This window comes from Ovis canadensis, chromosome 4 (genome assembly GCF_042477335.2).
Source record: "Ovis canadensis isolate MfBH-ARS-UI-01 breed Bighorn chromosome 4, ARS-UI_OviCan_v2, whole genome shotgun sequence".
NCBI lineage: Eukaryota > Metazoa > Chordata > Mammalia > Artiodactyla > Bovidae > Ovis > Ovis canadensis.
The window spans coordinates 134,432,938-134,555,575 of NC_091248.1; the positions used below are offsets into that span (position 1 = coordinate 134,432,938).

Consider the following 122,638-nt stretch of genomic DNA (forward strand, 5'->3'; position numbering starts at 1 on the left):
CAACCTCCACATGTTCATACCCCACGCACGCCCACATCCCCCACCCCCACACAACACCCACACGCACACAACCCACACACACCTCACACCCCACACACCACACCCCCGCACACACCTCACACCCCACACTCCCCCACACGTCCACACAACACCCGCACATACAACCCCCACACCCACACACCACACGCACACACACCTCACACCCCTCACCCCACACACACCCCACCCACACCCATACCCGCACACACAACCCTCCACACCCACACACCCTACACTCCCCCACAACACCTGCACACACACAACCCACACACACCCGACACCCACACATGCCACAAACCCCCACACACTCCACACCCCCCTCGCCCACATCCCCCACCCCCACACAACACCCACATGCACACAACCTCCACACACCTGACACCCACACATCCCACTCCCCCACACCTGCACACATGCAACCCACACACACATCACACCCCACACTGCACACACCCCACACATGTCCACACAACACACACACACACAACCCACACACCCACACACCCCACACACACCACACGCATACACGCACCTCACACCCACATACCCAGCCCCCAAGTCTCCAAACCCCACACACCCACACATCGCACACACACCCCATACACACATACCCTGCACACACCACACCCATCCACACCTCACACCCTTCACCCCACACACACCCCACCCATGCCCACACCCACACACACACAACGCTCCCCCACCTGGAATCCACGCACCCAACACCCACACACAGCTCACACCCAGACATCCCACACTCCCCCACATCTGCACATACACGACTCTCACACACCTCACACCCCACACCACACACACCCCACATTCCCCCACACGTCCACACAACACCCACACACACATAACCCCATACACCCACACACCCCACACACACACCTCACACCCCTCATCCCACACACAACACCCACACACACACACAACCCACACACACATACCCCTCCACACGTCCACACCCACCTCCACACCCCACACCCCCACACAACACCCGCACACACACAACCCACCCACATACACCCCCACCTCCACACCCCACACCCCCACACAACACCCGCACACACACAACCCACACACACAACCCCCCCCACACACACACAACACCCGCACACACAACCCACCCACATACACCCCCACCTCCACACCCCACACTCCCCACACCCCCACACAACACCCGCACACACACAACCCACACACACACCCCCACCTCCACACCCCACACTCCCCACACCCCCACACAACACCCGCACACACACAACCCACAGATACACACACCCTCCACATGTCCACACACCCCCCACCTCCACATCCCACACCCCCACACAACACCCGCACGCACACAATCCACACACACACACCCCCACACAACACCCGCACACACACAACCCACACACACACCCCCACCTCCACACCCCCCACTCCCCACATCCCCACACAACACCCGCACACACAGAACCCACCCACACAGACCCTCCACACATCCACACAGCCCCACCTCCACACCCCACACTCCCCACACCCCCGCACAACGCCCGCACACACACAACCCACACACACACAACACCCGCACACACACAACCCACACACACACACACCCTCCACATGTCCACACACCCCCACCTCCACACCCCACACCCCCACACAACACCCGCACACACACAACCCACACACACACACACACACCCTCCACACATCCACACACCCCCACCTCCACACCCCACACTCCCCACACCCCCACACAACACCCGCACACAGACAACCCACACACACACACCCTCCACACATCCACACAACCCACCTCCACACCCCACACTCCCCACACCCCCACACAACACCCACACACACACAAGACACACACACACACCCTCCACACATCCACACACCCCCACCTCCACACCCCACACTCCCCACACCCCCACACAACACCCGCACACAGACAACCCACACACACACACCCTCCACACATCCACACAACCCACCTCCACACCCCACACTCCCCACACCCCCACACAACACCCACACACACACAAGACACACACACACACCCTCCACACGTACACACACCCTCCACACGTACACACACCCCCACCTCCACACCCCACACTCCCCCACACCCCAACACAACACCCGCACACACAACCCACACACACACACTCTCCGCACGTCCACACACCCCCATCTCCACACCCCACACTCCCCCACACCCCCGTACAACACCCGACACCCACACACGCCACACACCCCCACAACCTCCACATGTTCATACCCCACGCACGCCCACATCCCCCACCCCCACACAACACCCACACGCACACAACCCACACACACCTGACACCCACACACCACACCCCCGCACACACCTCACACCCCACACCACACACTCCCCCACACGTCCACACAACACCCACACATACAACCCCCACACCCACACACCACACGCACACACACCTCACATCCCTCACCCCACACACACCCCACACACACCCATACCCGCACGCACAACTCTCCACACCCACACACCCTACACTCCCCCACAACACCTGCACACACACAACCCAGACACACCCGACACCCACACATGCCACACACCCCCACACACCTCACACCCCACACCCCACACTCCCCCACACGTCCACACAACACCCACACATACAACCCCCACACCCCCACACCCCACACACACCACACGCACACACACCTCACACCCCTCACCCCACACACACCCCACCCACGTCCATACCCGCACACACACACCCCCCCACACCCACACACCCTACACTCCCCCACAACACCTGCACACACACAACCCACACACACCCGACACCCACACATGCCACAAACCCCCACACACTCCACACCCCCCTCGCCCACATCCCCCACCCCCACACAACACCCACATGCACACAACCTCCACACACCTGACACCCACACATCCCACACTCCCCCACACCTGCACACATGCAACCCACACACACATCACACCCCACACTGCACACACCCCACACATGTCCACACAACACACACACACAACCCACACACCCACACACACCACACACACCACACGCATACACGCACCTCACACCCACATACCCAGCCCCCAAGTCTCCAAACCCCACACACCCACACATCGCACACACACCCCATACACACATACCCCGCACACACCACACCCATCCACACCTCACACCCCTCACCCCACACACACCCCACCCATGCCCACACCCACACACACACAACGCTCGCCCACCTGGAACCCACGCACCCAACACCCACACACAGCTCACACCCATACATCCCACACTTCCCCACACCTGCACATACACAACTCTCACACACCTCACACCCCACACCACACACACCCCACATTCCCCCACATGTCCACACAACACCCACACACACATAACCCCATACACCCACACACCCCACACACACACCTCACACCCCTCATCCCACACACAACACCTGCACATACACAACCCCCACATAATCGACACCCACACACCCCACACTCCCACACACACCTCACACACTGCACATTCCCACACACACACACCCATACCCCACCCATACCCCACACCCTCCACACACCCCTCACACACACCCACACACCCCTCACATCACACATACCTACACACACATACACACACACACCCTACACACCCCTCACATCCCTACACACACCCCCACACAACCCCTACACCCCCCCACACACACACACCTCACACCCCACACACACACCCACATACCCACCCCCACCCCCTAAACTCACACATACACACACACACACACACACCCCACGCCCACATACCCAGCCCCCAAGTCCCCAAACCCCACATATCCCCACACACACCCACACATCCCACACCCCCCCATACACACACACCCCACACACCCCCACACACATGCACACAACCCACACAAACCCACACCTCACACATACACACCCGATATCCCCCAAACCCCACACACCCCACACCCCCACACAGCACATCCCCTCCCACACACTTCACATCCCCACACCCGCAATACCTACACACCCAACCCCACACACATACCCCAAAACACCCATAAGTCCCACACACCCCATACCCTCCTCGCTGCCCCACGCAGAACCTTGCTCGGCTTCCTCCCTCTTTCCATTCCAGTCCACTCTCTGCGTTGGGGGTGCTCAGTCCCTGGGGCAGAAAGTGATTGAAGCAGGTAGTTCTGGAGCCACATAGGGCTGGGAGGAGGCCCTGCAGAAAGCTGTCCTTCTTTTTGTGGTTGGACACTCTGCCTTCTCCGAAGTAAAAGTCTGAACTTGGGAAACGTGCATGGGGTGGATTCAACAATGAAAGGCAAAGCAGAAGCGACCGGGAGCTCAAGGCCCACCCTTGCTCTGCCGGGGGACTGCACCCACGACCGGAGGACCTCAGGCAACACCCAGGAGGAGGGGTGTGAAGACAGGGGCCCCTCTGCAGGTGCCACCGCTCCTAGACGTAAGACTCTTGCACATGGTCCCCAAAGGCATCTGCACACACAACTGCCTCTCAAGATGGCAGAGCAGAAGGATGTGGGCTCATCTTCTCCTGTGAGAACTCCAGACTTGAAGCTAACCGCCGAACGACCATTAACAGGAGAATATTGGATCCCACCAAAAAAAATGCCCCTGTCAAGGCAAAGGAGAAGCCCCAATAAGAAGGTAAGAGGGGCAAAATCATGCTTAGAAACAAACCTCACATAAATATTAATAACCTCAGAGAGGCAGATGACACCACCCACATGGCAGAAAGTGAAGAGGAACTGAAGAGCCTCTTGATGAAAGTGATAGAGGAGAGTGAAAAACTTGGCTTAAAACTCAGCATTCAAAAAACTAAGATCATGGCATCTGGTCCCATCACTTCATGGCAAATAAATGGGGAAACAATGGAAACAGTGACAGACTTTTATTTCCTCGGGCTCCAAAATCACTGCAGATGGTGACTGCAGCCATGAAATTAAAAGACGCTTGCTCTTTGGAAGAAAAGCTATGACCCACCTAGACAGCATATTAAAAAGCAGAGACATTACTTTGCGGACAAAGGTCCATCTAGTCAAATATGGTTTTTACAGTAGTCGTGTATGAGCACCGAAGAATTGATGCTTTTGAAATGTGGTGTTAGAGAAGACTCTTGAGAGTTCCTTGGACTCTAAGGAGATCCAACCAATCCATCCTAAAGGAAATTGGTCCTGAATATTCACTGGAAGGACTAATACTGAAGCTGAAACTCCAATACTTTGGCCACCTGAAGGTAGAGTTCCAGAGAATAGCAAAGAGAGATAAGGCAGCCTTTCTCAGTGATCAGTGCAAAGAAATAGAGGAAAAGAGTAGAATGGGAAAGATTAGAGATCTTTTCAAGAAAATTAGAGATACCAAGGGAACATTCCATACAAAGATGGGCACAATAAAGGACAGAAATGGTATGGACCCAACAGAAGCAGAAGATATTAAGAAGAGGTGGCAAGAATACACAGAAGAACTGTACAAAAAAGATCTTCATGACCCAGATAATCATGATGGTGTGATCATTCACCTAGAGCCAGACATCCTGGGGTCCAAAGTCAAGAGGGTCTTAGGAAGCATCACTACGAACAAAGCTAGTAGAGGTGATGAAATTCCAGCTAAGCTATTTCAAGTCCTAAAAGATGATGCTGTGAAAGTGCTGCACTCAATATGCCAGCAAATCTGAAAAACTCAGCAGTGGCCACAGGACTGGAAAAGGTCAGTTTTCATTCCAATCCCAAAGAAAGGCAATGCCTAAGAATGCTCAAACTGCTGTACAGTTACACTCATCTCACACACTGTAAAATAATGCTCAAAATTCTCCAAGCTAGGCTTCAACAGTACATGAACTGAGAAATTCCAGATGTTCAAGCTGGATTTAGAAAAGGCAGAGGAATAAGAGACCAAATGGCCAAAATATGCTTGATCATAGGAAAGCAAGCGAATTCCAGGAAAACATCTACTTCTGCCTCATTGATTACACTAAAACCTTTGACTGTGTGGATCACAACAAACTGGAGAATTCTTCAAGAGATGGGAAGAACAGACCACCTGACCTGCCTCCTTGGAAGGAAAGTTATGACCAACATAGACAGCATATTAAAAAGCAGAGACATTACTTTGTCAACTTGAAAAGCAAAGACATTACTTTGTCAACAAAGGTCTGTCTAGTCAAGGCTATGGTTTTTCCAGTAGTCATGTATGGATGTGAGAGTTGGACTATAAAGAAAGCTGAGCGCCAAAGCATTGATGCTTTTGAACTGTGGTGTTGGAGAAGACTCCTGAGAGTCCCTTGGACTGCAAGGAGATCCAACCAGTCTATCCTAAAGGAAATCAGTCCTGGGTGTTCATTGGAAGGACTGATGTTGAAGCTGAAACTCCAATATTTTGGCCACCTGATGCAAAGAGCTGACTCATTTGAAAAGACCCTGATGTTGGGAAAGATTGAGGGCAGGAGGAAAAGGGGATGACAGAGGATGAGATGGTTAGATGGTATCACCGACTCAATGAACATAAGTTTGGGTGAACTCCAGGAGTTGGTGATGGACAGGGATGCTTGGCATGCTGCAGTTCATGGGGTTGCACACGACTGAGTGACTGAACTGAACTGACTTGCCTCCTAAGAAATCTGTATGCAGGTCAAGAAGCAATAGTTAGCACCGGACATAGAACAACAGAATTTTTGCAGATTGGGAAAGGAGTATGTCAATAAGCTATATATTGTCACCTTGCTTATTTAAGTTATATGCAGAGGACATCATGCAAAATGCTGGGCTGAGTGAAGCACAAGCTGGAATCAAGGTGGCTGGGAGAAATATCAATAACCTCAGATATGCAGATGACACCACCCTATGGCAGAAAGCCAAAAGGAACTAAAGAGCCTCTTGATGAAAGTGGAAGAGGAGAGTGAAAAAGCTGGCTTAAAACTCAACATTCAGAAAACTAAGATTATGGCATCCGATCCCATCACTTCAAGGCAAATAGATGGGGAAACAATGGAAACAGTGACAGACTTTATTTTCTTGGGCTCCAAAATCAATGCAGATGGTGACTGCAGCCATGAAATTAAAAGACACTTGCTCCTTAGAAGAAAAGCTATGACCAACCTAGACAGCATATTGAAAAGCAGAGACATTAGTTGCCGACAAATGTCTGTGTCGTCAAAGCTATGGTTTTTCCAGTAGTCATGTATGGATGTTAAGAGTTGGACCATAGAGAAAGCTGAGCACCGAAGAGTTGATACTTTTCAGCTGTGGTGTTGAAGATAACTCTTGGGAGTCCCTTGGACTGCAAAAAGATCTTTTCTTATTAAAGAAAATCAGTCCTGAATATTTATTGGAATAAATGATACTGAAGCTAAAGGTCCAGTACTTTGGCTACTTGATAGGAAGAACTGACACCTTAGAAAAAACCCTGATGCTAGGAAATATTGAAGGCAGGAGGAGAAGGGGATGACAGAGGATGAGATGGTTGGATGGCATCACCAACTCGATGGACATGAGTTTGAGCAAGGTCCAGGAGGTGGTGGTGGATAGGGTAGCCTGGCATGTTGCAGTCCATGGGGTTGAAAAGAGTCAGACACGACTGAGGAACTGAACTGAACTGAACCTTCTGTGATGACCTTGGAACAAGATGGGAAAGGGGAGCGATCTGCCTTCATCTTCCTCGGGGCTCCTGCGGCCGGGGAAGTGCCTCCCAGGAGAGCCCCACTGAGCTAGGTGGGGGTCTCTTGGGTAGGTAGCTCCGAGGAGTGTGCGATATGTGACCAGAGCAAACCACCGCTAGTCATGCTGCCGGTTAGAACCTCCTGAGCTGCTAATGAGAACATGAGCCTACACCTGTGCAGACCAGTGAATTCAGACTATGGGAGGGAGGCCAGTGAGCACTTGTGTGTTTAACCAGAGTCAGAATCCCCAGGCGATCCTAATGGGCAGAAGTTGCTGGCAGAAAAGATGGAAAAGTGAAAGTGAAGTCGCTCAGTCGTGTCCAACTTTTTGCCATCCTGTGGGCTATGGCCTACCAGGTTCCTCCGTCCATGGGACTATCCAGGAAAGAGTGCTGGAGTACGTTGCCATTTCCTTCTCCAGATCTTCCCAGCTGAGGGATTGAACTTGGGTCTCTCGCATTGCAGGCAGACACTTTACTGTCTGAGCCACCAGCGAAGTCGGAAAAGATGGGGAAAGAGGGAATTCGAGTGGCACAAGCATAGAACCTATAGTGCTGAGCCCACCGCATGTGAGCATCACCTGCGGGGCACTGCCCCTGTCTGAACCTTTCCGAGCCAGACTTCCAACCCCTGTCACGATCACCGTCCTCTCAAAGAGCACCAGCACGATGAAACTGGACACACCCCAATGTCCACCAACAGACAAATGGGCACACAAGCTGGGCCCACCCTTACGGTGGCATACTCTTCAGCCTTAGAGGGAACGGGGCTCTAACTCACACTACAATGTCGATGAGCCCGAAGACACGATGCCCAGTGAAAGAAGCAGACACAGAAGACGCACCGTGTGTGATGCCACTCGTAGGGAGTGTCCGCAGTAGACAGACCCATAGGCAAAGGTAGCTCAGGAGATGGCAGAGGCTGACAGTGGCTGCTGATGGGTGCAGGGTGCCTTTCATGTGATGAAAACCATCTGGAGTTGGCTGTAATGTGTTCACAGCCTTGTGAATTGTATACTTTAGAAGGGTAAATTTTATAGTGTAGGAATTATATGTTAATAAAGCTGTGATAAACAAATCTCAGCAGGCTGAGTACCAACACAGACGTACCTAGCTGAGGATTCGAATCGGAGTTAGTGGAGTGGGAAAGCAGGGCTGCTATGGAAACCTCTCCCAGGCCCACACTCCCGGGCAGTGCTCACAGGCAGCGGGATGTGCAGCAAGCTTTCGGAAGGCGGCCGCACTCAGCAACAGGCGCTCTCACCTCGAGACGCACCAGGATCACCTGGGAGTCCTTACGGCCCAGCCTGGGCCTCCTCGGACTGACCTGGCCAAGCTCTCTGGAGGTGCGAGCGGGTCTCTTGGGGGCCCTGTGTGCGCATGGTCCCAGGGGAGCCTGTTAGGAAGACGGGAACGGGAGTTGGCACAGCACCGCTGTGGATCTGTCTGCTCTGAACATTTCAATGCAATGCAGCCTTTCGTGTCTGCTCCTCGCGCGGGGCAGCAGACAGAGCAGGTAGCGGTTCCCGGGACGTAGGAAAGCGGCCCCTGTGCACAGCTGTCCCTGCAAGGACTCCTTCCTGCCGCCATTCACACATGGCCAGCTGCTGCTGCTGCTGCCGCCAAGTCACTTCAGTCGTGTCCGACTCTGTGCGACCCCACAGACGGCAGCCCACCGGGCTCCCCCATCCCTGGGATTCTCCAGGCAAGAGTACTGGAGTGGGTTGCCATTTCCTTCTCCAACGCATGAAAGTGAAAAGTGAAAGTGAAGTCGCTCAGTCGTGTCCGACTCTTAGCGACCCCCTGGACTGCAGCCCACCAGGCTCCTCCATCCATGGGATTTTCCAGGCAAGAGTACTGGAGTGGGGTGCCATTGCCTTCTCCACACATGGCCAGCAGTGTCGACGAAATATGTGGTCTGGACCTCCTAGTGAGGAGCAGAGCCCCCAACACTGTTCTGTGCGTGGGAAAGTGAGGCTTGCCTTGCACAACCTTTCCCAGGAACATACATCTTGAGCACCTACAGCACACAGCTCAGAGGTTAGCCTTGTCTTGTCCAAATTAACATCAACTGTCTATCGTGTTAAATCACTTTACACCATAAACTTTATCTTACATGTAGTGGGTGTTTTCCTATAAATCCATTCGTGAAAGAGTAAGGAAACTATAATAATTGGCTGTTACTGAATAATTAAATTCAAGAGATGGCCTAAAGGTTTTTGTGATATTGAGATAGTTTAGTAAAATAATAACTGACCACCAACTCATCTAATCTCATAAGAATGACTTCATTGTAAGTATCTTGTATTTAGATTTGGCAGTATCTCGGCTTTAGAAGGAGATTCCTTGTTAGGCAAGTTTGCCGTCCTGAGACGCCTGTATAGCATGCTGGTGGGATGGACCTGGTTTTGCAGTTAACAAGATCTTGGGCAAATCGTTTTCTTTGAGAGCTTGTCTCCTCACTTGGAAAGTGGAAGGCAGAGCTGTCACAGTTAGTGGCTCCTTCGGCTCTACAACACATGCAGAAATGAATGGAACGGCTCCTTCCTGAACCTTCAAAAGCCGCAAGGTATCGCCCTGACCACAGCGCCACCTGGTGGACCACGGCTCCTGACGGTGAGGACGTGTCCGTCAGCAGCCCGGTTGTCTCAGGATGACAGAGACGTGAGGACTCTGGGTCAGGGTGGCGTGACTGCTCACTTCGGTGCTCTGCTCACTTCTTCTGCCCCAGCAGCTGCAGGAGTCAGGATATAATGGAGAAAACAGAAAATGCATCGCTGCACCCGTGGAGCAAAATTGGAACAGGAATGCAGAATGAGGTCCTGGGGCCACGGGTGTGCAGGTCACGGACAGGCAGCTACAGCCCGAGTGTGGGTCCTCCTTCTTCATACGCTGTCTAGGTTGGTCATAGCTTACCTTCCAAGGAGCAAGCGTCTTAATTTCATGGCTGCAGTTACTGTCCACAGCCATTTTGGAGTCCAAGAAAATAAAACCGTCACTCTTTGCACTTTCTTCCCCTTCTATTTGCCATCAAGTGCGCTGGGGGTGCCCCACGGAGGGCCGATGCAAGGTCTGGGCTCTCTGCCTGCAGCCAAGAGCCGGACAGACCCAGCTGCCCAGCAAAAGAGGCTGAAATGTTCAAAAACTGGTGCTTCTGGTGCAGGAGCCCCGGACCCAGAGCCTGAGCAGCAGCCGCGCCAAGGCCTCCCAGTTGGTCACAGGAGCTGCTGTCTCAAGATCCCAGCTCTCAAGGAGTGGGTCTCAGATTCTGCTTTAGGATCTGCTCTGGGCCAGGGGCCAGGAGGCAAAGACGAGGATGGGGTACAAGCTCGACTCCCCCCGAAGAATCAGCATTGTGGAGACATCTATGTTGTTGTTCGGTCACCAAGCCGTGTCCGTTTGTGACCCATGGACTGCAGCACAGCACGTCCTCCACCATCTCCCGGAGTTTGCTCAGATTTATGTCCATCGAGTCCGTGATGCCACCCAACCATCTCATCCTCTGTTGTCCCCTTCTCCTCCTGCCTTCAATCTTTCCCAGCATCAGAGTCTTTTCCAGGGAGTCAGCTCTCTGCATCAGGTGGCCAAACGATTGGAGTTTCAGCTTCAGCATCAGTCCTTCATGAACACCCAGGACCGATCTCCTTTAGAATGGACTGGTTGGATCTCCTTGCAGTCCAAGGGACTCTCAAGAGTCTTCTCCAACACCACAGTTCAAAAGCATCAATTCTTCAGTGCTCAGCTTTCTTCACAGTCCAACTCTCACATCCATCCATGACCACTGGAAAACCATAGCCTTGACTAGATGGACCTCTGTTGGCAAAGTAATGTCTCTGCTTTTTAATATGCTGTCCAGGTTTGTCATAGCTTTTCTTCCAAGGAGCAAGAATCTTTTAATTTCATGGCTGCAGACACCATTTGCAGGAACTCTGGAGCCCAAGAAATAAAATCTGTCACTGTTTCCACTTTTTTCCCCTCCTATTGGCCTTGAAGTGATGGGACCAGATGCCATGATCTTCGGTTTTTGAATGTTGAGTTTCAAGCCAGCTTTTTCACTCTCCTTTTTCACCCTCATCAAGACCCTCTTCATGTCCTCTTCACTTTCTGCCATTAGAATGGTAACATCTGCATACCTGAGACTGTTGATATTTCTCCAGGCAATCTTGACTCCAGCTCGTGATTCAGCCAGTCTGGCATTTCCCACCATGCTCTCTACATATAAGTTAAGTAAAAAGGGTGACAATATACAGCCTTGTTGTACTTCTTTCCAAATTTTGAACCAATCAGTTGTTTCATGTAAGATTCTAACTGTTGCTTGTCAACCTGCATATAGGTTTCTCGGGAGGCAGGTCAGGTGGTCTGGTATTCCCATCTCTTCAAGAATTTTCCACAGTTTGTTGTGATCCACACAGTCAAAGGCTTTCATGTAGTCAATGAAGCAGAAGTAGATGTATTTCTGAAATTCCTTTGCTTTCTCTAAAATCTAACAAATGTTGGCAATTTGATCCTTGGTTCCCCTGTCTTTTCTAAATCTAGCTAGTACATCTAAAAGTTCTTGGCTCACCTACTGTTGAAATCTGACTTGAAGGATTTGGAGCATTACCTTCCTAGTGTGTGAGATGAGTGCAGTTGTCCAGTAGTCTGAGCATCCTTTGGCATTGCCTTTCTTTGGGACTGGAATGAAAACTGACCTTTTCCACTCCTGTGGCCACTGCTGACTTTTCCAAATTTGCTGGCATATTGAGTGCAGCACTTTCACAGCATCATCTTTTAGGAATTTAAATAGCTCAGCTCCACTAGCTTTGTTCATAGTGATGCTTCCTAAGGGCCACTTGACTTCACACTCCAGGCTGTCTGGCTCTAGGAGTGACCACACCATCGTGGTTATCTGGGTCATTAAGACCTTTTTCGTACAGTTCTTCTGTGTATTCTTGCCATCTTTTCTTAATCTCTTCTACTTCTGTTATGTCCCTACTGTTTCTTTCTTTATTGTGCCCATCCTTGCATGAAATGTTCCCTTGATATCTCCAATTTTCTTGGAGAGATCTCTAGTTTTTCCCATTCTATTGTTTTCTTCTATTTCTTTGCATTGTTCACTTAAGAAGGCCTTCTTATCTCTCCTTGCTATTCTTTGGAACTCTGCATTTAGATGGATATATCTTTCCTTTTCTCCTTTGCCTTTTGCTTCTCTTCCTTCCTCGGCTATTTGTAAGGCCTCCTCAGACAACCACTCTGCCTTCTTGCATTTGTTTTTCTTTGGGATGGCTTTGGTCACTACCCCCTGTACAATGTTACGAACCTCTGTCCATAGTTCTTCAGGCACTCTGTCTACCAGATCTAATCCCTTGAAAATATTTGTTACCTCCACTGTATAATCATAAGGGATTTGCTTTAGGTCATATGTGAATGGTCTAGGGATTTTCCCCACTTTCTTCAATTTAAGCTTGAATTTTGCAGTAAGGGGCTGATAATCTGTGTCAGTCAGCTCCAGGTCTTATTTCTGCTGACTATATAGAGTTTCTCCATCATTGACTGCAAAGTATATAATCAATCTGATTTGGGTATTGACCATCTGGTGATGTCCATGTGTAGAGTCATCTCTTGTGTCATCGGAAATGGGTGTTCACCATGACTGGTGTGTTCTCTTGACAAAACTGTTAGCCTCTGTCCTGCTGTATTTTGTATTCCGAGGCCAAATGTGTCTGTTGTTTCCGGTATCTCCTGACTTCCTTCTTTTGCATTCCAGTCCCCTGTGATGAAAAGGACATCTTTTTTCGGTGTCAGTTCTAGAAGGTCTTACAGATCTTCATAGAACTGGTCAACTTCAGCTTCTTCAATATCAGTGGTTGGGGCATAGACTTGAATTTCTGTGATGCTGAATGGTTTGCATTGGAAATGAACCAAGATCGTTCTGTTGTTTTGGGGACTGCGGCCAAGTACTGAATTTCAGACTCGTCTGTTGACTATGAAGGCTGCTTCATTTCTTCTAAGGATCATTGCCCATAGTAGTAGTTATGAGGGACAGCCCAATTAAAATTGCCCATTCCTGCCTATCTTAGTTCACTGATTCCTAAGATGTCGATGTTCATTCACGCTTGCCATCTTCTGCTTGACTATGTCCTATTTACCTTGATTGATGGACTTACCATTCCAGGTTCCTGTGCGATGTTGTTCTTTACAGCACTGGACTGTGGTTTCAGCACAGACACATCCACAGTTGGGCATCATTTCCGATTTGGCCCAGCCTCTTCGTTCTTTCTGGAGCTGTTAGCAAATGTCTCCCACTCTTCCTCGGTAGCATATTGGACAGCTGCCAGCCTGAGGGGCTTATCTTCCGGTGTGACGTCTTTTTGTCTTTTCACACTGTTCAGGGGGTTCTTGAGGCAAGAACACTGAAGTGGTCTGCCATCCCCTCCTCCAGTGGAGCACGTTTCTGTGAGCACTCTTCGCCACGACCCATCCGTCCTGGGTGGCCCTGCGCGGCCTGGCTCGTAGCTTCAGAGTCACCCGAGCCCCTTTCCCGCGGCAAGGCAGCGATTCATGACAAGGGTCTTCTCTGACATCAGTGCAATCAAATCCATAGCCAGCACCAGAAGGTGGGGGAGCATGTTTGGAAAGCTAAAAGATCTTCTATGTAACTCTGGGAATAAAGAGTAACTCTCAATGGAAGTTATCACACATCTAGGTCTGGATGAAAGCGCGCGCTTAGCCAAAGCGGAGGGGAAGCAGAGCAGTGTGTAGGGAAAACTTCTAGCATTAGGTGAATTCAACTGTCTTAAAGAAGGACGGAAAATAAGTTTGATGTTCAACTCTGTAAACCAAGGTAGACAGAAGGGAGGCAAGAGCAGAATTTAATATAAAGAAAACAATTGACATAATAAAATAGTATCTTTACAAAACGAATCTGCTTCCTGGGCGGCTCAGGTGGCAAAGAATCCATCTGTAATGCAGGAGACCCAGGCTCGATCCCTGGGTCAGTAAGACCCCCTGGAGAAAGGAACGCTGCCCACTCCAGTATCTTTGCCTGGAGAATCCCAAGAACCGAGGAGCCTGGATAGGCTACAGTCCCTGGGGTTGCAAAGAGTCAGACACAACTGAGCGATTAACACTTTCATTTTCTTTCTTTCTTCTTCACAAAACTAATAAGATAAATGGATTTCTCACAATTCTAATCAAGAAAAAAGTAGGAGGTACACAGAAACAGTGTTACAAAATTAAAAGGAGCTGCAACTACAAATATAATAGAGATTGATAAGAAATTGTTTTCCAAAAAATTGGAAAGCATGAGGTAGATAGTCTGCAAAACTGATTTGATGAGAAATTGAAAATAAACTAATACCAAATGTTAAAATGGTAATCCAATTCTTCCTGAAAGGCGGCTCAGAAGTTTTTATAGGCAAATTTCACCAAAGTGTTAAGAAACAGGTGATCCCTCTCTCATGCAAACTTATCTTTTCAGAGACCAGAGGAGAAGGGAAGTCTCGCTCTCAGCCCCACGTTACCAAACAACCACACGCACACGGGCCTTGCCTTAGGCTCTGCTCTCAAGGAGATTCAGACTGAAACCCTGGGTTTGAGAAGAACATCTCGGAAGAGCCAAACATGCTCACGCATACTTATACACACGCACACAAAGTGCACACACATGCACACACCACACCCACATGCAACACAACAAGCACATACCCACATACTTGCATGCACACACGTGTAAGCACGCAAGGCAGGCGTGTGCACAGTCAACAAGCACACAGCACACACGTGTCCACTTGTGCGTGCACTGGCAACTCCCGCGTCCTTGTGCATGCATGCCCAGGCACATGTGCAGATCTGGCCCCTGAAGACAGGCCGCTCCTCATGGCCCCGCACGCTGTCTTGTGCGCAGTGGGCTGTGAATGCTGCCATACGATGGGTAGCACCGTAAGCAGCTGGCCTTTTACATTTGGGAGAAGTCATGTTGGTATTTCAGAGGTTTACACTTTCAAAGAAGGGTACCGTGTATACACCCAAATTTCCCCAAAGCCATTTTCTGCACTCTTAAAGAACAGATAGACCTGGCTCCTCGTGTTGGGGGCATTCACACACTTGGAAGGGCAGGAGGGACAATCCGGGCAAGGTTTTGGAAAAACTGTTCATAAAAAATGATCTAAGAAGCTCTTGGTGTTATGTTTCATTTAAGTTATGCTAACGTGTTTGACTATGCCAAAGCCTTTGACTGTGAGGATCACAAGAAACTGTGGACAATTCTGAAAGAGATGGGGATACCAGACCACCTGACCTCCCTCTTGAGAAACCTATATGCAGGTCAGGAAGCAACAGTTAGAACTGGACATGGAACAACAGACTGGTTCCAAATAGGAGTATGTCAAGGCTGTATATTGTCACCCTGCTTATTTAACTTATTGGCAGAGTACATCATGAGAAACGCTGGGCTGGAAGAAGCACAAGCTGGAATCAAGATTGCTGGGAGAAATATCAATAACCTCAGATATGCAGATGACACCACCCTTATGGCAGAAAGTGAAGAGGAACTAAAAACCCTCTTGATGAAAGTGAAAGAGGAGAGTGAAAAAGTTGGCTTAAAGCTCAACATTCAGAAAACGAAGATCATAGCATCTGGTCCCATCACTTCATGGGAAATAGATGGGGAAACAGTGGAAACAGTGTCAGACTTTATTTTTGGGGGCTCCAAAATCACTGCAGATGGTGATTGCAGCCATGAAATTAAAAGACGCTTACTCCTTGGAAGAAAAGTTATGACCAACCTAGATGGCATATTCAAAAGCAGAGACATTACTTTGCTGACTAAGGTCCATCTAGTCAAGGCTATGGTTTTTCCTGTGGTCATGTATGGATGTGAGAGTTGGTCTGTGAAGAAAGCTGAGAACTGAAGAATTGATGCTTTTGAACTGTGGTGTTGGAGAAGACTCTTGAGAGTCCCTTGGACTGCAAGGAGATCCAACCAGTCCATTCTGAAGGAGATCAGCCCTGGGTGTTCATGGGAAGGACTGATTTTGTAGCTGAAGCTCCAGTACTTTGGCCACCTGATGCGAAGAGTTGACTCATTGGAAAAGACTCTGATGCTGGGAGGGATTGGGGGCAGGAGGAGAAGGGGACGACAGAGGATGAGATGGCTGGATGTCACCGACTGGATGCACATGAGTTTGAGTGAACTCTGGGAGTTGGTGATGGACAGGGAGGCCTGGCGTGCTGCGATTCATGGGATTGCAGAGTCGGATACGACTGAGTGACTGAACTGAACTGAACTGAACGTGTTCACCAATAAAGAGCTCAGCCTCCCAAGCTGAAGCAGCTTGCAAACCTGCAGACAAGTGAAAGGGAATCTTAGGTTATTTGATATGAAATATCAGCGTGAAAATGAAAGCAAAGTCGGACAAAAGAAAACCCGTCTCCATCCCATGGGGGTGGGCTTGCACACAGAACAGAGGATTGCCCCTTTACACTTTTACTTATTTAGAAAACTGCCATGAACAGCTTGTGTTTCACACTGGGGACACATCCAGCCCTGCAGTTGGTAGCAGTGAAATTACCCAGCACCTGAGGACCAGCCTTCCCCACACTGTCGGATTCTAGAGAAGCTTCTAGTAAAGGATGTGTCTTGTGTGCGACTGTCCCGTTCGGGACTGGGGACAGGAACCAGCCTGGAGCCTGAGTGCAGCGATGCGTAGCCCGTGACTGGGCCCTCCTGGCTGGCACAGGAAACCCTCCTGGGGTTGCCATGGTGCTGCCTAGCCTGGCCCCCGGGCCCTCGTCTGCAGTTACTTCAAGTAGAACCCTCCAGGCCTCAGAAGGCAGGCACCGCCCGGGGTGGGCATACGGCCCGGGGTGGGCATACCGCCCAGGGTGTGCAGGGACCTGGTGGAAGTCTCGTGGGCCAGGCCAGGCATCCTGAAGGGCACCTGGGTTGGGGGCGGGGGCACTGAAGGGCATCTGGGTCCGGGGGGTGGGGGGGCACCTGGGTGCTCTTGGTCACCACATGTGGGGCACACGGCAGCCAGTTTGGGAAAGTTCAGGGCAGAAAGATTAGGGCTTCTGCACATATCTGTATCTTACGCCGCGATGAATTAAAACAGTATTTACAAACTGGCCTGCTTGTGCCGCGGGGAGTGGCCCTCGGAGGCCCCGGCCCACAGGCCTAGGCAGGCCGCGGGCAGCAGATGGCGCCCGTGGGGCCGCTGCGCGGGGGCCTGCAGCCGGCGCAGAGCTGAGGCCGCGGAGGCTGCCCCCGACCCGCGCACGCCAGGCGCCTTCCCACGGACCCCGCGACACGGCCCCTGCGTCCCGCTCGCTCGCCAGGCACGGCTGCAGCCGCTCCGGCCCCCTGGGTCCGCCCAGCCGAGGCCGAGCCGCGTGCGGGGCCGCGCGGGCCGCTCTGACCGGGGCTCCGCTCTCGGCCCGGCCACTCCCGGTAGAAGCAGATGACCGACTCCCACGGGGATGGCCGGAAGCAGACGTCCGTCCTCGGCCGGCCCCTGCAGGGCAGGTGGAGCGGTGAGGAGAGAACGGGGACACGCCGCCCTTCCTGCCGTGGGAGTCCTGCTGGAGATGGGCTCTTCCAGCGCTGGGCACGGGCTCCCGCGTCCTGGCCTCAGGCGTTGCGCGGAAGCCACTGGAGGGACCTCACCGCGCGCTGGTGGAAGCGCCCGAGCCTGCCTGCCCTCCTCACGGCTGAGCCGCGCCTGCGGCGGCGCCTGGCGGGCGCCGTTCGCGCGGGACGTTTCCGGTCACGTGGCCCATGTGCTTCCGGGTCCCGCTGCCCCCTCCCCTCCGGGGCTTCGCGAGCGGCCTGGTCCGCGCTGCGTCCTGCTCGCTGTGCCCACGGGAGAGGAGACGTCTGTGACTCGGCCTCCAGCTTCTGGCTCTTCCGTCAGCTCCAGCCTATCGCTGAACGTCAGGGACATTTACATCCCATGTACTGTGGTTTACACTCCAGAGTTCTTATTTCATTCTTCTGATCATTTCTTTTTCCCTGAAAATCACTCTACTTTCTGTGAATTCTTTGGATAGTTTTCTTTGAACATACTTGCCTCGACTCAGATATTTTTCACTTAGTAGCTTCTTGGATAAATTGTCTAGAAGGCATGTTCTTGTTCACATGCTGCCTCTGAAGTCTCCACTCAGCCAGTTTGGTCAGCTACTGACCAGTCAGAGGTTTCTTTAATACTTTGGGCTCCTCTCCCAGTATTCTTGGGCTTCCCTGAAAGCTCAGCTGGTAAAGAATCCGCCTGCAATGCGGGCAGGGTCTGATCCCTGCCTTGGGAAGATCCCCTGGAGAAGGGAACGGCTGCCCACTGCAGTGTTCTGGCCTGGACAGTTCCATGGACTGTGTAGTCCGTGGGGTCGCAGAGGCACGACTGAGCGACTGTCCCCTTCCTGGTACTTGGGGAGAGCTGGGGGGGGGGGGAGGTGTTGTTTTCAGTGCCCCATCACGTGGTCCTGCTCGGCCCTCACCCCCGCCGACAGAGCCTCAGCACAGCTGCAGGCGACCGGCCCACTCCCACGCGCCTGTGCACGAGCACACCTTCCTAGACGCCCAGGGACACGAGAGGTTTCCCAAGCCCTCTTTGACATCTATTTCCCAGGTTTTCCTTTAAGATTTTTTGGTCAGTCTCCTGTTGGTCCCATCTGGCCTCACCACCCCAGGGAGCTGCAGCGAGAGAGAACCACCGTTTTGGACACGGTGTCCCCAGGACCCAGAGCAGCACTGCTCCGGGGTGGGTTCCGGGGAGCGGAGCCCAGCCGCGCCGCTCCTGGTCGGCCGCAGGTCTCACTGCCAGTGTGGCGCCAGGCCTGCTGTAGGATGGCTTCCATTTTGTTTTCTAATAGCTGTCGGATGAGACACACGAGTCTGTTTTTCTAACTGGTCCTTTATGAAACACTTGCTCAAGAGTTTCCATGCGATTGCCTAGGGTTTTCACATTGACGATCTCGTGTTTGAAAATGACCTTCTTTCCCAAGACAAAATTTATAACCTGCTTCTGTCCTTGTTGTATTGCCCAGGGTTTCCAGATTAAGACAAAAACAGACTTCCTGGTTCAGTTACTTCTCAGACAATTATACGCTGGCTTTTGTCTCGACAGGATTCTTAACTGTGTTCATCAGTATCTTTCTCTTTAGCCATAACTAAGAACTGCCAATTGATTTTCTTTAAATGGAAACTTGTTAGGACAAATTCATGTTATTGTTATATAAGGTCTGCCAAGTTTAATAAACGTCCGTCTAGTCAAGGCTATGGATTTTCCAGGGGTCATGTATGGATGTGAGAGTTGGACTGTGAAGAAAGCTGAGCGCCAAAGAATTGATGCTTTTGAGCTGTGGTGTTGGAGAAGACTCTTGAGAGTCCTTTGGACTGCAAGGAGATCAGTCCTAGGTGTTCTTGGGAAGGACTGATTTTGAAGCTGAAACTCCAATACTTTGGCCACCTGATGCAGAGAGCTGGCTCATTTGAAAAAACCCTGATGCTGGGAAAAATTGAAGGCAGGAGAAAGGGTCGACAGAGGATGAGATGGCTGGATGGCATCACCGACTCGATGGACATGAGTTTGGGTGGACTCCGGGAGTTGGTGATGGACAGGGAGGCCTGGCGTGCTGCGATTCATGGGGTCACAAAGAGAAACGACTGAGCAACTGAACTGAACTGCAGTTTATACATCCTTTATTCAACAGATACCTTTTCATCAACTGTGTGCCAGGAACAGGGCTAATGTGACTTTGTTTGACTCACTGGGAGGTAACCTGCCCCCCACCCCCACCTGTGAATGACCCGTGGCATTCTAGAGTTTCTTGCGTGGGGAGTGGTACCTGCTCAAAGTTCACATTTGGGGTCGGAAATGACAGACTGCTAACCCTTGTTAGCTCATCCTTGTTTATTGATACGGCAGAAAATATTCTTTTTCACACCACGTGTGAAATGGCTGTATGAAACTAACACATCCCCTCGCCAGAGGCTTGCCACTCCAGGAGCCATTCGCAAAAATTAAACCGTCGTTTTATTTTGTTTTCTCGCCTCCCACCATGTCTGACACATAAAAGAACCTGGCATCCAGGCCTGATCCAGGTGATTATTTTCAGACATTAGCCTGCCATCCTCTAGGTCCGCCAGCTCTCTGCATCCCTTGCCTCAGCGCACCGTCTCCCGGGTTTCCCGGCCCCTCCAGGCGAGCAGGCGAGCCTGTACTCAGTGACACTGCCTCCGGGGGTTTCCCTCCTTCTGTTCAGACCAGACTCTCTTAACAACTTCGCAGAGCTCTGGCTTAAAGACTTGTTGTTTCTACTCATGATTATCTTTCAGAAGAGCTGTTTTCAAAACTCAGAGTCTGAGAGAGGCAGAGGAGTCAAGTTATGATGGAAACTAAGGAGTAATATCAGTGAGCTGATACAGTTTTGAAAACAAAAGAATTCACAAATAACATATACAAGTACTATACTAAACACACTTCAAACTGCCTGGTTCCACACTAAAAATTTTACTTCAAAAGACTAAGAATAAATCACAAGCCAGATAACACAAAAAGTTTTATTGAATAAATACATGCGCTGTCATGTAAAATTAGTTGAGCAAAAAGGGCATTTTACAATAAAAAACAAAAACGAAAAAAACCCTCTGCTGTGTTCCATCTGCAGGGGGTGGTCCAGCTAGAATGGCGTTAAAGCAACAACCGCGTACAAACAACCACTATTTGCATTTGGCTTCAGTTCCTGACAAAGGAGGGCTGACCCTTGACGAGGAATAAACTGTGGTGAACTTGGCTGTGAACTCGGCTGCGAGGCGTGTTTTGTTTTAACCTGAAGCAATGCCTCACGCTTCATACTTTAAGGCACAGGATAAGCAATAAAGTAACAACTCAAATTAACCGACATTAATTTTCCTTCCATTGGTTTGGGTCAAGGTAGAAAAGTTGAAGTTCCCTTTTCCCAGATGAAGCAGTTAGTCAGAACTGGTGACGAAGGTTCTGAGAACTGACTGTCCATCGCCAGGATCACGGAGCCCAGGGTCTGGCCTAAAGCCGAGTCTCAGCTGCCCCACTGGGCACAAGAGGTCTCCTCTGAAGGCCCGTTGGCCACAAAGGCAGAGTCCCGGCCTTGGAGTCATCTCTTCCCTTCACAGAGAATGGCGCTGGCTGCTGGGTCTGTGCAGGCCCCACCGGCTACACAAAGGGTGGGCATCGTGCAGCTAACTGGCTTTGTTTGGGTTTTGCCCCTTTGGTGGCATTTATTTTGCCTAATTGCTTAAGTACAGTGTTCCATGTAGAACATGTACTAGAACATGCTGAGCAGGTGGAGTGCACGGCTGCAAGACCCAAATACCCGGGCTGTTGGCAGAAACCACGGATGTGCTGAATTTCAGTGAGTGTTTCCCTTCTTTTAGAAATTATGCCAGAAGCCCTTCAAAAACCCTGATTTTTGGGGGGAGCAGCAGGTACCTCATGGCTTGTGGGATCTCAGTTCCTGACCAGGGGTTATATCCAGGTCCCTGGTAGTTGAAACATCCAGCTCTTAGCACTGGACCGCCAGGGAATTCCCACAACAAACCCAATTTTTAAAGTCTCCAATAAATCTAAAACCACGGGCAGGCCTCTGGATTTAGTAATGACCGGCTTTTCTCCTGCTGCTAAAACACCAGAGTTAGGTGTTTCCTGTGCGGTCGTCAGGTCTGCAACGCCTCCTGCGCTGACGGAGGAGGTGGTCTCCGCTGGGGCTTCAGAGAAGCGTTACGGCCCAGGAAGCTGCAAGGGCACCGGGTCTGCACGGCTGAGTGAAACGTGTTGCGAGGCTCCGGGCTCCACCACCCCCCGGGGTCAGAGTGTGACGGGCCAGAGCTGAGCCCCGAGGGCAGGAGAGGCAGAGCAGAGGCAGCGTCCACAGGCACTTGGGCAGTCAGGCCCCGCGAGCGTCCAGGAGTCACGCGGGACGCACGGTGAGGTCGCTAAGCTCAGAGCCACATTTCCCCCGGTATTTACACAGGGCTGGAGGATGTCCTCATGGCTCAGGAAGTCATCTGCATCCCACAGCGTCGAATATTTAAAGCTTTCTGCACACGTGCACCGTGTTTGGGGCACGCACAGCTGCCGCAGGCTATGGAATCTCACTTCCCAAGAGGCTTGGGACCTTTATATACATGGATATAAAACATGCTTTTCCTAATCTAAGAAAAAATGTTCCCAAATAAAAGTTGTACAACAACATCCCAATACTGAGGTCAGTCAAGGCATGAGGTGAGGAAACCCAGTAGGAGGTTACTGACAGCCTGCGGCCGCCGTGCCAAGACCCCTGGTCCCCGCGGTGGAAGCGCCGGCTCCGCCCCGTGTGCATCACACGTGCACCAGCCCCGCCCCGTGCGCGTCACACCAACACGCCTGCGCCGGTGGCGGCTTCCCACATCACGTCCTATCTGCTCACCCCGACCTGTCTCACAGCCTTTGCAGAGACAACCTGAGTTAGTCTTTCGTTTACAGCTGAGAAAACACTGAAAATTCCACAACAGACTAGCCGCTAACGCTGAAGTAATGTATTTCAGGGAAAGCATTATGCATCTGTACTGCTTCATGAGTAAGTTGTAACAAGCAACTAAAAATAAACTTAAGACATTCTATTTTATGTGAGAAATTTCAGATTAGTGCACTGTGAACCATGACAATTCTTGTGATATTTTATATTGCTCAGTTATACAACATTTTTCCTTATAAGCGCTACAACTGACTTATAATACATCTTTATATTTATGAAAGTGTAAGTATTTTGCATATATTCTTTTACCATTTATAACGAGCAGAAATATACTAGCATTTACTAATCTTTCAGCTTTTCTTTTTAAAAAGAAACACCACAAAATAGGTCACTGAGAACTTTTTCCTGCAAAGACAAAAATGATTATTTGTAATAAGAATTTAATAAGTTTTAGAAGAAAAATATATATATATTTCCTTGATCCATTTTCTCTGAATTTCAAACCAGCATGTAGAGATCATAAAAAATAGTCCATTTATATAGCATAGTACACCTCAGTGATATACAAAACAAGGCAATAATAAGCAGGTCCATACATCGGCTTCCTAGGAGAGAAGCCGACATACAGCTTTACACACACAACAGCTGGCCGCTATGCTATGCACACCGTGACAACTGCTGAAATACTAGAGGAAATTTAAACATACAAAACTTAATGCTAATATTGGCCAAATACGCCTAAAATACCGACATTTTATAAAACCATCACGGGGCCAGTAACCAAGTCCGGGAGATTATGAGAAGAGCAAGGGTGTGTCCTCGGGGTGGGGGAGGGTGTGTCGGGGCGGGGCAGCGTGGGTGTGTCTTTGGGGCTGTGTGTGGGTTGTTGGTACAGGGCAGGCAGGTGCAGCTGGGGCTTCTTGGCGGCGGCCTACGTCACCACGGGGGGCCTCGTCCCGTCTTCTGTGAGGTCGTACCTGAGACATAGGAAGACAGCAGACATGCGGTCACGGGGGCCAGGCTCCCGAGCAGACTCTCGGGCTCCGTGTCTGTCAGGGGGACACTCACCACTGGGTCCAGCCTTTGGCGAGCTCTTCAGATGCCAGACCAACCAGCACCTGTCGGTCAGAAAACGCCTATAGAAGTGGGTTCTGACAACTTGAATTTTGGGTGTCTCGTTTTTCAATTTTTCCACCCTTAAGATCCACCCATGACCTATGGTCGATTATACCCAAGAGGCCCTTCCTGCAGCCAACAAACGGCCTTGCCGGCAGGTTAGCACGCAGTGTCCGTGGAGACGATCCACATCGACACTGACTCAGAGCCCTCACAGCAGCTTAGCTGGCGTGGGTCACCCATGTGCATACCTCCAGTCTAAAATGCATACTTTGGGTCAAGTGTTTAGTTTTTGCAAAATGCAGAACTTTTTAAACCTACTTTGCCAAGAAGCCCTTTGTCTTTGGACAGGAAGCCGCCGCTGTTCTTCACGGCCACATCCAAGGTTCTCCTCTGCACGTCCGGCAGTGAGACGCTGAAATCAAAGCTGAAGCAGGAAAAGAGGATCACCCTACACTCCTCCATCCTTTTGCTCTGTTTTATTGTAACTAAAAACTGACATTTGTTTATGAGTCCACTCCAAACATGATCTTTGTTTCTTTACTGTAGAAGTGATCTCTTCGGCTAGATGTTTAAACCTGGCCCTTCAGGAAGACTGTTTCCTGAGTCCCCCCCATTATTTCCCAAACACAGCAGGAGACTGGAACCCTAAACATGCGAAGCTGACCCTGTGGCCCCCGGTGTGGACACAGTGCCTGACTCCTGGGGAAAACCTAGGCTGTGGTGTGAGACACCTGGGCAGGCCAGGCTAGTCCCTCCCCTGCAGACCGAGGGGCGAGAGCTCAGAGCCCCGTGTGAAGAAGACCAGCACCTCAAAGCAGCCTTGTGGAGGAGGCATCTGCAGGCAGCTCCTGGCGGCTGAGGCCAGAGGCTGCCGGACAAGCCTCCAGCAGCCAGGCTGGCAAAGCAGAGGACGAGGTCGGAGGCCTCGCAGGGACACGTGGCTGTGCTGGTCTTCCCAGAGTGAGCAGCCTGACCCCCGGCTTTGCAGGTGGGTCCCCAAACTTGTAGCGGCTGTGGCTGACCGAGACCGGCGCCTGCTCATTGGTTTCTGGCCTCGGTTCAAGTGCAGTCACAGGTCAGAAGGCACAGTGAGCAACTAGTACTTTCAGTGACGGAATGTAAACCGAATCAGTGGACGTCAACATCATTCAACTTGTTGTCTCCCCAGATGTCGGCGGTGTTTGAGCCACGTGGACTGGGGTCCAGCCACATGTGTGCAGGCCAAGGCTGCTGGGGTGTGGTCTGAGGATCCATGTCGTACTCAAATCTATCAACAAGCCCCCGACTGCTCACAGGGAGGTGTTTTTCGGTCAGCCTCCCCACAGGCACCACCAGGCCTTCCTCGAAGGGTGGTGTGGAGCGTCCGCCCTGCAGCGTGGACCATACCTCTGATCAAACACGGGGTTCAGCGTCTTCTTCGACACGTGTGTTTTCCTCCTTCCCGACCTCCTCTTGTCTGGTAACAAATACAGGCGGACGTAGGGATCAGAGCCATCCTCAGAGAAGGCGATGAGGTTCCTGGTAACACAGACCAGGGAACACTGGGTGTTAGGTCTAGAAACACAGCAGCGAGCGAGTGAGCGAGATCCTGCCCCACGCTCGCATGGATCCCGGCGCTGAGGACTCGGGGGGCGACTGTCCTCTCCCCTGCCCCACGCTCGCACGGATCCCGGCGCTGAGGACTCGGGGGGCGACTGTCCTCTCCCCTGCCCCACGCTCGCACGGATCCCGGCGCTGAGGACTCGGGGGGCGACTGTCCTCTCCCCTGCCCCACGCTCGCATGGATCCCGGCGCTGAGGACTCGGGGGGCGACTGTCCTCTCCCCTGCCCCACGCTCGCACGGATCCCGGCGCTGAGGACTCGGGGGGCGACTGTCCTCTCCCCTGCCCCACGCTCGCACGGATCCCGGCGCTGAGGACTCGGGGGGCGACTGTCCTCTCCCCTGCCCCACGCTCGCATGGATCCCAGCGCTGAGGACTCGGGGGGCGACTGTCCTCTCCCCTGCCCCACGCTCGCATGGATCCCAGCGCTGAGGACTCGGGGGGCGACTGTCCTCTCCCCTGCCCCACGCTCGCATGGATCCCGGCGCTGAGGACTCGGGGGGCGACTGTCCTCTCCCCTGCCCCACGCTCGCACGGATCCCGGCGCTGAGGACTCGGGGGGCGACTGTCCTCTCCCCTGCCCCACGCTCGCACGGATCCCGGCGCTGAGGACTCGGGGGGCGACTGTCCTCTCCCCTGCCCCACGCTCGCATGGATCCCGGCGCTGAGGACTCAGGGGGCGACTTTTCTCTCCCGTGCTCACGGGCTTCCAGCAGCCGCGGAGGTGGCCTCAGCCTGTCTCTTCAGCCCAGAGTCTGGGGGACGCTCTGACTCCCTGCTCTGCTGCCAACAGGGAAACCACAGCATCGCCCTCCACACTGCTTCACTGGCCCTCCCAGAGAGGGACGCGGCCGCCTCCCGGGAGGCCCCGGAGAGGGAGGGACACGGTCAGCCTCCCGGGAGGCCCCGGAGGCTGTGCAGCTGCAGTCCTCAGGACCACTCCCTGGCCTCTGCTCAGGCCAAGGATGCCCTCCTCTGCCTTCCGTTCCCCTGAACCCTTCTGTCACAGACACATGCCCACCTCCTCCTTGCTGCTCTTGTCCCAACAACTGGGCCAAACACACCTAGTATTTAATTACAGCTGATCTTGAACTGCACAGAGGTTAAGGACCTATGTGGACCTATGTGGTTCAGAATCGGCTGATCCCGCGGAGTCAGCCAATGGCAAGTGGTGTAGAGTGGTGATATTTAGGACTGAAAAAAAATGTTCGCGTTGGTGTAGCCACACTGCTCAAACCTACGGTGTCCCAGGCTCAACTGTCCCTGCAGCCATTTCCAACTGCTCACTCATCTCGAGGAGCCCGAAAGCCCAGAGGAGGGTCATCTGGCCAGCCTGCTGCTCTGGAAGCTCTCCGAGGAAGCACCTCAGCAGCAGGAACACAGGAGGTGCTCAGTAAATAAGCACGTGTTGAACTGACCTACATGCTCACATAATCATGTTTCTAAACGTTAATAATTTTTCTTCCCTGTTTCCAACACTTTTTTAGAACATCCAAATTTTTATATCACCTATTTACATCAGAGCTACTAGTGAGACCGACAAGTCTCATACAGAGACTCAACAAGTCTCATACAGAGACCGACAAGCCACATGAAGAAAAATAACACCGTCACCACTAACAACACACACAAGCACAGCGGCACTGCCGTCGCGCGCTGTGCTCACCGAGTGCACACCGGGCGGCCTCGGCCTTGGCCTGCTCGTCCTGAAAGGCTACAGCTGCTCCTGCCATGACCCCACAGACCTGCCTGGATCTTCTGAACTGTTAGCTGCTCTGGAAACTGAATCCCCAAAGACACTTCAAAAACAGAAAAATACACCCGTTATTGTGTCTACAGGCTCAATAACGGGGTATTTAAGGGAGTATTAAAAGCAAACAAAATGGTTGTGAACAGAATATGTCATGAAAACCAGGATCACAGTCCCTACTCAGAGCCCGCCTGCCTGCTCTGCTCTGCGAGGACGCTCACCTGCAGGCGTGCACGACCACCACCAGCTTGTTCCTCTGCGAGCTGTGCCGGATGGTCAGCTGGATCTGCCCCAAGGGGGACTGTCCCAGGGTGGTTCCGCTGGGGAAACACAGCGGAGAGTGAGCTCTACAGATGGCTCAGAGGTTGTGAGCACATTCCTTCCCTCACATGAGGAGGTGGCAAACCGACGAAGGGGAACCCTGTCTAAACTTCTGGGCCCAAATGGACCAGCAGGATTCACATTCCACTCAAGGGTTCAATATAGCCCAATTCCTAAAAGCTGGGGCCCAAAGTAAATCAAGACAGGGGCTCTCCTTACAGACATCAACTCTCTGTCTTCCTGAGGCTCTGTCTACCCGGGCACTGCCCGAATCTGCGCTCCTTTCTCAGAGCCCCCGGCCCCAGCCTCGAGGGTCATCTGATGAGGTCATAGCCTCGGCCTGTCTCAGGCTGAAGCACAGAGCTCGCGGGCGGAGGGGTGCTCTCTCTGTACCACCTGGCCCACCTCACACTAAGCGTAGCAGGGCAGCAGAGGAAGCTGCTTCAAAAGGCAAGTCTCTCTTCCTGCCAAGAGGAAAAGGCTCACATCTGAGGCTCAGGGTAACCACAGACTCTGTCCTTATCTAAGGGAGCCATGGACACACCTGTGACAAATGGGCGTGAGTAGGAAATCCACACAAACATCCCCAGACAAAGCGCTGGGTGGTGCAGCGGGTGTGAACCCAGCATGAAAGAGCAGGGCTGTCCTCAACAACAAACACGCCCCAGCAGGCCTTTCCGTGACCCGGGCTAAGGTCCAACAGGTCCGCTCTAGATGCTGCCTTCCTGACCTGAGGATCACCCCACTGTTCTTAATTTAAGCTTTAAGTGAGCCAAACACGAGGCACCAGAAAACAGCAGGTTTACTCTGAAAGCCAGAGGCTCAGGCAGCAAAAGGGCCACACTGCCTGAAACCGTCTGGTTAAGACTGCATTCCCCCCCAGAGCCCCGGGGGCCCGCGTCAATTCTGCAAGAGCGAGGGCACGTCTAGTTACTTCTCAAGCTGCCGCAGCCTCTGCTGCAGCTCCTGTGTGGCGATGGGCAGCGAGATGTCTGAGGCGATGCTTGGGGTGGGCTCCTTGACAGAGATGTGGCTGGGGGAGCCGGCGGGGCCCGCCTGGAGGCTGGAAGAGCTCCGGCCGAGGTCCCTTGGGCCCTGCAGGCCGGCCTCTGCAGGCAAGCCTTGCTCCTCCATGCCAGGCCTCTCACCGCCCCCGGCGACCGGCGTGGATGGGGCCATGCCGCTGTCACCCGAGCCCGGCGACGCAGACATCTGAGGCCTGGCAGAGACTTTCCTCCCTTCCTTGGACACAGAGGGCCGTTTCACTTGAGCTGAGTGCTGGTGGTCCGGAGGCCTCTCCTGCGTCTCACGGTGGAGCACCTCGGGGTGGAAACAGACCCAGGATGAAAACCGCTGATGCCGGCCACAGGCTCACGCGCAAACAGCTTTAGGGACCCTCATTTGCAAAGTTTCTTTAAACCCTGCACAAAACATTCAAAGCATCCGACCTGTTTAGCTATCCTACCACATCACAGGAAGTGTGAAACAGGAGTGTGCCCGTCACTCAACAGTGCAAGCACTCTGGCCTCTGCTGGCAGCCACTCTTGGCACGGTGGTGGCAGCTTTGTGGAGGAAGAGCCCAGGTCATAACTCCTCCTCCACAGACCCCCATCCCACCATCTTACAAGTGATCACGGAAAGAGAGGCTGCCAGACTCTGAGGGTCGACGTGCAAGCAGCCCCACCCCGCATGCTCCTTCCATACCTGCTGTGTGTGTGCACACATCCCCTGAGCAGCCTACACGTGAACCCCTGGCATCGGGGGTCATCTCGGCAGCCTGAAGCCTCTCCCCAAGTAAAGCTGCAGCCAACAGCCCCAGTGCTATGCTGGCCCCAGGAGCTGGGCTTCCAGACATAGAGCTCTATGATTCGCCACTGGAGACACTGTGGTCCCACCTGGAGGGGCTGTGACCAGGCCCAAGGAGACTGCTTCTACCACACCCTCCACAGACTACTAAATTTTTTAAGAAGTTGGTTCTTCATTTAAATTTGCATTTTAAAAATTGGAGAGTTTTAGCACTTTCCCATATGTTTGCCAGTTTTATTTTCAGCATTTCCTTAGGTACTTACAAATGAATCATTGTCTATTTTGGACAGAATTTGTCTTTCCTGTAATCTCTACCATCTTACAGTTTTATTAAATTCTCCCTTCTGAACGACTTTGAAAATTTAACAATAGCAGAAAACTTTATTGATCCAGACAGCAATACTTTCTGGGCCAAAGGATAAAAAAAAACCAGACTGGCTGGACTCATCTGAAAGTGTGAGGAACTGGCTCCGGCCTGCTCAACAGCCAGGAAACACCGCTGCCATCAGCGTCTGAGCACAAGCCTTGGTCACAGCTCCCCTGAACTACACAGCCCTCAGCAATCGTCTGCACACTCCCCCCCGCCCTGCGTCTGGCACTGTGACCGTGTCCACCCGGGACCCTTCCCCCAACCACTCTGGACACTCAGTACCCTGAGCGCGAGCTTCATCTTCAGAGAGCTGTTGGGACCTGAGTTGCTGAGCTGGAACCGCTGGCTCAGGGTCATGTCCTCGCGGGCGAGCAGCTGGCTGAGCGGGATTCTGAGGTTCCCCAGGGAGCACTGGTGCTGCTCATCGCGCACCTGCCAACACACAGAGCGCTCAGCGTGGAGACAGAGACAGGACACGCAGGGGGCCCAAAACCTGGGTGTCAAAGACACAGCTCAGCCTCCCCTTCTCAGCCATGTGTCCATAAATGGAGCAGGAGGAAAGCTCCTCAGGGAAACCCAACACTGTATCAAGTGGAGCTACAGGGCACCCAGTGTCACAGGGCCGCCATCTCCTCCTCACAGGCATACTGAGAATAAGAGATGGAAAGTCTCGTCCAAAGAATCTGCTGCAAGAGCCCTGAGCCGGAGGCAGCAGTCCATGCAGACCCGGAGCTCAGAGAGAAGCGTCTTAAGTCCTGTGGGAATGGTGACGACACATCTTCCTAGTGCTATGCCAAGTCTCTGCTGGGTAAACGTGGACACTTACTTATGGAGAAGACACATTTCTAAGTTTCTTTTACGCTTTCTATTCAGAATCCACAGTACCTGCTTTAAAGGTGTGGCAATATCTGGCTGCTGAATAATAACTTTCAGCTTCACCTCTACAACAGGAGCTATTCCTGTTAGACTGTCACGCTGCAGACCGTTTAAACAGAAAGAGTGAGAACTTTGATGGTTTCATAGGCTACACAAAAACGACCAAATGAGCTAACTACACATGAAAACCTAAAAGCCTCATTGCTTACTTTTTAAACTGTAAACACAAAAGCATTTTAGAATGAAATAACTAAGTTTACAGAACTTGAAAAGTTATTGTTGTAAATTCAAGGTCCAGTTACTATCAATTATTTTGTGAGTGGGCTTCCCAGGTGGCTCAGTAGGTAAAGAACCTGCCTGGAATGCAGGAGACAGGTTCAATCCCTGGGATGCAGTGCAAAAATTATCTTTTAAAATTATTATCCCATCTTATTCTTTTTCTTAAATTGAAGTACAGTTTGTAACATTAGTTTTAGGTGTACGAACGTGATTGAATAATTTTACAGACTAGACTCCATTTAAAGTCATCACAAAATAATGGCTCTGTTTCTCTGCGTTGCACCACACACCTTTATTCTTATTTATGATGCAAAAATTCTTAATACAATTTTAGCAAATTAAATTGAGTATGTAAAAAGGATACTACATCACAAGTAAGCGGGGTTATTCCCCCAAAAAGGTTTGCTTGCAAGGCTTTCTAATGTTAAATCTTGAAAATCAATAGAGGTTTATAAAATTTAAGATTTGAAAATCAGTACTGCATTTCACCATGTTTACGAACTTCAAAAGGAAAAACCACATGATCATCTCAAACATCATAGAAAAGTCTTTGACAATATTCAACATCCACTCATGACAAAAACCTATAGCAAACCAGCAGAAGTAGAAAGAAACTTCCTCCAACATCAGACTTAGCAACAGGGAGATATCCAAGCTGTGCCTCAGGACCTGAAGGAGGCAGAGGTGTCCACTCGGGCCGAGGCCGGGCGGGCAGTGAGGCAAGGGAGGAAGGGAGGTGCCTGACTGGGAGCAGGCAGCATGCAGCAGCGCCCGGGGCGCCCGCGCAGCAAGGCTGATAGCGCCGTCAACATGCAAACGCCAGCTGCAGCTCTAGACACCAGGAACAATCAGCCAGAAGGTGAAGACTGAAAACCCCTCCCGCCCTGCTGCTCACACGCGCAGCAGGGACACGTCTGGTGGGTCCGTGGTGGCAGTTCTCTGCGTGCTGTGTGACGTGGGGATATAAACACATCTATGTAAACATGCGAATAAATTACCTCCACTTCGAGCTCCTGGCGCTTGGGATTGTGAATGAAGAAGGTGAAATTTTCCTCCCACACAGGTTCGTTGGTTTTGTACCGAATCTGAAATAAATATCCTGAATCAGCTCTAGGATGTCTTCTGTGGACAAGTGCAGCCAGCACCGTGTATGGAAGCTGAGATGACACCTGTTTTCTGGGCTGTGCTGTGCTTAGCCATGTCTGACTCTTTGCGACCCCATGGACTGTAGCCTGCCAGGCTCCTCAGTCCTTGGGGATTCTTCAGGCAAGAACACTGGAGTGGGTCGCCTACCCCTTCTCCAGCTGGGCTGTGCTGCTAGGCATCAACTATGCAAGCTGCCGTGTGTCAGGGGGATGACCGCCAGCAGCTCCCAGCCCAGGTCCCGGCCCCGCCACAGCGCGTCATCTGCATGGACAGCCCCCACTCCCCTGGCCTGTGGAGTGCTGCTTGTCAGGAAGTTTCTTAAATTAATGGTTAGCAGCCAAAAAAAGGGAGGAATTCCCAAAATGTTTCCCGAAGGTAGCACATGTTATAGCAACAGCAATGTCTTCTATTCAATTCTCATTTCTTGAATTTTAAGTACACCGTTGTCTTTTAAACAAAATATTAGTAGTGCATTCAAAGGAAACTGAGAAGTTTGTCCCATGTCATCTACCCATGAAATCAAGCAAAAACATAATTAACAAATTCATGTCTTTTTCATGTTATTTTTAAGTGAATATATTTTATTCCAAATTAAGTAACTGATTATCAAATGATTGATTTGAGAATACAAAACAAAGACATGGAAGCCAACAGTCTCAATACCTGCACCCTCCCCTCCTCAACGGAGCCTGTGGCAGGAAGGTCGCAGGGGCAGTCAGAGCGTCACCGCCTTACCTTGCTCTCCTGGGCCGTGTGACCAACGGACATTTGGACGAGAGGGTTTGGGTTGCTGTTTACCTTCTTCCCAGACTATCCGAAAAGAGAAAATAGATAAAATCAATAAGCATGTCTTAAAATAGGGATTACTAAAGATGGAATTACTGCTTATATTAACAGTCATTTCTATTTACTTCTGATACTTCAGCTACAGGGAGTGTCTAGACACGATTTAAGTGGAAAACAATTCATTGCTAAGCACCCCCCAAAGCCATAACTGTATCTACATAAAGCAATGAAACTTGTATTTGCAAACAATTTTAAAACGTTAAGGTATTTTACGTTGAAAGCAAGCAACCCTGGAAAAGTGGAATCTTCTGAAAACCTTTCACGTTAATTCCAGCTCTGAAAACTCAGGTAACGAACTGAACCAAGTGAGACAAATGGAAGGAGAAGCACAGGAAGGACAGGTGTGAGAGCCTGCGGTTCAGAACAGGCTTTTTGGTTGGAATCTTAAAAACACTAACGTGTCAGAGGCATGTTTCTACATTTTTAATTTAGTATCTTCTGCTTGAACATGTAGCAATCTTCAAATCTTGCTTACCAGCTGCTAAGTAATTTTGACTGGAAGAACAGACATCAATCTGAATTGCATTTAAGCGGATACAAATGCAATGAGAAACATTCAGGAATAAGCTAAAATGGTAAGAAGCATACTTTAGTACAGACAGCTGACAGAAGAGAACACGGTAAAATGCAACATATGAGGTTTATTTGTAACTTAGCCCCACAAGACGATGCAGTTAAATATTTGTGTTAGTGGAAATTAGAAGAAAGTCACAAAGTGTTTTTAAGTTAAGTAATTTTAGAGTCAATCCTCAACACTGCAGCAATGACAGATGTGAAATTTATGATTATTAGAATAAAATATTACTAGCCCGAACCTACTGTGATAATCTAGTTTCTGGTTCAGCTTTCTGATGTGAATTAATTCTGCAAAATGAAATAAACACTGTTAAAAAAAAAACCAAGGCTACAGACTACTTCGGGAGAATACTGATCTCCCCTAAATCCACTCCTCCTTCCCTTAATGTGAGAGCCCTGGGGCCGTAGCTGAGCACACATCCTGTGGGACAGGGATACTGTTTCTGAATCTCCCTGGGGGAGGCGTGGCCCCATAGAGGTCTCGGGGTCTTGCCTTTGCTGTGTGCCCCTTTTGGCTGGAGGCATGGAGCACCACAAGCCACAAGTCAGCATTCGGTGGCATCCAAGGGAAATACACTCCTGTCTCACTTACGCTACTGCTACTTTTGTGTCTTTGATACTGAAGCTAACTTTACACACTTAATTAGTCTCTGAAAAAGTAGCCATTCGTCCCTATTTACTGTAGCTTATCAACTTAAATACATTCCCCCGGCCCCTCGTCTAAACACTCTAACATGTCTGAAAACAAAATGAAACTTACAATGGATGACTTTAAGTGCCTGCTTTGGGGCAGATCTATAGCAGAGTGGCAGCTATCACTGCCTTCCCCAATTTATTTTGCTTATATCTTCCTTTTATGTGTGTGTGTGTGAATGGCATCCTAAAAAATGTTTATCCTAAGTCTAAAACTTCTTTCAGTAAGTGTAAGATAAATGCTATCAAACCTTAACTGGCACCTTATTTTCTTTCTTTGTTGTTGTTGTTATTTAGTTACCAAGTTGTGTCCGACTCATTTGTAACCCCATGGACTGTAGCCTGCCAGGCTCCTCTGCCCATGGGATTTTCCAGGCACGAATACTGGAATGGGTTGCCATTTCCTTCTCCAGGGGATCTTCCTGACCCAGGGAATCAAACTGCAGTCTCCTGTGTTGGCAAGTTGGCTTTTACCACTGGGCCAGGAAGGAAGCCCCTGGGTTCTTTCTCAGTCACATACAGAATAACGGTGTTGAGTCATCCCTCGGTATCTGCTGGGGCTTGGTTCCAAGACCCCGTCAGGATGCCAAATCCAAAGATGCTCAGATTTCACTTATGAAATGACCTAGTATTATCCTCTGTATAATTTACGTCGTCTCCAGATTATATGCAATACCTAATAAAGTGTGTAAATGCTATGTAAATAGCTGTAAACACAATGTAAATGCTGCTATTTGGAGCTTTCTGTAGATTTTTCCAGGGTATTTTCGATCCTAGATTGAACTTGTGGATACAAAATCCGCAGATACCGAGGGCTGACTGTCCTGAAATGGATGATATTCTGGATGCTATGAAAAAAGGTTACATCAGTGACTAAGTCTTATATCAGGACGCAATATTCAAAATGCTTCAGCACCAGACAGACACACAGGGTATAGTGAAAACAGGAGTTTTTAAAGTCAGACTATCTTAAATCTAAATCTTAGCTTTTCTCTACTTGATTACTAAGATCTACATGTATTTCATTTATTTGAACCTCAGTTTTCATGGGCGTAAAACCATTTCCAGAACCGAGTTGTTAGGCTTAAATAAGGTAACACAATAGCAATTAAAAATATACGGGTTCTGCTAGCGACACTGGGCACTTTAAATGCACAATCTCAGTTAACAAACTCGGCACTCCCACAGGGGTGAGAACGTCAGCTCCGCTCCGCTCCGAGGAGCAAAGCAGGGAGGCCTCTGCTGCCTACTGCAGGGCCCACTGACGAGCGGCTGGCTGTGCAGGGGTTCAAGCCCTGCAAGTCTAGTCTACCTGGAGAGCCTTCATTCTAGCCATCACGCTCTGCAGGTCAATAATCTTCCCTTACCAAAGAAGCGGTGAGCCAAGGCTGTGGAGATGTTCCTTCCCAGCGTTCTGGTGAGGAAATGCCCCACTAACCAACTACTACTCCAAAGGAGATCCACCTCCCCTCCTCAGTGGAGTGTGCTAAGGGCTTTCTAAATCCTGTATCAACGCAGAATGCTAGTCTTCCTCTTTTGAAGTTTAACTTATTCTTCTGGATGAAACTGATCAAAACCCACCGTCGATTCCTTTGCATAGAATTAAAAGAACTACACTGAACTCCTCCCGCATTCCCCTAAATATTTAAGCTTAAAATAAGGCCTCAAAGAAATCAGAAAAAAATAGTAAAACATTTTTAATTTAGCAAGAAAATACATGTGCATGTCGTTTTAAGAAGTGGAGCTTAGTTTTCAATAAACCTCATTCAATGAGATTTACAGCTTCTTGAAAGATCTGCCACCCAGCGAGCAGCACCAAAAGCCCGAGGCCACCGACCCAGAGACGGCCCTGGTGTGGCATATTGGAAGAGGCGATTTTTTAATGGGAAGCCACAGTGCACTGGGCACACATTCTAATCATAGTCTAAAATCGGTTACGATTTTAAACAGAACTTCCATCTTACCATTTTCACAAACTCAAATCCAATTAAAGTACAGATGATTTAAAAGCATCTTAGACACTGCTGCCTAAGGCCAACAGGACAAAAGTCTAATTGACCACATTGATATCTTACAAATTTATCATCAAAGTTGATTTAAATTCTTCTAACTACTAAATTCTTTAACAATAAAAGTAGCCTCTCTTCAACCAAACAAGTAATTATTACTCTATTACTTTGTGAAGAATCTGTCAATAAACCTATATGGGTTAAAGCATCATCTCTTTCAATATGTTTTCATCAACTTTCGAAGGGAAAACTATTAGTTTACCTTTAAAGCTTTCTGAATTGCAGCCTTCTTCAAGACATCAGGGTTAAATTCTAATGGGTTACTCTTTCAAGTCAGAAGAAAATGAATATACCAAGGGTTAATAAACATGCAATGAGGAGTTTATGTTAAGGTTAATGACATGAAAACTTATGAGAACAAAAATTTTTTTAAACAAAACCCACAAAGAATTACACAAAGAAACAGTAAATATTAGCTGTAAAAGTATCTTTATGTCCAAGATTTTCTTAGACTAAACCTTTAATCTGTAAACATTAAAACAGATCAGCCTCTACATCACTGTTCTTTTACTCCCACCCCTCTCGTCTTTGGGATTTGAAAAATCCAAAAATGACACCTGAGGAAAAGGGTTCTGTTTGCTCTCCTTAGCTCGAACAAACCCTAGGATTTGTCCCTTGAAAAAAATCGTAACGTTTCAACCATAATTAAGCTGAAGGTTTCATCTAAAGTACAAATCAATGGGCCAGAGACGCCCCAACTGCTCTCCAGCCAATCATATCCTGGAAGAGCAAATGGTACCTTTCTTCCTTCTGAATTTTATCTTCTCATGAAAAAAACACCACAGCAAAGATGGGACCTGATCTGCCTCGTCCCCTCTACAAGCGAGCAACACAGAAGCGGATCAGACCATCTCAGAGGCTCCCCTCGCTTTAAAGGTGTGCTGTTCTGTTACTATCATTATCACGGGCTTCACGTCCTGCCTTCATTGGTTTAAACTCATCACTTCATTGCCCTCAAAAAGGCAAGCTGGAGTTGCTCTGCAAGAGCCTTAGAGGATTAACATTTAAGATGAGAGATTTTATCACCTGAGTTGGAATTAACTTCAAATAGAGTGTTATTCTTTATGAAGCACCCTGGAACAGTGGGTCCAGCAGATCCCCTTGGGGTGGGGCTGGGCCGGGCTGGGAACTGCAGCCCTGAGGCTGAGGAGAGCTGAGTGCAGACATCGAGAACCCATCCTGCAGCTAGCTCCCTCTCTACAGACATGACCTTACTGCATGCGTGTTACTCCAGCGTGCACCAGCTGACGTGATGCAAGGAGAGAGGCTCTGGTGTGGGCTAAGTGAGCAAGAGGAGCCATGTGAGGGCATGGGAGGCTGCCCAGGCCTGGGGCGAGACAGAGCTCGGTGGGGGCCCAGCGTGAAGCCTCTGGACATCACTGCCGGCACTGGGGCGACTCACCGCCAATAGTCACCTGCGCTGTTCCCAAGCGCGAGCTGAAATTACCTTTGACAGAGTGCGTAGGAGCACCTCGCCAAGGGCTCCACGTCACACAGCCAGCATCTCTGCAGGTGGAGTGGGCATCAGTGCAAACAGCACTCCTCCCAGACGGACTCCATAGACAGCACTATGGACTCACAGCCTGAGTGAAGCGGTGACAAGTTCACTTTATACGAGGATGGACTAGACAGGAGGGTGGAGAACTGGGCTCTGGGTTACACGGCTGAGTTCAGAGCATCCTGGCTCTGCGGCTTCCTAGAGGCAACCCTGGTCTCTAATCTCAGCACCTCATCGAAGAAGGGATCCCGCTGGCCTGAGACGCAATGAGCTCTGCACGCAGAGCCCTTGGAAAGTGCTCGGGAGATGCATGTGGTCACGGAGGCCTTTGTGGGTCAGAAAACACCCTCTTGTTCCTCTGGCCAGAGGAGGAGGTCCAAGTGCTGAGGCCACAGGATAAAGAGGCCCTTTCCAGCTTGGGAGCAAGGTCTGTGTGCTGAGGTTTCCAGACGGGACCAGGGGTGAAAGCACACTCATGGGGCTGAACAGGAGGAGTGTTTTGAGCAGCAGAAGGTACCAGAGTGTGGGGCTGGCAGCCACCCAAAACCTCCGCTGGAAATAGCAACAGGCTCAGCCATTGGGGATAGCTGACAAAGGGACAGATCTACAACATACTGAAAACCAGAGGGGGGAAGTGATCAATCTATCCAGATTCATTTTGCAGGACTTTTTGGTGACACCTATATATTTGAATCATCACGCAGAGTATGTGGTTTTGATAACTCAGGAGGAAAGTTAGTTTGGATAAATCAACACCTTAGCTAAATATAACAAAGCAATTAAAAAATTCCGACACAAGGTCAGAAGCATTTCCTATAAAAGGAGCAGCTACAGAAAACAGCAGCTATGCAGCCAGCTCGGCTGGCAGGGCAGCAGCTTCCAGCACAGGCCCCACTGGGACACTCCTGGGAGCGACCGGAAGCAGCAGCTAGAGGCACAACCGCCGCCTCCTGACCCCCCAACAGGAGGGGGCAGCAGCCCACCCGCCCTCGTTTGGCTTGACTGTCTCCATCCATTAAATGGGGCAAAATGCTGCTCCCCGCCCCTTTTTTAAAAAATAAGAATAAATTGAGTATGCATGCTAAAATAAAAATGAAACAAATGAACTTTAAGAATCTCACTAGCTATTGAGTTAAATCAATAATTAGTTTCTAGACTAAGGACTAAGCCATCGGCTTTCTCTGAGCCCGAAGCAAGGGAGACTAACTCTGCTAAAAGGACCAGAACAGTGCCAGGAGCCTAGGCTCGAGCACAGACTCAGGAGACACAGGGGTGAAACCACTTCCCAGACAAAGGCCAGAATGCTCAGCTACCCAACCCGGGAATTCTGGGAGCTCCTTAAAAGCAGCAAATCGTAAAGGCAACATACGCTCCTTCCCCCAGGAGCTCCGCGCACACGGGGGAGAAGGCGCATCTTCAGGCAGCAGTGAGCGTCTGTCTCACCACTGTTCCCGGGGCCTCGGGGCCTTTACGGAAAGCCAAGGTCTGATACCCCTTGTGTCTGGTCAGGAGGAGAAAGGAGATTTAAGGAAGATTTCTGAAAGCTTGCAAAGAAATATTTACATCTCACATTGAGATGAACCATAAGAAAATCCATTTTAATCATTACAGCTTCACTGTTTCCTCAGATGATTTTAAAAAATAATAATTTTCAGGGCCAGGAGCAGCGTCAGAGCCCAAGGCTCCTCCATGGCTCATCGGGCTGGTCCACCTTGGTATCAGGTGCAGTCACCAGTGTTAGTTAAAGCAGAGTTACGTTTCACAAGACAAGCACGAGAGCAGCACTCACAGGAACGGAAAGCATGCAAGACGGAAAGGCATGCGTGTCATTCCGGCACCGAGCAGACGGCACTAATCCCCAGTCCACATTCTAGCAGCCTCCACCAAACACAAGAAGGAAGAACACTGAGAACTCACAAATAGTGCTCTATAGACTGAGGCAGTATTTTCACAAAACACTAGTCCCGACGCTCGCCTCTCTTTTAAGTAGCCACACCCAAAGTTTCCCTCGTAGATACTCTTGGGAAAGTGGAAATGGGAGGAGAAAGCAAAGAATGGTGGGTTGTGGTCAATGGAGGCACAGAAGCACTAAACCCAGGATGCAACAGGCAGAGTCAGAGAGCCGCACGGAGACGCGGGGGCGCCGCACACCCCCGTCCCAGCAGGCCCACGGGTGGGGCTGCTCAAGACCTCTGCCTCTGATGGCCAGAGCACACTTCATGCACAGAGTGGCCTTCCAACAGCAGGCTGATACATTCACGTTCCTTTCTGTCTCTCGCTTACGTGACACCATTCCGTTTTAATTTAATGTGACAAAACACACAGTTCTCAAGAGAAGCCCCTTGGCCACTCCTTCCCTCTATTCTAAAACATACAGCAAACTCAGTCCCATCAGGCACTATAAAAGACTTCAAAACTTAAACTGTGTTTGAAAACAAAAAGTTCTACCGTACAAGTAATTCTGCAGAAAGGTTAAACCTTCACTGAAAGAAAGGGTACAATTATACACATTTATAAACACAGTTAACATCTTTGCAAAATGAAAAAAACAGATGATCAATCAGATTTTAATTGTTAAAAATTTAAATAAAACAGAGATGCACGAAATACATCAAGTCTGCTTTTGAGCAAAGCTAAATAATGTACCATTTAAACCCTGGAGAAGTGCTGAACAGAATTAGGGTGTGCGTTTCATGAGGTAAAGGGACAGGGCGGGGTGACCACGGTCAGGAGGGACGCCTAGGCACGCACCCGCAACAAGGATGCACGCAGGGGGCACACACGGGGCCCTCAGGTGACTGGGCACCGACTACCAGGCCGTCTCAGGAGGAAACGCCCTGCCTCTGGAGACAGCAGTCTTTAACAAAGCTGGCCTCCAGCACGATGGAATGGAGCAGACAGGCCATCTGTTGAACAGGCAGACGGGCTCTAAAACATGCTGTTGCAGCGGTGAACTCTGATGACAAGCCAGTGCCCTCAGCGTGGAGGCAGCGCCACAGCAGGGCTGGCTCGCTCGCCTCCTCCTCTCCAAGCGCTGGCACCATCTGTGAAACTGTCCTCCACGGAGCGTGCTCGGGGCTAGAAGCCGTGCGCAGGGCATCCCTGCCTCCATGTGGCCCCTCACCCCGCTGTGCCACAGCCGGGGGGATGCCAAAGGGATTCGATTTTCATCTTCAGGCATGAATTTCAGTAATCAGCACTTTCCCACAGGGTATTTTCCTTCCTAACTACTAACTGCATTCTTTTCCTGTGTACTAAAACACGTCAGTGACTTCTGACCACCCTGGGTAAGCCAGGAAGATGGAAAGTAACACTACATTCATGAAGGGAGTGCAGCTGTACCCCTCTCCACCGCTGCTCTCCTGGGCTGCAGGGAAGGGAAAGCACAGTAACGCGCACAGAGCACATGGCTAAACCCAGCAGGAGCCGCTGCCAGAAGCCAGCACCTACCGGAAGGTTCCGGGCCGAGTCCAGGTACAAGATGAGCAGCGAGGAGGACAGCCCGTCATCGGCTTGGTCTTTGTCAGCTCTGATGTCTGTCAGCACCTACAGCGGAAGGGAAAAGCCTCAGCAGCTGGGTTTCCAAGCTTCCTGTTTCTATCTAATTGTGCCTACACTGCTCAAGAAAACAAGGAAGATGGAAAAATAAGCATCCCATATACGCAGCACAGAGAATGAACACGACGAGACTCCGCTCAGATCACCATGCTCAGGCGACCTGAGGCTCCCCAAGCCCCCGAAGGGCACCCGAGCAGGAGACCCAAGGCCTCCCAGAGCCTGTGGACGCCTGCAAACCCCCGCTGGCTCTAATCTGCGCCGACACCACCACGGCGACGCACAGCACGAGAGTCAGGTTACTGCTCCGAGTTTGTGAGTGAGCAGCAGCAGTTTCCGGCACTAATCTTAGGGCCAGGACTGCGGGCTGCCGGGGGCCCCTCCAGCACCTGCTCAAGGTTCGACGCGTCAGGCATGAGCGTGAGCCACTCCAGCTTCAAGTGCAGCTTGCCTCTGGGCACCTCGTCCAGGGTGAACCACTGCGGAGAAAGTGAGAGTGGTCAGCCAAAGCCCTCCTGGACCAGACACGCGAGATGAGCAGTCTCTACAAACCCAGAAGTCCTGCCACTTTTAGCTCCAGGCCTGAGAACGAGCGGCTGGCCCCAGAAGCTGACAGCAGGGGCCGCTCTGTGTGTTAACGCACTGACTCCCAATGCCATCCCTGTCTGACATGCAAGGACTCAAATGTCCTCTCGTACCACCCAGCACTACCAGGATTCTACATATGGACATCCATAGAATTTAGGGGCCAAGAAAAAATATAACATTGATCCCAAGCACTGAGTTCCAGTATCAGACATGCTAACAAGTGTGCTTTTCCTCATGACTATGTAACAATAATCAGTTTACACTTGTTTCAGCTTAAAAGCCACCAAGCTGTTAACTGAGGACGGTGCTCAAACCCTCGGCGTTAGGCGAGACGCCCGAGTGCAGGGCGTGTCTGGGAGGACCCATGCAGCACACGGCACGCAGCAGGGCCGCTGCAGACGCCTGTCCAGGGTGTGCTGTGTGTGGCTGAGCGCGGCGCTCACAGGGACTTGCTTAACTGTGCCTTACTTATCCAAACCTTACCCATCTTTTAGCAGCCATCACAAACTTGCCTTTTTATCCTTTTTATGCTGATAGCAGCACCTTGCTTGAAGCAGTGTCTGCGGCTGGCAGTTCATGATGCGTTTGTGGGGGTCTTTCCTGGGACAATGTCTCATCAACTGCACTGTGCCGCTCTGCTATGCCTCCCAACCACCTTTTAATGCCCGATTCTTGGGAGCTCTTACCAGACTCTGCCCTGACTCTGAAGCAGACCATGCCTGCCTGACACAAAGTGGGCGTGTGTTTGGACCCTTGGGGATTTTGTGTTTCTGGCAGGTGCTGATTTATTTTCACTTCGCTGGTACTGGAAGGCCTAAGTTCTCAACGTCTGTGAGCGGCTGTTAAGTTGTCAGACCGCCGGGGATGGTGGCAGTGGGTACTCGCCATCAACACTCATGAAACAGAACAATACTCAAAGGAAACTTACTTCATCTAAAAGGCGCTCCTTTTCAACTTCAATGAGATCAATCATAAGACTATAGAAATAACAATACAACAACTTTAGAACACAGAAAACCACTTCTGAAAACTGAAATTAACTTAAGCATTACTCTATGAAAAAGTACTCCAGAAAAGCAACAGAATGCTAAAGTTTATCAAGAAACAAGCTCCATCCTGCAAGATTCCACCCGGGTGTGAAGTGAGCAGGGAGCACGCAACGCGGCACGGCTGAGGTCAGGGCTGGGAACACTGGTCCTCCCCACAGACAGTGATCTGGAGGCGCCCCCGGCATAAGGGCGTGTGTACAGGGGAGCCGCGGGGCGGGCGGGCGGGCGTACAGGGGAGCCCAGATATGCGGGACGGGGGCATTCGACCGGGGTGGGCGGGACGTGCCCTGTCTGAGCGACACCAGCCGCGGACCGGGCTCCGCCGCGGCGCGCTGCATCAGGCGCTGACCGCCTTTCTAGCCTGCTTCCTCAGCTCCGACCGGCGCCACCAGGGCCACGAAGGCCTCTGCCTCGTGCCTGGAACGACCCCAACAGCCCGTCCCACTTCCCTCAATAGTCCTGCTCTGCTGGGAAGCGTGAGGCAGCCCGGAGCCAGAGACGAGCAGGGCAGGACAATCGCACGCCTGTCCTCCGCAGCCCCTCCTCTGTCCCTGCGCACTGCCCCGCACGGCCCGCGTCCCCTGCTCCATTACAGACGCCCGGGGCCCAGCCAGCCCCCGTCTCAGCCGCTGACGCCGGAATCTAACAGAGGCTTTCTGCAAGCCTCATCTGCTCGTTGCCTTGCTTACACCCTTTTGGTTGTTCTTCGATAAAGGGTCTCGCAAATGAATTCTGAGGTCACAGCCTAACACACAGGCCACCCTGGATGAAACCAGACCTGTTCAGTGTCATTTACCCTTCCATCTTTTTTGCCACAAGAAATTCAGTTATACGCATATATAACTATATAATCTATGTAGTTATAGATTAGGCTAAAGTATATTTTTTGATAGTTCATATTTTTTCAGCTGTACATGTTTAGTTTAAGTAAACAACTCAGTATTTTTCCAATATATAGGCACAATGTAAATTACCATCTATCCCCCCCATAGGCCAATAACAAATCAGAAGTTCACAAACCTGTTTCTAGAGCCCGGAGCCCAGCGGCCTGCTGGGTGCAAGGCTGGGGAGCTGGGCTGCGTGCGGGGCCGCAGTTGGTGGCTGAGCACTTAAATGGGGCAGCACACCCAAGAAAGTGAATTTCAGGTTTTGTTTAACTTAGCTTTCCTTTTCTTACTTATACGTAAAACTTGTTTTAGGAACTAAACATGTTTTAAGAGGTCTAAGGTGAAACAAACCTGGCATCAAAAAGCCATTTTAACACACATGTAACATGTAATAAACCTGCTCTGATGTTCCAAGTTTAAGAGTGACTATCAAAGAGGAAGAGTCCACACCCCTGGTCACCGAGGACTTACCTTCCGAGAAAGTCGTCCTTGTCTGGGTCTTCGTCAAAGAGCTCGATCTCCAGTTCCTGTCCGGGATGTTCATAGACCAGAGCCTGGAAGGTACCGGTGCACAGCTGTCTCACCCTTACAAGCGTAACCGCAGCTGACATCGGCGCCAGCAGCTGCTCCGCACCCAGGCCCCACAATCGGACCCGAGACACGGTTGATGGCAGGAGCCCCTAGGAACTCCCCTCGCACATGGCGCTGTGCTTGCTCCCAGTTATCGGGGCTACAGGTGCGGACCTCTCTCCCCTCCTGCAGCAGCCCTGGTCAGGGCTGGGCCCTCACCACCACTCAGAAGTTGGGAGGTCCGGCAACAGACTGGCAGGGAGGACCAGAAGCTGGTGGGGTGAAAACTGTACCCCCTTCCCGTTCTTTCCAAGCCGCATGCCCTGGGATACAGCAGTTTCCTCTGAGAGGCATTCTCTGGAGGCATCTTGGCCAAGTGCACTAAATACGGCCCCACGACACCCAAAAGGCACTGGTTACAGTGCTGAGCCCAAAGGCCAGATCCCTCGTGTGGAGATATGAGGGCGCTTCTCACGTGAGTGGCTGTACCTGGGACATGGAGAGATGTCCAGATGCGCTACATGAAAACTTACACAACAGTTCACAACTAACCTCATCGTGAGTACGCGTGTGTTAGTGGCCTATTCTTTACTGAGATAGCTTAATGGGATTAAGGTTTAAAATTGTGTGTGAGGTAGGGATACGAGGCGAAGTATGTTTAAAGACGGAAAATCGAAGCAACGAGAACTGCACACTGAGCAAGCACACCACCAGCGCACAGCGGGGCCGGAGCGGACCCCGGGGAAGGGCGGGGGCGGACCCCGGGGAAGGGCGGGAGCGGACCCTGGAGAAGGGCGGGAGCCGGAGCAGACCCCAGGGAAGGGCAGGAGCAGGAGCGGACCCCGGGGAAGGGAGGGAGCGGACCCCGGGGAAGGGCGGGAGCAGGAGCGGACCCCGGGGAAGGGCGGGAGCGGACCCGGGGAAGGGCGGGAGCGGACCCCCGGGGAAGGGCGGGGAGCAGACCCTGGGGAAGGACGGGGAGCAGACCCTGGGGAAGGACGGGGAGCAGACCCCGGGGAAGGGCGGGAGCGGACCCGGGGAAGGGCGGGAGCGGACCCCCGGGGAAGGGCGGGAGAAGACCCTGGGGAAGGACGGGGAGCAGACCCTGGGGAAGGGCGGGAGCGGACCCCCCAGGGAAGGGCGGGAGCAGGAGCGGACCCCTGGGGAAGGGCGGGAGCGGACCCCCAGGGGAAGGACGGGGAGCAGACCCCCGGGAAGGGCGGGAGTGGGAGCGGACCCCGGGGGAAGGGCGGGAGCGGACCCCGGGGACGGGCGGGAGGGACCCCAGGGAAGGACTCTCAGCACCCACCCCTCACCTCACACTAAGCACTCCCTACTCCCTCACCTCATACACCTCGTTCCACTTCGGACTGAGGTTTTCCTTGATGACCTTGCTTTGGAAGATCTGGTTGCCAACTCGAATCACTCCATAGGGGTCTGACTTCCCCTTGACAAGTCCCTTAAGGTAAGTGTCTTTTCCCTGAAGATCCTGAGCTTCAATAAAATGTATCCTCAGGACACCCTGGAAAGAAGAGCGAGCAGACTATTCACCGGTTCACCCGCAGACCTGGAGCAAAGGCTGGCTTGGGGACATGACAGAGCCTCTCCCCTGCGCAAAGAAGGCAAACACGAGTGCCTCAGGGGCAAGACCAGGGGGCCCAAGGATCTGACCAGAGGCCAGGGACGGAGGAGCCTGCGTGAACTGCTGACCCTCCTGGGAGGGAGGGGCCCCAGCTGGGCAGGGCCGGCGGCAGGAGCCAGGCAGACGACACAGGGCCTCGAGGGCCCGGAACAGTGCCGTGTCCTGGCAGGAATTCCACCGGCGGTAACTGCAGTGGAGACCAGCACCCAGGGATGTAGGCGACTCTTCCTAAGTCCTTCATACGCACCGATCACTGAGCTGAATTTTTAGAATAATCCTATGAAATACGGTCATTAAACCTATTTTATGGATAGGAAACTGAAACTCTGAGATACATACATTCACAGACAACATAGTTCTCTTTCCCTAAGATGTTGCTTAATTGATAAAAAACATCCACCCATATTTCTTTCAAGGTAAACACAAGTGGTAAAGTTATCTTTTGAGGGGGTAGCATTCTATACCATAAATACTTCAAGTTACCAGGTACTGTTCATGAACCAATCAGCATAGGATGACACATATTTTTACAGATAAACATATGCAGATGACACCACCCTTATGGCAGAAAGTGAAGAGGAATTAAAAACCCTCTTGATGAAAGTGAAAGAGGAGAGTGAAAAAGTTGGCTTAAAGCTCAACATTCAGAAAACGAAGATCATGGCATCTGGTCCCATCACTTCATGGGAAATAGATGGGGAAACAGTGGAAACGGTGTCAGACTTTATTTTTTTGAGCTCCAAAATCACTGCAGATGGTGATTGCAGCCATGAAATTAAAAGACCCTTACTCCTTGGAAAGAAAGTTGTGACCAACCTAGATAGTATATTCAAAAGCAGAGACATTACTTTGTCGACTAAGGTCCATCTAGTCAAGGCTATGGTTTTTGCAGTGGTCATGTACAGATGTGAGAGTTGGACTGTGAAGAAAGCTGAGCACCGAAGAATTGATGCATTTGAACTGTGGTGTTGGAGAAGACTCTTGAGAGTCCCTTGGACTGCAAGGAGATCCAACCAGTCCATTCTAAAGGAGATCAGTCCTGGGTGTTCATTGGAAGCACTGATGGTGAAGCTGAAACTCCAATACTTTGGCCACCTCATGCAAAGAGTTGACTCATTGGAAAAGACCCTGATGCTGGGAGGGATTGGGGCAGGAGGAGAAGGGGACGACAGAGGATGAGATGGCTGGATGGCATCACTGACTCGCTGGACGTGAGTCTGAGTGAACTCCGGGAGATAGTGATGGACAGGGAGGCCTGGCGTGCTGCGATTCATGGGGTCACAGAGTCGGACACGAGTGAGCAACTGAACTGAACTGAACGCTTAGACACTGTGGTCGCATGTTTAAGCAGCATGAAGGGTGGGTCCGGGCAGGCTCAGACGGTCCCCAGCGCTCACAGAGCACAGAGCCTGCGGCCCAGGAGCACGAGGATCCCTATGTGCAGAGGTAGGCCTGTGTTCTCCGAGCCGAGGACGCTAAGTGAAGGGAGAAAGACATCCCCACTTCACCCGTGTCCCATCACATCTGCTGAATGCCAGCAATAGACTAACGGGGATGTGAGCACTGGGGTGCTGTTACTTTGAAAAGAGTAGGACTGCTCATGAATGTTGGTCTGTGCACTGTTACTAAGATGGAGCTTACTAGAAGGGTAACAGGCAGGGGGAAAGGCTGGCTACTTCTACTTCATGAAACAAACTCTGAACTGAGACCAGACACCACGTGACAGGCTGCCCACTCCACCTCTGGAGCCCACGGTGGGTGAGACCACACGGGCAGGATGCAGACCAGTAGGAGCAGCCCTCCGAGAACGTGCTCTGGGCCTCGGGCAGGATTCCACACCCGTGGCTGGCAGGCCCTCGTGGTCTTGGGCTGAGGTTGTTTACTTTACTGAAATGAAGGTGCCTCCAAGATGTGTGGTCACCTCTGTGTGTGAGGTGCCACCCCAACCTACAGATGAAGACACTCTGAGGAATGCACTCCCAGACTGTTAAGCCGGGGGCTTAACACCCACGGCACGCCTGCCGCATCCAACCCTGAAGCCCTCCAGACGACCGCTCCTCACGCCTGGCAGGAGCCTGGCACAAGGTTCCCAGCTCAGGCTAAGACGTACACCTCACACACAAGCAGAAAGCGCTTTCTGAGGCGGTGAGCCAGTCGTCACAGCTGTCCTCTACAGCGTGCAGTGGCGTCTGCAGAAATGAGTTTCTGTGAGCACCTCTGAGGTTTGAGAACTGCCCTTAAGTCTCCGAAAGCTTTAGGCCAAGTGGCCCTTCAGTTCAGTTCAGTTGCTCACTCGTGTCCGACTCTGTGACCCCATGAATCGCAGCACGCCAGGCCTCCCTGTCCATCACCAACTCCCGGAATTCACTCAGACTCACGTCCATCGACTCACCTCCTAAGGACGGGCAGGACAGAACACTTTTACAGCATCAAGATCCACATGGCAAGGTCATTGTTAGGAGAAATACAACACTCAGCACCCATGTACGTGAAAAGTTCCTTCAGTCTATTTTAAGTGTTAATGAGCATGTGCTTACCTTTGGTACAGGAAATCGCAGCTGAGCTATCTGAACTTCGCTGACAAGAGGGACTGTGATTCGATTGGGAAGCACCAGATAGTTTGATATTATATCCAAAATGATAGTATCTGATAAACCACTGTTAGGTGGGAGGTTAAAAAAAAAAAACAATGATCAGACACTTCATGTTAGTTACCACCCGTAACAGTGAACTTGGCATAAACATGATACAATATTCCACCAACACGTCAGAGCTAGTTCTCTTAACACAGTATTTATGCTGCTATGGTGACAATTATGTGGGATTTATTCTAAGAACATGAGGTAATATTCTGGCTACATTTCTCAACGTCCTAAATCACACTCATACATTTCCACATAACTTTATCATTGATTTAACACTGAATATACATTTAATTAAATTTCTTATTTTAACATAAACTTTCAAACATACATAAAAGTGCAGAGAATATGAAAACAAGCATTTACTCGTTTCACATTTATTACACCAAATTCATCTTTCTTGTTATATATGCAGAGCTCCTAATGAAGTAAAAGAATTTACAGTTCATTCTTCTTTGCACTTTATTAGGTACTGAATTCCATAGTCAATCTGAGACAGTATACGCCACTGCACATTCAGTAGCAGGAATAGAGCTGTGGGGGCTAAAGAAACTAATGTCCTTTCAACATCCTTTTTGTCTCTTCTTTGTAAATGTGTGTAAATGGAGAGTCAAGGGTCTCTGCAACGCCACTCCTGAGGCACAGAACCTGAGCTGCATGGCTGTGCGAGAGAGCCTTTAGCCAGAACTGCAGTCCTGGGAGAAACTGACTTCTCGCCAGTGCTCCTCAAATGTCAGCATTGCGGACAAGGCAGATGTAAGGGACCACAGCCGGAGCATTCCCTGGGACTCAGTGACAGTCCCACCGCGCCCTGAGAGACGGCTGTGCGAGAGAGCCTTTGGCCAGAGCTGCAGAGTCTTAGGAGAAACTTACTTCTTGCCAGCACTTCTCAGATGTCAGCATTACGGACAAGGCAGATGTAAGGGACCACAGCCAGAACATTCCCTGGGACACAGTGACAGTCCTATCGCGCCCTGAGAGATGGCCGAGCCTTGCTGCAGGCTGGGGTCCAAATGTCAACAAAGGCGTGGAGGCTCAGGGCCAGCCCTCTCAGCTCAACGTGGGAACCACGTTCCCCAGACAGCTCCGCTCTTGTGAAGAGGCCAGTTAACCAGTGTCTACACTCCAGAGGGACTCGGAGGGCGTAAGCTGCGGACACTGGATCGGTGCTCCCCAAGCTGACGATGAAGTGGTCCCTCAAAGCTTTAGCACCCAGCACACTTACTTCAGGCAATCTCCCTGCGGAAGCATGAGTTTTGTTTATTTCGAAAAATCTACTGAGACAGAAGGCCCCTCACTGCTGACGCAAGTGCTTCAGGAACCTGCTCGCTGCCCCGGTGGCGGGCTGCGCCTCACCTCCCGCTGATGCCCGTGCCCCAGCAGAAGGCCCAGCTGGCACCTCCACCGACGGCTCCCGAGTGGCGCTGCACACCCCCCGAGCTGCCGTTCCCCCCGTCCTGACTGCGGCAGGGCTCAGCACACAGCACAGCTTCCTCACGCCTTCCGCCCTCCCAGTCTTCCTGACCTGGCCCTGGGCATCACCTACAGCCTTCACCCCTCATACCCAGGTTAGGGCTCCGCACTCAACAGTGGTGGGGAGAGCGAATACGCGTGGTGAGGTGAAGTGACTCAGGCATCCCGCCACCTCCTCACACCTTGGCTTCTGCTCTGCAGTCAATGCAGGGAGCAGGCAGACGTTCATTTAGCAAAGCTTGGGGTAAGATTTCATTATGTTAGGTTCAAAGTTATTGAATATCTACTTTTACAAGATAAAGGCCTGCCACAGCTGTTACTTGATAAAATCTTCACAAAATACTGGCCCAAGTTTTACGTTAAGTACACATGCATATATTTTATTGCATGAAATGTACATAATTATATATAAATTATGTCATATATGCTGCTCAGTCGCTTCAGTCGTGTCTGACTCTGTGCGACCCCAGAGGCGGCAGCCCACCAGGCTCCCCAGTCCCTGGGATTCTCCAGGCAAGAACACTGGAGTGGGCTGCCATTTCCTTCTCCAATGTCATATATAAATATATGTAATTTCAAAGGAATAGTTTACTATATTTCTTTTATACCATGGCCTCATTTTTGCATGGCGTGTCTGTTTCCACCTGTGTTTCTAATATATATGCATATATATTCTTAACAATATATGCAATGCTATATAAATCTAATATGTAAGAATGTTTTATGTGTGTATAGAAATCTATATATAAAACAACAGCTTGAAGGTATGCCACACAGAGTCTGTCTTCATATAAATCCACGAAGTGAGCCGAAGCTGCGTCTGCACGTGTGTATCTGTGTGTCCTCGTGTATGCGCGTTTCTCCCTTTCCGCTGGTTTGGGACTGACTCCAGAGCTGCGGGCTGCGCCCACCGGCTCTCTCTGCCACAACGCTACTGCAGAGACGCCTGACAAGCACGGGTCATGGCACTGAAGGCAAGCAAGCAGAACGCACATTCTCCTCCGCACTAAGGAATAGCAGGGACTTGCTGTTCTGGCCACTGACCAGCACCCTTTCCTCCAACTCCTGGAGCCCTTCCTTTGGGGTACTTCCTGTCCTTCAGTGCAACTTTTTCAAGGAATTCTCTGCCTCCTCTCAGGGTGGGCACGAGACCCAGACCTGATCATCAGAACCAGGAAAATTTGTCCAAGGAAAGGTAGACCAACAGAGGTCAACTCTGGAACTTTTGCTGGAACTAGAGGGACATTTGCTGGAATCTTCTACTGAGGTTGCTAAGCATGCCACAGCATAGAATCTAGAAGCTGCTACTTCACAGCAAGAGCCTGCCTGGCAACAGAGCCACACACAGGGAACGTGGGTCAGGAGCCGTCCCGTGGACGCCAGCGCCGGGCCCCCCGGCCACCTGACGGCCGCAGGTCACACAGCGCCCGGAGCAGACGCTCTCCACACGCTTGGCGGATGGAAGAACAAACTGTGTGTCGAAACCTTTACTCGCTTAATGGAGACCAAGTGAGCTGGGTTTGTTCTTGAAAGTAGGAATCCTAATCAACCCTTTTACAAAATTCTTTTAAAGCTGTCCTTTCCAAGAATCTTTTAAAAATAACGGTACTTTTCTATAGCCAAAAAATCATAGCACCTAAAAAAGTCTTATTATTACAACTATTTCTCAGTTTATTAAAGCCTTCATTTTTTCCTGATAATGAAACAAAATAAAATTCTTTCTAAGGGCCACTTCAAGGAGATAATACATACAAAGGAACAGAAAAAAAAGCAGCCTGAACCAAGGCTTTCATAATGCAATTTTCTAAGTGAAACAGGGAAAAGAGCCCCACAAATTAAGAAGGTGTCCACCAGGAACATGCGTAACTGCAGCCAACACTCAGCGCACTGTAACCTGCAAATATAGCGGTGAAATCGGAAGAAGTGTTTCCTGCTTGGTGGTGACTGACGGTCTGCCGCTGTCGCCTTCCGTCTTGGAGGACAGACGGCCTGCAGCCTGACTAGGAAGCCTCACCGCCCTCACAGGAGGGATGTGCCCGGAAGGCTTCGCCGCTCGTGGGGAAGGAGTCCTCACGGTTCAGACAATAGAGCACACGGAACAGCAAAGCCTCCCAGCGTACCCCGCAGCCGCGTGTCAGAGCTGACTCCTCCCCGCCCTGGAGGAACGCGTCAAGGCAGAGAAGGCAGCAAGGGATGGGGCAGCACAGCTTCAACGCAGCCAGAAAGGGCTTGTCTTGAAACATAGAAGCGTGAAAACTTTTTAAACTTTTCTTTATTTTTCTGGGATATTAAAACACCAAAACTGGAAAGACACCTCGTGACAAATGAAATGGCTCCACTGAGCCCCAACAGGGCTCCCGGGCAGCTGCAACCCAGAGCCTGAGGCGCAACTCGGGTTCCGGAGCCTGAGCGCCCTGCCTGAGAGGCAGAGACGCGGCCCGGGAGACGGCGCTCAGCCGCTGGGCTGTCTCACGATGCCGACAACGCACATGCCATCAGCAAGCTGGCCACAGGGCACGACAGAGTACTTACTTCAATCCAGGAATGTCGAGAAGATTAGTCAGTCCTGTCCAGTTAATTTCTAAAAGCTGTTTTTAAAAAAACGGCAAATATAGTAAGTATGCAAACTACTTCTAATTATCGTTATCAAATTATACAAGTCTGTTTCTTTATAAATGAAATGGGTTGCTCAGTACATAATGCTGCCCTATACCTTGATTTTCACTTTATAAAATATCAAAGCTGTTGTCCCTTATTGGTACTGATAGCTTGCCTGTTCTTATGTTTTTTGATGTCATAATTTTCTCCAGTAAAATCGTAATTATTTATATACCCACCTTCCTATTGATGAGCACTTAGAATATTTGCAGTTTATTTTTTTTGTAAGTAATCGTCATAGTAAACACCCTCTTCCCACAACACAAGAGATGACTCTACACATCTACATATCCAGATGGTCAATACCAAAATCAGACTGATTATATTCTTTGCAGCCAAAGATGGAGCAGCTCTAAACAGTCAGCAAAAATAAGACCGGGAGCTGACGGTGGCTCAGAGATCATGAGCTCCTTATTGCAAAATTCAGGCTCAAACTGAAGAAAGTAGGGAAAACCACTAGGCCATTCAGGTATGACCTAAATCAAATCCCTTATCATTACACAGTGGAAGTGAGAAATAGATTCAAGGGACTAGACCTGCTAGAGACAGTGCCTGAATTACTATGGACAGAGGTTTATAACACTGTACAGAAGGTGATAACCAAAACCACTCCCAAGAAAAAGAAATGCAGGAAGGAAAAGTGGTTGTCTGAGGAGGCCTTACAAATAGCCGAGAAAAGAAGCGAAGCAAAAGGCAAAGGAGAAAGGGAAAGATATACCCTACTGAATGCCTAGCTCCAGAGAATAGCAAAGAAAGAAAGTGAAAGTGAAGTCGCTCAGTCGTGTCCGACTCTTTGTGACCTCGTGAACTGGGGCTCACCAGGCTCCTCCGTCCTTGGGATTCTCCAGGCAAGAATACTGGAGTGGGTTGCCGTTTCCCTCTCCAGGGGAACTTCCCGACCCAGGGATCGAACCCAGGTCTCCCGCATTGCAGGCAGACGCTTTAACCTCTGAGCCACCAGGGAATAACAAAGAGAGATAAGAAAGTTTTCTTAAGTGAACAATGCAAAGAAATAGAGGAAAACAATAGAAAGGAAAAGACTAGAGATCTCTTTATAAAATTGGAGATACCAAGGGAACATCTCATGCAAAGACAGGCACAACAAAGGACAAAAATGGCAAGGATCTAACAGAAGCAGAAGAGATTAAGAAGAGGTGGTGAGAATACACAGAACAACTATACAAAAAAGCTCTTAATGACTCGGATAACCACGATGGTATGATCACTCACCTAGAGCCAGACATCCTGAGGGGCCCTTAGGAAGCATTACTATGAAAAAAGCTAGTGAAGGTGATGGAATTCCAGCTGAGTTATTTCAAATCCTAAAAGATGATGTTGTTAAAGTGCTACACTCATTATACCAGCAAATTTGGAAAACTCAGCAGTGGCCACAGGACTCGAAAAGGTCAGTTTTCACTCCAATCCCAAAGAAAGGCAATGCCAAAAAATGTTCAAATTACTCTACAATTGCATTCATTTCACATGCTAGCAAGATCACGGTCAAAATCCTTCAAGCCAGGCTTCAGCAGTACATGACCCGAGAACTTCCAGATGTACAAGCTGGATTAAGAAAGGGAGAGGAACCAGAGATCAAACTGCCAACATCCGCTGGACCATGGAAAAAGCAAAGGAATTCTAAAAAACATCTACTTCTGCTTCACTGACTATGCTAAAGCCTTTGGCTGTGTGGATCACAACAAACTGTGGAAAATTCTTAGATGAGAATACCAGACCACCTGGCCTGCCTCGCGAGAAACCTGCACAGGAGCGCGCCAAGGCTGCCTATCGCCACCCTGCTTATCTGACTTATGTGCAGGGCGCATCACGGGAAACGCCAGGCTGGATGGATCACAGGCTGCAATCAAGACTGCAAGGAGAGATGTCAACAATCTCAGATGTGCGGATGACACCACCTTAATGGCAGAACGTGAGGAGGAACTAAGGAGCCTCTTGATGAAGATGAAAGTGGAGAGTGAAAAAGCTGGCTTAAAACTCAACAATCAGAAGACTAAGATCATGGCATCCGGTCCCATCACTTCATGGCAAATAGATGGGGAAAAAGTGGAAACAGTGTCAGATTTCATTTTCCTGGGCTCCAAAATCAATGCGGATGGTGACTGCAGCCATGAAATTAAAAGACACTTGCTCCTTGGAAGAATAGCTATGACAAAACTAGCCCGTGTATTAAAAAGCAGGGACATCACTTTGCTGACAAAGGTCTGTATATGCAAAGCTATGGTTTTTTCAGTCGTCATGTATGGATATGAGAGTTGGACGATAAAGAAGGCTGAATGCCAAAGAATTGCTGCTTTTGAACTGTGGTGTGGAGAAGACTCTCGAGAGTCCCTTGGACTGCAAGGAGACCCAACCAGTCCAAAAGGAAATCAGCTCTGAATATTCATTGGAAGGACTGATGCTGAAGCAGAAGCTCTGATACTTTGGCCACCTGATGTGAAGAGCTGATTCACTGAAAAGGATCCTGATGCTGGAAAAGTTTGAGGGCAAGAGGAGAAGGGAGTGACAGGATGAAATGGCTGGATGGCATCACTGATGCTGTGGACATGAGTTTGAGCAAGCTCAGGGAGATAGGGAAGGACAGGGAAGCCTGCTGTGCATTCATGGGAATGCAAAGAGTCAGACATGACTTAGCAACTGAAGAACAACAACAACAAAATGATTCAGTGAATATCTTTTTACACACATGTTCTCACAGAGACTAGCATTCAAAAAGTGGAAGCTCTGGTCAAAGATACATGTTCATTTTTTATGCTGACATACACTACCTTGTTCAGTTGCTAAGTCGTGTCACTACCTAATTGCTCTAATATTGTACCAATTTACATTTCCATCATTTCTTTACAGCCACACCAAACACAGATGTTAAAAATCAGTCTATTTGGCAGTTAAAGAATGGTTACTCTATCACTATTTCAAATAGCATTTTCCTGATATTCGGAGAAGGGAACAGCTACCCACTCCAGTATTCTGGCTTGGAGCATTCCCTGGACTGGACAGTCCAATGGGGTCACAAAGAGTTGGACACGACTGAGCGACTTCAGTTTCACTTTTTTCCTGATATTACTGGGATATGTTCCATCCATTTAGTCAACCTTTGTATTTCTTTTGCTCATTTTTCTAGTGGGTATTTCGGAGAAGGCCATCGCACCCCACTCCAGCACTCTTGCCTGGAAACTCCCATGGACGGAGGAGTCTGGTGGGCTGCAGTCCATGGGGTCACTAAGAGTCGGACACGACTGAGCGACTTCACTTTCATTTTTCACTTTCATGCATTGGAGAAGGAAATGGCAACCCACTCAAGTATTCTTGCTTGGAGAATCCCAGGGACGGCAGAGCCTGGTGGGCTGCCATCTGTGGGGTCGCACAGAGTCGGACACGACTAAAGTGACTTAGCAGCAGCAGCAGCAGCAGCTAGTGGGTATTTATCTTAGAATAATTTCTATATAGTTGGCTGACATTCCATTAAACAGATGTGGACAGGTAAAAAGTACTGATTGAAACACTGCTTCTCCTGTCAAGATGGATACTGCACATAACGCAGTCACTTGTGCTTTATGCTGTAGAAGCCGCTAGTGAAACTGCATGACCTCTGTTACTCACATACGCGAGTGGCAGAGCTGGGGAGTAAGCAGTTGTAAGTGTGAACTGAAGGGTCAAGATTCCTTTGGACAAACCCAAACTCAAAAGCAACAACTCTAATAAAGTCCTGAGAAACTAACCTCCATAGGACTCCCCGGTGGTTTAGTTGCTAAGTCGTGTCCAACTCTTGCGACACCATAGACTGTAGCCTGCCAGGCTCCTCTGTCCATGGCATTCTCCAGGCAAGAATACTGGAGTGGGTAGCCATGGCCTCCTCCAGGGCATCTTTCCAACCCAGGAATCAAAGCCAGGTCTCCTGTCTTGCAAGCAGACTCTTTACCAACTGAACGAAGAGGGAAGCCCCATGGACGCCCTAGACCGCGACTGTGATCTCTGGATGTATCTTCCACTAAAGGGAACAGGGGACTTTGAAGAAATGGCTGATTCTGGGTCTGGGGCAAAAACTGGTAACAGGAACTTGGAGCGTGTTGCTGAATCAGAAGGTCAAAGAAACTCTCAATGGCCCTCCCAAAGGGCGATCACGTCGAGGGACTACAACTTGATTGTAAACTTGGGGGTACCAGGGCGCCCACTTGCAGGACCCTGGTCAGAATGATGGGAGGTACCCGAATGTTACCCAAGTTCAGAGAAGCAGAATACTAGGAGGACGGAGAAAGAATCCACAGAAGGACAGACTCAGTTGAGTTTGAAGACATGAATGCAAGAAGGCAGGCTCCAGGCACGCCTGTTCAAGGCTCTGAGGGGGGAGCTGGCCTGTCCCTGAGCACAAGGGAGGCCAGAGGACACAAGAGCCAAGCTGGAGGGCTATGGAGGGAGAGGAGTGTGAGTGACTGTTTGAGGACGAGACTGAGGGTGTGTGACTGAACAGGTGTCCAGGTATGTGAGAGAGAAAAGTTCACCCAGCCCTGGGGGCAGATAGAGGAAAAGCAACGAAAATTAGTGCCCTCCCCATGAGCCCGCAGTCTGGATGGATCTCCCTTTGGGAAACTGAAGAGCCAGTGGAAAGTGTTTCCAAAGGACAGGAAATTACCTCTTTCTGAAGGTTGAGAAGTAGCAGTGAGGGATGGGGCGGGCGTGGTGGGGCAGGGCCGGGGTGGGGCGGAGACGGAGACCCCCTGCACCTGGAGCCTCTGCAGCCTGAGCAGGTACAGGAGCAGGGCACCCTCAGCCTGAGCGCCCTCTGAGGGCCTGTGGGTCCAGCAGAATCCGGACCCACAGACACTGCTCATTTCAGCGCTGACTGCACACCAGCCTCCTGCACAGGAAGTTTGTTACAGACAGACTGGTGGCTCCGCCCTTCCCCAGAGCTTTTGAATTCGCTGGTCTGGGCTGGTGATAAAGGTCACGAATGTTTTTCTTATGCTTTGACAGCCCCGAGACTTCCAGCTTCCACTTGGGATGCAGCAAGCTGGGAAGAGGGTCACTCCTGAATGCACAGATAGCTGAGGTGGCAGGTGAGCCGGAGCAAGCCCTGAGAGAGCCAAGACAGAAAAACAGGAGAGGCAGACCGGCTGCCCAGAGGCCAGGGCAGAGCTCCCTCTGCACCACACAGCTGCAGGGTGCTGAGAGCACGCCAGGCCCTCCTGGGACACGGGGAGGGGGTGGGGGGTGCCGCTGAGAGCCCCCTGCATGGGTTCCATGAGACAGCAGGACATGATCATTCTGCTTTTAAAGCCCCCCTTCCTCCTCCTCCTTTGCTTAATGTACATCAACTGCTTGCTCCTTGGAAGAAAAGCTATGACAAATGTAGACAGCGTACTAAAAAGCAGAGACGTCACTTTGCTGCCAATGGTCCATCCAGTCAAAGCTATGGTTTTTCCAGTGGTCGTGAATGGATGTGAGCTGGACCATAAAGAAGGCAGGGCGCCAAGACTTTTGAACTGTGGGGTTGGAGAAGACTCTTGAGAGTCCCTTGGACTGCAAAAAGATCAAACCAGTCACTCCTAAAGGAAATTAGTCCTAAGTATTCATTGGAAGGACTGATGTTGAAGCTGAAGCGCCAATACTTTAGCCCCTGATGCGAAGAGCTGACTCATCTGAAAAGACCCTGATGCTGGGAAGGACTGAAAGCGGGAGGAGAAGGGGCTGGCAGAGGATGAGATGGTTGGATGGCATCACTGGCTCAATGGCCATGAGTCTGAGTAAGCTCTGGGAGTTGGTGATGGACAGGGAGGCCTGGCGTGCTGCAGTCCGTGGGGTCGCAGAGTCGGACATAACTGAGCGACTAAACAATGACGTCAATTGCTGGAGTCCTAGCTAGATGGATTCAATTTCTTTTCACAATCACTCTTAAAGGAAGATATTAATTCCACTTTATAGATGAAGAAACTCAATCTGTGGATCACAGACTCAGAAGACATGTGCTTTGCTACCGGGGAGGACCCCTGGGATAAACACATTCAGAGTGAACCCAGACCACCTCCTGGAGAAGTTCTAGAAAAGGCCTCCCGATTCAGTCTAGTCTAATCCACACTCCTGAGATGAACCTAAATGTGACCTAAGGATTCTGAAACACCCTCAAGAGTATACCAGAGACAACGCCAATAATGTCAAGTCAGCATGAGTGGGTGGCCACCAATTTCTGGGACATGTCCAAGGGCAGACAGTGGGTCTCCCTGGCTCTTCCCAGAGCCTTCATCCAAGCTTACCAAACCTTGACCTCTGCTGTCAGGACCCCACCAGAACGCTAAACCTACATAGAGGAAAATATTTTATTTGTTAAATACTTGAAGACTTCTGTATGCCAGGTACTATACTGAGTGCTTTTACCCACGGACATTTAGTTGTCACATCTAATCTTTTACTGGAGGTATTACTGTACTCTCCATGTTACTGATGGGGAAACTAAGGCTTACAGAAATCAAAAACAGTTGGGCCTCAGTGTCCAAGGGTTCCAGCTCCATCTCCTCAGATTTAACCAATCATGGATCTAAAGTATTCAGAAAGAAAAAATATTCCTGAAAGTTCCAAAAAGCAAAACTTGAATCTGCTGCACTAAGGCAACCATTTACATATCATTTACATTTCAACTATTTACACAGAAGTTACACTGTATTAGGTGTCACTACTGATCTGGAGATGATTTAAAGGATGCAAGAGGCTGTGCAGAGGTTATGAGCAAACACTACGCCATTTACTAAGGAACCTGACCATCTGTGGACCTTGGTTGTGGGAGTCTTGGGACCGTCCCCTATGGAGACCGGTGGCGGGAGATGGCAGTTTGATCAAAGAACAGGAAGAACCGAGAGTGGGAAGTGAGGCTGGGAGGCCTGCGTCCATCACTGAGCCTGAAATGGGGCAGCGCGTCCATCCATGCGCTCCACGAGGGCAGCACTTCAGAAACTTGCAGTTTTGCTTTTTATAAAGCAAGTAGCACATTATCAAAGCTAATCTAAACAAATCAACAAGCAAAACAATGTACAAGAGTTTCAAATTCAAAGATTCCCATACGTCTAAATCATCTAGTCAAAATCCCAAAATCTTTGTTTTTCATCGGGGTGGGGAAGGACTTGGTAGACGGCAGGGAACTGTGCTCTCATATTTTCCAGATGAAAGTGACCGAAAAAGTCCCTTTTCTCTGAAGATTGTGCTTAGGGGCTGTAATTCACCATATAAGGGTACCAGTGATTCTCAACCTCTCACAGCCACATCCTGCTTTTCTGAGTACTAAAATTTCATTTGGAAATTAATATTATAACTTTATTTTTATTTTTTGGCTATGCGGCATGCAGGATCTAGCTCCCTGAACAGGATAGAACCCTCACCCCCTGCAGTGGAAGTATTGAGTCTCAACCACTGGACCACCAGGGAATTCCCAAACGTATTCGTTTTATGAGGAAAAAGTTGTCTATCAGATGTTAAAGCATAAAGAGGTGAAAACATACAGGATTCATGCCTCAAAGGGAATAAAGTGAGATAAGCTCTTTCTCTTCACTCCGTTCTTTGGTATGTACACATTCTTGTCAGTGAATGGGAAGAAGAGAATGAAATAAACCTTGACTTACTGGCTTCCTAAGGAAGAAGATAGACAAAGCTCCTACTAAGGGCATGTCTCCAATCAATGGTTCCAGGATCACCCGCATTGTACCATGAATCTAAATTTAAATGGGAAAACAAAACATTAATGGAAATAATTTCACAGGCCCTTATTGACTCAAAAGGAGGATGCAAGATCCTGACAGTGACTCCTGAGCATATGACTTCAGGTTTCTCTAACTTCAAAGAAATTCTGAGTTAATAAAAACTTCACAATTTTCTTTCTGAATAGAGCACAGAGCATCTGAAAATAAAATGAAACTTAAAAAAAAACCTTACCTGTATACTCTGCACACCAGCTCTACAAAAATAGCGCTTGATCTCCAGATCGATCTCACAATTCCCTACAAAACTAGCAAAGAAAAAGTTCTGATTACACTCTCTTCACAATCACAGACCCAGGCTCTACAATCTGAACACAGTGCTAGTAAAGCCACCGAAGCTGGGCTGCAACCCGCAGGCTCAGCACGGCCACACGGAGAGCGAGGCGGGCTGCAACCCGCAGGCTCAGCACGGCCACATGGAGGGCGAGGTGGGCTGCAACCCACAGGCCAGCCGGGCCACATGGAGGGCGAGGCGGGCTGCAACCCGCAGGCCAGCCGGGCCAGGGTTTCAGCACCTGGGCCGCGGCGGCTGCAGCCCCCAGGCTCAGCACGGCCACACGGAGGGCGAGGCGGGCTGCAACCCGCAGGCCAGCCGGGCCAGGATTCCAGCACCTGGGCCGCGGCAGCCACAGCCCCCAGGCTCAGCACGGCCACACGGAGGGCGAGGCAGGCTGCCTGGCCAGAGCCCTTGTTACAAATGTCACTTCTCAAAGGGCAGCTTCTGGACCAGTGTCTTGATGGAGTATAGTTTTCATTTGTCTCATAAATAACTCTGTTTGTTTAAAACATATACAAAGCTTAGGTCATATTTCATCACAAACAATGTGCCCGGGCTCCCCCACCATGAGAAACCAGCAGTGCTCAGGCCCTCAGAGACGTTACACCTGTTTGAGGTATCAGTTTTACTCAGCGACTGTCCCTTCAATCGTTAATGTGAACACCCATGAACGCTGTGTGACGCTGCATGTAAGGCTTTGCTTATCTTCTTAAAAACGTGACAGGCCCACGATGGTTTTGTGGATCCTGAATGGTTCGATGCCCGCCCTTGATTCTGGAAGTGGGCCATCCTGCTGCTGCCCTGGCGCGTCGGGAGGAACAGTGTCCCCAACAGACGGGTCCAAGCACATGAGCAGAGCACCAGCAGAAGGCATCTGGGGTGGAGCCTGCCAACAGGCGCTCTGCTGCTGTGACACTCACTGCCTATAGATTCTTCTGGTGAAGGAGCTGCACACAATCAAGGGCACATTTCGGCAGGAGGCTGCTAGTAGTCACAAGAAGCAGACATCTTTGTTAAGGATTGTAGAGTTTTTCCAGCTATGAGAAGATGAAAGAAACTGGGCTCATAAAATCTTCTCTTGAAAATACCGAACTGCTTGAAAGCCAGGCCTGCCAGTTTTCCGAGAGCACAGACGGCCTCATCCCCGGTCTCTGCTCTGAGCTCCTTCCAGGGCTGTGGAAGGGCAGCAACCACGGTGGCTGGGGACCGCGTCCTTGTAGAGGCAGGTGGCGGACGGCAGGTCTTCTCCACACACCCTAAGATGGGCTCTTGCCATGTCACATTCTCTCTCGGTCACTCCCTCCCCAGCTCTACAGGCAGCACTCTAGTTACGGTTCTTGTCTGGAACGCAGGGAAAGGTAGAAGGCAGACTGCTTCAGAGACGTAAAGACCTGAGCTGCCTAATTTGCATACGCGGCTGTGTCTGCTGAAACCACAAAAGCCAGACTGCAGTCTTCGAAATGACACCAGGTAACAGACTCATTTCAGTGTTTGCTTAACAGACGTGTGTGAAGGGCTCCCTCGGTGATGGAACGAGAGAACAAGGTTCCCACCCCCTGAAGCTCACCCTCAGCCTCGTGGACAGCCTTGCCAGGTACAGCTGACCCCAAGACAAACACGGGGCCACCTCTTTTACTCCACTCATGACAGCAGTATCTGCAGTGGTGCCAAATGTGTTGAAGACGCAGTTTTCCCATCATATTACATCATCGTAACACTCTATGTTTCTTTCTAAAATAAAGGCAATTGGTACGGACTCTGCTCATTTACTACATTAATACACTTTAGAAACTCAAAGATGACACGATAAAAAAAAAAATGACCCTTAATCAAAACAAAACCAACCCTGCTGAGCAGTGTCAGTCAGTAGCTGGCACACAGCTGGGCAGGGGCCTCACAAAGCCATAAGCAGCTTCTTGAAGGACAAAGACAAGAGCCAGAGAATCCCTTTACCACCAGGGAAGGCATTTGGCAGATCCCTAATCAATTTCTCCCAATTATTTTTTATCGTGGTAAAATATACATAATATTACCATCTCACGCATTCTGAAGTGCAAGGCGGTGGCATTAAGCTCATTCAGGCTGCTGTGCAACCATCACCACCATCATTTCCAGAACTCTCTTCATCTTGCAAAACTGAAAGTCTATGCCCATCACTCTGACTTCCATCCTCCCCTCCCCAGCAGCCTGCAGCCTGCTCTCTGTCTGTGTGGGTCTGCTCCTCAAGAGGTCTCCCACGAGGGGAATCACCACCATCTCTTTGTGATTGTCCTGCTTCATTTACAATGATGACCCCAAGGTCCGTGCACCCACCGTAGCTGGATGGACACGGCCCACTATGGGATCTCCTTCTCTGTACAGCCTGAACGATGCTCCCCTGTACACAACACAACACGCCTTCTTACCCGTCCAACAGTCAGTGAGCACGCGGGTCGCCCCCATGTCTTAGCTATCGTGAAGAAAGCGGCCGTGGGCTGAAGTACACAACTGCCCCTCTGGGAGTCTGTCTTCCGTTCCTCGGGGTCTGCACCCAGGAGTGGAAGTGCCGGGTCGTATAGTGACTGCTTCTTGTTTCTAAGGAGCGACTACTCTGTTTCTACAGCAACCATGCCCTCTGTATTCCCACCATCAGTGTGCCGGGCTTCCGATCTCTGCATGTTCTCACTCACCACTCTGGGTTCACAGCTGCAGTCTGGTGGGTGTGAGGCGCCGCCTCGCAGTGGCTTTAGCAGCGGCGTCTGCACCCCTCATGCGCTTGTGAGCACTAGTCTATCTGCCTTGGAGAAACGTCCATTCCAGTCCCTTGCTCATTTCTGAATCACATTGTTTTGTTGTTGAGTTATAGCAGTTCTTTATATATTCTGGATCTCAATCCTTTATCATATATTTGATTATATGCATATATCTGATTGCACTGATTCTTTACATTACTTCTAGTGTTGGCTTTTAACAATATTAAGTCTTCCAAACCACAAACATGAGCTGTATCTCTGTGTATTTACGTCTTCTTTAATTCTTCACATCAATGTTTCGTAGTATTCATTGCACAAGCCTTTCACCGCTTCGGTTAATTTCTAAGTATTTTATTCTTCTTGGTTCTACCGTAAATGCCGTTTTCTTAGCTCCCTTTCTGGATCTGTTTATTGTTATAGAATTTCTGCACGGATTCTGTATCTTTCTACTTTACTACTGCTCCCTCTCCAGCAACGTATGTTTTGTTTTTCTCATACCTAGTTGCTCTGGAAGAGCTTCCAGTGCCGTGCTGGACAACAGTGGTGACGGGGGCAGGGGGTCCTTGCCAAGCTCCTAAGCTCAGAGGAGGTTTCAGGTTTTCACCACTGAGCGTGCTACTTGCTGGGGACACATGCCAAGCATTCCAAGCCCAATAAACAAGCCCATCATGCTGACGTCTGTGCCCTAAATCCTTTTATCATGAAAGTGCTGGATTTCAACAAACACCTTTTCTGCATCAACCGAGATGATTAGGCGGTTTTCCCCTTCACTCTTATTAATGTGGAGTATTACATCAATCACTTACGATGAATCATTCTTACATTCTGGAAATAAATCTCATTTGGTCATGGTGTATAATCCTTTCACTATGTTGCTGAGTTCAGTTTGCGAGCATTTTCTTGAAGATTATGGCATCAGTGTTCACAAGGGATATGGGCCTGTAGTTTTCTCGTAGTGCCTTTAATTTTTTTTATTTTAACATGTTCTATGAATGGCAATTATCTAAGCTATCAGGAACTAAAACCAGAATTGGCTAAGTTTAGATCCTCAACAAGAAGCTAGTCCAATTCCATCAAACAGCAGTAAGATACGCGCTCATTATATTCTCTACTTTATGGGCATAGCTAAGTGACATCACACATCATTAACGATGACAAACACACAAACTTACCTAATCTGAAGGTCCAAAATAATCTGCCTTTTATCCACATTTTCAGTATACACCTTAACACCATTGATCCTGAGGGGCTGAAACAAAAATTGGCTTCTTTAAAACATAGGAAGGGTGAAGAACACCAACCCCGTGACACAGCAGAGCTGAGAAAACGAGCCTGGGTCCCAGGCCTGGGCAGGAACACTCTGCTTCAAGGTGCTGTCGTCTCACGCCCAGTGCGCCGGGGCCTCTGGCCCTGAGCACCCTCATCTGTGAGGCACTCAGGAGGGCCCTGCAGGCTGAGAGTGGCCCACAGGGCACGGGGCCAGCAGGCCACAGAACGCTGCCTAGCTCAGCAGGCGCCGGGGCCGGGGCCCGGCTTCTCTCCCGCCCCAGGCCCTCAGTCCTTGTCTCCCCCAGGGGACTCTGACCCGCTCCCTCCCGCACCCTTAATACCCTGTCTAAAACAGAAGTTCTTCTCATTTTATCTTTATGTCATAACTTTCTATTTTTTAATATTTTTATAAAAATGGGACTTTTTGAGTGAATCAAAAATATTAAACAATATTAAAAATTAAATTAAAAATTAAAAAATTAATTATTAAATTAATTTAATAATTAAAATTATTAAAAATTAAATTAAAAATTAAAATATTAAAAAATATTAAAATTTAATATTAAAATATTAAATTAAAATATTTTCAACAGATAATACAGGCAACAAGGTGAGAATCAAATGACTATAAAAAGAAAAGGCAGATAATAATAAATATATTTCAACATCATTTCAGAATCTTTTCTCAATTTGCTGATGTGAGACCCCTTCTAAGAAAGTTCTCAATATGACAGCTGGGCACGAAAAACTCGAGCTGAAGAACCACCGGGTCCCCACGCCCACACCAAAGGTGTGGGTGTCCTGAAGTCTGACCCCCCAAGTCGGCCCAGGAGCACACTCCGAGCCCACGCTGTCACCACCCCAGGTCGCAGGGTCCCTGCATCAGACGCCTGGGCCCCCTATTCCTAGCAGAAGTCCAAGAGCCCTGTGACACTGAGCTCTCTGACCAGGCCTGCGCTGCTCTCAACGTCCCCACCCTTCGTCAGCAGTAGGTTGGAAGCACACACACAAACATAAATGTAATTCTTTCTGGGACAAACTCAGCTGGAGCAAGAATTCCAGATGTGCACGCACGTGAGCGCGCCTGACCAAGAGACACAGCCTGTGGGCTGGAGACTGTTACTTTACAGGAGGAGAAGGGGGCGGGGCGGGGGAGGACACGCCTCCGAAAGCGTCTGCAGCTGTCAAAACACTCGCTATTCACCACCTGCCCCTCACAGAAAACCTTGCGACCCCCACTGCACATTCACGCGGCATTCCGGTTTCTAACTGTGCATTCCCACTTGTCGTGGTCCCTTTAGGGGACTGAGGGAAAGTGGAAACGAGAGGCAGTGTCCCACAGGAGTCCTGCGCCGGCCCCATGAGCTGAACAGGGACCACATCCAAAATGGCAGCGTGCTGCAGACTCAGCCAAGAGGGCAAACAGCTTGCACGACCCAGCTGGGCAGGACACACACCCCCGTCTGTGCACAAAGAAGATGGACCTCGACAAGGAAAGGCGATGGACACCTGGGAGTGTGGGCTGGGAGGGGGCCTGGGGCAGGGGCACAGCTGGGGTCACGGTCCTCTGCCCCGCTGAACCGCCGCTGGGCGGGAGCACCGGCATCAGGAAGCGGCGAGGGGAAGATGCTCGCAGGGCGGGGAAAGTGCTTGTGAGGCTCTGCACCGCGACCCCTGGCTGGCGAGTTAGGATCCTGCAGGGTCGCAGTGTAGCCAAAAATAAAAAAAAGTACTGTTGGACTCTGAACTCTTATTAGGCATAAAAACAATGTTACCTTGAAATTAATATAAAGTTATGTGTCAATTATGCCTCAATAGAAAAAGTGCTACCTTCAGCAATTGCTAGTTATTGTGAACACTGACTTAATGAAAAGGAAACTAGCTGTTATGGCGGTCCCGAGGCTTCCAGCAGTGCTGGAGTTAGCGGCCACCCTCTGCACGTAACTCGATTCCAAGAACAAAGTCCACCTTTCCCTTCACGGTGTCACTAACGCGGGGCTGCGAGCCCAGCACTGGAGCCCCGAGCTGCTGCTCTGGAGCACGGGGGTGGGGGTGGGGGCTCCTTCCCGCTTGTGTTGATCATTAGTGAGCTTCCACGGCAGCCCCCCTCCGGCAGGACAGTACGAAGGTGACTGTGATGGGAGAACGTGCGGCTGAGGGGCCCGCAGATGGACCTGGACTGACAGAGACACCCCAGCGGACGAAGGAGGCAAGGTCCCGATAGAGCAGAGACCCCGAGACAGGAGACCGGGGGAGACCTGCGCCCACAGCCAGCCTTCCAGAAACAGCTCGCTCCAGAGAACAACCTGAGGTGGCTGAGCGTTCTCTCCAGTGGCACGCAGGTAAGAGAGCCTGGGAGGAAACATACCTGCTGCCCCAGGTCCACCCTCGTGAAGCTGAAGGTGCTGAGGTGGGCGTGTGCGCCCCGCACGGCCGGCTCTATGGTTTCTCGAAACAACTTCTCTATAAACTGGCAAATAAAAGGCCACATGTGTTTTACAGTCTGGAAAAGAGAAGGAGCTCAGGTTAAACATGGCTCAGCTGGTAAAGAATCTGCCTGCAATGCAGGAGACCTGGGTTCAATCCCTGGGTTGGGAGGATCCCCTGCAGAAGGGAAAGGCTACCCACTCCAGTATTCTGGCCTGGAGAATTCCATGGACTGTATAGTCTGTGGGGTCACAAAGACTCGGACATGACTGAGCAACTTTCACTCACTCAAATAAATAGTACAGTACCTAAATCATCATGAAAAATCATGCTCGTACAGTTTACCAGAATTTTTGAAAGGCAAAAGTGGGGGGGGCGTCCTTCTTTGTTAGGCAAAAACAGCATCTAAAATTTAAAAATGTATTATGACAATAAACTATTGATTAACTGACCAGCATACTGCAGGAATCAGGTACTCTAGCTGAATGTTCTGTTTATTCACATCAGCACATTTAGTCACTACTAACAAGTCAGAAAGGGGCTTCCCCAGTGGCCCATCAGTAAACAGTCTGCCTGCAATGCAGGAGCCACAGGAGACGAGGGTTCAATCCTTGGGTTGGGAAGATCCCTTTAGAAGGGCATGGTGACTCACTCAAATATTCTTGCCTGGAGAATCCCATGGACAGAAGAGCCTGGTGGGTTACAGTCCATGGGGTCAAAGAGTTGGATGTGATTGAAGCAACTTGGTATGCACAGACAGATAATCCTGTAGCTTCAACTCAGCGCTAAAAACTTCCTAAAACTGTGTTGCTCTTAGCAAACATTGATGAGTTGTCTTTAAGGATGGACTAACTTCCAGTGATTACATTACGGGTAGTTTACATTAGTTTTTACTATACAATTCTAAGGATATATAAAATACAGAGATAAGAGAGATCTACTTCAAAGTATAAAGATTTAAAAACATAACCTTTCTAAAAAGGCTAGATTTCTTGGGAGTTATTCCCCTCTTTGTAAGAATGTTCTAAAATTTTCACTTACAACTACCATCAAAGTGAGGAGATACAGGGCCAAATGTCCAACTATGAGAGTATTGTTAGCTTTCTTATGTCAAAGACACAGTCTGCATTGCTTAGAAAGGAAAATAATGTCTCAGTTATTTTGAGAGCAGAAGCCAACGCGCTAAGTCCAAATGCGCTCACATACTGTCAACATCCAAGTCCCCAAATATGGGAAGGTGGCATCTCACCCCCGAATCCCCGCTGACATCTGGTGTTTCGTGCACTCTTCCCTTACCTTATTTAGCCATTCTGCTCTCTCAGTGTCCGGAAAATGAACCTAAGAGAAAAACACACACACGACTTAGCAACTCCTGACAACTCTAAGTAAAATCTCTCCCAGGCCAGTTGGTATTCTTATTGTATATCTACTCTGTGTCTGTGGTTCTTTCACCCCGTGCTGGGAAAGCTTCCACAGAAGCGTGTGGCCCAGGCTGTCATGTTGTAAAGACACTCTGAAACCCCTGCGCACCCCTCTGCTGGCCTCAGGGGCACTCGCAGGGCCCGAAACCTCGAGCTCATCCCTTAGCACCCCACCCTCCGGAGGCCTCCAGGCTCAGAGCCTCAGAAGCCCACCTTTCTCTTCCCCTTCTGGCCCAAAGGATCCAGCACGCAATGTTCCTTAATTGGCCCCTCTCCACAGAGTCTCCCAAGCGAGGATTATAATTACAGTTCTCCATGATGGGGCCTGTATACTGGAGAAAATAAGTGGAGGGGTAGAGAAAAAAAAAACAAACCTACTTAGAAATAGCTGAGAAAGTACTTTGTCATTAAAACAACCCCTGCAGAAAAAAGGCTAAAGCAGTTTTGAGCAGGGAGTGGTCTGAGAAATGCTTCCACGCCCCTCCAAGAAAGAACACGCTGGACACGCAAACATTCTGAAAACTGCTCTGGGGCCCCGAGACAGCCTGGAGTAGACTGGAGTGCGGCAGTTTTGTCCTGGGGACTGGGGCGGGGGGTGGGGTGGGGGGGATGGGAGTGGGGGGGGCGGGGGATGGGGGTGGGGCGGGGGGTGGGGCGGGGGATGGGGGGCGGGGGGCCTGGCACGGCCACGCCCGACGCATCTCAGTAACACATGCAGCAGGCAGTAACAGCCAAGCCCCATCCCAGCCTCCGGCTGAGCGCAGCTGCTCTGGGGTATGTGCCCAAGAAGACACTTCCTTGAGGACCAATTCCACCTCTCAGGCTTGGTCCCCGAGCACAAACCAGGGCACAGGGCCATGACCCGCCAGGTCCTGGCTGGCGAGACCACTGTTTCCACGTCTGTCGCGGCTGCACAGCCCCGCCTTCCTCGCGCCCGCACGCCTAAGACCGACCCCTTCACGCCGCAGGATGGGAAGCCTTCCATCTGCCTGAACCCCAAGGGCGGGCGGGAACGCCAGCAACAAGTTTTCTAAATTAAGTTTTAGCTTGAACCAATCCTGGAACAAAACCAAAGAGACGGCAACCTTCCAGAATTAAGGAAAAGGCTCAAGAGTTGAGGAACATGATGCTTAAGAAGCAGAGATTTAGGAAAGGATGCTGGCGACGCTGCTCCTGTCTGGAGGTCAGGTCGCTGCAGAGGAGCCATTTCTACCTGAGGGGAACCGGAGCACCAGAAGGACTGCACTTCCCCCAGAGGCAGGAGGTGTGCGGGGCTGGAGAAAGCGGAGGGCTCGCCAGACCAGCCAGACTAGGCTACAAGAGGGGTGGGGGCTGGGGGACGACGAGGGCAAGGTCTCTGCAAGGTCGTTCAGGTGAATGCTTTGGAGGAACAGCCAGTGAGGAAAGGCGGACACTGAGGGCGGGCCAAGGCACACCCCATAAACCTGCCCTTAGGGCGGCCTCTGGAGAGCAAGGCGGACAACAAGACTGAACTATAAGCTATTTTTGTGTGTTGCTCAGTCGCTCAGTCGTGTCCGGCTCTTTGTGGCCCCACAGGCTGCAGCAGAAATCTGGGCTTCCCGTCGCTCACCATCTCCCAGAGTCTGCTCAAACTCATGTCCATTGAGTCAGTGATGCCATGCAACCACTTTTGTGTAAAATGATAAGAGTAACTACCCTTTGGGCTCCCCAGGTGGTGCTGGCGGGGAAGAATCTGGCTGCCAGTGCACGTGATGCAAGAGTTGGGGGTTCGATCCCTGGGTCGGGAAGATCCCCTGGAGGAGGGCATGGCAACCCAGTCCAGTATTCTTGCCTGGAGAATCCCATGGGCAGAGAAGCCTTGCGGGCTACAGTCTACGGGGTCACAAAGAGCTGGACATGACTGAGCTACTGAGCACCAGACTGAACTACCATTTACTGAGTATAAACTGCTATCTATGCAGCAGGTGCTGCGCTAAGTTAGTCAGACACATTCCCTGAGTTGATTCTTACAACAAATCTGCAAATTGGGACTATCACTCTCGCACGTGTACAGGACCGCTCCTAGTGACAGATGGGGGTGAAAAGCAGACTGTCTGCCTGTGCTCTTGGCCCCTCTGCTACCAAGGGAAGTGGCAGGTGCATGAAGATCGCCACTCACAGAGCCTGCCGAACCCTCAAGAGAACACACCCCCTTCAAGAGCAGAACCTGAAAGTGATTTCATGCCTTAAAATGTACGAGATCCTGAGTGGTAGCCAGAAGTAGAAAATGTGTGCTTAACAGTGATTATCTAGAGTTGGACCATAAAGGCTGAGCACCGAAGAATTGATGCTTTCAAACCGTGGTGCTGGAGAAGACTCTTGAGAGTCCCTTGGACTGCGAGGAGATCCAACCAGTCCATCCTAAAGGAGATCAGTCCTGGGTGTTCACTGGAAGGACTGATGCTGAAGCTGAACCTCTGATATTCTGGCCACCTGATGCAAAGAGCTGACTCATTGGAAAAGACCTTGACACTGGGAAAGACTGAAGGCGGGAGGAGAGGAGGCTGGCAAAAGATGCGACAGCTGGATGGCATCACTGACTCCATGGACATGAGTTCAAGCAAGCTCCGGGAGATGGTGAAGGACGGGGAAGCCTGGCGTGCTGCAGTCCACGGGGTCGCAGAGAGTCGGACACAACTGAGCAACTGAGCAGCAGGAACCTACACCCCAAAAGCTGTACAAAGCCTGAAACAGCTGATGGCAAAGCACAGAAACCAGACAGCAGCTCACAGTAAAACACCGCTACCACACCTAGTGTTCCACCCAAGACTCAGAGCAGAGCAGTTCAAGACTGGTATTACTTATTCAAACCTGCCACAGGAAAGCGCTAGTGTCCATGAACACGCAACAATAATGAAGAAGTAACGACAAAATTCCATGTGCATCCATCCACCCTGTGAACCAGCAATCCCATCTCTCAGAATCTGGCCTAGGAAATTGATGCATATGCAGCACGCCGGGAGCGGCCACCACCGCCCTGAGCGGCCGGGGGGGACAGGCGTGCCCACGCGCGAGGGCTGCGCAGCTACTGGAGCACGGAGCAGCCCCAGGCGGGGGCTGCCAGAGCTGCTGGAGCACTTCGGTGGAGTACCTGCCAAGATTTGTTTTCAGTGAAAATACAGAGAAAAGCAGCTACAACTGGCTACCATTCATTCGGGGGGGTGGGGTGGAGGGAGGAGGTGTATATAATAAAGTTTTAAAATAAAAATTAACAAAAACTTACAAACACAGTTCTCAAGGAAGGGCACAAGAGAGGAGAGACGAGAGCAGGGGAAGGGCCCCAGGTGGAAGTGAGCTCCCCGGTCCTGCTCCCGTCTGGGTCTGGGGCAGGCCAGCCGTCCCACAGTCACCGCACAGACAGGCCTTGCGGTTCACCAGCAGGGGCGGGGCACGTCCTCAGCTCCCGCCTCCCCGTCCAACTCTTCAAATCCTCAAGACACTTACATGGCTCCTTTCTACTTTCCCAGGGTCGGAGAACTCCTTCACAGACCAAAGGAGGGACTTCATTTACCAACTGGGCCCTTGTCAGCCCCTCTGTCTTCCTGTCAGTTCAGTTCAGTCACTCAGTCGTGTCCGATTCTTTGTGATCCCATGGACTGCAGCATGCCAGGCCTCCCTGTCCATCACCAACTCCCGGAGCCTGCTCAAACTCATGTCCATCAAGCTGGTGATGCCATCCAACCATCTCATCCTCTGTTGTCCCCTTCTCCTCCTGCCTTCAATCTTTCCCAGCATCAGGGTCTTTTCCATTCAGCAGCTCTTCGCATGAGGTGGCCAAAGTACTGGAGTTTTTCAGCTTCAGCATCAGTCCTTCCAATGAACACCCAGGACTGGTTGGATCTCCTTGCAGTCCAAGGGACTTTCAAGAGTCTTCTCCAACACCACAGCTCAAAAGCATCAATTCTTCAGCACTCAGCTTTCTTTATAGTCCAACTCTCACATCCATACATGACTACTGGAAAAAGCGTTAACTTTGATTACACGGACCTTTGTCAGTAAACAATGTCTCTGCTTTTTAATACACTGTCTAGGTTTGTCACAGTTTCTCTTCCAAGGAGCCAGTCAGTGCAGTCGGCCAAATTCACCTGTGCAAATGTCATTCAATGAACTTCTACTCTCAATGAAAGCAGTTTAAGAAATTACTATGTTTGGTAATAACGTATTGCCAAACTTTCCAATTAATGAAAATGTACTAGAGGTCACACATTCTTAGAAACACTGGTATGTTTCTCTGTACATATAAACATATACTTTTGTATATGTTACACATGCTTATAAGTGTACAGAAAAACTCTGCAAAAATAACATATCAAACTAGTGGAACAAGAAGCGGAATGACGCTTTTACATTTTCCTCTATTTCTACACATAAACTACTTTTCTAGTTATTAGTCTAACTTAAGATTAAAACCAAGACTTTTCTAACACAGAAAGTAGTATTTTATATAATAAGTAACTCAAACTGTGTAACAAGAGTTTTCATAAATTGATTTTGAACATATTGATTATATCAGCAAGAATACTTGGAAACAAGACTTTCTTATAATACAAGTAACCTACTCTAAATCTGATTTGAAAAAAAAATTTTTTCTGAATCCTCAAGTTTTAAAGCTAAAGTTTAACTACGTTGAAACAAGCACCTTAATGATCAAATACAATAATTACTCCTGCAAAACTATTCAAAAATATAATATCTGCCTTCTCTAACATAACATGATTTCTTCAAGTTCACTGATATTCCTCAAGCCATTCCTGCTAACAAACCACCAGCTCCTATGTATCCTGCCACACACCTCAGGCAAAACACACCAGTCCCTTGAGTCACCTACACCTAATAAGAGACTTCTCTACTCACCACCATGCACCAGGAAGAGTACAGTTCACCTGGTGTAAATTCTGATTCTGTTACTGCATTTTCATCACTGTGATATTCCTTAGTCAGCTCAGTCGCTCAGTCGTGTCCGACTCTTGCGACCCCATGAATCGCAGCACGCCAGGCCTCCCTGTCCATCACCATCTCCCGGAGTTCACTCAGATTCACATCCATCGAGTCCGTGATGCCATCCAGCCATCTCATCCTCTGTCGTCCACTTCTCCACCTGCCCCCAATTCCTCCCAGCATCAGAGTCTTTCCAACGAGTCAACTCTTCGCATCAGGTGGCCAAAGTACTGGAGCTTCAGCTTTAGCATCATTCCTTCCAAAGAAATCCCAGGGTTGATCTCCTTCAGAATGGACTGGTTGGATCTCCTTGCAGTCCAAGGGACTCTCAAGAGTCTTTTCCAACACCACAGTTCAAAAGCATCAATTCTTCGGCACTCAGCCTTCTTCACAGTCCAACTCTCACATCCATACATGACCACTGGAAAAACCATACCCTTGACTAGACGAACCTAAGTCGGCAAAGTAATGTCTCTGCTTTTGAATACGCTATCTAGGTTGGTCATAACTTTTCTTCCAAAGAGTAAGCGTCTTTTAATTTCATGGCTGCAGTCACCATCTACAGTGATTTTGGAGCCCCCCAAAATAAAGTCTGACACTGCTTCCACTGTTTCCCATCTATTTCCCATCAAGTGATGGGACCAGATGCTATTCCTTAATCTACCGGAAATGTACAGATAGTTCTTTTAGAAAAACAGGTTGAAGAAGACGCTTTTAAGTTAGCTGGGTCTTGCGCTGTGTGCAGGGCCAGGGACATAATGTAGAACTGGGTGTGGGCATGTCCTTGGGAGGCTCGCACTGGCGAGGACAGGTGTGCCCACCAGCCTAGGAGGGAAGCACAGTGCGGGCTGGGGAGGGTCTGACGCTGCCTCTGAGAGTCCGTGAGAGAGACTCAGGAAGAGAGCGCGTGACATGGCGTGGATGGGTAGCTGGGGTCTGCCATGCGAAGAAAGAGAGCATTCTGAGCAAAAATAATGGAGCATGATTTACTCTGGCTGGACCAAGAGAACGGAAGCACGGTAGGAGCTGAAGCTGGAAAATCAGGTCTGGACCCACCCGATGTGCCTTCTGCGCCACACAGAGAGGAGTGTGGGTTTTGTTCTACTGGCAGTGGGTCAACCTGGGGCTTTTTAGGAGGAAAATTACATAAGATTAATATTTGAGGAACTCTATTCTGTAACTACCAGAGGAGAGGGCAGAGAAACCATCTGCACAAGTAAGTTTTCAAGGCAAGAGAACAGGCTTACATCACTAAAGTTTATATAAGAAGAATCTGAAAATCAAGCCATCTCTTAGTAGAGAATCCCAAGACATTCAACAATTCTATGGTTTTTGATTTATAAGAGATTGTTTCAAAGTGCCAAAGAAAAAGAGTAATTCAAAATTGAAGAAAGGAAACCTGTTACCACATTTTAATTCTGTTTACTAAGTAAAAAATCTGCTTCTCACTAATACATACTCACAGACATTTGTTTATATTCCACAAAACAATATAAAGTAGCAAAAAACTCAGAGAGATAGGTAAAGATATACAGGGAAAATAGAAAATGTGTCCCCAAAGCATTGAAGAATAATGAACACATGTCATTTGGTTCTAAATCATTTTTAAAAATCCAAAGAAGAAGAAGAAAATCTACTCAAATCTCTATACGTCTAATTATGAAATATGTTTTCACATTTATTATTCATAGTATCTTTACAAACTAGAAATAACCACTGTAGGAGCACTGAAATTCTGACTTTACTTAAGAGTTGACACTAAGAAATCTCTTTAATCTTTTCTTCAAAAAGAACAAAGGCATATTTTTGATTCTAATGTGATGTTGATAGTATCAAAGCTGCTTGCTTAGGGAAAATAAATCCAAGACACAACACTGACTGTATGCCAGAACCCTGCAAACAATGCCTTTTTTTAGTCCTCACAACAACCTTGTCAGCAGTCCATGTACCACCTAACAGATGAGGAAACACAGTCTCTCCAGGGATAATCTCTTCAAAGTCCCGAGGAAACAAGTGAGTTAGAGGGAAGAGGCCCAGACCCCAATGACTGTAAAGTCCTCCCTGAAGCATAAAGGATGGAACCAGTTTACACACAGCTGACATCTTCTACTTAAATCCTGTTTCCCCCATTTCTGAACATGAGATAATGTTTGGAACTGAAGCTAAACAGAGGACTCTCTTCTGGGAGACGCTGCTGATGGTCAGCACTCATGCAGACATCTCTGTTCAGCCCAAGACAACCACACAGCGCGGCCGCAGGGAACCCTACTGAAACCCCAAGAGCACACTTAGCACTGAAACTGCAGTAGAAAGTAACTCACTCCTTTATGTAAACATCTAAAAGAAGGCAGTCAACGTCTGGCGCCGGGAGCCAGTCGCTGGACTGGTTTCCCCCGTGTCTCTCTCTTTTTCCTCTTTAACTTCAGGCTGAATTTCCACCTGGGGCGCGGAGGCTCACCAAGTCTACTTACTTGCCCTGGCTGTTAAGATTCGAGCAAAAGGGAGCCTAAGGCGAGGCACCCTTAGATATTCAAGCGGGCGCCGGTGGCCCAACGTAGATGGTGCAAATTCCTTGTCTGGAATTTTACTGGTCTTCCGCGGAATCCAAGCTATTCAGCCCTCTTCCTCCACTTAATTTTTTTACTACACTATTTCTTCCTAATCTAATCTTATATTAATGAATAAGCAAGTCTTTCCTCGCCAACGCCGTCCACCCTTCGAATTCCCTGGATCCACCGGGGCCGGACCGCGGCAGTCTGGGAAATCGAAGTAAAGATGGCCTATCCAAGCTACACCAGAGGCATTACTGATTAACATCTTTAAGTAAGATACAAAAGATAATGGATAAAATGATCAATTTAGAAATGAAATGTCATTGAACTTCAAACAGTAAACTGGCCAATCAAGCCAGGACTGCCTGGAGAAACCAGGATCTGGGAGATGTCAATGGTGGGGAAAGACAGACAACAGTCCAAGAGAAGGTCAGAAACCGTTCTCCCTCTCTGGACCCCGGGTCAATCAGACACCTACCGGTCTCTATGCCAGTGCTTTCAGAACACCGCCTGTGACTGGCCTGCTGCAATGAACTGGGGGCACTGGGAGCGTCTGTATGAGGCCTGGAGAAAAGTCCCTCAAAACCTCTTTATGCAATGTAATTATGATGGGAAAAGAGCATCAGAGACACTAACAAGCAGACACTGGCGAGAACTTCCAAATAAGAGGGTCTGAACAAGGTTTAAACGGCACCGCATCCTGCAGGCCCCCGCCAGCTCCTTCCAGCACTGCAGAGGGGGACTCTGAGCATCCTCAAGACTGGCTGGGGAGCGTGTCAGGAGAAAATGGCTCAGACGCAAATCGGCATCAGCTACATGTGTGGCCTCTAATTTTTTTATATTAGAACTTCTTTACCCATTTTGCATGGGTTTTTAAACCATCTCTGTCTTTAAAGCCTCACAATTCCCAGTTCCAATCTGCTGCCTCCCATCTTCTCCAGAGATTCAGTGTGCATGGAAATTGGAAAAACAGGGTCAAGAAATCTTAATGATATTTTTTTCTAAATATTGGGACACTTTCTTCTAATGGCTACTTCTATAAAGAATACAGTATTCAAGGCTAAAAATGTGGGGGAAGAATGTCTCTCAGAACCTCTGTCAAATGGTAGCAGCAGGCCAAAATACTCCTCTGGAGGGTAAGAAAATAATTCGGTTCATCTATGTCTAGTGCACAATCGATCCACAGCCCCACAGTAAATACAGCCTTGATATTTCCAGCACCCACAGCCACTACTCCTTGGCTGGTCTGATCAGCTCTGTGCAGACTTTGACTGCTCACCACTACCTGTCTTTGCAGATCAGGACACAGTGACATGAAACTGGGAAAGCTGGGCGTGGGGAATCTCCCGGGGGTCCAGTGGTTAGGGCTCTGCGCTTCCACTGCAGGGGCCACGGGCTCACTCCCCGGGCAGGGAACTGGAGTCTCATGTGCCACACAGCATGGCCAAAAGGAAAAGAAAGCAAGGTCTATCTCAGCATGATTTCCACAATCAGGAAAGCTGCCCAAGCTATGTGAAAACCAGCCCTTACTTCTGATTCACTAAAGAGAGCGTCACTGTGAGGCCCCTATAATCTCATATATCTGCTGTGTTAGACACACTATTTATCTATCCATTTAATTTTGAAGGGGACTTAAATTTCATTGCATGCATAGAATGATTAAGGGGATTTAAGCCAGGACTCAGAATCAATGGCTGGGTCAAAACAGGGATAGAAGAAAACAAGCAAAACCAAAAAAAACCAACGGGGAGGCATCATAGCTTCCACCCAGGAGAATAATCAGACATCCCCCTTCATCAAAACACTAATGCTGAGAGGGTTAATGCCTTACATACAGATGCATGTTTGTGATATTTTTCAAAGACTTGAAGCATATTTTAATAAAATTCTAAAGTCATGGACATATTCTTTCCGTAAATGCTAAAAAGAAAAAAAAAAACTTACACAGGAAATTACTTGACAATCTTGGTTTAAAGTTGAGGTTTTGGCATGAGATATATCTCACAAATTAAAACGAGTCCAACAACAGGAAACATGTCTCCTCATCTCCTTTGCTAAAACACATAAGACAATATGGTTGTTTTCTATTTTAAATTCAAATCGAGAACTACCATTCAAATTTACAAGCTTACATCTTGACTGGAATGGACAAGAAGATAGAGAGGTAATTACTGCGCTGAATTAACTGGACACATTCTCTACTAAGTGGAATCGACCCAGCTTTGTTCTGTTACAAAAATGAAAAGGAAAGGGAAAGAAGGGAGGGAAAGAGGAAGGGAAGAAAGAACCTATGGGACCATGATGTTGTGATGCTGGGGTTAAACTTACAGATGACAGAACGGACAGGTACACCAAACATCCACATGGAATCAGAAGTCACCTTATGTTTGAAATTTTACTATAAATTTTTCATTTTCAAGAAATAGGCTTAGTACCATGCAATATTTATTAAATTTTTAAATACTCTTTAAGGAGAAAAAGCAACTCTGTAATTAAACATTAACATAGAGTGACTTTCAGCAGTATTTCAATTCTGTAGATATCTACATAATTATCCTGGGGGAAAACTACCATTGTAATAAGTGTAGCAAAATCTTGGAGCTCTGAGAAATTATGCTGGAAAAATGTGTGGGAGTTTTTTTTAGGGGGAGAGGTGTTTGTTTTGCTTTTGTTTTTTCAAATGCAAATTCAGAAAAGCCATGAATGAATCTTTTGATTTACAGTAAAGAAATATATATTTCTAAAACCTTAATTTCATTCTCTCACACTGACACAAATATCTCAAAAGTTATGAGAATGAAGTCAGAGAAATTTATGAACCTAAAATCTTATTGTTTTCTCCTTTTAATCCTTTATTTGTATGGGATGTAGGAACAATAGAGAATCAAGCACCTGAAAACCCTGAGACTTTTTCCTGAATATAATCATTTATCTTTATCGGATGTTTGAGATGAAAGTTCCAGTACATCCCTCAGTGCTTGTCTATAATTAACTGTGATCATGGAATACAGAAATACCTAAAAACAAAAATAAAAAAGAAACCCTTCAGTTTTGGTGTTACAGTGATAACCCAGGGAGAAATACTATAGCTTACCTTATCATTCTTTGTTTTCCATACAAGAATCTCAGGGGGGAAAAAAAAATAAGAAGAAATCTCAGGGGAAAACACTACAAAAATTTTTATATATCTCTTGATCAAATCCCAAACTCTGTGCAATTTTCCCTAGAAAAACCCACTAGTTTCTTCACTATAAATGCATAATTATATAGACGCCAGTAACTGGATCATAAGATCACTCTCAATTTTTTCCTTTTGAAATAATTACAGATATTGCAAAAGAGCAATATTACAAAAGAAAGTCGCTGTGTGCACGGCGCCCAGGCTTCCCAGTGGCCACATATCATACAACCAAAGTGCACCACAAGGGGGGATGGACGGGTGTCTCTGTTTATCTCCGTTTACCTATCAACCATCAGCACCATATCCATCAGTCATCAACCATCAGCACCGTATCCATCAGTCATCAACCCCTCACCATCGTGTCTATCAATCACCAACCCATCAGCATCGTATCTATCAATCATCAACCCCTCACCATGGTATCTATCAATCACATCACCTCTCTCATTTTCGACCACCTATCTACCGACCTCTATCATCTATCACATGGGCTGTCCAAGCCACAAGGACCGCACAGTGTCTGATTCCACAGGCATGGACATCCAGAAAAGGGAGGCCTTGAGACAGAAGGGAGACTAGCTATTGCCTGAGGCTGGCATAAGGAATGCAGAGGGAGTGGAGAGTGAGTGCCCGTGCTTAAGGACAAAAACATTCTAAAATTAGATTTTGATGATGGTTACACAATGCAAAGGAATACGTCAAGGCTGTATATTGTCACCCTGCTTATTTAACTTCCATGCAGAGTACATCACAAGAAACGCTGGACTGGAAGAAACACAGGCTGGAATCAAGATTGCCGGGAGAGATATCAATAACCTCAGATATGCAGATGACACCACCTTTATGGCAGAAAGTGAAGAGGAACTAAAAACCCTCTTGATGAAAGTGAAAGAGGAGAGTGAAAAAGTTGGCTTAAAGCTCAACATTCAGAAAACGAAGATCATGGCATCCGGTCCCATCACTCCATGGGATATAGATGGGGAAACAGTAGAAACAGTGTCAGACTTTATTTTTGGGGGCTCCAAAATCACTGCAGATGGTGACTGCAGCCATGAAATTAAAAGACACTTACTCCTTGGAAGAAAAGTTATGACCAACCCAGATAGCATATTCTAAAGCAGAGACATTACTTTGCTGACTAAGGTCCATCTAGTCAAGGCTATGGTTTTTCCTGTGGTCATGTATGGATGTGAGAGTTGGACTGTGAAGAAGGCTGAGCGCCGAAGAATTGATGCTGTTGAACTGTGGTGTTGGAGAAGACTCTTGAGAGTCCCTTGGACTGCAAGGAGATCCAACCAGTCCATTCTGAAGGAGATCAGCCCTGGGATTTCCTTGGAAGGAATGATGCTAAAGCTGAAACTCCAGTACTTTGGCCACCTCATGCGAAGAGCTGACTCATTGGAAAAGACTCTGATGCTGGGAGGGAGTGGGGGCAGGAGGAGAAGGGGACGACAGAGGATGAGATGGCTGGATGGCGTCACTGACTAGAGGGACATGAATTTGGGTGAACTCCGGGAGTTAGTGATGGACAGGGAGGCCTGGCGTGCTGCGATTCATGGGGTTGCAAAGAGTCGGACACGACTGAGAGACTGAACTGAGCTGAACTGACACAATCTTGTGAATATAACAAAAAACTGAACCATATATAGCTGACTCCTGAACAGCTTAGGGGTTAGAGGAGCTGACCCTCTGCCCAGCCAAAAATCTGCATATAATTTACAGTCAGTGCTCCGAATCCTCAGTTCCAATGGACCGTGGATCACGCAGTATTGCGTACTCATGCGGATCAAATATTTCCCCAAATAACAGCAAAACCAAATAAGTGACTGCAGAGTCCCAAGGCAGACCAGTGGCTTGACTCAGAGCTGTCAGTGGATTAGCCAGTAAATGAGGACATGCTGGTGATGGTCTGGCCTTAAAGGACCCCTGGTCCACTCACTGGTGAAGGAAGAGCAGAGTCACACCACTGGGGCTCCCAGACGATTCCTGAAGTTAAAACCTGCTTATACACCAGAAGCAAAACACTTCCTAAAGCCATAAAACTATGAAAATAAACTGCGTTGTCATACAATCCACTGTGTATATACAACAACCAAGGCTTGCCCTTCCTGACGGCCAGCTGCTCCTCCCCTCAGCACCTCTCGCTTCCTCCTCAGCGCGCTAATGCCTGCTGCCTACCTGAAAGCAGCCTCTCCCCTGTCTGCACTGCCCTGCTCGCCGCTGCCCTCCCTGAAGGCCCGACTCCTGGCCCGTTTGCTGTTTTATCTCTAAGGCCGTGCAGGAACCTGACAGGTGAACCACTGTGCTTCCTCCCCACTCGGCAGGCGAAGAATCTGAGTTCCAGAAAGCGGGCGCTAGCCAGAGGCACGGAGCACAGATGGGCATGCCGAGGCTGGCCTCCGACGCAGCCCCAGCGCCAGGCCGGGTCCTGGGGTCCCCGAGGCAGTGCCAGGCCAAACTGTTCCAGGGGCAGGTTCTCGGCCCCTCCTTACACAGGAGGGGCTCTAGTGAAAAGTTCTAAAATCCATTTTTCAGAACTCTTCTCTCCATTATTTATAATAGTCCCAGTGTTTTCAGGATGTCTGTCCTGAAGCTACAAAGTATACAATGCAAGTAACAGTACTCACCACTCATAAAGATATAAGTCCACTAAATGGTCAAGCTCAACAGGTATTTCCAAGAGTTTACCAGACCTGCTAGGTGGCATTTCACAGGTAAAATAAGTGAAGCCCTGACTGTAATTTTTCTACAGCTGTTTACGTCAAGCCTCACTGCTTAAAATTTACCTCACACCTTGGGCAGTATTTTCCTGAAAACAACAATTACAACAAACCCCCAAAACCATGAAACCCACCTAAATTTAAAATATTTACCCAGAGAAATATTTTGAAACAAATTACACATCTAAAACTCAACCTCCGCCCTCTTTCTTCTAAACCTATCTCCCAACGGAAAGTACCTGTTCTCCCATCTTTCACATGGAATTATACTGGAGTTCAAATCTATTTTTTCCCTAAAAATAACACTGGCTTCCAGATATAATGATCAGAGCACCGTGCAGGAGCCCATCTGCTGAGAACATGAGAAACCCAGCAGAGACCAGAGTACACGGCTGCCTGAGGTCACAGGGCACTCACGGCGCGAAGGACGGGGACACAGGGCAGCAGGCACGCGGGGCAGCGAGGCAGCACTCTGTGGCGCCTGTCCCCCACCGCTGTGGCACCAGGGGCTGAGAAACCCAGAGGAGCGCAGCTGAGAAGCCAGAGGAGCCGACAGAAACCTCACCAGACCAGGGAGAGGGAACTGGAGTTCAGGTCGGCTGAGCGACACTGGGGGCCCAGACCCTGGGTGGGGAGGTGCTGGGGTGGGGAGGAGAGGCCAACTAAGCTTCCCTTCAGGCATCTGCCAAACTCCTGAGCTGCTGAGGGCAAGCAGCTAGCCTAGAAAAAGCAAACTAGAGCTTTTGGCAGGTGTCCTGCACTGAGAAAGCACAGCCTGGACTCTGACAGGGAATGGAGGGGCCCGGTCAACAGGGCAGGTCCTCTGCTGTTACAGCCTCCACTGTGCGGAGCCCGGAGCCCGGCGCCCGGCGCACAGGTGGGTCCAGACCAGAGAGCACTCTCCCCTGTCCCCGCCCTCGGCCACCTCCAGCCTGCTGGGCTACAGCGTCTGCTCCCCCTGCCTTTAGCGACTGAGGTGCAGATCTCCGGAGGAGGGGAGCGAAGATGGCTCGGGGCAGTGGCAGGGCTGGCACACGTCCGCAGCCAGTTCCCAGTACTGCGGCTGCCAGGGCACACTGGCCCAGCACAGCCGCTTCACGCTGCGAGACCACCCCGCTCTGTGAAGCGGGGAGGAAGCGCGTGTGGGAAGGTGCATCAGTCATTGGAGAATGCAGATCTATCCAAGGCGACATTCCAGGTCACACTCTAGGAGGACTTCCAATCAAAACACAAAATGATACGTGTTTGCAGGCAGGTGCAGGAATTAGAACCTTCTTGCATTGCTGGTGAGACTATAAAATATTCCCACCATTATGGGACGCAGTTTAGCAGCTCCTCCAAAAGTTAAACCCATCAATTCTACTTCTAGGTGTATACCCTCCAAAACAGAACACAAGTATTCAAACAAAAATGTGAACATCAATGTTCAGGACACAACTCATAATAGCCAAAAGACAGAAACCACCCAAAAAGTTCTTCAAAGGATGAAAGGATAAACAAAGTGGGGCATACCTGTACAATGGAACACTATTCAGCCATAAAATAAGCAGCATGCTGTCGGACAAGATCTTAGAAATGTTACACTAAGTGAAAGACACAGAAGTTCAATATTGTATGCTTCCATCTATATGGAACATTAAGAAAAGGTAAGATTATAAAGACAGAAATATATGTGATGGCACGACCACAGGGAGGGTGGAACGTGGCGTGCCTGCTAAGGGCTATAGGCTTTCTTCTGGGGTGATGAAAACTCGGGGAACCAGACAGAGGTGATGGTTGCACGACACTGTGAAGGTACTAAATGACCTTGAATAACTTCACGTTACTTGAAACCGACGGCAGTAAAAATAAAACAAATGAACTATCATGCCAGGAAAAAAATAAGAAGAAAGCTTAAACACATGTTGCTAAGAGAGACAGAAGCCAGCGTGAGAACACTACACAGTGGATGCCTCTAACTCCCTGAGGCACTGGAGAAGGTAAAAAGGTAAGTGGCCACCAAGAGTTCAGGGATCGGGAGGAGGGAAGACTAGCATAGAGCCTCCTAATGTGAGCCAGGGACTTTACTTAATAATGTATCACACTGTTTCAATAATTGCAACAATGTAGCACGCTAATACAAGATGCTAACTCAAGAAACTGCCTGCAGGGGGGATATGGGAACTGTATCTGCTCGACTTTTCTGTAAGCCAAGTGAGTACAGAAAACCTGTTGCTGTCCAACTTGCATTAAAAGAAGTTTTAATGTGAGCTTTTCAGGTAGAAAGAAAATGATCCCACACAAAAACGTGGAAATGGAAGGAGGTCTTGTCACAATTATAGAGACTAAAAATGCTCCAAGTCTATCCTGCTGCTTAACACAAACCTCAGGAGACTGATGCTGCATACGCAGTGAGCCGGGCCCCAGTGCAATGAGGGTGCTCTCTGGGCCAAGGGTGGGGTGGTGCAGAGGGCGTGGTTGCAGGGACATCCCCTCTCATTCTTGTGAGACTGTGGTGACAGCTGAACCCCCAGGCCTGAGTCTCCTCTTTGAAACGTAGACATTATTAACATCAAAATTACCAGATTGTTGTTCAGTTGCAAACCCATGTCCAACTTTTTCAACTCCATTGACTGCAGCACATCAGGCTTCCCTGTCCTTCACTAACTCCTGCAGTTTGCTCAGATTCACATCCATTGAGTCAGTGATGCTATCTAACCATCTCATCCTCTGTCGTCCTCTTCTTTTGCTTTTAATCTTTCCCAGCATCGGGGTCTTTTCCAGTGAGAAGGCTCTTCACATCATGTGGCCAAAGTATCAGAACTTCAGCATCAATCTTTCCAACGAATATTCAGGACTGATTTCCTTTAGGATGGACTGGTTTGATCTCAATGCAGTCCAAGGGATTCTCAAGAGTCTTTTCCAGTATCATAATTTGAAAGCATCAGTTCTTCAGTGCTCAGCCTTCCTCATGGTCCAACTCTCACATCTGTACATGACTACTGGAAAAACCACTGCTTTGACTAGATGGACCTTTGCTGGCAAAGTGATGTCTCTGCTTTTCAATATGCTGTCTAGGTTGGTTATAACTTTCCTTCCAAGGAGCAAGTGTCTTTTAATTTCATGGCTGCAGTAACCGTTCACAGTGACTTTGGAGCCTAAGAAAATAAAATCTGTCACTGCTTCCACGTTTTCCCCAACTATTTGCCATGAAGTTGTGGGACCAGATGCCATGATCTTACCTTTCTGAATGTTGAGTTTTAAGCCAACTTTTTCACTCTCCTTTTCACCCTCATCAAGACCCTCTTCAGTTCCTCTTCACTTTCTGCCATTAGAATGGTAACATCTGCATACCTGAGACTGTTGATATTTCTCCAGGCAATCTTAACTCCAGCTTGTGATTCAGCCAGCCTTTCATTTCCCATGATGCACTTTGCATAGAAGTTAAATAAGCAGGGTGACAATATACAGCCTTGACGTACTCATGTCTCAATTTGGAACCAGTCTGTTGTTCCATGTCCAGTTCTAGCTGTTGCTTCTTGACCTGTTGCTACACGATTCTCAGGAGACAGGTAATGTGGTCTGGTATTTCCATCTCTTGAAGAATTTACCACAGTTTATTGTGATCCACACAAAGGCTATAGCCTAGTCAATGAAGATGTTTTTTTCTGGAATTCCCATGCTTTCTCTATGATCTGGGCTTCCCTGAAAGCTCAGTTGGTAAAGAATCTGCCTGCAATTCAGGATTCCTAGGCTCGATTTCTAGGTTGGGAAGATCCACTGGAAAAGGGAAAGGCTACCCACTCCAGTATTCTTGGGCTCTGTGATCCAAAGAATGTTGCCAATTTGATCTCTGGTTCCTTTGCCTTTTCTAAACTCAGCTTGTACATCTGAAAGTTCTTGGTTCATGCACTGCTGAAGTCTAGCTTGAAGGATTTTGAGCATAACTTTACTAGCATGTGAAATGAGCACAACTGTACAGCAGGGTATATCTTCTTTGGCACTGCCCTTCTTTGAGATTAGAATGAAAACTGACATTTTTCAGTCCTGCGGCAACTGGTAAGTTTTCCAAATGTGCTGACATTTTGAGTACACCACTGTAACAGCATCATCTTTTAGGATTTGAAATAGTTCAGCTACAATTCCATCACCTCCACTAGCCTTGTTTGTAGTTAACGCTTTCAAAGGCCCACTTGATCAGACTCAAGGATGTCTGGCTGCAGGTGAGTGACCACACCATTGTGGCTATACAGGTCATTAAGACCTCTTCTTTTATATTCTGTGTATTCTTGCCACCTCTTTTTAACCTCTTCTGTTTCTGTTAGGTCCTTAGAGATCGTGCCCACCCTTGTATGAAATGTTCCCTTGGTATTTCCAATATTCTTGAAGAGATCTCTGGTCTTTCCCATCCTATTTCTTTGCATTGCTTACTTAAAAAGGATTTATCTCTGCTTGCTATTCTTTGGAAGTCTACATTCAGTTATGTGTATCTTTCCCCTTCTCCCTTGCTTTTTGCTTCTTTTCCTTCCTCGGGTATTTGTAAAGCTTCCTCAGACAACCACTTTGCCTTCTTCCATTTATTTTTCTCAGGGACTGTTGCAGAGAAGAAGCCAATTCTGACTCCATGTTGGCACTGTTTCTTTGACTTGCCTTTAGTAGCTTCTGTATAATCACACAGAATGGCCTGCCTCAGAGAACGCTGCCCCTCTGCCTGTTAAACGGAAGCGCCTCTGCTCAGAGCCCTGTCCACCTGCAGGGGGCACAGAAGAAGAAACTAACACATTCTCTTCCTGAGGCGCACCATTCTAGACAGTGTTTGCAAGACTGATGGCCTTATTTGGCTCTCGTCCAAGGTAAGGAGCAGCGGCAGCGCTTTGCTGGAGCAGCCGTGAAGAGATACCCTATGCCCAAGGTAAGAGAAACCCAAGTAAGATGGTAGGTGCTGCAAGAGGGCATCAGAGGGCAGACACACTGAAACCATACTCACAGAAAACTAGCCAATCTGACTACATGGATCACAGCCTTGTCTAACTCAATGAAACCAAGCCATGCCATGTGGGGCCACCCAAGATGGACGGGTCATGGTGGAGAGGTCTGACAGAATGTGGTCCACTGGAGAAGGGAATGGCAAACCACTTCAGTATTCTTGCCTTGAGACCTCCATGAACAGTATGAAAAGGCAAAATGATAGGATACCAAAAGAGGAACTCCCCAGGTCATTAGGTGCCCAATATGCTACTGGAAATCAGTGGAGAAATAAACTCCAGAAAGAATGAAGGGATGGAGCCAAAGCAAAAACAATACCCAGGTGTGGATGTGACTGGTGATAGAAGCAAGGTCCAATCCTGTAAAGAGCAATACTGCACAGGAACCTGGAATGTCAGGTCCATGAATCAAGGCAAATTGGAAGTGGTCAAACAAGAGATGGCAAGGGTGAACGTCGACATTCTAGGAATCAGCGAACTAAAATGGACTGGAATGGGTGAATTTAACTCAGATGACCATTATATCTACTACTGCGGGCAGGAATCCCTCAGAAGAAATGGAGTAGTCATCATGGTCAACAAAAGAGTCCGAAATGCAGTACTTGGATGCAATCTCAAAAACGACAGAATGATTTCTGTTCATTTCCAAGGCAAACCATTTAATATCATGGTAATCCAAGCCTATGCCCCAACCAGTAATGCTGAAGAAGCTGAAGTTGAATGGTTCTATGAAGACCTACAAGACCTTTTAGAACTAACACCCAAAGATGATGTCCTTTTCATTATAGGGGACTGGGATGCAAAAGTAGGAAGGCAAGAAACACTTGGAGGAACAGGCAAATTTGGCCTTGGAGTATGGAATGAAGCAGGGCAAAGGCTAATAAGAGTTTTACCAAGAGAACACACTGGTCATAGCAAACACCCTCTTCCAACAACACAAGAGAAGACTCTACACATGGACATCACCAGATAGTCAACACTGAAATCAGACTGATTAGATTCTTTGCAGCCAAAGATGGAGAAGCTCTATACAGTCAGCGAAAAAAAGACCGGGAGCTGACTGTGGCTCAGATCATGAACTCTTTATTACCAAATTCAGACTTAAATTGAAGAAAGTGGGGAAAACCACTAGACCATACCTGGGAAAACCATGTATGACCTAAATCAAATCTCTTATGATTATACAGTGGAAGTGAGAAATACATTTAAGGGACTAGATCTGATAGACAGAGTGCCTTATGAACTATGGACAGAGGTTCATGACATTGTACAGGAGACAGGGATCAAGACCATCCCCATGGAAAAGAAATGCAAAAAAGCAAAATGGCTGTCTAGGAGGCCTTAAAAATAGCTGTGAAAAGAAGAGAAGCGAAAAGCAAAGGAGAAAAGGAAAGATATAAGCATCTGAATGCAGAGTTCCAAAGAACAGCAAGGAGAGATAAAGCCTTCCTCAGCAATCAATGCAAAGAAATAGAGGAAAACAACAAAATGGGAAAGACTAGAGATCTCTTCAAGAAAATTAGAAATACCAAGGGAACATTTCATGCAAAGATGGGCTCGATCAAGGACAGAAATGGTATGGACCTAACAGAAGCAGAAGATATTAAGAAGAGGTGGCAGGAATACACAGAAGAACTGTACAGAAAAGATCTTCATGACCCAGATAATCATGATGGTGTGATCACTCACCCAGAGCCAGACATCCTGGAATGTGAAGTCAAATGGGCCTTAGAAAGCATCACTATGAACAAAGCTAGTGCAGGTGATGGAATCCCAGTTGAGATATTTCAAATCCTGAAAGACGATGCTGTTGAAGTGCTGCACTCAATATGCCAGCAAATTTGGAAAACTCAGCAGTGGCCACAGGACTGGAAAAGGTCAGTTTTCATTCCAATCCCAAAGAAAGGCAATGCCAAAGAATGCTCAAACTACCGCACAATTATACTCATCCCACATGCTAGTAAAGTAATACTCAAAACTCTCCAAGCCAGGCCTCAGCAATACGTGAACCGCAAACTTCCAGATGTTCAAGCTGGTTTTAGAAAAGGCAGAGGAACCAGAGATCAAATTGCCAACATCCACTGGATCATGGTAAAAGCAAGAGAGTTCCAAAAAACATCTATTTCTGCTTTATTGACTATGCCAAAGCCTTTGACTGTGTGGATCACAATAAACTGTGGAAAATTCTGAAAGAGATGGTAATACCAGACCACCTGACCTGCCTCTTGAGAAAACTGCAGGTCAGGAAGCAACAGTTAGAACTGGACATGGAACAACAGACTGGCTCTACAGAGCAAAAGGAGTACATCAAGGCTGTATATTGTCACCCTGCTTATTTGACTTATATGCAGAGTACATCATGAGAAATGCTGGGCTGGCAGAAACACAAGCTGGAATCAAGATTCCTAGGAGAAATATCAATTACCTCAGATATGCAGATGACACCACCCTTGTGGCAGAAAGTGAAGAGGACCTGAAAAGCCTCTTGATGAAAGAGAAAGAGGAGGGTGAAAAAGTTGGCTTAAAGCTCAACATTCAGAAAACGAAGATCATGGCATCTGGTCCCATCACTTCATGGGAAATAGATGGGGAAACAGTGGAAACAGTGTCAAGACTTTATTTTTTTGGGCTCCAAAATCACTGCAGATGATGAGTGCAGCCATGAAATTAAAAGATGCTTACTCCTTGGAAGGAAAGTTATGACCAACCTAGATAGCATATTCAAAAGCAGAGATATTACTTTGCTAACAAAGGTCCGTCTAGTCAAGGCTATGGTTTTTCCTGTGGTCATGTATGGATGTGAGAGTTGGACTGTGAAGACAGCTGAGCACTGAAGAATTGATGCTTTTGAACTGTGGTGTTGGAGAAGACTCTTGAGAGTCCCTTGGACTGCAAGGAGATCCAACCAGTCCATCCTAAAGGAGATTAGTCCTGGGTGTTCATTGGAAGGAGTGATGCTGAAGCTGAAACTCCAGCACTCTGGCCACCTGATGCGAAGAGTTGACTCACTGGAAAAAGACCCTAATGCTGGGAGGGATTGGGGGCAGGAGAAGGGGATGACTGAGGATGAGATGGCTGGATGGCATCACCGACTCAATGGACATGAATTTGAGTGAACTCCAGGAGTTGGTGAAGGACAGGGAGGCCTGGCGTGCTGCGATTCATAGGGTCGCAAAGAGTCGGACACGACTGAGTGACTGAACTAACTTACTGACCCTCTCCCATCTCTGATCTGTAGCAGAACCTGGCATCCAGACCCGATGGGATGGGTATTCCGAGGCATCTCCTTCATCAGCAGGCTCCCTGAATGAAGCCTCTTTCTTGCCTCGACCCCTTGTCTCTTAGACTCACTGGTCTGCTGTGCTCTGAGCAGAGTGAGCTTGGACTCAGCGACAGGGCGGTTTTGGTCACTGACTTCTGTAGCATGTTGTAAGCCTCTGTCCATGGTTCCTCAGGCCCTCTGTCTACCAGATCCAATCCCTTGAATCTATTTGCCACCTCCACTGTCACCAACCACTCCAAGGGATCTGATTTAGGTCTACTGGCTTTCCCTACTGTCTTCAACTTAAGCCTGAATTTTCCAATAAGGAGTTCATGATCTGAGCCACAGTCAGTTCCAGGTCTTGCTTTTGCTGACTGCATTAGAGCGTCTTCATCTTCGGCTGCAAAGAATACAGTCTGATCTCGGTTTTGACCATCTGGTGATGTCCATGTGTAGAGTCGTATCTTGTGTTGTTGGAAAACGGTGTTTGCTATGACCAGTGTGTTCTCTTGACAAAACTTTGTTAGCCTTTGCCCTGCTTCATTTTGTACTCCAAGGCAAAACTTAACCTGTTATTCCAGGTATCTCTTGACTTCCTACTTTGCATTCCAATCGCATATGATGAAAAGGACATCTTTCTTTGTTGTTAGTTCTAGGAGGCCTTAGAACTGATCAACTTCAGCTTCTCTGGCATCGGTGGTTGGGGCACAGGTTTGGATCACTGTGATGCTGAGTGGTTTGTCTTGGAAATGAACCATGCTCATTCTGTTGTTTTCGAGACTGCACCCAAGTACTGCATTTTGGACTCTTTTGTTGACTATGAAGGCTACTCCGTTTCTTCTAAGGGATTCTTGCCCACATTAGTAAATGACTAGATGAAGTGATGTCTAATCCCCAATTTCTTCCTCACCACCATCAAGAGAGGGCAGAGAACTCACAGACTTCCCAGTTCAAAGTCTGTCGCAGACCCAGAGTAAGTGCTGGCGTGGCCTGTCCCCTCATCCCTAAGAGGCGGTAGCAGGTGCGCTGTGGCCGCACCTGGCTTCCTCTACGCAGAGTGCCTGGAAGAGAAGCTGCGCACGGTGAGCCCTAGCGCGTGCACCGTGTCCCTCCTTTTTTCGGCCGTGCTGTGTGGCTGGTGCTATGTTAGTTCCCTGACCAGGGTCCGAGCCTGGGCCACGGCAGTGAAAGCGTGGACTCATAACGACTGGATGGCCAGGGAACTCCCTTTCCTCACTTTCCACCTCCTGATTTCCTCCGGGGAGCAAAGGCCTGTCCTGGGGCCTCTGGTCTTTTTACACTGTCTACACTCATTTCCTCCATTTCTCCACTTCAAGCATGATCTCAAGCAGGCATTGCCTGCAAACTGAGGTATCCGGCTATGCTCCTAGGTCTCCCCTACCAGCCACTGGCTGCTGTTGGACAACTCCTCTAAGAACTCCTTTAGGGTTCTTAAGCTCAACATTTAAAAGATAAGATAACCATCTCCCAGCCTTATCCTTAGGCCTCCAAACTCCCACTCCTACTGAATGGTTACTGGCGAAGGCCATCACGCGTGCTCCCCCAGGGGCTCAGCTGGAGTGGAGCCGCCTTCCCTTCGCCAGCCCAGCCCAGTGGCCCTCCCTCCAGGGAGCCGTCCTGGAGGGACGTCCCTCCAGGGCCAGGCGCTGCTTCCTTCCTCTGGCTCGGAGCCGGTCCCCACTCTGTCCCCTCAGTCTCCTTGGTCATCACTGCCAAATTTATCTTGCTACACGTCCAGTTTTCAAACTGGGACACGCCATTGCTTTAAATGTTTCGGTGTTTTCCTGGCATTGTTCAGATCTGGCCCAAACACCAGCAGCGAGAGGCCCTGCTCCGCTCCTCAGCTCCTGACGCAAACACTGTGGCCCAGCTGGGCCACGCTGCATCCAAGGGCTCAGCTCCTCTCCGCCGCCTGCACCCACAAGGACACACGTCCCAGGCACCAGGAGAACGGCAATGAAGGGGAATAGTCACAGAACTGAACCCAAGACACAACATGAATCTGAGTCCAGAGGTCCAGTGGAGGGAAAGGCCTTTCAGAGCAGATGAGACAAAGCTGAGCCATCGCCACTGCGCTCAGCTACCCTCCTGCTGAGTATCCAAGACGCAGGGGTACGGGTGGCCCTGCAGGAGATGGCCATGTTTCATTCCTTAGGGCTCACGTTTCCTTACGAGACAAAAAAAACGACTTAGCAGATGTGGTAAGTTAAGGCTCTTGAGTTGAGGAGCTGTCCTGCATCCTGTGTGGGCTGTGATGCAATCACACACGTCCTCTCAGGTGGGCGCAGAGGCGGAACAGACACAGACAGAAAACAGAGAGTATGTGAGGACTGAGCAGCTGCCGGCGGTGAGGGTGCAGAGCCACGCACCCAGGAACGCAGCTCCAGAAGCTGGGAAGGGCCTGTCGATCCCCCGGTTTCAGCCCTTGGGAACTGCTTCCAGACGTCTGGCCCCCAGAACTGTAAATGATAAATCTGTGCTGTTTTAAGCCACCAGTTTGCAGAGCTTTTCTCCGGTGGCCCCAGTCCCGGGAGCAAGCCAAGGGGGCTGCTCCCTTTCCCTCCTGCCCATCCACGATGAGACAGCCCTCAGGTGAGTCCCGCTAAGACTATCCCTCACACACACAGCAGTGTTCATGCTTTCATTCCCCCAGTGTAAAACCATAATCAGACTCAAGCTATTAAGTAAAACCAACACTTTCTAACAGCTCCAAACACTTTTTAAAATCTATGTATATGAAAAAACATAATTAAAAATTATTTTCATTTCTGTTACAGGTTATATTTGGCTTTTTGGTTTTAAATATCTGGTACATTAATTTAGCGTTAATAGTCCTTACGTGTTCACTTGCCATGCATGCAAATGTTTATAGCACAAATGAAATAAATGAATGATCTCAGTAGGCAGCTCACTTCAAATACGTATATTGGCAACACAGGCATTACACGACAATTTATAGTTGAGTGTAGAGAGTCCTTGTATTAGTAGCTCACTGTTTCAACCACTCACTAGGTTTTCTGTGCAAACTCCTTGCAAACTGTTAGATGCCGCAGCAGACAGAAAAAGTCCCTGTCTTCAAACTCTTGATCCACAATTACAAGACTAAGCACACTTAACTGAATGAGCGATACGAAACAGTTCTGTGAGAAAACAAGAAGAGCATCGCCCAGATGAGTAACTTTCACCTGATGCTGGTATCTCAGAATATGAGTGGAACACTCAAAACCCAGCATCTCACACGCACTCCAGGGCAGAATTTATGGCACAAAGCAAGCTGGAGGTCGTTGTCTTTCCTCATCACTTTTTCTGCAGATCCACCGCACTCTAAGAAACCTGAAACATAGCCCACCAGATGGAAACAGAAGGAAACAACTCTACATCTAATGTAAGTTAAATTAAACTATTATAGTTGGCCCAAAATTTTACTGTTGTTGTTCAGCTCAGTCGTGTCCGACTCTTGCGACCCCGTGGGCTGCAACACGCCAGGCTTCCCTGTCCTTCAGCATTTCCTGGAGCCTGCTCAGACGCATTCATTGACTCAGTGATGCCATCCAACCGTCTCATCCTCTGTCATCCCCTTCTCCTTTGGCCTTCAATCTTTCCCAGCAGCAGGCTCTTTTCCAATGAGTTGGCTCTTTGCATCAGGTAGTCAAAGTACTCAAGTTTCAGCTTCAGCATCAGTCCTTCCAATGAACACCCAGGACTGATCTCCTTTAGGATGGGCTGGTTGGATCACCTTGCCGTCCAAGGGACTCTCAAGAGTCCTCTCCAGCGCCACAGTTTGAAAGCATCAATTCTTCAGCACTCAGCCTTCTTTATGGTCAAACTCTCACCTCCAGACAAGACTACTGGAAAAAACATAGCTTTGACTAGATGGACTTTTGTCAGCAAAGGTCTCAAAGACATCTCTTTGCTTTTTAATACACTGTCTAGGTTTGTCATAGCTTTTCTTCCAAGCAGTGTCTTTTAATTTCATGGCTGCAGTCACTGGCCACAGTGATTTTGGAACACAAGAAAATAAAGTCTGTCACTGTTTTCATTTTCCCCCATCTATCTGCCACTAACTGACAGGACCAGACGCCGCGATCTTAGTTTTCTGAATGCTGAGTTTTAAGCCAGTTATACCACTCTCCTCTTTCATTTTCACCAAGTTCCTCCTCACTTTCTGCCATTAGGGTGGTGTCACCTGCGCATCTGAGGTTATTGATATGCAGTTTCAAACCCCTACTTTAGTCCCCAACCAACACTTACTCACAAGGGGAAGGAAATGAGCCCATGAACTTGAAGGTTTTGCGTGACAGTCTGGGAATGGAATGAGCTCCGGCCATCTGCGGTGTCAGGGCAGCTGCCGCAGCAGAGCGAGGGCAACCACAGCCTCAGGCAGGAGACGGGGACAGAGGACGAGGCGGCTCCGTGGACCGAGTCTGAGCAAGCTCCAGGAGGCGGTGAAGGACAGGGAAGCCTGGCATTCTGCAGCGTTCATGGGGTCACAGAGAGTTGGACACGACTGAGGGACTGAACAGCAGCAGGACAGAATTTGTTTTAAGGAAGAGGCAGCGAGGATGAGGGGTGATAACACAGGCTCCTTGGATATTACTTTAGGATGTTCAGAGAAAAAAGAGAAAGAAAATACAAGGACTATTTTCAAGTGCCACTCATAACAAAGCATTATGGTAGATAAACTCTTAGCAAGAACACAAACAACCCCAGTGAAACGGAAACGAAGCGAAGCTCCGTCAGTTGCCTGCTCCAGCTGAAGTGGGGGAGGCGGTGGCAAGGTGAGAGACACGCCTCAGGCAGCAGGAAGCTGGTGGTTAACAGCCAGCCAGTTCAAAGGAGGCATCAGCAGGGACTCCTAACCCCAGGGGACCTGCAGCCACCCTGCCAGCCCAGGGCCTTCCTTATTCCAGCCTCAAGAGCACAACACGCCAGCCGAGGCTCCTGTCAGCGCCCACCTCACGATGTCGGAACTACGGTTCTGAAAGGGGTGCTGACCTGCCAGCGAGCACAGAGCTGGGAGTGGGTGGGCCTCAGACAGGAACCCACATGGGCCAGATCGAGCCTGCTGCTCGAGTGTGTGCCCGAGCGGCAACGCTGTCACGTGTGGCACAGGCCCCTGAGGGTGACCCACAGCACTCAGTGCCCAAGGACTGCCAGGTAACACTGGCGACGCCTGTCACACAGCTGGCTATTTTCAGACGAGATCAAGGACAATGCAGTGAGCCCTCTCAGCCATTTCCAAACAACCATCCCTATGCTGCTACCGTGCTACAAAAAGCAATGACTGGGCTTACCCAACTCTCACTTGCCAACACAGCACAGAGGAAGAAAAGCCCTTCGAAGAGTAACTGCGTGGGAGCACTCTCTTCTTCTAAAGGTTATTTACATAAGAGGGGATCTGGGTAAATCTACTGTGCTTATTTTAACATCACACTATTCAAAAACAAACACTGCCCTCTAAAGCTAGACTTCTGCTTATAAAATTACTATGCTACTCTTAGGAGTTCAAAAATAGTTCATATATCCTGGACAGGTTACATGAATGGCTCACGCAAACCATCTTTCGTAACTTGAAAAGGTAAAAAATTAAATATCTCAGACTCTAGTTTTATCTTTTCTTAACCTTCAGTAACTAACAATCTTATTTTTGGAATCTGTACATGAGACAATTTAAAGCATGGCACTCCATAAACAAGACACTATTGCAAAAACCAGTCATGTTTCTGAAGAATAATGACATAATGTTCACACCATAATGCTTAATGAAGGCAAATACAACAGACACATACATCCATGGACCTCCAATCATGTCAATACTGAAGATTCAGAAAATCACCAACACACTAATAATGGCTATCACTGGTTGGCAGGACAGCAGGTAGCTTTTTTCCTTTTATTCTTCTCCAAAGCTTGAAATGTTCTACAATGAGTACGTGTTCTCATACCGGAAAAGCATGTTTTTAAAACTTGTCTAGCCCTAAATAAAGGGCTTCCCTGATGGCTTAGTGGTAAAGAATCTGCCTGCCAACGCAAGAGTCGCAAGAGACACAGGTTTATCCCTGGGCCAGGAAGATCCCCTGGAGCAGGAGAGGGCAGCCCACTTCAGTATTCTTTCCTGGGAAACCCATGGACAGAGGAGCCTGGCAGGCTGCAGTCAGTCCACGGGGTTGCCAAGAGTCAGACAGGACTGAGCCCCTGAGCACACAGCCACAATGAAAGGAATACGAGACCGCATATTCATTCAGAGTGGAGAGATGAAGTCCACTAAGAGACTGAACGAAGAAAGAACTGCAAGCTCAACGTCAATGACATTTTTGGAAATAATAAAAAAGAAAGAATAAGAAACACTTTCATATTAGTATTTCCACATCTGCCGTTTGTGGGGTTATCACTAACTCTCAAGTATAGTCACCAGGTACGACGACGACGTTCTTTAAAAGACAAAGTCACTGCTGCTGACAGTGCCGTCACTCTGATGTTTTCCTGTGCACATCCTGCTGTAATCCATTTAATAGACACAGATGTTGAACTACAGGTCTCAGAGGCATCCACTATGAGTAATCACAAGGCTGCCTTTCCCAAAATAGGCAAAGACAGGACAACATGAAATTGAAGTTACATGCACAGCTAGCTACATCTACAAACCCTAGAAGCAAGGGTTTAATCCTTATCAATAAACCCTTTTACAATACACTGCTTTAAAGAGATGCTGCTGCTGCTGCTAAGTCGCATCAGTCGTGTCCGACTCTGTGCAACCCCACGAGGCTCGCCCATCCCTGGGATTCTCTAGGCAAGAACACTGGAGTGGGTTGCCATTTCCTTCTCCAATGCATGAAAGGGAAAAGTGAAAGTGAAGTTGCTCAGTCGTGTCCAACTCTTCGGGACCCCATGGACTGTAGCCTACCAGGCTCCTCTGTCCACGGGATTTTCCAGGCAAGAGTACTGGAGTGGGTTGCCATCGCCTTCTCCTTTAAAGAGATGAGCTATTACTTAAACAAATGCACAAAATGCTCTAAAAGGCAGACTCTTTTAAAAAAATGAACATATCATTTTACCAGCTGAAAGATCTAAGAAAGGTTTGCCTTTCTTTTTCCATATGAATGTTTTAATACACTTTTTTGATTTAAGAAAAATGAGTATGTATTATTTTTATTTTTTAAAAAAGAAAAAACCGCTAGTGCACACTATAACTAAAATTAGGATTATTCCTAGATTTGTGTTATTATTAGCTATAAATTTCTGAGTTTAAGGCCTTGTCTTACTATCACCTAGCACAGTACATAGCAAAGGTTTAATAAATACTGGCTCAGTGAACAGATGAATCAATAAAAGCTCATTTTTGATTCCCGCACTTAAGCTAGGCTTGTTACTTAAAATATCATTTACTCTAGGAAAAATTCACCAAAATAGTTTCCTTTAAAAAAAAACTTATAAGACTTTTGTTAAAAAACAGTTAAGCAGGGAAAAAAATGAAGCAAAACCACTGACAGGGAGAAAGACCATGAGAAAACTTATGAATTAAACATGTTAAATGGAAAAGTGCCACGCAAGACAACTACAGACACTATTTATACAAGAACTATGCCCCACCCAGTTCCAAAAGAACACAAGGTGACTCAGTGTTTACAGCACAATGAGATCCTTAGGAGTAAAAGAGCAGAGTGTTTGAGGGAAGGTGGCCGGGCACCTCCAGCAGCGCCCTCCAGGCGCTGAGCAGCGCAGCGCTGAGCGCTCTGCAGCCTGGGGAGGAGATCTCCGGACGGCGCAGGGCTCCATGTTCCGACCTCACAAGCCTGGCTCTGAATACATCGCCCAGCCTCCCAGAGACATGGGAGTGCCCCCCTGACAGGTGGTCCAGGCCCCAGTCTGAGCACCTCTGCTCCTCACCCCTGGGCCCAGCTGACAACTCCCACCTTACTTACAACTCCCCCCCAGCCCACCCCAAGGAAGAGCCCAGGGATCCACTGTGCTGTCCTGCTGGGCCCTGACGTGAGACACCTCCACCCTGAGACACGCCCGAGTCTGCTGTTCCCTCTTATTCTTCAGTGCCCTTTAGGGTGTACACACCCCCCACCAACCACTTTCTGACCACCAGGGCATCTTCACACCACACCCCACTGCGTAGCTGCCTGGGATAAGCACACACAGGGAGGGAAGGTGACCTCTAACGCGACTGGAGATGGTGGGTCCTTAGAGCTTTAAATGAAGACGGAAAACTAATCTGACACCGTGTGGCATGGAAACCAAACAAGAGAATAACAACAACAAAATCCAAGAGTCTACAAATGGTACGTTCATTCCAGAGTCATGCTGAAGAGTTCCCTGGTGGCCCAATGGCGAAGACTGCACACTTCCAGGGCTCCCTGGTGGCTCAGCAGTGCAGAACCCACCTGCCAACGCAGGACACAGGGGTCAGATCCCCGGTCCAGGGAGGCCCCACACGCTGCGGGGCAACCAAGCCCTGTGCCCCGACGAGTGAGCCTGTGCCCTAGAGCCCGCGAACCGCAGCTACTGAGCCCTCTCGCCGCCAACTCCTGAAGCCCAAGTGCCCTAGAACGCACGCTCAGCAGGAGGAGGCAGCACGGCGAGACGGCAGAGCCCTGCGGCCAGAGAGTGGTCCCAGAACAGCCACGCGGCAGCGAAGGCCCCACACAGCCACACAATACATCAAATAAACATGGAGAACTGCATCGTATAAAAACCTCTCATGTCCACTGCAGGGAGTACAGGTTCTAGCCCTGGTAGAGAAACCAGGATACTGCATGCCACATGCTGGTGGCCCAAATACACAAATAAAGTAATTAAAATTCTAAAAAAATAGTGGGCCTTAAAAAAATAAAATCATGCTATGATAGCGTAAGGGTTAGCTGCTCAGACATGTCTGACTCTTTGCGATCCCACGGGCTGTACCCCACCAGGCTCCTCCGTCCATGGGACTTCCCAGGCAAGAATACTGGAATGGGTTGCTGTTTCCTTCCCCAGGGAATCTTCCCAACCCAGGGATAGAGCCTGGGTCTCCTGCACTGCAGGCAGATTCTTTACAGTCTGAGCCTCCAGGGAAGCCCTATGATACAATGTATCTTATAAAAACAAACCAATGTATCAGCTATATTTCCCAAACATACACCGTAATTACCTACCATTACCCAGAATTAAAGAATAACTCACACGCAGCCTCCTACAGGCACACACATTTAGGCTATTTATATATTTGAAGCAAAATCTCTATTCGTTCCTTTAGCAGCAATGCTTAAAGTAACATCTGTTGCTGTTTAGTCACTAAGTTGTGTCAGATTCTCTGTCCATGGGTAAGAGTACTGGAGTGGGTTGCCACTTTCTTCTCCAGGGGATCTTCAAGAACCAGGGATCAAACCCACATCCCTGGATTCTTGACCAGGCGGATTCTTTACCACTGAGCCATAGGGAAGTAGAAAGTAACATTAGGTTTAAGGTAAAAATATTTATGGAGTTAGTTTTTTCATTCATAAGCCCTCCTCGCTCATTAAGCATTCTTTATAAATTATTCCAAATTTACATTCAAACAATAATTTTAAAAAGTTATAACAGCTTTAGCTGGAATTCCATAAGCAAGGTGGTTTGTGTGGCTTACTCTGTACTATAATTAATCACCTGTTTCACTTATTTTAAAAAGAAATGTAACATCTATAATATTTTTCAATAGCACTATTGACAAGTAATTCACATACCATAAAACTCACTCATTTAATGTCTACAATTCAGTTATTTTTAATCTACTTTCAACATCTGTGATATCATTTAAGGTTAAATATCACAAGCAATGTAGAAATCGTGAAAACTCACAAAGAACATAGTAAGAGGCTCACCAGGCCTAAGGGGACACTAAGTGCCTAGCCAGTTGTTCATAATTGTCTCTTCACAGGACCAAGGTCTATACTTTACACACATATTTAATACAATTTAACACAATATATGTTAACTAAATATGATTTAATATGATTACATGTATTTAAAAGTCCTGTATCTGTTTAACTATTTACAGTTTAGTCCTAGCTCTACATTCTCCAATCTTGAAATATAAAGTGAGGCTAATAGTCACCTAAAGCAGAAAGACAAGATGCATGCATAGATCCTGAATTCAAATCCACTTTTCAGCTTGAACTAAAAAGGCATTTACTGCTTCATGTCCGGCAACCATGGAGCCTCTGCTCTAACTTCATGAAGCTCCCAGCGTAACAGCGAGCTGCGGGTGACTACAGCAGTAGCAGGTGCGTAAAAGAAACCCAAGGTGCTGGGAAAACTGGTCAACCACTTGTAAAAGAATGAAACTAGATCACTTTCTAACACCATACACAAAAATAAACTCAAAATGGATTAAAGATCTAAATGTAAGACCAGAAACTATAAAACTCCTAGAGGAAAACATAGGCAAAACACTCTCAGACATAAACCACAGCAGGATCCTCTATGATCCACCTCCCAGAATTCTGGAAATAAAAGCAAAAATAAACAAATGGGATCTAATTAAAATTAAAAGCTTCTGCACAACAAAGGAAAATAAAAGCAAGGTGAAAAGACAGCCTTCTGAATGGGAGAAAATAATAGCAAATGAAGCAACTGACAAACAACTAATCTCAAAAATATACAAGCAACTTATGCAGCTCAATTCCAGAAAAATAAACGACCCAATCAAAAAATGGGCCAGAGAACTAAATAGACATTTCTCCAAAGAAGACATACGGATGGCTAACAAACACATGAAAAGATGCTCAACATCACTCATTATTAGAGAAATGCAAATCAAAACCACAATGAGGTACCACTTCACACCAGTCAGAATGGCTGCGATCCAAAAATCTGCAAGCAATAAATGCTGGAGAGGGTGTGGAGAAACGGGAACCCTCCTACACTGTTGGTGGGAATGCAAACTAGTACAGCCACTATGGAGAACAGTGTGGAGATTCCTTAAAAAATTGCAAATAGAACTACCTTATGACCCAGCAATCCCACTGCTGGGCATACACACCAAGGAAACCAGAATTGAAAGAGACACATGTACCCCAATGTTCATCGAAGCACTGTTTATAATAGCCAGGACATGGAAACAACCTAGATGTCCATCAGCAGATGAATGGATAAGAAAGCTGTGGTACATATACACAATGGAGTATTACTCAGCCGTTAAAAAGAATACATTTGAATCAGTTCTGATGAGATGGATGAAACTGGAGCCGATTATACAGAGTGAAGTAAGCCAGAAAGAAAAACACCAATACAGTATACTAACACATATATATGGAATTTAGAAAGATGGCAATGACGACCCTGTATGCAAGACAGGAAAAAAGACACAGATGTGTATAATGGACTTTTGGACTCAGAGGGAGAGGGAGAGGGTGGGATGATTTGGGAGAATGGCATTCTAACATGTATACTATCATGTAAGAATTGAATCGCCAGTCTATGTCTGACGCAGGATACAGCAGGCTTGGGGCTGGTGCATGGGGATGACCCAGAGAGATGTTATGGGGAGGGAGGTGGGAGGGGGGTTCATGTTTGGGAACGCATGTAAGAATTAAAGATTTTAAAATTAAAAAAATAAAAAACTAAACTGTTAAAAAAAAAAAAAAAGAAAGAAACCCAAGGAGTCTCCATCTCTCTTTCATGGCTCTGAGGAGGTTTAACAGTTTCCCCAAGCACTGAATTGGTCTAGGACCTAAAGTTGCAACTGCAGTTTAAAACAGCTAAACTCTGGGACCTGATGTAGTTACAAGTCTGTTGACGAGTCTTCACAAAAATTTTTAATAGTATAAATCAACGATTAACACTGAGAATAAAAGTATTTGCCCTTCCTTTACATAAGACCAAAGTGTATTCTTCTCTTTTGCTCATTTGGTTTTTAGTCTACACATAATAAATTTTGGCTAGACTTAAAATTCTCCTGCGCTTCCCGGAAGAACCACGGGAAGAAAGCTCTCCCTAAAGAAAAGCTAGTGCATAATAGTAAAAACGGCAGAACACATAAGCTGACCATGCTTTAATCTCGATCATCAAGGTGTAAGAAGAACAGAAGACCAATTGTCATTTATGGCAGGTTTGGGTTTCTATATTTGCAGCCACAGAATCAACACTAATTGGCAGCAGTGAAAACAGGAAAAGGGTAGACTCCACAGCAAGTTCTAATTTTTCAAATAAACAAAAACTGTAGTGGAAAACCATCTTTACACATCTCTATTAAAAACTCTTCAGAATTTTCTTCACCCACAGTCTAATTTTACAGGGCTCAGTTAGCAAAGGATGACCACAGGGACAGCAAAAAGGCCAGTCCTCGGTCTGTCAACTCAGACTTACCAGGTGATTTCCCTGTTGAAGGAAAAAAAGAGTAAAGAAATGAATAGTACTGCGGTTCATTAAAGCTGTAAGATCAAAGTCTTACAGAACTGTCACATGTTAAATGAGAGCTGTTTTTCATATCCTCCTAATAGCCTGATTTGAAATAGTATATATATTTTTCTCAAAGTATTCGTATTTATCATCTCATTTTACAGCCAACATAAATTTTTACTTTACTAAATAAAAAGAAGAAAAATTGTGAGTAAACATATTCAAAAGTGAAGCTAGGAAGTGAGCACCACATTGCTTCACATTTTCCTCTGCTTCTACCCTGCTGTGAATCACAGCTGTCAATGGCCCACTACGAAATCTGCACAAACACATCTTGTTCAAAGCAGAATACCAACCTGAAGAACCTAAGTTTGTACAGTAAAAATCAGAGAACTGCTAACACAGAAATCTTAACTCTTTTTGTCTATGAACGATGTCTAGCGCTGATTTAGCCCCTAGCTGTAACAGAGCAGCAGGTCCACTTCTAGGCAGAGTAACTCACTGGTTTTATTGGGAAAATAACACATGGGCATTACAATTAAAAAGGTATTAAAACATCTTCCTCAAACCTCAGACTCCTAGGCTTTTCTTGGATATGATCACAATCAAGTTTTGCATGAATTCTCACAGCAGTTTTCTAAGCAATACAGGCATGTTTAAGTGTATATACGTGTAATGTGAGCGCAAATACAAATTTGATGAACAAGTGAAAAGCTGTGTGAAAAAACAGAAACTTCATACTGTATGAGATGAACACCAAGGTTCATCAGTTTAAGTCACACAGAGGAAAATCCAAGAAAGGAATCTTTGGCTAATCACCCTTTTCTTCTGGTAAAAAAAATAATAATGTGTCATGCCCTTCAAAATGGTAACAAACATACCTTTTAAATTATTGTTGAAATAGCATGCATTTCACAACTTTGACAAGCAAATTTGATGTTAGCGAACTGTTCCATAACCAACTATCTATGAATGTCAACACCCCCAATTCCTGTGACTCTCGACCCTGATTATGTCTGCTGTTTGGATAATGTCCCTACTCACTGTTTTTGGTTACTTTCTGTAATCATTTAATTTGGGTAACATAAGACACAAGATGCCACTTGAAAGTCCTCTGCCTTTCCAAAAAGCGCACCTCTGTTCCTGGCTTTTCACACCTGGGTTTCTAAGTTCCTGTTTTTACACTTCACTCCTCGTTTCTGCTTCTGGCGAAAAACTACACCACACTACTTATTCCGACTCTTCCAAATACTACTGGGCACACATCCACCATGTATTGATAGAATTTTAAATTCCCAAAGTCCCTGACTGTGAGATTCTTACTACAACTGCTACCTGTCCTCACAGGCAGCAGCCACTAGGTTAGGTTCCTCCTGACCCTGGGCACTCCAGCTTTCCAACCTGTCTGCCTGTGTCATATACTCCATGACAAATGTCTTATGACTGGAAACAGGGATCACATTCCAAGTCCTTTTCTCCGCTAAGAGAAAACGACCCTTTTGAAAGTCACTGGCTGGCCATTTCCCCATGAAGTTTTACATCAAGCCTAACATGAGCATCATTTATCTTAAAATAAGCACTGTTTCCTGTTGCCTGAAACTGCGACACCAACTTATGGTTAAGAAAGCAGGAGGGAGCCAACTCCATTAGTTTCCACATTGCATAAATAAATTATGAGAATTACTGGGTCTAAAAATAATCAGTACCAGGACTCTTTCCATTAGTGCAACTCTTCCAAAACTTCCTGCCCCCACCCACCTAAAATTCGCCTTGGATTCAAGTCTACCCTACATAAAAGCTACTCAGCTCATAACGTTACTTCCAAAGAAGTGAAACAAACCTCCAATTATCGTAACATCAGAGGACTTTTTGGCGGACCCTTACTGCTCAACTGTGTCAGAAACAACCAAGAAATGGCTGAGGCGTCTCAGGGGAGGAGGAAACCGCCCTTCCCGCTCACCGAGGGCCGCCTTCTCCGCAGCAGAGAAGGGAGCGGCGTTCAGGCCCGCGGAGCGCACCAGGCGCCCCGAGCTCACATTCCAGCGGCGGGAGTCGCGGCCCCGCGCGGGGAGGCCTGGCGACGTGGCCGCGGGAGGAGCGCGCGGGGCGCGCCTCACCTGTGCTCGGGACCGCCCGCGCGGAGAGGGGAAGGCGCCCACCCGCGGGGCCTGCGGGCCGACAGTGGGCCGGGGGCTGGGGGCCCAGCGACAGCGGCGGCGACCCCCGAGTTACACGGCTCGGACGGACCCCGGCGCCCGGGGCTCAGAACGCCCCAGGTGGGAGGGGTCGAGGAGAGAGGGGACCCCGGACCCGGGAGGGGCGGGGACGAGCCCGGACTTCCGACCGGGCGGGCGCGGTCAGGGCCGGGGTCGCGGCGAGCAGGGACCCCGACTCGGGCGGGGTGAGGACAGGCAGGAACCGCTGACCCGGCGGGCGGGCGGGGTCAGGGCCGGGGTCGCGGAGGGCAGGGACCCCGACTCGGGCGGGGTCCGCTCGGGCGGGGCGAGGACAGGCAGGAACCCCTGACCGGGCGGGCGGGACCCCCGACCCAGGCGGAGTAGTGGCGGGCGGAGACCCCTGACCCAGCGGGCAGGCGGGGACCCGACCCGGGCCGGGCAGTGGTGGGTCGGTACTCCCGACGCTTTCCCGGCCGGGCGGGCAGGCGGGGTCAGGGCCGGGACCGTGGCGGGCGGGCACCCCTGGTCTGGCCTGAGCCAGAGTAAAGGGAGGCGAGGACCCCCCAGACCGAGTGGGACGGCGGGGTCAGAGCGGGCCCGGGGCCCCTGACCCTGCCCGGCGGAGGCGGGCCGGGGTCCGCGGCGCCCACTCACCCAGGCCGGCAGGTCGCAGGCGCGCACCCCCAGGCGCACGGCGCGCTCCTCGTCCTCCAGCAGCGCCAGCGCGCGGCACAGGCGGGTGGCCTTGAGGCCGCGGCTCCTGCGGCACCACACGAGCAGCCCGAGCGCCAGCAGCACCCAGCTGAAGCTCAGGCCCAGGTAGCCCAGCGCGTACACCGGCAACAGCAGCGCGAAGCTGCGCGCCAGCTGTGCCAGCAGCCCTGCCACGTCCACGCTCAGCGCCGCGCCAGGGGGCTCGGCCCTGGAGGCGCCCGCCTCGGGGCCCGGAGCCCTGGAGCCGCTCATGGCCCCGCCGCGTACCGCTCCCCTCGGCTCCCGGCCGAGGCGCCTCAGCCCGCGCTGCAGCGCCCCTCTGAGGGGACGGCGCAGCCGCCCGCCCGCCCGCGCTTCCGCTCGCGGCGCCGTGTGACGTCAGCACGCAGGGCGCGGCGGTGGCGGTGGCGGCCAGGAGCGGAGGTGTTCCACTGCGGCAGCCGGGCGTGGCCCCGGGCCTGGGTGCGGCCCAACACGGGGTGGGCCCGGCCCGGGTGGGACGTCATCCCACAAGGCCCGCCAGCGCCGCGGTGGCGGGGGTGGGCAGGGCTGGCTGGCGTGTGGCTTCATCGCGCGGGTGGGCGGGGCGCCGCTGACGCTGGGGGGGCCGGGCCCGGCGTGGGTGTCGCCTCACGGGCTTGAGAGAGCGCCCCTGAGGCGGAGTGGGCGGTGCTTCGTGACGCCATCACGGGTGGGCGGGGCGCCCCTGAGGCGAGGCGGGCGGGTTTTGCGTGGAGGTTGCGGCGTGGAACGATGCGTCCGCGGACTTCCGTGTTCACCGAGGATGCGCCGCTCGCCCAGTGACCTGGGCCGCGCTTCGTGCCGGGATACTGCGGAAGAAGCCCGCGCTCCTGAGTTTGCGGGTCCTGACCGCTCGCAGCCGACGGACGATTTCCTGACGGACTTCTCTCCGCGGCCCTGGAGTCCAGGAAGGTCGGATAGGCCGCTTTGTGCGCGAGGGCGGGACTTGTTCTCGCCCGCGGGATCGCGGGGACCCGGCACCCGCCCTCAGCAGGATTTCCGACGGGCGCCCGCCGTTCCCGAATCCCTTTTCTAGAAGGACAAACCGCATTTGATCGCTGTGTTTCCCCTTAAACTCAGTCAGGGTAATTATATTTGCACTCTCAGTTCAGTTCAGTTCAGTTCAGTCGCTCAGTCGTGTCCGACTCTTTGCGACCCCATGAATCGCAGCACGCCAGGCCTCCCTGTCCATCACCATCTCCCGGAGTTCACTCAGACTCACGTCCATCGAGTCGGTGATGCCATCCAGCCATCTCATCCTGGGTCATCCCCTTCTCCTGCCCCCAATCCCTCCCAGCATCAGAGTCTTTTCCAATGAGTCAACTCTTCGCATGAGGTGACCAAAGTACTGGAGTTTCAGCTTCAGCATCAGTCCTTCCAATGAACACCCAGGACTTATCTCCTTTAGGATGGACTGGTTGGATCTCCTTGCAGTCCAAGGGACTCTCAAGAGTCTTCTCCAACACCACAGTTCAAAAGCATCAATTCTTCAGCGCTCAGCCTTGTTCATAGTCCAACTCTCACATCCATACATGACCACAGGAAAAACCATAGCCTTGACTAGACGGACCTTAGTCGGCAAAGTAATATTTGCATTCTAGTCTCCTTAAAGCCAAACAGTTGCAGAGGACAGCCTAAGTAAGTTTTTAAAGCATATCCAGTGGTTTCGAAGGATAGTTTAATTCAGTTTCTGGCAGCCTTGAATGATCACCTTTAGGAGGGACAGAGCCTATTGGACATGGAACAACAGACTGGTTCCAAATCAGGAAAGGAGTACATCAAGGCTGTGTATTGTCACCCTGCTTATTTAACTTATGTGCTGAGTTCATCATGACTATTGTCACCCTGCTTATTTAATTTGTGTGCAGAGTACATCATGAAAAATGCTGGGCTGGCTGAATTACAAACTGGAATCAAGAATGCCAAGAGAAATACCAATAACCTCAGATATGCAAATGACACCACCCTTATGGTAGAAAGTGAAGAGAAACTAAAAAGCCTCTTGATGAAAGAGGAGAGTGAAAAAGCTGGCTTAAAACTCAGCATTCAAAAAGCTAAGATCATAGCATCCGGTCCCAACACTTCATGGCAAATAGATGAGGAAACAATGGAAACAGTGACGGATTTTATTTTCTTGGGCTCCAGAATCACTGCAGATGGTGACTGCAAACCATGAAATTAAAAGATGCTTGCTCCATGAATAAAACGCATGACAAACCTAGACAGCATATTACGAAGCAGAGACATTACTTTGTAACACAGGTTCGTATGGTCAAAGCTATGGTTTTTCCTGAAGTTATGTATGGATGTGAGAGTTGAACCATAAAGAAGGCTGAGCACCAAGGAATCGATGCTTTTGAACTCTGGTGTTGGAGAAGACTCTTGAGAGTCCCTTGGAGAGCCAGGAGATCCAACCAGTCCACATCCTAAAGGAATATTAATTGGAAGGACTGATGCTGAAGCTGAAACTCCAATACTTTGACCACCTGATGTGAAGAACTGACTCATTTGAAAAGACCCTGATGCTGGGAAAGATTGAAGGTGGGAGGAGAAACGGAAGACAGAGGATGAGATGGTTGGATAGCATCACTGACTCAATGGACATGAGTTTGAATAAACTCCAGGAGTTGATGATGGACAGGTGCCGGGGGCCAGCGTGAGGAACTCCGCCCATGGCGAAGGTCATGAGGAAGGAGGCTTGGCATACGCAAAGGCGTGATCAAGCCTCAGGAAACCCCCTGTTCCCAAGCATCTACCCCAAAACCAGAGTCTGTTTTATGCTCTCACCTACACCTCTGACTTTACTGGGGGCTCTCCCCCATTACATTTCTCTCAGAGAAGAAGTTAACGTGCAGCTCCAAGTCAATAAAAATTCTTGGGCGTGACAGGAGTGTTTCAGCTTACGGACTGCTCTGAAGGTTATCTAGCCGGCCTGTATAGGTTCCTCTGGCCACATGTAATTGTTTACAGCCTCCCAACCTGAGATGTTTTAGACTTACTAAAGGCAAATTCTTTTGGGGAGTTAGAAATTATTAGTACAGTAGGTTGGTTAGGAATTATATTGTTGAAGGGTTTTTCATTTGTTGTGTCAATAATTGCTGCTAATTCCTTACTCTGGGTGGGACAAGGATGTCTCAGGTCAAACCTCTCTGCTGACAGACTAGCTTGTGTGACAGGATTATCCATACTCCTGCCACATGATTGTTTACTACCTCTCAGCCATAAACAGCACAGAGAGTTTTGGAGTATTTTGAGAGTCTTAATTAGCATAGGGCTTTTTCTTTTTGTTGAGTCAATGATTGCCTCCATATCCTTAGGCACCTGGGAATATATTAATCAATATATTTGGACTATAGAAAAGGAAATATAGTAGTTTTTAAGGTTAGCAATACTAGACTTTTTGAGTTAATGAATTTTCTCTTTTGTAATAGATCACTGTGCTTTGTTATAAATCACTGTGTCCTTGCTATGTAAAAATGTAACTTTATCACTATCTTAAGACTAAACAGATCTTAAGGGGAGCATTGGTGAAAGGATTTTCATTTGTTGGGCTGATGTTTGCTGCTAAATCTCCATGTTCCCTACCCTTATAATGAATATAACTAGCATATAGGAAGAAGTAAATATTAACCTTTAAGCATATAGGAGAAATAAGCATTAACCTTTAAGATGAATCATGTTAAGCTTGGGTTAAATAAATTCCCTTCTTGATTGTAACTCACTACACCCTCATCCTATAGGAATGTAACTTTATTTGGAGGGTGGTGCCTGGTTTAAGAAAAAACACCCTTGGAAAAAATAAATTTTTGGTTATCAGAAAGAAAGGATCATAAAATCCCTAAGACCTTTTTATGTGAAGCACCTGATTTTGATAAAGGTCAGGACTGCTGACCCCCGCGTGACTCTGTATTCATCCCTATGTGTAACGAAACGTATATAAGCAAACCCCAAAATAAAGAAATCGGATCAGTTTCCAGAAAGACTGATTCCCTCATGTCGTTCTTTTTTGCTCCCCGTTTTTCTGGCTGAATTCCCATCTGGAGCGTGGGTGCCCTCCAAGTCTACTTATTTGCCCCGGTTTTCAAGCCCATCGAGAAGGAGCCCAAGGAGGGGCACCTTCCGATATTCAAGTGGCACCGGTGGGCCAGCGTAGAAGGTGGAAATTCCTTGTCTTGGAATTTTATTGGTATCCCACGTAAACCAAGTTATTCAGCCCCTTTTCTCTCTTACTATTTTCTGGCCGAATTTCCATCTGGTGCATGGGTACCCACCAAGCCTATTAATTTTGCCTGGGCTTCTAAGATTGGACGAGGGGACCTCAGTGCCTCCTCTCCTTCGGGAGAACGGGAAGATGCCTGCGGCCTATGTAGGTGGTGATTGGTATCCCATGTGAACCAAGTTATTCAGCCTCTTTTTCTCTGCTAATCTTCTAATCCCTCTCTATCTGTAATTAAATAAGTTATTTCCAAAGGCGCCGACTCCGTCCCCCCACCTTCAAATCACCCTGGATCCACTGGGGCTGTACCCCGGCAGACAGGGAAGCCTGGTGTGCTGCAGTCCATGGGGTCACAAAAAGTCAGACATGACTGAGTGAACTGAACTGAACTGAAGCTTTAAGTTGGTAAGGACAGGAACCATATTTATTATGTTGATCATCATATCTTCAGGCTAGCACAGTACACGTCACAGCAGGTCCTGAGTGAATAAAGGCTATCCCCTCCCCTCATCTGTGAGTCTGTATGTAATAGGTACACATAAGTGTATGTGTGTGTGGCTATGGAGATATATGTAAATATATAATCTCATAACATTGCTCTAGGATCTGAAACATACAACATTAAGCAAGGGCACTAAACCACAAGCAAGGGAAGGAGTGTTTTTTTCTTTCTGTTCCCCAAATTACATTATGTGAGTTATAGATACGTGAAAGGGTGAGTCTCATCCCTTTTGCTAGGCAGCAGCTTAAAGCTGGAAGGCCACCTGTCACTCAAGGCCAATTTACAACCTCAAAACAAGTAATTGCCTTGTTAACCTAGGAAGAAGCATGAGCCTTTCTGTCTTGTGGTATTTCCTCTAAAAAGCTGTAGAATCGTATCCTATAGATGAAAATTTGGATGAACATGATCCACATGAGAAATCCTGCACGTCTGTGATAAAGCCTTTGAGCTGGCGGCCTTGTTGTTTAGTCCGTCAGTCGTGTCCGACTCTTTGTGACCCCATGAACTGCAGCACACCAGGCTTCCCTGTCCTTCACCATCTCCTGGAGCTTGCTCAAACTCATGTCTCTTGAGTCGGTGCTGCAATCCAACCATCTCATCCTCTGTCTTCCGTTTCTCCTCCCACCTTCAATCTTTCCCAGCATCAGTCTTTTCTGATGAGTTGACTCTTCAAAACAGGCGGCCAAAGTATTGGACTTCAGCATCAGTCCTTCCAGTGAGTATTCAGGACTGATTTCCTTTAGGGTTGACTGGTTGGATCTCCTGGCTCTCCAAGGGACTCTCAAGAGTCTTCTCCAACACCAGAGTTCAAAAGCATCGATTCCTTGGTGCTCAGCCTTCTTTATGGTTCAACTCTCACATCCATACATAACTTCAGGAAAAACCATAGCTTTGACCATACGAACCTGTGTTACAAAGTAATGTCTCTGCTTCGTAATATGCTGTCTAGGTTTGTCATGCGTTTTATTCATGGAGCAAGCATCTTTTAATTTCATGGTTTGCAGTCACCATCTGCAGTGATTCTGGAGCCCAAGAAAATAAAATCCGTCACTGTTTCCATTGTTTCCTCATCTATTTGCCATGAAGTGTTGGGACCGGATGCTATGATCTTAGCTTTTTGAATGCTGAGTTTTAAGCCAGCTTTTTCACTCTCCTCTTTCATCAAGAGGCTTTTTAGTTTCTCTTCACTTTCTACCATAAGGGTGGTGTCATTTGCATATCTGAGGTTATTGGTATTTCTCTTGGCATTCTTGATTCCAGTTTGTAATTCAGCCAGCCCAGCATTTTTCATGATGTACTCTGCACACAAATTAAATAAGCAGGGTGACAATAGTCATGATGAACTCAGCACATAAGTTAAATAAGCAGGGTGACAATACACAGCCTTGATGTACTCCTTTCCTGATTTGGAACCAGTCTGTTGTTCCATGTCCAGTTCTAACTGGTGCTTCTTGACCTGTATACAGGTTTCTCAGGAGGCAGGTAAGGTGGTCTGGTATTCCCATGGCTTTAAGAATTTTCCACGGTTTGTTGTGATCCACAGTAAGGTGTACCTACTTTGGCACTGCCTTTCTTTGAGATTAGAATGAAAACTAACCTTTTCCAGGCCTGTGACCACTTCTGAACTTTCCAAATTTGCTGGCGTATTGAGTGCAGCTCTTTCACAGCACCATCTTCTAGGATTTGAGATAGCTCGATGGGAATTCCATCACCTCCACTAGCTTTGTTCGTAGTAATGCTTCCTAAGGCCCACTTGACTTCCCACTCCAGAAAGTCTGGCTCTAGGGTGAGTGATCACACCATGGTGGTTATCTTTGTCATGAAGATCTTTTTTTGTAGAGTTCTGTGTATTCTTGCCACCTCTTCTTAATATCATCTGCTTTTGTTAGGTCCATACTATTTCTGTCATTTATTGTCCCCATTTTTGCATGAAATGTTCCCTTCATGTCTCTAATTTTCTCGAAGAGAAAATTTGTTGTTATCCTTACCATGGATCCCAACAAACTGGAAAATTCTTAACGACATGGGAACACTGGACCACCTCACCTGCCTCCTGAGAAACCTGTATGCAGGTCAAGAAGCACCAGCCAGAACTGGACAAGGGACAATGGACTGGTTCCAAATTGGGGAAGGAGTTCGTCAAAGCTGTCTGTTTCTTGAAGAGATCGTTAGTCTTTCCCGTTCTATTGTTTTCCTCTATTTGTGTTGATCGCTTAGGAAGGGTTTCTCATCTCTCCTTGCTATTCTGTGGAACTCTGCATTCAGATGGGGATATTTTTCCTTTTCTCCTTTGCCTTTTGCCTCTCTTCTCAGCTATTTGTAAGGCCTCCTCAGACAACCATTTTGCCTTTTTGCATTTCTTTTTCTTGATTATGGCCTTGATCACTGCCTCCTGTTACAAACCTCCATCCACAGTTCTTCAGGCACTCTGACTATCAGATCCAGTCCCTTGAATCTGTTTGTCACTTCCACTGTATAATTGTAAGGGATTTGATTTAGGTCATACCTGAATGGTTACGGCTGCTGGTGGTTTTCCCTACTTTCTTTAATTTAAGCCTGAATTTGGCAATAAGGAGTTCATGATCTGAGCCACAGTCAGCTCCTGGTCTTGTTTTTGCTGTCTGTATAGAGCTTCTCCATCTTCAGCTGCAAAGAATATAATCAATCTGATTTCGGTATTTTCCATCTGGTGATGTTCACATGTAGAGTTGTCTCTTGTGTTGCTGGAAGAGGGTGTTTGCTATGACCAGTGTGTTCTCTTGGCCTTTACCCTAGTTCATTTTGTACTCCAGGGCCAAACTTGCCCGCTACTCCAGGTATCTCTTGACTTCCACTTTTGCATTCCAGTCCCATATGATGAAAAGAATATCTTTTTTGGGTGTTAGTTCTAGAAGGTCTCGTAGGTCTTCATAGAACTTTTCAACTTCAGCTTCTTCAGCATCAGCAATTGGGGCATAGTCTTGGATTACTGTGATACTGAATGGTTTGCCTTGGAAATGAACAGAGATCATTCTGTCATTGTTGAGATTGCACCCGACTACTGCATTTCAGACAGTTTTGTTGACTGAGAGCTACTCCATTTCTTCTAAGGGATTCTTGCCCACAGTAGTAGATATAATGATCATCTGCATAAATTTGCCCATTCCAGTCCATTTTAGAACCACTGATTCCTAAAATTTCGATGTTCACTCTTGCCATCTCCTGCTTGACCACTTCCAATTTACTCTGATTCATGATCCTACCATTCCAGGTTCCTGTGCAGTATTCTTCTCCAGTGGACCACATTCTGTCAGACCTCTCCACCTTGACCCACAGCACATTAAAAAGCAGAGACATTACTTTGTGAACAAAGGTCCATCTAGTCAAGGCTATGGTTTTTCCAGTAGTCAGGTATGGATGTGAGAGTTGGACTATAAAGAAAGCTGTGCACCAAAGAATTGCTGCTTTTAAACTGTGGTGTTAGAGAGGACTCTTGAAAGTCCCTTGGATTGCAAGGAGATCCAACCAGTCCATCCTAAGGGAGATCAGTCCTGGGTGTTCATTGGAGGGACTGATGTTGAAGCTGAAACTCCAATACTTTGGCAACCTGATGCAGAGAGCTGACTCATTTGAAAAGACCCTGATGCTGGGAAAGATTGAGGGCAGGAGGAGAAGGGGACAACAGAGGATGATATGGTTGGATGGCATCACCAACTCCATTGACATGGGTTTGGGTGGACTCCAGGAGTTGGTGGTGGACAGGGAGGCCTGGCGTGCTGTGGTTCATGGGGTCGCAAAGAGTAGGACATGACTGAACGACTGAACTGAACTGGACTGATGCAATATTCTTCTTTACAGCGTCAGACTTTACTTCCATCGCCAGTCACATCCACAACTGGTCATTGTTTCTAATTTGGCTCAGCCTCATCATTCCTTCAGAAGCTATTTCTCCGCTATTCTCCAGTAGCATACTGGGCACCTACTGACCTGGGGAGTTCATCTCTCAGTGTCCTATATTTTTGCCTTTTCATACTATTCATGGAGTTCTCAAGGCAAGAAGGCTGAAGAGGTTCGCCATTCCTTTCTCCAGAGAACTACATTTTGTCAGAACTCTCCACCATGACCTGTCCATCTTGGGTGGCCTTACACGACATGAGTCATAGTTTCATTGAGTTAGACAAGGCTGTGATCCATGTGATCAGTTTGGTTAGTTTTCTGTGATTGTGATTCTCATTCTTTCTGCCCTCTGATAGATGAGGATAAGAGGCTTGTGGAAGCTTCCAGGGGACCTAGGGATGTATTAAGTTGGTGCAAAAGTAATTATAGTTTTGCATTGTTAAACTTTGCTGTTTGATACCGGAGAACATTCTTAAATAAAGGTGGTTATCTTATACATGATTTTAATGTGAATTTCTTGCTTTTATATTTTTTGCTAATGACTTGCTACTTACTGTATATTTTATATTTATTTGAAACTTAGAAAATGATATTAAAAAGCAAATTTAAGCAATTTTATTATTCAAATTCAAAATGGGTTGTGAAGCAGCAGAGACAACTTGCAACATCAACACGTTTGGCTCAGGAACTGCTAATGAATGCTCAGCGCGGTGGTGGCTCAAGAAGGCTTGCAAAGGAGATGAGAGCCTTGATGAGGAGGGTAGTGGCCTGACATCAGAAGTCGACAGTGACCAGCTGAGAGGGTCACTGACACTGATCCTCTTACAACTACACAAGAAGTTGCTGTAGAACTCAGAATTCTACAGTTGTTGGACATTTGAAGTAAATTGGAAAGGTGAAAAAGCTCTGTAAGTGGGTGCCTCATGAGCTGACCGAAAATTTAAAAATCGTCGTTTTGAAAAATCATCATCTTCTCTTATTCTGTGCAACAACAACGAACCATTTCTCAACTGGACTGTGACATGTGATGAAAAGTAGATTTTATACAACTGACGATGACCAGCTCAATGGTTGGACCGAGAGGAGGCTCCAAAGCACTTCCCAAGGCCAAACTTGCACCAGTAAAGGGGCACGGTCACTGTTTGGTGCTCTGCTGCCCGTCTGATCCACTACGGCTTTGTGAATCCCGGTGAAACCATGAAATCTGAGAAGAATGCTCAGCAAATGGGTTAGATGCCCTGAAACTGCAGCACTGGCATTGGTCAACAGAAAGGGCGCAATTCTCTGTGACAATGCCCAGCTGCACGTACAAGTAACCAAAGGTGGATGGATTGGGCTACGAAGTTCTGCCTCATCTGCCATATTCACCTGACTCTTGCCAACCAACTACCACTTCTTGAAGCGTCTTGACAAATTTTTGCAGGGAAAACGCTTCCACAACCAGAGGAGGCAGAAAATGCTTTCCAAGAGTTCATCGAATCCCAAAGCATGGATTTTTAAGCTAGAAGAATAAGCAGACTTATTTCTCATTGGGAAAGCTGTGTCGATTGTAATGGCTCCTATTTTGATTACTAAAGATGTGTTTGAGCCTAGTTATGCTTTGAAATTCATGGCCTGAAACTGAAATCATGTTTGCACCAACCTAATAAAATGCTCTGTGCACCAATCTGTCTCCAGCCTCTCTGCCGCCTTTGTGACCCCACTGAACTTCTGGCCCCTTCCCGGCAGCGTGGAACCACTTCCTTCTGCACTGAGCCTGTCGGCAGACACAGCCCAGCCCTTAGGTCTTTGGCAGCATGTTACTCTACATCCCAGTCTCCTGTAACCTCTTCGTGGTGCCTCTTACCTTTGGGGCCGACAGTTTTCAGAGGAAAGACGAGCATGATCATGAGTGTTCCAGCGCAGAGCTGTGGAAGTTCCGCCTCTGCATTCATCCTGTCTAGTTTCAGAGCAAAGTGCTGCCTTCTCTAAGTTCAACCCGTTCTGCTTTGTTTTAGATTCCCCTCTGGTGGAGGGCTGGGCCCTAATGAACCTTCCCCAGCTTTGTGTCCTTGCTCATTCCCTGCACCTCTTCACTGCAGAGGGGAGGGGCACAGTCGGCCTCCCTTTCATGCTGTCGACTGAATAAATACACAAAGTGAGACTTGTGAGTGAAGTTGTCTTTGGCACAAAATGACCATAGTTCAGAAGACAGCCTGTCAGATAGTTCTGAGGAACTGTTCCAAAGAGCTTGTCGAGGCTGGGGTGGGGGTGTAGTATATGTGTGATTTTGGTGAAGGAGGTGCATGAAATCGGACACGTTTTGGCAGAAGGTTGCTACTAGTCACAAGGGCAGGCTTCTTTGTTAATGATCGTAGTGCTTTTCTAAGCTATGACAGGATGCAAGAAATTGAGCTCATAAAATCTTCTCCTGAACATATCAAACTGCCTAAAAGCCTGTTCTGCCAGTTTTCCCAGAGCACAGAGGGCCTCCCTCATTCCTGGTCTCTGCCCTGAACTCCTTTCAGGGGCGTGGAAGGGCAGCTACTGCAGTGGCTGGTGACCTCATCCTTGTGGAGGAAGATAGCGGACGACAATTGTTAGCTGACTCTACCAACCAGATTTGTTTTACCCCAACTATTCAAGACTGCTATTCCTCTGTCTCTGAGATGCTTCTCTGGTGACACAATCACGAATTCTTCATCTGAGTCACCAAGTGGATCTCTTTGCTGTGCAACTAGAGGAATCAGAGAAAGCTTGGTCCTCGTTGGCTCACTTAGATTATTACAGTTGTGTCTTAACTGATTGATACCCCTTTAATCTTTCTCTCTTTAAAAGCTCTCGAGAGGCCTCTGCTCCCCAGCACAGAAGGGACAGTGGTAGGCCTAGCGCTAGTGGCTAGTCAGCCTGGATACCCTGGCAGAGACACCTACGCTGGATATTGCAAGCCAGGTTTCCTGCTGTTGGAGATCTTCTCACCATGGGAAAGGGGAAGGCTGGAAAGAGCCCTGAGGTGTTGGGCTGGCACTGGAGGGAGTATGATGTAAGTGTACGGATCGTGTGCATAGTTCCCAGATCTTGCTCCTAAATGCCATTCTCCAGTAAAAGGAACTAGGGATCTTTTGAGAAATAGCTGACTTCAGGGCTGAAGAAGTGAAAGCACTTCCGTTGAGCCTGAAATGCTTTGTTGTGCCAAAAAGTAAGAAAATTATCAAAGAATCAAGTGATGTCAAAGGAAATATGGGAGGTAATGGGAAGGGTGCCCCCTGATTAAATATGGGTAATTTAGCAAACAGATGGGAAAACAGTGGAAATAGTGACAGACTTTATTTTGGGGGGCTTCAAAATCACTGCAGATGGTGACTGCAGTCATGAAATTAAAAGTCGCTTACTCCTTGGAAGAGAAGTTATGACCAACATGGACAGCTAATTAAAAAGCAGAGACAACGGCCAGCAAAGGCCCGTCTAGTCAAGGCTGTGGCTTTTCCAGTGGTCATGTATGGATGTGAGAGTTGGACTACAAAGAAAGCTGAGCGCCGAGGAACTGATGCTTTTGAACTGCGGTGTTGGAGAAGACTCTTGAGAGTCTCCATCCTAAAGGAGCTCAGTCCTGAATGTTCATGGCAAGCACTGATGCTAAAGCTGAAACTCCAATACGTTGGCCACCTGGTATGAGGAACTGACTCATTTGAAAAGACCCTGATGCTGGGAAAGATTGAAGGTGGGAGGAGAAGGGGCTGACAGAGGAGGAGATGATTGGATTGCATCACTGACTCGATGGACATGAGTTTGAATAAACTCTGGGAGTTGGTGATGGACAGGGAGGCCTGGCATGCTGCAGTCCATGGTGTTGCAAAGACTTGGACACAACTGAGTGACTGAACTGAACTGAATTTGAGCAGCAAATTCAAGAATGATGTTGACCGATTACCATCCAGTGAGTAAAACAGGAACCCGTGAGTCCATACCAAGGTACGTAGACAAGTGAGTGTTGAATGTGTAGAAATAAATAATCGGGAGTGATGAAAACTGGAAAATCACCATTGAGCAGTCATCATGGGGCTGCAGTGAGTTGTTAGTGGAGGCTAAGGATGGTAGTGGAGGCCTTAATACCTGTCACAAGGTACTCTTCAATCTCAAAGGGAAAAACTGGCAGATGTGACCTAGTTGGGGTGGGGGGCCAGGGTGGAATTTTGCGTCCTGACTCCGCAAGTGGAGAGGAGCAGAGCAGCGTGCCTGGGGCATTTCTGCCGGAAAGCTTGGCCCACGTGTGGCCTGCGAGCTATTCAGACAGATGGGGTGTTCAGGTGCCCTTTTACCTACTGAGAAACTGTGATTGTCTCAGATCCCAGGAGACTGAAAGGACACAACTCCCTGCAGTGTGTGCTCTGGAGTGGGGTCTGGGCCACAGAGGAAATGCCCTGGGGACAGTCTGTGGGTTAGATAGTAGAGCGGTATCAGCCTTTACTTCTTGAGCGAGAGGGCTGTGGAGGAGAGGCTGTCCTTACTTTGGGGAATTAGGCATCAGAGTATTTCAGGGCGATATGTAATCATATCTGAAAGCCTTTGTCAGATGACTCACAAAAAGACTAATAATGATAGGTAAGCTCAGCTGGTAGCTCAGCTGGTAAAGAATCTGCCTGCAATTCAGGAGACCCTGGTTTGATTCCTGGGTCTGGAAGTTCCCCTGGAGATTGGATAGGCTATCCATTCCAGAACTCTTGGGCTTCCCTTGTGGCTCAGATGGTAAAGAATCTGCCCGCAATGCAGGAGACCTGGGTTCGATCCCTGAGTCAAGAAGATCCCCTGGAGGAGGACATGACAACCCACTCTAGTATTCTTGCCTGAAGAATCCCCATGGACAGAGGAGCCTGTTGGGCCACAGTCCATGGGGTCTCAAAAAGTCAGACATGACTAAGTGACTAAGCACAAGCGTGTGTGTGCGTGTGTGTGTGTGCGTGTGTGTCCGTGTGTGTGCATGTGTGCATGTGTGTCCATGTGTGTGTGCATGTGTGCATGTGTGTGTGCACGTGTGTGTGTGTGTGTGTGTGTGTGTGTGTAGAGATGCTTGCTAAATGAGAGATGGGGTCAGGCGAGGGGAGCACATGCTGTTGAGGTTCACAGTGGGGATCTGGTGATGGAGACTTTTGTGCTCAAATATTTTCTCCAAATTTGAAATTATTTCAAAAATTATTTTTGAAAGTCCCTATTTCTATCAAATGGCCAATCTAAAGTGCAGGTTCGATTGCACGTCTCTCCTGCTTATCAACTGCTCCCTTTCCTTCTCCTGTGAAGTTAAAGACCTTCTGCAGAGCAAGCGGAGCTCTTCAGCCTGGCCTGTCTCGCCTCACCCAGGCTCTGCTCCCTGCGCCACCACGCTGCTCCCCACTTGCTCTCGCCAAACCTCACTGTTGTCCCTCTGTCTCTCCAAGCCTTTGCACCTGCACTGCTCTTCTCTGTGTCTGGACTTTTTCCTCTGTCTTTATGCAAAACTCCCATGCATCTTTCAAAACCCAATTTGTATGTCTCCACCTCTGAGAAGCCTTTTATTGTAGTGAGTTAATGTTGTCTATACTTTATGCTTATTCTCATTATGAAACTTATCTACTGAATACAGCTCAGCCCTCAGGAGCCCCGAGGAAGCTCTGTGCCTGTGAGGGGAGCCCTGGTGTTCATTGGGATGTCTGAATTAGGCAGTACACTTGAGAACCCCCAACTGAAGCCAGGCATCGAGTCAAGCCGTCTTTCAGTGTTTACCAGTAATGAAGATGGGCGTGCATGACCTCTCTGGGCCCTCTGCTCAGCTCTAGGAAGGCAAGTGAAGTGATAGCTGAGTCCTCTCGGAGGGCCTCACCTGAGATCCTCTCCCAGTTCACTGCGGCTCTAGGACGCAGGTCCTGATTTGTGGGGCTGACAGTCAGGGCTGTCCCTGGGCTGCCACCATGCTGCCCCTCCCCGTGTGGCAGCTCGCTTCATCTTCTCAGGATGGCAGGAGTGTCTCTCTCAAGAGTCACCTCCTTGCTGTCAGGTCCACTCAGGGCAATCTTCTTTCTGACTTAGCTGATCAGTAAGCTAGTCTTGGGTGTGAAATCCCATCACACTCTCAAGGAGAAGGGACTGTGGCGTTGGGCGACATTTAGGGCTCCGCCACTGTGGGCTCTTTGTGGACTGAGAGAAGAAAGGGGTGCGGATGGGCCATCTGAAATCGCAAAAGGGGCTCCGATTATGGTCTCAAATCGTTGCTGCTGTTCAGTCGTGCCAACTCTCTGTGACCCCACGGATTGCAGCCCGCCAGGCTCCTCTGTCCACGGGCTTCTCCAGGCAAGAATGCTGGAGTGGGTTGCCATTTCCTTCTCCAGGGATCTTCCCAGACCATGCATTGAATCTGGGTCTTCTGGATTGGCAGGCAGATCCTTGACCACTGAGCCAGCATAGTAGCCTGGTTTCCCATGGTAGCAGATGATTTATGAATTTACAAAGGAAGGCTATAATTTTGGTGCTGCACCCATTTTTATTTCTAAATGCTTATAGTTTAGGCACTAGTGTGTAAGAGCCATAATACCCTGCAAAAGGAAATGGCAACCCACTCCAATATTTTTGCCTGGAAAATCCCATGGACAGAGGAGCCTGCTGGGCTACAATCCACTGAGTGGCAGGAGAGTTACAGGACTTAGCAACTAAACAACAGAGCCTCAGTTCATTTCAGTCGCTCAGTCGTGTCCGACTCTTTGTGACCCCATGGACTGCAGCACGCCAGGCTTCCCTGTCCATCACCAACTCCCGGAGCCTGCTCAAACTCATGTCCATCGAGTCGATGATGACAACAGAGCCTCGTGGTGCTCATTCTCCAGGGTATCTGACCTTGCAATTACGAAAGTCCATCACAGTGACAAAGATGGGTGGAAAGGCTACAAGGCTTCTTTCTCGTCCAAGACACAAGTGCTGGCCTCACTAAGTCTCCGGGGCTCAGGGAGGTAGGTAAGAACTAGTAGGTGGAAGGGTGCGGATTGCAGAGCCCAGAGTGCAAAACGTGAATTGGGAGACAGCAGTCAGGGGTGTCCACACTGCTCCGATAATCCTTGCGCAGCCTCAGCCCTGACCCTCAGCCTGTGGGGTTTGACTTTTGCCGCTAGCCACTCTGCTTCCTGGCGTGCTGCAGCCCGCGGGGTTGCCAAGGGTTGGACTTGGCTTAGTGACTGAAGGACAACTCTGCTTCCTGCAGTGAGGCTGCCTCTCTCATTAATTTCCAGGTTGGAAAAAAAAAGAAATCAAAATTTCCAGTCAAATAAACTAGATAGAACAACAAAAGAAGAGCAACAATAATAAAAATGTCAATAACTCACATTTATTGACTGCTCAGCTTCACAGGGACAGATGCTCAGCACTTTATAGAATTACTCGTTCAGCCCTCGTAATCCCTGCAGAGTGCAGTGCCCTGTGATCCCGCGTCGACGCAGGTGGGAAAACGCCCTGCTAGGGACCTGAGCTCGGACTTCCGACCAGCCCTCAGTTAGCCCCGCAGGCAAGCTTCACACCCACACACCTCAGCGACACTGTTGCGTTGTGACTTCTGTAACAAAGTCAGTACTGTGGGGGAAATGTTTTTACTTTCACCACAACCTGCCAGAGTGAACACGCATCCCTATTTTTATGCATGCTTTGGCTGCGCTGAGTGGCAGGAAGGATCTTAGCCCCCAGCCCCCTACAGTTGAAGCTCTTAGCCTTAACCACTGGGGTCCCAGAGGAGTCCAGAACATACATTTTCAAATTACAGGGACAAGGACATGGGGGACTAAGGCGGAAGAATCAGAGAGAGGTGGAGCAGAGGCGGCGCTGGGGGAAGCAGAGGTGGAGCTGCGGACCCAGGCAGAGAAGCGGCCGGCATGCAGGCCGCCGAGCTGCCACCTGGTCTCCAGGCGCCAGTTCTCCACGGCCCCGACTTCAGCTGCAGCTTTCTCTCCCCATCTTAAGACTGATCACTGCCTAATCTAGTGCTTTCAATCTTCACATCAAACCTTCCAAGGCCCTGGA

General features: G+C 48.7%; 1 protein-coding gene and 1 long non-coding RNA gene across 7 annotated transcripts; both read right to left on the reverse strand.

Annotated features, from left to right (window-relative positions):
• Positions 1 to 14,569: 14,569 nt before the first annotated feature.
• Positions 14,570 to 18,478, reverse strand: LOC138439015 (uncharacterized). The gene is made up of 2 exons (XR_011256539.1): positions 18,134 to 18,478; positions 14,570 to 17,057 (listed from the first exon to the last, which is right to left on the reverse strand). It is a non-coding gene; the product is annotated as an uncharacterized lncRNA (long non-coding RNA).
• Positions 18,479 to 21,258: 2,780 nt separating this feature from the next.
• Positions 21,259 to 106,530, reverse strand: ESYT2 (extended synaptotagmin 2). 6 transcript variants are annotated; one of them, XM_069587262.1, is made up of 23 exons: positions 105,954 to 106,530; positions 68,976 to 69,017; positions 67,621 to 67,755; positions 65,156 to 65,232; positions 61,150 to 61,222; positions 60,840 to 60,929; positions 53,092 to 53,147; positions 48,982 to 49,102; positions 46,148 to 46,324; positions 44,704 to 44,786; positions 43,225 to 43,273; positions 42,098 to 42,187; positions 41,604 to 41,699; positions 36,858 to 36,920; positions 33,207 to 33,281; positions 32,324 to 32,410; positions 30,453 to 30,602; positions 28,929 to 29,314; positions 27,895 to 27,993; positions 25,709 to 25,840; positions 24,641 to 24,746; positions 24,272 to 24,321; positions 21,259 to 24,180 (listed from the first exon to the last, which is right to left on the reverse strand). In XM_069587262.1, exons 1-23 carry the CDS (start codon positions 106,263 to 106,265, stop codon positions 24,135 to 24,137), a joined length of 2,595 nt encoding a protein of 864 aa, XP_069443363.1. In that variant the 5' UTR covers positions 106,266 to 106,530; the 3' UTR covers positions 21,259 to 24,134. The 6 variants fall into 6 exon arrangements, with proteins under 6 accessions (XP_069443363.1, XP_069443365.1, XP_069443367.1 ...); XM_069587264.1 differs by lacking the exon at positions 105,954 to 106,530 and adding an exon at positions 72,566 to 72,643; XM_069587266.1 differs by lacking the exon at positions 105,954 to 106,530 and adding an exon at positions 69,314 to 70,628.
• Positions 106,531 to 122,638: the final 16,108 nt, after the last annotated feature.

Coding starts and splice junctions, on each gene's coding strand:
- ESYT2 (XM_069587262.1), bottom strand. CDS start 106,265: ATGAGCGGCTCCAGGGCTCCGGGCCCCGAGGCGGGCGCCTCCAGGGCC. Junction 49,103..53,091: donor CTCGACATTCCTGGATTGAA/GTAAGTACTCTG, acceptor CCCACCTAACAG/TGGTTTATCAGATACTATCA. Junction 33,282..36,857: donor CAATTCAGAAAGCTTTAAAG/GTAAACTAATAG, acceptor CTTTTCGGATAG/TCTGGGAAGAAGGTAAACAG.